General features: G+C 38.9%; 5 protein-coding genes and 1 long non-coding RNA gene across 16 annotated transcripts in view; 4 read left to right on the forward strand and 2 right to left on the reverse strand.

Moving 5' to 3' along the window:
- Positions 1-250, forward strand: part of LOC311296795 — a 1,335-nt gene extending 1,085 nt beyond the window's left edge. Inside the window, exon 3 of the long non-coding RNA XR_014628708.1 lies at positions 66-250. This is a non-coding gene — a long non-coding RNA (uncharacterized lncRNA). The remainder of the gene's footprint in view (positions 1-65) is intronic.
- Positions 251-260: 10 nt separating this feature from the next.
- Positions 261-2,620, reverse strand: LOC311295984 (uncharacterized protein). The gene is made up of 4 exons (XM_084417584.1): positions 2,241-2,620; positions 1,847-1,972; positions 1,677-1,739; positions 261-1,471 (listed from the first exon to the last, which is right to left on the reverse strand). Exons 1-4 carry the CDS (start codon positions 2,548-2,550, stop codon positions 1,053-1,055), a joined length of 918 nt encoding a protein of 305 aa, XP_084273710.1. The 5' UTR covers positions 2,551-2,620; the 3' UTR covers positions 261-1,052.
- A 5,966-nt stretch (positions 2,621-8,586) lies between these two features.
- LOC311296151 (uncharacterized protein) lies at positions 8,587-16,291 on the reverse strand. 10 transcript variants are annotated; one of them, XM_084417826.1, is made up of 15 exons: positions 16,273-16,291; positions 15,156-15,409; positions 14,922-15,030; positions 14,748-14,828; positions 14,107-14,523; positions 13,908-13,997; positions 13,543-13,775; positions 13,275-13,456; positions 12,411-12,504; positions 12,097-12,331; positions 11,696-11,819; positions 10,871-10,988; positions 10,697-10,788; positions 10,426-10,543; positions 8,587-10,315 (listed from the first exon to the last, which is right to left on the reverse strand). In XM_084417826.1, the coding sequence occupies exons 10-15, from the start codon at positions 12,162-12,164 to the stop codon at positions 10,110-10,112; spliced, it is 726 nt and encodes a 241-aa protein (XP_084273952.1). In that variant the 5' UTR covers positions 12,165-12,331; positions 12,411-12,504; positions 13,275-13,456; positions 13,543-13,775; positions 13,908-13,997; positions 14,107-14,523; positions 14,748-14,828; positions 14,922-15,030; positions 15,156-15,409; positions 16,273-16,291; the 3' UTR covers positions 8,587-10,109. The 10 variants fall into 10 exon arrangements, with proteins under 10 accessions (XP_084273952.1, XP_084273951.1, XP_084273954.1 ...); XM_084417825.1 differs by lacking the exon at positions 16,273-16,291 and having other exon boundaries at positions 15,156-16,230; XM_084417828.1 differs by lacking the exon at positions 16,273-16,291 and having other exon boundaries at positions 11,705-11,819; positions 14,922-16,230.
- Positions 16,292-25,161: 8,870 nt separating this feature from the next.
- Positions 25,162-111,443, forward strand: LOC311295458 (NACHT, LRR and PYD domains-containing protein 3-like). The gene is made up of 8 exons (XM_084416843.1): positions 25,162-25,313; positions 27,544-27,748; positions 44,678-46,627; positions 48,507-48,680; positions 67,067-67,240; positions 107,218-107,391; positions 110,289-110,335; positions 110,411-111,443. Exons 2-8 carry the CDS (start codon positions 27,597-27,599, stop codon positions 110,977-110,979), a joined length of 3,240 nt encoding a protein of 1,079 aa, XP_084272969.1. The 5' UTR covers positions 25,162-25,313; positions 27,544-27,596; the 3' UTR covers positions 110,980-111,443.
- Positions 111,444-117,751: 6,308 nt separating this feature from the next.
- Positions 117,752-118,452, forward strand: LOC311296397 (fascin-2-like). The gene is made up of 3 exons (XM_084418113.1): positions 117,752-117,867; positions 117,960-118,127; positions 118,243-118,452. Exons 1-3 carry the CDS (start codon positions 117,759-117,761, stop codon positions 118,446-118,448), a joined length of 483 nt encoding a protein of 160 aa, XP_084274239.1. The 5' UTR covers positions 117,752-117,758; the 3' UTR covers positions 118,449-118,452.
- Positions 118,453-127,294: 8,842 nt separating this feature from the next.
- LOC311295216 (NACHT, LRR and PYD domains-containing protein 3-like) overlaps positions 127,295-144,179 on the forward strand; it is a 49,412-nt gene continuing 32,527 nt past the window's right edge. Inside the window, exons 1-5 of one of the 2 annotated variants that reach the window (XM_084416476.1) lie at positions 127,295-127,423; positions 128,003-128,667; positions 134,323-136,365; positions 141,865-142,035; positions 143,845-144,015. In XM_084416476.1, coding sequence (XP_084272602.1) covers positions 128,099-128,667; positions 134,323-136,365; positions 141,865-142,035; positions 143,845-144,015 — 2,954 coding nt within the window. In that variant the 5' untranslated portion in view covers positions 127,295-127,423; positions 128,003-128,098. The remainder of the gene's footprint in view (positions 127,424-128,002; positions 128,668-134,322; positions 136,366-141,864; positions 142,036-143,844; positions 144,016-144,179) is intronic. The other variant, XM_084416477.1, reaches the window with a different exon arrangement.

A 144,179-nucleotide genomic window follows, 5' to 3' on the forward strand; every position in this document is an offset into this window, starting at 1 on the left:
AAAATTAAAATGTGTTATGACATCATTTCGGACACTAATATTTATATCTCAATGTCCCGTTTTAGAGAGCAGTGCAGATCGGGGGGCAGGATGTGGATTTCTTCCTGCTGGGAGATCCTGCTTACCCTCTGATGCCCTGGCTAATGAAGGGCTATCTGCAGTCTCCAAGACTGACACCACAGGAGGAATCCTTCAATGTGTATTTGAGTTCTGCTAGAACAAGTATTGAGATAGCATTTGGTCGACTGAAATCTCGTTTCCGTGTTCTGTTGAAGCGCAGTGATTTCCATTTCACATTTACGCCATACATGGTAGCAACATGTTGTGCTCTGCACAATTTTTGTGAGATGGAGAAGGAGCATGTGAATCCCAGATGGGCAGAGGAGGCAACATCTGCAGGAAGGCAGTTTCCACAGCCTGTGTCACAGGCCAATAGGGCCAATAACAGTGCAGCCACAGCCATCAGACAGGCACTAACGGATTACCTTGCTGCACATGTCCCACTCCGTAGGCGCTTATAGGAGAGCGCGAGAGAGTAAGATGAATGGGGGGTGATGGGAAGGAAGCGGATCTAAGGTTATGATTTGTTACTTGCATCGCATTGTTTTTTTCTAAGGTCTTTAAATGTTTATCTGCTCTCTGGAGTGTGAAACCAGCTTGAGTTTGTTGCTCCCTAATTATGAAAGACAGAGAAGAGGTATCTAAAAGTTGTGTTTACAATTTCTACTAGAAGTTCAGCACATGCAAGTTTTCAAGTAACTTTTATATATCATTTATTCAAAATAATTCATAAAGTAACAGCTTTGTTTGTTTTGTTTTTACAAATGTGGTAAAACTGAGGTTCAAATAAGGGTCAACTTTGTAGTAGCTTTAAACATATGGAGCAAGTGTGGCACAAAGTGCCTCTGAAAATGTTTTGTAATAAATAAAAATTGTTTAAAAAAAGGTGCAAGGTGTAAATGTTTTACAAAAATACTTTCAAGTACATACTTCGCAATAACAGAACAAAACTGTCACATTAATCAAAGTGGTATAGATTAAAAGGTGGGACACTACAGTTGGAAGAATCTTGTAAAACCTTGGTCACCATCGTTATCATCACGTTCAGGCTGAGGTGTTTGTGAGTAGGGGACATGATGTGGAGGAGCAGGGGGTTGCCTGTAATTGTCAAAATGGTTGTTGTATGGCTGATACATTGGCTGGGGCTGAGAATTGGTAAAGACAGGTTGAGGAGTTGGCCGCTGGAATAAGGCAGCTAACCCTGAAAGGAGTTGGGTTACTAAGATACCCGTTGAACGGGTTGTTTCTGCGATCAGTTGAGACATGAGTGCTTCATCCCTGGCATGGCTCAACTGCCTTTGCTGCTCACTCCATTGGTTCTGTGCGTGCTGCATTCTCTCCATGAACTGTTGTTGTTGAGTAAGTGAAGCAGTTCCACGGGGCCTGGGCCTGGACCTGCGACTTGATCCACCTAGAGCAGACAAGACAGCCCTTAGCTTGCACCATCAGGTATACTACATAATATCTCTTCTTAATCACTATAATCAAAGTGACCATTAAAGAAACTGTATATTTTTAGACATTACACAAGGAAGAGGATTGACTAAATAATTAAGAGTATTACTAAGGCATAACTGGTTAGAGCATAGTATTGTAACACTATTTAGAAATCCTACCAGGAGTAGCTGCAGTGGCATCCGATGGTTGTGTTGGAGGTACACTTGCTCCATTCTCTGCATCTGGCCAAAAAAAAACCACCAAAAATAAGCAAAACATTAAAGCTTGATGTTAGAATAGTTGGGAAGGCTATTGTTCAGGGACTTCTCCTATTAAGCTAACCACTTACCTGTGTTATCATCCACACTATCATCATCCTCTCCTTCAAGATCTAGTGAGCCACTTCCACTTGTTGCGTTGCTTGCTGTAGACATAGGGGTGACTGCGTCTGTCAGGTCAAACGTTGCATCACTCTCTGCAAAATAGCATAAATACTATGTGCATAAAATTAACAAAAAACAAGAGACGTCTTTTTACGCATCATCATGAGGAGACCGCAAAATAGCAAGACACTGCCTTACACTGACGTTACTTTACATTAATTTGACGTTTATTTTACTTATTTATCAGGGACAGTGCATGTTAGACAGCAGTTGTGGTACTAATGAGTAGTATTACTATTTATTATAACAATTGACCTTAGTTACGTAGCTATTTTGCTCAGATAAGGCGAGCTAACCTACCTTGGTCGCCAGGTAACTGCTCCTGTTCGTCCTCAAAGCCGACATCTACCCCGCTGTTTTCGGCAGTAGTGATGGGCCTATTCCCCAAAATCTCATCCATTATGTCGAACTGGGGGAAAGAAGACGGGTCGGACCCGCTAGTACCGTTTTGTTTCTTCGCCTTGTAGTACGCCTTTTTCAGCGTCTTCCAGCGGTACTTAATTTGGTCTGGCGTCCGTATAAACCCTGCTTCGCGTAACTTTTCGGTCACCTTCTTGTAAATATCACTATCTCGGTACTTTCTGCCGTCAACAAAAGACATGATATTCATGGTTTTCACCACACTAAGAAAGAAATCTGTTTCCTCCTCGCTCCAAAAGTGTGGTGCTGTGCTGCGTCTCGCCATGTTAACCTCTGTTTACTTCCTGCACGCAGGTTTTTCTGGCGCATACAAGAAGTTCCTCTACTCAAAAGACCAAGATTCCTTGCGAATAGAACATGCGCAGAACACAAATCAATGTTCCTTTTGATGGGGATATGCCGATACGCGTTTACATGACCAAATATTCGGGTTAGAAAAGGGGTACCCCAGGGGTAATATCCGGGTTTTTAAAAACCGGGATATGAGCATATCCGGGTTTTTGCCGGTGTTTACATGGCCGTGCGCGACCGGGTTATTGCTAATATCCCGGTTTTGAACGGGTTATTGGCTGCATGTAAACACAGTCACTGATGAACAATGTGTTTTCATTATGATCTGAGTTATCCAGCATGTTCATGTCTTCTTCATAGCCTGCAGGTAAATGGACAGACCCCCAAATTGGCCTATCACAGCACATAACATACGAATTCTGTTGGCATTCAAATACAGTAGTCATCATTAACTAAGCATTATTTATCTATGACTTCCTCATGTGTGTGGCCCCTCAACTAAAGTGGTGACTTGGTGCTTTGAAACACTGATGAACAATGTGGCATAACTGTGAAATGACATGAATATGAAAATGAAAGTTCAAGTCTTTGCAAACAATGTACTGTGGACACAAATGGACTTTGATCTTAACTTGCAACGTGATCTCATGAGAATACATGTGTATTTTTATGTAAAGTGTAGTTCTACCATACGTACATTTATTTATGTTTTATACACACAGAAACGTATAATACTGACAGTGGACAGCACAAAAACGTAATTTATTTACTTATAAACAACTTATACAAACAACGACGTACAAATTTGGCCGTATTCCTATTTAACTTATGCATATTAAAATCGTGGCATTAATATTTTGACTCATAATACACAAAAACACAACATAAATTCACAAAAGAAATCAATTTTATTAGCTTAATGTGATCCAAATCTTTAGAATCCATACGTTGTTTGCAAGAAACAGATCCAAATGCAGCCCTTTATCCAGTGATCTTCATCTCCATTTCTCGGCAGAGACCGTCAACGTCATATCCCGGCATCCCGCGCTCGTGGTGAATTAAAATTCAAAAATTGCGCCCAAAGCGTTACGACATGTTTTACGGCAGTGATATCAAACGCTCATAGAGAGCCTAAGTCCCTCCCCTTCCGGTCGACCACCATGGGACCTTATTTCGGAAAAATATTGTATGTTAGTCAATGGCGAGAGACAACAAATATTTTGATCTCGTTTGAATTGTGCCCTGATTTACACATATGATGTTTGTCAATATAAAAGATACATTTTAAAGTCAAGAAAGTCACAGCTTGATGTAAAACTGCTGAGGTATAAGACTGTGAAAATACGTAATTAGAAAGACTACAAACCCAGAAGGCGCACATGTGACGTCATACCTTTTCTCTCAATGAATGAAGCTAACTTTACTGAAGCTAACGTCTGTCATTTTTTCTATAGTCTTACGTTATAATCGTAACGTTACGCCGTCATGCCTGAGTGTTTTGAGCCAGAATACACACATACGAGCAACGGATCTTGTGACGTACATAGTGTGAGACGAGAGATGTAGTTCATTGAGCGATTTTCACATAAAACTAAACGTTACTCTTCTGTTTTATGACAAACTGCGACTTTCTTGACTTTCATAATTACCTTTTAAATTGACAAACATCATATGTGTAGTTCAGGGCACAGTTCAGACGGAATAAAAAGATAAGTTATCTCTCGCCATTGACTTCCATACATATTTTTTCCGAAGTAAGGTCCCATGAGCCGGAAGCGGAGGGGCGGGACTTAGGCTCTCTATTGGCTCCATAGACTGTAAAAAAAGATGGACGACGCCCCTTCGCTCTCTTCCATTGATGAGAACTGAAGCCGCCAGAGTCCCGATATGGCGCTGACATATTGGAACTTGAGTCTGCGCCAGGGACGTCGTTAGGCCTATTTTAGGGGGGCTGAAGCTACCCCAAAATGTTCCTAAGCCCCCCTAAATGATAATAAGAACAGCAATAACAATTCGATGTATCAAGAATTCTCTCTATGGCTCTGGTCTGAAGTTATGCACCCTCCCGCCTACACACACCGATACACATGCGTTCACACCTGACCAAACGTGAATAGAGCGTCTGGCGCGAGTGATTTACAAAGACGCGTTTACGCGCGTCTGGAGGTCCTGCGGCGCGAATGAGGCGTTTAGCGTGGCGCGTCAATTTCGCTTCAAACTTTTGCTTTTTACGTGCGTCAGTTTAGCTCTGGACGCGCGAATGGATTCAAAATGTTCAAGCGTCCAACTAGACGCGAATTTGACGCGCTATTCGCGTTTGGTGTGAACGCACAGTATGGTGAAAGGAAGATTGGTACTGCTAAGTGTCGTGATACAGAGTGAAACTGTAAGTTGTTTTTAATTACCTGCTTACCTTTAGCTACGTTTTCTTGAGGTAAAGGAAAGGGGATATTTTGGTTTGCTATGGAAAACTGCAGTCTAGCTAGAGTGAACAAGCAAAATACAAGAAATGCTTAACTTAGCATGTGAGTGCAAAGATTTTGCAAACGCAAGTTACAAATACCCTGGGGGCTAAGCCCCCCCTGTCTTCCAATCCTAGTGACGTCCCTGGTCTGCGCAGTTGTGATTTCGGGACCAGACCTGCGCAGTCGTGAGCAGGAAGTAAAGCCGCGAAATCAGCGCTCCGCCCTCACTCTCGCAGAACGCACGCAGGGAGAGTGGATTCTGCACACTTTTTAAAAAATTGATTGCAGTAGACAAGAGGCTTGTTAAAACAAAGTAAATACAATCTCCTCAGTCCTCCGAAGATCCCGAAAAAAATGTCCGTTGGTGCTTCAGTGACTACTTCGCTCGAGAACCTGTCAATCACAGCTGTCAATCATGAGCTTACACCACCGCATCACGTAACTAACTAAAAACCAACTTATTTTTGAAACAGACACTTGAACTTACATCAGCGAGATAAAAACGACAGCAAATGAAAGAAACCACCTTTGGAAAAAAGATATTTGAAGTATAATTTAATTGTTTAGTTGATCTTACGTCCCGTTGAATAACACGGGGAGGCGGGGCTTATGACCTATACTAGGACCAGTCACTGGGGGGCGATCGAGACATTTTGGCTTCACTTTTCAGGGCTTGTGCGGCACGCTTGATTGGCTCTCGCATGCTTCGTCACAGATTGCATGATGCCGTGTTTGTTGTGTACTACATTTGAAATGGAGAAGCGCGCGCGCCTTCACAGAGCGAACAGCGAACCGAAACCGGATTAACATTTTCATGGATTAATAACTTAAATTCTGCTCTGTAACGTTACCTCATACATAACTATTATATACTGCCAGAGAGGACTGCGACACATCGTCATGTGAACGACTTTTGGTACCGGTTTTGACATTTTCTCAATAAATAAATGATTGTGATTGTATGTCTGTTGTTTTAATTTATAATTGTAGTTACGTAGTTTTAAGAAATGGTTAGGTTTAGGGGTGGGGTAGGATTAGTGGCTCAAACTATCTTTTAATGCTACATTGTTAATAAAGCTGCCATTTCCCTACACATATCTGTCCATTACGTTTTATCCTTTTAATATTATCTATAAAATGGGTATGTTTAGGTGTGGAGTTAGGGTTAAGGGATCGTACATTTATAATCTATTAAATGGTAAAAGGGAAATTATACAGATATCTTTATGATATGAAATATTCGTAAATAGTTTAACGTACGTTTTTTAGCTGTAAAATCGTAATAATGTTATGTAACTTTACTGCTTTATTCTGAGACCAAACGTATAAACCAGTTAAATCAACAGCTGGAAAGAGCTGAGAAGGAATTCAGTACATACACCATGAACTTTATTTTAAGTGCCTGTATATCTGAAAACTATTTACAAAACCATAAAGCTGTTACAATTTCATGATATGGAGGAGTCACATCAGTTGCTTTATACGTTAAAAGGTGACTCTGTACCCAAAAAGAGATCAAGCTGTTTGTGAAACTTTTTTTTTTAACAGCTTTATGGTTTTTAACTGGTTTATACCGTTTAAGAATAAAGCAGTACAGTTAAGATCAAAGTCCATTTGTCCACAGTACATTGTTTGCAAAGACTTGAACTTTCATTTTCATATTCATGTCATTTCACAGTTATGCCACATTGTTCATCAGTGTTTCAAAGCACCAAGTCACCACTTTAGTTGAGGGGCCACACACATGAGGAAGTCATAGATAAATACTGCTTAGTTAATGATGACTACTGTATTTGAATGCCAACAGAATTCGTATGTTATGTGCTGTGATTGGCCAATTTGGGGGTCTGTCCATTTACCTGCAGGCTATGAAGAAGACATGAACATGCTGGATAACTCAGATCATAATTCAGAAAAAAGTTCTCTCATTAATTGATATACTGTTCTAGCCTGTATGCATGCATTAGATAATGTGGATTTTTGTACATTCCTTTAATAATTCGAAGAGTAGTCTTGCATGCATGAATTAATACTTTTTTTATGCATGAATTCATGATGATTCATGTACCATAACCATAGCTTTATCCACAGTGGGTGGTAAAGACCAATTTTTTGTGTGAACAAAGAAAACATCATGATCATGCGTAATAAATCATAATTCATGATGATGTACTCATCTTAGTTAATGTTTTAATTAAGGTGTTGTTCATCCATGAAGTCATGAATGAAAAACGTTGAACTCGTGTTAGTTCCTGATGATTCAGGAGATATTAATGCATGAATTAATGCATATTTCATGCATGAATTTATACATGAATTCATGATAATTCATGTACCCTTACTGTAAAGTGTTACCAAAAGTTTTATTCTATTATTGATCTATTTAATCTGGCCAATTTACAGTTTTTCCCAATTGTTTACACACAAATTCTGGTACTTGAGACACAATGACCACAACATGTAACTCATTCACCAACCCCCTGAACCAATTCTGCTAAACTACAAGCACAATTCCTGCTTTACACTCAAATTGCAGTTCTAAAACACACTTTTTTTCAAAACACTACACACAATTCTCTGCTTTTGGCACAATTTTCATGCAGAAAATATTGTTTTCACAAGGAACACACTGCCATTCAAATATGCACACCGACTCTTCACATGGGCAAACCCGTCACACAGTTTTACAATTAGCAATCAGAGCTTTAGCATGAAAGGGCAACAGGTGAGCTCTTCAATGGTGCAATGGATGCCAACATTGGATTATTTTTTTAATTTTTTTTACTGTAACTGTATACAGTCAATTCTTCTGTTGTTTTGTATGTAGACCACTGTATGTACAACTTTGTGTTGGTTGGGATGTACACTGTGTACATTGTTTTTGTGGGAAAAATAAAATATATTTGTTACCGTGTATTTGTGTGGTCTGAGTATAAAAACAATATTCTCAAATATTTAACAACACACTTATGTATATGTACTGTCTGTAGTAAGTGTAACACTGAACAAAAAAAGGCCTAAATCATTATGATGAATGGAGAAGAAGTGTTTTCCATTCACCATAGTGTTTTACATTGAGCACATCAGTGTTCAACTGGTTCTTATAAATGTCTATTCATATGATGGTTTGTGTGTGTCATTTGAGAAGAAATAACATTGTTTTGAATGTAAAGTTTCATTTTGCAGGAGAATTGAGGGGTTTTGCCCATTGTGTGTGTGTTTTTGGATTTGTGTGTAGAGTTCTGAGAATATGAGGCATGCTTTCAGAAAATGTGTGTAAACAATCGAGAAAAACTGTAATATAACAATATCCTAACTGTATCATCCCTTAAGTATGCATATAATAATGCAGCCAATACACATAATTGACAACAACTGAAACATCACACTACAATATAACAGAAAGTTAAAGAAATGCTCATCCCAGTATTAAGATTTTTTATTTTTATTAAAGACATATTGAAAGGATATCTAATTGGTAGGCAGAGTTATTTCAAGCTTGGGTTGGATTTTGCCATTTCAGAATAGATATGGTTTTCTTCTTAAATGTGTTTGGCTATTGCAGCTCTTATATATAAAAGAAAAGTGATGACCACTACTAGTATAGAGTGTGTGTTACAGGAGTAACAATAACTATCAGATTATCACTATGGGACAGTTGTTCAAAACATTTAATCTGGATCAAATTTATCCGGATAATCTGGAAATCCCATTTTTTCTTGTTCAGGATCAGGTGATCCGTCTTACTTTTATGCCGGTTTTTCAAAGCAACATTGGACTGGATCACCCTGATCCAGATACACAGTTTTCAAGATTACCAAATCCGGATTACCAGTGCTTTAAATGGGACAACATATCCCAATGTGGGCTACCAGTGATGTGAAGAACAGGCAGAAGAGCCAACATGGGGTCACTGTAAGTGTTTCTTATTCTGAGACAAAACACAGAAATAACATAAACATCCACTTCCATTCATAATTTCTTTTATGACCCCTCATCTGAGCCACAACACATAAAACACATATATATACATTAACAAATACATTGTGGATATTTTGAAGAAATAAAAAGGTTAAATGTTAGTTAACAAAATAAAGAATGTTCAGGGTTCTTCTTCATCTCTGATGATTGTTTCTTTGAAATTAATATACGGAGATGAATGACAGAAAAATGGAATATATTATTTTTGATTGTTATTGAAATCTGTTTGGGTGATTATTTCATGGGGACAAGATCATTTTTATTTTATTTTTACTTTACTATACTATACTGAATATCTTAATTGGTAGCCTATGTCTACTTTATCACTGTTAAACGGTTACACAAGTCAAGTGCAAAATATAAATAAAAGTATATACACTAAATAATACAAATGTATTATTTGACCAATTTTAAAATTTTACTACATTTTCTTCCTGGAATCCACCTTGAAATCCTTCCCCCTGTTGGGATCAGGATGATCCTGTTTTTTTGGATCAAAGTTATCCAAATCCTACTGACAAGTTTTGAACAACACAAACTGAAGGTTTGATCCAGATTAAAACTAGGATTGGATTGCGTGATCTAATCTGAGTTCAGATTCCTTCTTTCCCTTTTGAACAACCCATTTTCAAGATTTGATCCAATCCGAGAACCAAAATCCCATCAGCTTACCTTTGAACAACTGGCCCTATGTCTTCATATGGGAACATTACAGATCATTTTTCAGAGAGCAACAGAATATATAATGTGTTATTCTTTACTGTGTGTTGCACCTTTTTTACTGGGTGGCAGTGTTAAATTGCTGAGTGTTATTACTTGTATTAACAATCAACTGAATTTTGTGAATTCAAAAAAGCACAAAAATAAAACACATTAATTAGCATCTCCTTGTGCTTCCCAAGGCAGAATAAAGTCATCAGAGAGACTGCATGCTGCTTCGGTGTCAGTTTTCTCTTCACAGCCAGGAATGGTGTTGTACAGCACTATCTTCTCTCTGAGTGTCTTTTTGAGCTCACCAAGTCTTCTCCGTTTGCGTTGCCTTGTTTGGTTGCTGTCTGTAAGTAAAAAAAAAAAAAACAATTACAAAATGCAAGTTGAGTGATGTAGTATCAAATACCATTTTGTCGACACAGATCATGCTTCTTTCTTCGGATGGAGTAAATAATCTCCTGGATTTCACTCTGGAGCTCTTCCTGCTACTGTGAGTACTGTGTCTCTCTTGAAAACCAGAAATAAGCAAAGTCGACCATTACAGAAAACACAGTATCACTGCAAAAATGTAGACAAATATATATGGAAATGTATAGACCAGCGACTATATTACACACCAGTGGCTGCCCATTGCTTGCCATCACACACCCACCGATCTGCATCCTCCATAGAGATGTTCAACTCCTGCTTGAGACTCTCAAGATCGGCTGCGTCCATTTCTGCTCTCTGTGTAGTCTATTTAAAAAGAGACAAAAAAGACAGAAAACACAGTATCACTGCAAAATTAACCACAATTGCCCCTGAAAAAAATACAGGGGAGAGCACAATCACACTCATAGTGTCTCCAGGGCCCAGGAAACACCTTAACGTGCAGTCTAGGCTTCTTACTTTGACAAATCTTTTCGCCAGTGTCTTGTGGAGACTCTCCACCTTCCTATTGCTCCATCCCATGGCAAGTACAGTAATCATATCTCCTCTGCCTATAAAAAAACAAAACCAATAAGAACAAATCAATTGTCACAATCTAGCATTGTGTGTCAAACACACTGGTTAACCCTTTACCTGACTTGGTCCTGTAGTTTGTAGTAAGAGCTGCCCTTGAAAGGAAGCTATTGACCTGTTCCAGCTCTTCACCAACAGTGTTTCCTGCTCCCTCCTGGCTTCTCCCGCCCCACCTAACCTGCTCCCAAGAAGAAGACCAAGACCTTTATCATTCAAATCTTATTTATTAGTTTATGTATCATCAATTGAATTTGGTGCCATGAGCAAATTTTGATATGTTTAATATTTGAAAATATAAAATGTTCTGAGGTAGGATAACAATGAAGGAAAAGCTTTCACAACTGCAATTGTGCAGTCAGAACTTTTGGACGGGATCAGGAAGCATATCCTGCAAACAACCCTGCTGTTAAACCAGAATGACCAGTACTGTTGTAACAGTGTGATCACTGATAGTAATGTTAACTATGTTTAAAAAGTTCATAAGCATACACACACACACACACATACACACACACACACACACACACACACACACACACACACACACACACTAAATAAGTGGTTTTAAACTTGTCCTTAAGGATACCCAGCACTACACATGTTGTATATCTCACTTATATGACACACTTGATTTAACTCATCAGCTCATTAGTAGAGACTGCAAGACCTGAATTGTGTGTGTCAGATAAGGGAGACATACTGTACACAATGCAGTGCTGGGGTCCTCCAGGACAGGTCTGAAAACCACTGCATTAAAGTATTTCAATAATGTTTTCTACTTTTGACTTATGAAACGTGCATATTTACCGAGATAATAATCAAGCTACATTTTTCTGATGCTGTAAGGATGTTTCATTAAAACATTAAAACGTAAACTTAACTCACACACAGTACCTCACATTTGCCAGTGTGAGCCTTGGCATGCATTACAGAGAGAAAAGGCTTCATCATGGGAAGAGGTTGGAGCTCAGATAACTTCTCTGCCATCTTTTCCAAATAAGGCCAGTGCCTGTAAAGGGAAAACTGCCAAAACTGGTAAGGAGACAAACCAGGATCTAAGTGACTAGTACAACTCCTGTAACACTACAGTATGTAGTCATATGTATGGTAATTTGTCATATCAGTACTGATAAGGTAGTAGCCATATTCATTTTCTAATTCCATAATATAAAAAAATGTGTGATGCTAGTTTAGCTAGTCATGGTGTTATTCCCATGCATGGCATATATTAATAAAGGTAAAACATCAGTAAAAACTTCAGTTATCATTTGGCAATGGCTATCTACCTGCAAGCAATGTCCATACAAAAGAGTGTTGCATTTGCAGCGTGTGCCAGCTCCTTCTGCAGGAACATTGGGTCGGCATATATTTCACCACGGTAGAGGTTCAAGCCTTGCAGCGAGACTCATGTCTGCACACAGCTATTTCAAGGCCCTCTTCATCCACCTTGGCCCTGGACTTCTGTGCTATTTCTCTGCCTGCTGGAAATGTTGCCGGTCCGCAGACATCATGACCTGTCCTCTGAAAGCAGAAACAATATGTTACATGTAATCCCAGGACAAGAAAACATTCAATTAAAAAGAGTTAAAGAAATCCTTACACTGAACATCTGGCTTCTAATGTGGTCAACAAAGGCAGATACTTTGGCATCTTGTGCGATGAACAGTCCATCAAAAAGAGATGGTTCGTCTGTCCTGTTAAATAAGAGGAATTCATCGCCAACACAATTACATAATAATGATTAAACGTTGCATTCACCTAAATTAATATGACAATTAACCATAAAGGTGCCACACATTTTAGTCTGTATGAATCACATGTTATCTGGAACACTGTGTTTAGAGTATCAGCTTGTATTTGTCCCGTGGAAATGAATGCTGTAATGTGGAATTAACTCGTGTAAGAAGTAAAAAACACACTGTTTAAAGTACAAAAATAAATAACTAAATCTTTATTTGTGTTTGTGTCTTCAGGCGACAGAAGGGAGAAAAAGTTCCTGAACAATTTACCAGATTGCTGTCGTAGAACTGTAATATAACAAGCTTGTTTAAAACAGTGCTATATCTCTCAAAACACTCTTTAAATTGTAAAAGCATTTACGTTTGAATGTGAAGCAATCACACATTTGACACATTTTGTTACTTTCCATGAATTTCAAATAAAAGTATAATTATATAATGACTAGAGCCAAAGAAAATTATGTTAAAGAAATATGTTTAGATGCCACAAAATGATTGTTATTTTTTACAGAAATAAGGTAAAGTACAGTTTCTCTATAAATAACTATCAGTCCATTCAACCAATAGCTACACTTGCTTTTCCTTTAGAGGGTCATGGCATGGGGGGTCTAGAGTCCATCGCATCTAGCACTGGGTGACAGGTGAGATGCAGCATGGACACAGAAACACCACTGCACCACCCTATATCCACATTAAAAAAGAAAAGAAAAAAAGATTACACTTACCCTTTGGATTTCTTGAAGCGGTAATGTTTTCTATTAGCGTCTGCAGATATAGTCAGCATGTCTGGTGTGCATGCTGGGCATTTAAAGGGCTCCATCAGGCACAGATCTTCTTTCTTAAAACTGCAGAAGGCAAACTCCCGTAAGACTCTGTGGAAGAAGGTATCACCACAAACACTACCCGTCTGGAAAGAAGGATGGTATTATTTTGGTTAATAAAAGATTTTGAAGTCTGGAATTCAAACACATTGGAAATAAAAACAGCCCTTACCCGACCAGTGCAAAGACATCGATGTTCAAGCATTCTGAGAAATGCTTGTTGGGATAAAGCTGGGCTGGCTAATTTCATCTGCTCAAATGACGTGAACAGATCAAACTTAAACAGCATTTGGCAGCTGGTGGTTGCTGGCCAGTATCTGTATTGAAGCAAGTCACTAATCCCAGGAGTCCATTTGGAAGAACAAAGTGGACAGCTTATACACGGCAGACACAGGTTGTGTGGACCTTAAAACAAACATGTGTTTACTATTTGACCAGTATTTTTACAGCACAGGACAAAAGAATATAGTCAGCCATTATTATGCTTGACTTCATCTGGTCGGATATAAAAAGGTAGAAGGAAGTGACAAGACATGCCGTTGATAGTCACCAATACGGTCTGCGTTCCTGGGATAATTGTGAAGTCTTGGTTTGGACCACAGGAACAGATTTGTATCGGTGGAGGAACTGGAAGCACACACAATGCAGTAAATCACATTTCAGAAAGTAATATCAGTAATGTCTACACATTTACTCAACAAAGATTCAGTTAAAGGACACTGCAGAGGGCACCTACATTATCTGAACATGCCTTGTTCACGGAGTTGATATTGGCCACTTTCATCAGCCACCACTACGGATGTTGGTGGAATGGGTTTTAAAAAACCATCAAACATCGCTTCCCTATCATGGAAAACAGTTTTTCTGTGGATCTCGGTGTCACATGATGAACAGAAACACTGATTTCCTGAGGGGACACAGTCTAAGCACCGGACAACAGCATCAGCAGTTCTGCATTGTTGACAGCAATGCTGGGTAACTGTCTCTGCAGCCGACATGCAATTCAAGATCTCTGGCATTGCAGCCCTGAATTTCTTTTCAGAGATGACCTGTCTTTTGGTCCATGCAGACATGCTGGGTGTCTCTTCTACTTCCACTGATGCAGAGACAGTGACTGAAGTTAGCAGGTTTTTTAGCCTCTGAAGATGTTTATCTAAATTAATAAAAAATAAATAATAATATAAGGAAAAAGCCAGTTGCAATAATGCATTTTAATAAAGCAATTAGTTTTTAATTTTTTAATTTCTTATATGGCTTTGTCACTTCATACGCATGATGGAAATGGGAATTACATACTTTTACAGTTGCCTATATGTGACATTTTAAATTGAAATATAAAAGCTGAAATTATTGAGGCTTTCAATTCAATATGCTTACCAAGACTTGGTACCTCTTGCGGGATATCATTAATTTGCAGCTCCTCGACCTCTGAGAGCTCCCTAGTGCCGGCAGCTTTAACTGCAAACACAACATGTAATGATATAGAAAACATCACTGCTGACCAAAAGCTTAGACACTTGTGAACAACAGTATGCAGTATATTTCACTGACCAGATCGACTCTTCTGAACACGTTGTGGTAGGATGTACCCATGCTGGTCTCTCTTCCTCCAGGAAACATTGGAGATTTCAGTTCCCTTTTTTTTCCTTTTCTTTTTAGTCTGAAAGTAAAAACTAAATTATACATTTGGGGGAAGCATTTGCAGAGGCATTTTCTTTTAAATTTAGGTAAATACCATGATAGAGAAATAATGAAATATGTATAATGAATAATGAAAAACTTTACTTTTTGGGTTTCCAACTCATCAGCCATGGTTTCTGCTGCTTCCAGCCATTCATTCAATTGTTTTAATGACTCTGATGCCATTTGTACATTTTTTTAAATAGAAATAATTGAAGGATACAGTAAAAGCACAAAGAAATACAACACGGGAAAGAGAGAAATAGAAAAAGAGAGAGAGAGGAGGAAAAAGAAACTGGCTCTTAAAAGAACCGATTGATTTGTAAAATATTTCAGTGATAAAGGATGGGTACAAAAACCTGAAAACAAACAGATGAGATGATTAGACAAAACAAACCAGGGCTCTGTAAGAGTGGGCACGGACTGGTCCTTGTCAACCTGTGCGTGTCTATAAATCTGAATGCACTAGTGGGTATTATTAAATACATTTTATTTAGCATGTGAAGTGGGGACACTTAATATTCAACAATATTATTGATCTGCCTGCATTGGCACCATTATATGAGAACTGAACTGAGCTGGATGATGACATCACGGTTTTCATTAACTAAATTAATATGTTTTGTTTTTTTTAAGCTGATTTGAAACAATCTGTATTGTAAAAAGCACTATATAAATAAAGGTGACTTGACTTGTGGCTATAATCTAAAATAGGCAATAGCAATGAATCTGAACTGGATTCCGTCAACCGGTTTTGCCATTACTGCATTTTTTATATATTTTTTTAATTCTTTAAAATGTTATATACCTAGCTGAATTGATACCCTGAATTTAAATAATTTGGATAGCTGTAAAACTGTTGTGACCTGATACTACTTGTACTGTATAATGCTAGTGAAACTACCTTTTTCTCTAAAGAGAAAACATTTAACGTTACAGTTTGGGATACATTAGGCTGAAATTATTTGGTAATATGACAGAAATTGCAGATTATGCATGTGAAATAGCAACATGCTGCTAGCGATGAAGCTACCTAGATAGTAGGTAACGTTAGCAATGAAATAACGTAACAGTTACTTTCTTAATGAGTAAAATGCCAATCGCAACTGATTTGTAAACCAGAATGCACTCATTTAGTTCCACATAAATTACAAAAAAAACACACAACTACTTATAAATATATAAAAAACAACAGCGTGCATACTTAAAATTCACACCTTACCTACTTCCGACCTTGCACTGGGACTGTCAAGAAAAAACCTCGCCTCGCCACGCCTCGCCACGCCACGCCACGCCTCCCTCCTTTTCTTCTTCTTCCTCTTGGTTCATCGATTTTTTATTTTTTATTCAGCGCCACAAGAACGTGGTCAAATGGTGATATTGTTAAACACTTTAGCTGAACTGAAAAAAAAAATCTATCTATAAAAACGCTGAAAATGTTTTAAAATCACTTGATCATATGTCACGGTTTTATCATCTGTAGTGCTTTTAAAACATTTTCATTGTTTTTTTATTTTATTTTTATTTTTACTTTGTTACAAATGGTTTATTTTAAGTTATTTAAAAAAAATGATAAGAGTTTAATTGTTTTGATGTGGTTCTTTACTTTCCAGTACGGCTTTTTGAAGAAGAAAAGCACATCAAATACATTAAAAATATATAGCCTAAATAAATTTTAATTACACATCTCAGTTTTCTGTATTAATCTCGAGTAAATACAATGATAAAACAAATACTATTTTGATTGGTCACTGATTCTTGAGAGTCGGGACAAAACACCTTTTAAAAAACTTTTTTTTAAATACACACTATATCAATTAGAGCTATATGTTTCTGCAGAGAAAGGTCTTAGCTATTTAACCATGTAAAGGAACAGGTTCTAAATAAAAACACATTTTTAACAAATAAACATGTTTCCCTTCAGAACTGGATTTGTGTCAACTCCGTCAGACACACTAAAAAGTATACAATTTTAATTCTTCCAATCCAACAAGAATCTAAAGTTCTGAAGTATATTGTAATATTGTTTAGTTACTCTGATATGTAAAAAAAAATGCAATTTATAAACTTAAGTTGTGATTTCACACTATTCTGAAAACTCAGATTTCTAAATATTTGCATTTTCAAACTTTGATTTTAACTTCAATATTGTAAAAACAAATTCCTTAAATAAATAAAACATAAGAGGATGTAGATCAGATGGTCCTTTATTACTAAAACAACATAAACTGAAGGAAGAAATTTTTTTTTCGCAAAAAAATTAACAAAAACATACATCCAACGCTGTTGACGAAGATCTGACGGTGTTGACGAAAAAAATGACGGTGTTGACAAAAAATATGTGTGCATTGTTGATTATTGAACAGATGTGGTCTTTAAACATTACTACTAAAACTACTCCTTGTTATTAAAACTCAAACAGTCAGAATATTACACTTACCAAATAAAAATGCGGTTGTTAAAAAAATGTTTAACAGATGTTACTGTTTTTGTTAATGAACATACATTTACCATAGTAAATCTACATTCTAACTCAAGTCCAATTTTTTGAACTATTGTTTTTTTTAGACACTCACACACACACACACACACACACACACACACACACACACACACACACACACACACACACACACACACACACACACACACACACACACACACACACACACACACACACACACACACACACACACACACACACACACACACACACACACACACCAACAATCAACATATGAAACTCAACAATGGTAACAATATTGCGACGTGAATAAATTATGCAGATGAAATGTCTTTTTCTTTATGTGCTTTTATTTCTGCTGTTGTTTTTAGTAGCTTGTTTTGTGATGTTCAGAGAGTTGATCTGTTTATTTGAATATTTTGTCGATTGACACCATAGTTGATGCCTGTATGTCCACAGAAGACACAGTACGTCAATGCGACATCAAGAAGACGCTGGACTCCAACTCATCCATTGGTCAGATCATGTCAAATTTTGGTTGAAAATGAAAATTAGGTTGATGTCTAAACCCAATGTTTGTTTGACGTCAAGCTCCAGCGTCAGATATATATAACATTTTGATTGGAATACATGGCACATTGTTAAAAAAAGGAGAAAGGCAGGGCAGAACATTATATCTGTGAAGATCTCAGCAGAGGAGGATTAAACAACTCCACAAACTGCATTACCAGCTTCACTTATTTGCTTTAGTTTGATGCTTGAGTTTTTAATGTTAGTTTCTCAACCCTTCTTTTAATTTTTGACATTTTGTGCTATAACAACTAAATTAGCAAAAGTTTCAGTCATACAGGTTTTTGAACGACATGACGGCGAGTAAATGATGAGAGCATTTTCATTTTGGGGTGAACTATCACTTTAACATGTAAATATAATATATAATATGCATAGCTATGATCTTGAATATGTGTGTTCTTGTAACTGATAGAGAAGAAAACACCATGTTCGACATTGAGTGGTTGGGCCGACGAGTCGCTTTGAGGGCAAACAATGGAGAATATGTCTGCACAAAGAGAAATGGACGGCTTGCAGCTGTGAGTGATTCTGTGGGTGAGTGCACACTGATTCTTCTCTGACCTTTTACTAAACTTCCACTACTGGATACAACACGAGTCAGATAAATCCTCTCATGTGTTCGGCAGGGGAGGACGAGCAGTTTGTGCTAAAGCTGATTAATCGTCCTATCCTGGTCTTGCGTGGGGAGAGCGGCTTTGTGTGTCACCACAAGAACTCCAATACACTGGACGCCAGTCGCTCTGTTTACCACATCTTCTCATTGCTCTTCAGCGATGGCGCATACCATAAAAAGTGAGTCATATCGTGTGAGCTGAGACTGACGAGAGTTTCACTGAGCAACACTGACTCTGTTGGGCACTTCTGCGCAAAATTCCTGATGCATGTGTTTTCTTTTTTTCTACCACAGGTGGAAATGAAAAGTTTTGGTATGTCTCCGGCAGTGGTCTGGTGTGCACAGATGGGGACAAACCGGAGGATTTCTTCTTTGAGTTTGTGGAGTATGGACGGGTTGGCATCAAGGGTCAGAATGGCAAGTACCTGCGTGGAGACCAGGGAGGCACGCTGATGGGCGATGGGTTAAGCGTGGACGCCTCTTCCCTGTGGGAGCACTGAGTGCTGGACAGAACCAGAGACACAAACACAGACTCACTCAGAAACATTCAGTTCTCGTACTGACACCTGTTAAACTAATGACTTTCAGGAGAACGCTGTTCATTCATGTTCTTTCTTCAGGCTTTTCTGTGAGTAAGTGAAATATGTGTGGTTTTATCTGTTTCTAATACTGTAAATGTTAGTGTCGCCCTTTGATTCATCAGAAAAATACAATATGACACTTCACTCCTTGCAGTGGCGGATTTTATGACTAGAATGACTAGAATAGAATCTAGAATTTTTTTAAAGCATGTCCACAATCAGGCCACCCTTCACAGAGAGCGGCCAAGCTTAACACAAGTCAGGCACAATTCTTAAATCAATGAGGTTTTCATTCATTTTCCTGAGTTTCTTTGCTGCCGGCTCTACCGCTTTGTTCATTCACTGTTATTTAAAGTTCAAGCATATTTGGGATTAAGAAACTACTAAAATAACAGCTTAAATATTTCCATGTTTAATTTCTTTTCTTCATTAAGAATAACACACATAATAAAATATAAAACAACATTTGAAGAAAAAATAAAGCTTCTGTTCAAATTTGGAGTTCTGTTTTTACACTTTGCTGTGTTTTGGGTTCCAACAAGAATATTTATGAGATAAAATATGATAAAATAAAATAAGTACAGCTTAATGTTGTTCTGATCATGTTTTATTTCAAATCTGAGGATTACTATAAAACTTTTTTAGACCATGCCATGTGATTTTGTTTAGAGGAGACTAAAATGCTAATAATAGTCACTCATATGAGGCTTCTTATTACAGATTAAGGCAAACAATATATTATTTTGTAGTATTCTACTGTGATAAAGGCTATTTCGATTAGCATTATAGCTGGGATTAGCTAAATACTTTATTCTTATGAAAATACCTGATGATGAGTCTACCTGTTATGAGTCTTCTTTGTACTTTCTGTGCGAGAGCGCCCTCTGGCTTCGAGTATGAATAGAGTGGTTCAGATTTGACTGAACCTGAAAGTCTAATTCGCTGCTGGTTCCTTCGAGTTTTTCCTATGGGGTTTTATAATGGAGTTTTCTGATTTATGTGTAAAATAAAGCCTGTGGTAAACATAACTCCAGTATACTTTGACATGTTGTTCTACAAAATAAATTACACACACCCAAAGCGAAAACGCAAATTTTGAAACAGTTATGCTCATTTTTGAAAACGTACATTTTTAATAAGTAACTAGAAAAGACTTCTGTGAGTGTGGGTGTGACATGAGTGTGTGTGTAGTGTACTTTGTACAACAAAACATCAAAGTATCATCAAGTTATGTTTACCACAGGCTTTATTTTACTCATAAATTGAAATCACAGTGAACATTAACGCTGTGAAACATTATAATGCCATTATAAAACCCCATAGGAAAATCTCGAAGGAACCAGCATAGGTATGCGATTGGGGGTTTGTAAAAAAAAAAAAAAAAAATGTATTGCATAACAATAAGTGTATTGTGATTGTCTAAACATTTTAGTAACTAAACTGAATTTTATTAGGTTTAGTGACAACAAGTTACAATGTTTACATGGTACAATTTCTTTTTTTTTATTGCTTGACACAAATTTCACAATTTCAATTCAATTCAATTCTTGTGATTTGGTTTTAATATTGACTAATTTGCATTTTGCAGATATCGGCACAATTAAGTCCAAAAATGGTGATATTCTTAGTGAACCCTCACAAGTTAATGCTACTTTCCGTAGCTTTTACGCTGATTTATATAACTCTGAGATATCACATAATCAGGATACTTGTGACAATTTTCTAAACAAAACACTGCTTCCTAGGCTGTCTGAGGAAGACTCTCTAGAATTAAATACCCCCATTACTTTAGTTGAGCTTATAGGAGGCTGCTTTTGATATGTGTAGCGGTAAATCCCCTGGGTTGGATGGAATTCCACCAGAATTTTATACCACGTTCTGGGACAGTCTGGGCCCCCTACTCTTCTATATGATTCAAGCCGCTATTGAGAGAGGGTCCTTTTCCAGAGATGTGAATATTGCAGTTATTACGCTTTTGCTCAAAAAAGACAAGGACCCCAATGATTGTTCAAATTATAAGCCTCTGTCACTTCTAAATGCTGACTTGAAAATTTATGCTAAATTGCTCGCACGGAGGCTCCAGCCGGCCATGACTAAGCTTGTTAACTGTGACCAGACAGGCTTTATTAGGACTAGATTAGCATCTGATAGTTTTAGGAGGTTACTCCATATAATACATGGGTCATCTTCGTTGACTCCTCCTACCGCTGTCCTTTCCCTAGATGCTATGAAAGCCTTTGATCGGCTGGAATGGCCATATTTGTGGTCTGTGTTGAAGCTCATGGCTCTGGGGTCCTCCTACATCCATATGATCAAGGTGCTGTATGCGAACCCCACAGCCATGGTTTTGACAGGTAAGGCTTGTTCTTCACTGTTCAACATAGCCAGAGGTTCTCGACAGGGATGCCCTCTAAGCCCGCTTCTTTTTGCACTCTCGCTAGAGCCACTGGCCCAGACAATACGCATAGATAAAGGTATCACCCCAATCACAATGTGTGGGACCAACCATCATATTTCTTTGTATGCAGATGACATCCTTCTTTTTTTAGGCAATCCACTGCAGTCCATTCCTAACATTTTAACTATCTTTGGCAGTTTTGGCGAGATTTCCGGATATAGAATAAATTGGACAAAGTCGGCACTTCTTCCACTAAACGACGCAATGAGAAACTCGGCACTACCCTCGGGTATACCAGTGGTCAAACAATTTAAGTATTTGGGCATTATGATTGGTGCTTCATTGCAGTATATAATTAAGACCAACTATGAGGGCATCCTGTCTAAAATTTCTTGTAACTTGGATAATTGGTCATCACTTCCAAATTCTCTTAGATCGCGCATCTCGATTATCAAAATGAATGTACTCCCTCGAATTAACTTTGTGAGTTCTATGCTGCCCTTGCCTCCCCCTTCTCGTTTTTGGGATAGGCTACAGAGCATAATTACCAAATTTGTATGGAATGGCAAACGTCCACGTCTTAAACTTTCCACAATGCAATGAGATAGATTCGCAGGTGGACTTGCACTTCCGAATTTTAAGCTATATCACTGGGCTTTTACACTACGTCCCCTGCTTAGCTGGTATAATGACAAAATGGATGTTTCGTGGCGTTCCTTGGAGGAAAATCTAGTTCTTCCTCTGAAGCTAGATGAAGTTTTATTTGCCAATATTCCTCTAAAAAAGTGTACACTCCGTTTCGGTCCTTTAGTGTCACACGCTCTGTCGGTCTGGAGAGCAGCAGAAAAAGCTTGTAATATCCGTTCTAATTGGAATCCCTACTCTCCTATCTTTAATAATGATGGTTTGCTAATTGGTAAGCGCCCAATAAAGATTGGCCAATGTCGACAGTGGTTCGACAAAGGAATTCACTCCTTGGGTGATTTAATGGGTGATAAAGGCCTTCACTCCTTTGAAGAACTTTCCATTCAATTTAACCTTCAGAGCTCTACCTTTTTTTTTTACTTACAGTTGAGGGCAGCCATGAAGGCTTATGGGGTTCCTTGGTTGGCTCCTCTTAAAGATCACCCTTTACTTAAAGTGTTATGTGAGACTCGGGGAACAAGAGGTTTGGTTTCTAAATTATATAATTTTTTTCTGGAAAAAATGCATCCTCCTCTGACAATAGACTCTTCATGGCGAGCAGATATTCCGGACCTTTCCCCCAGTTTTAATTGGGACAGTGTTTGGGTGATGGTAATGCATGCCTCAAGGAACCCGGATCATCAACAAATCCATTTTAATTTTATTCATAGGACTTATATGACTCCACGTAAACTCTATAGTATGAAGCTTAAACCTGATCCTAATTGCACGCTGTGCCATACAGGGGAAATTGGTACTTTTTTTCACATGATCTGGGAATGCCTTGAGGTTGCTTACTTTTGGAATATGGTTAAAGAAAGTTTGTCCACTTTATTGAATGTTTCGGCCCCTTTGTCCCCATCTGTTTTTATTTTAGATGATCTTTCTGATATCCAACTTAACAAAACTCAGAAACGAGTGTTTTTAGCTGGTTTGACAGCCGCTAAGAAAATAGTAGCAACGAGATGGAAACCTCCACATTCTCTTAATAAGCAGTATTGGGTTCTCACATTTATAGATGTGGTGTATCTCGAATTGTCCACTGCACGCATTCATGGCGCAAGAGAGGACACCATTAGACTCTGGGCCCAAACATTGGAAAAACTCAAGGGTTTACTGAGTTGAATTAATCCCCTCCCCTCCCTTTTTTTTTTATGGATATTTTCTAACAATTCTAATAATCTGTAGTACTTATATATATTTGTGTATATTTTGAAGTATTTTCTGTATGTTTGTTTATTATTTATTCATTATATATAATTTTTTCTGTATTTTTGTTATCCCACTGATATAGTGCCCTATATATATTTATTTTTAATTTTTATTATCTTAATTATTGATTTATTCATTTTTATTTATTATTATTATTATTATTTTTTATTTATTTTTTTCATACTGGGGTAATTGCTGATTGTTTGTCTTCGTCATTATATGTCATGTTTAAACGATGTTAAAACAATAAAAATTTGATAACAAAAAAATATTGACTAATTTGGATAAATATTAGGTACACAAGATTTAATTTATCACAAGAGGCATTCATTTTTCACAAAAAAAAAAAAAAAAAAAAAATCTCACCTAAAGCTGTAAACATACAGAGAGCCCTGTACAGAGAGTATTATTTAAGGTTAAAAATAACTCAAATTAAATGTTTTTTATTATAATAACAACTTTATTTAATGATATAAGTAAAAATATAATAAATATGTAATATAGTACACATATTTAGCAAAATACTCTGTAGCTCTTTTTTTTTTTAGCCAACTAACGTGCTATAGCCTATATTATGGTCATTAAATGGCTTTCCGGAGGTAAATGTGGCATAATTGTTCTCCAGCTGTTTTATTGACCTCTTCACGCTGATGAAAAACACTGATTAATTGATATTATCTATGAGGAATATACATTTTGTTAAGTTGTACTGTATCTTTCAAAAGTGTTCGTGTTTATTTAGGCTACTATTAGCTAGTAGAGATGATCAGCGACAGAGACTGATACAACTCAGATTGTATTCATTTGAAAGAAGATGATGTCTTACATGATGTCATATACATCTAGGATGGCTTAAGGGTGAGTAAATCATGGGCTAATTTTCATTTTTGGGTGAACTATCCATTTAATGTCATAATTTTCACTTTTTTACATTTTAAGTAATAATTTAAACTTTTCATCTCATAATTATGACTTAGTATGTCATAAATTAAACTTTCTATGTCATAATTATGACTACCAGAGCATGTTTTTTTTTTTTTTTCTTATATGGCAAAAATGGGCTTCCATACCTCCTCGATGTGTTACTTAGAAGTTAAATGACTGCGCCACCATTACAACCTTAAGACATAAAAAATACCACACAGGTTTATTCAGTTAAAGGGATAGTTCACTTCAAAATGAAAATTCTGTCATCATTTACTCACCCTCAAGTTGTTCCAAACCTGTATGAATTTCTTTCTTCTGCTGAACACAATTAGGTATTTTGAAGAATATTAATAACCAAACAGTTAACTGGAACCCTTGACCTCTATAGTATTTTTATTTTTTCCTACTATGGTATGGACTTTGGACTTGTTTTTCTGTAAAGTCGCTTACAAATATTGGTAGTCGCGGGTCGCGTTTTTGGGGGGCTTGTTTCTAAAATGTAGTTGCTTATTTGGGCTTGTTCCCAGCTCCATAAGTTGTCAAGCAGATATTTTCTATGTTATTTAAACGTAGGAGTTTGTCTTGCCTGTTCCCTCTGTCCCTCCCCTTTCCCCATACACACAGGAGACAGTTTTCCCGCGGTCATCCACCGCGCTTCTGCGCTAGAGCACGGGGGTCTATTAGAAGCAGGATGTGGGTGGGAAAACTGTCTCCTGTGTGTATGGGGAAAGGGGACTGTGCACTGTATTCTGTACACTGTAAAGACGCCATTTCGGAAGATAGAAAATCAGCAATCACTTCACATGTGACAGTAAGTTCGTTAAACTTTTCATAGCTCTAATCGATATAGAGTATTTGCGTCTCAACAGACCTTATGACGAACTCAAACTCAAACACACGATAAAGTGGAAAGTTACTTTCGTTATCTAGGCCTGCTTCACAACACGTCAACTGTAACACTCATAAAATGGCTGAAAATGGTTAAACTTGCTCATACTTTTTTCTTTTAATAGGAGAATATTAGTTTAATGTTGAAATATTTGGTTGATTTTAAACTATTTAATTTTTTTTTATAATCTATACGTGCAGGGCTGCCAACTTTTGAGTTTAGCTTGGAGTGAGAATTATGGAGGGGGACTGGGGGATGTATAAAAAATCTTGCATCACAATATGTGTATTGTGATTGTCAAAACATTTTTAGTATCTAAACAGAATTGCAGAGTGACAAAAAACAATGTTTACATGGTACAAATTCTGGTAACGTTAAGCTACGTTTTTTTATTTTTTTATTGCTTGACACAAATTTCATGTTTTCAATTCAATTCAGTTCTTGTGATTTGATTCCACCCAAGGTTGCAGTCTAAACCTTCATTCATTCAATATTAGGTAAACAAGATAGGCATTATTTTTTCTCAAGAATAAAAAAAAATCTCACCTAATGCTGTAAACATACTCTGCCCTGTCAGCTGGTAGTATTATTTAATGTTAAAATAACTCAAATTAAATATAATGCGCTTTTATTATAATAACAACTTTATTTAATGATGTAAGTAAAAATATAACAAATATGTAATATAATACACATATTTAGCAAAATACTCTCTATAGCTCTTTTTTTTTTAGCCACCTAACGTGCTATAGCCTATATTATGGTATTATGGTCATTAAATGGCTTTCCTGAGGTAAATGTAATGTGACCTATTCCAGCTGTTTTATTGACCTCTTTGCGCGGTTGAAAAACACTGATTGATCGATATTATCTATGAGGAATATACATTTCGGTAAGTTGTACTGTATCTTTCAACAGTGTTCGTGTTTATTTACTATTAGCTAGTAAAGATGATCGGTTCACGTGCCGCTAGGGATCTGTTACATCACATAAGCGCCAAAACGGTATTTATTGTTTGAATTTCGTAATAAAATTTACAGAATTTGAGAGCTGAGATTATATCATAAAAACACCTGCGCTGTTTTGACAGTCTCCTGCACGGTCTCCGTGTCCTCTTTGCTTCGGGATTTTTCTCTGCGTGAGAAAATGGATGTGTGGCCTGAGAGTGTGTGAAAAGTGTAAATTGCGCGAGTTGGCAGCCCTGACTGTTCAGTGGCGCAGTAAGACTGGAGAAAGAAAGTGTGGTCATAGGATAAACACATAAACACATAAAAGTAACATAATATTTACTTAAAGGAAAACTCCACCGTTTTTTGAAATAGGGCTTATTCACCTTCTTACCTACATTTAGATAGGAGGGCAAATGCATTTTTGTCTCAGTGCATGCATTGTTTTAGTTTGACAGGGTCGGCGCTAGCTTAGCTTAGCTTAATGAATGGAATCCTTTGTTGCCAGATAGCATGTCATGAGTAAAAGTGATAAAAAATAAACCCCATCTAATTACTTCTTGTGGCCTGCATATTCACAACAGTACAAAAAGCGATGCAGATTAACACTAGGCGATTTCCTAGGCAGATATTGACTTGGGACTATATTAGGGGGAAGCACAGGCGAAGCACTGCTACTTGGAAGTTGTGGGATTTCATGTGTTGCGTGATATCTCTGCGCCCAAGTAGCAGTGCTTCTCCTGTGGTTTTTTTTTATTTTTTTATCACTTTTACTCAGGACATGCTATCTGGCAACAAAGGATTCCATTCATTAAGCTAAGCTAAGCTAGCGCCGACCCTGTCAAACTAAAACAATGCATGTACTCAGACAAAAATGCATCTGCCCAGCTATCTAAATGCAGGAAAGAAGGTGAATAATCCCTATTTCAAAAAAGTGGAGTGTTGCTTTGCTTAATGCAAGACGACTAAACGGATTGTGTAAAACACCTGCAAGAGTTCAGCAGTGTCATTAAAGTGAAGATGAATCCAGTGTTTAAACGAGGATGCTGTGTTTGAAAGTGTGGCCGACATGTTGCTCTACAAACCAACATTATTTACAGTAACTGGAGAAAAACTGTTAATGTTATTAAGTGAATGAAATGCCATAAATAAAATGTGTCAAAATTAATTTGTGTTTTGTGCATGTTTTCTGTGTCCACATACAGGTCTGAAAAGTCTCTTGATAAAGGAGGAAGAGAAGGAGCAAACTGTATGTAAAATGAGTGTGTGTGAGGAGAGAGAGGCGGAGGCGTCTGTTCACAATCAGAGAGCAGCATCTCCAGTATCCAGCTGTGTGTCCATGAAGAGTAACAACTCCATGTTTGAGCTCCCTGATCTCAGTGATGGACCTGCTGTGACCTCTGACCCTGTGTGAGTAACATGAAGTTCAGGGCCGGTCCATATTCTGCTGGCGCCCTATACGAGATATTATATTATATTATATTATATTATATTATATTATATTATATTATATTATATTATATTCATTGCCCCTAAAAACTACAATACTGGCAATTAAAACACACACGAACACAAGTGTGTGTATGGGTGCACAAATAGTTGTTAAAATAAAGGGTAAAAAGGCTATATAATATATGTATCTAAATTGAACATATCTATAGATGATAGTCTTTGAATCCAGATAACTAGTTAGCCTCATTCACCTCTTACCTGGCGACCCTATTCTTAAACATAGACTGGAAAATTACATATCCAAACTTAAATGGTTGCTGAAATGTATTTTTCTTTTCTATTAATATAAAACCTGTGCCTGGGCACCTAAAACTGCAAGTCAAAGTGTTAAATCCAACCAAGTTGTCTTCCAAATTTGTCTCAAACTATCAATATGCTCTGGGAGTTTTAGGCGCAGTAGCCAATATGGCCGCTAGGTGACATTCAAACTCCATTTGGTGATTTAAAAACTTGAAGGGTTTTAATTCATGAATGCTTTGGACCACTGGCCTCTTTTGATAAAATACACATAGGATTTTATTTTCTGAAGTGAAATCAAGAAACAACAGAAGTAAAAATAAAGTGTTAGCCTACACCGAACTTGCATTAAATGTAAATAAAATTAAAAAGTTCCCACTAGTGGTCCGTTCCAGTTGAAATATTCTAAAGTAACTCTTCAAAATATTAAATAAACATCAACGACTGACACAAATAGTAGTTATGATTCTTACTCCTCAATAAAAAAAAACTATAACTGACAAAAATAAACAACATTGAAAGTCAGCTTATAACAATGAATTGACTAATTCACCGTTAATAAATGCATGTTTAATTTTACACTATTTTACTTTAATACATAGATTTAATGCTCTGTATGTAATTATAATTTAGAAATGATACTTTTGTGTGCAGAGGGTTTATAGAATGTTTCTAATTAGGGCTGCTTGATTATGGCAAAAATCATAATCATGATTATTTTGCTCAATATTGAAATCACGATTATTTAACACGATTATAGGTGGGTGATATGATCAAAGTCTTGTTTCATGATATGAGTCATTTTAAATGTCAGTGAAATTTCACAATTATCAATACTTAAGAAAAAACTAATACAAGGTTAATTATTGTAAGTCAGTGGTTCTCAGGCTGGGTGCGGCACAGAACTGAACTATTGAACAGTTATTGAACTGAATTGAATCAACATTGAACTGACTTGAGCTGAAAAACAACACTATCTTTTGTTGATCTGCTTATACTGTAGCTGAATTGAGCTCTTCATAACTCAAACTGCTCTGATTATTGAACAACAAACACACTAAACTCAGAAACCATTGAACTGCATTAATGGTTTCATTCTGCTCAACTTTTAATTAGTAAACTTTACGCAGTTATATTATTTTCATTTCTATAAGAAAACATGAAAAACTCTCTTGAGTGTGCTTGTGAGGGCCGTAACAGTTAAACCTTCAGATGCCTGAAAATCATCTGTATGACCTCTGAAATTAAAGCTTCGAACTAGGAAGGTCAGTTCGACTAAAGGAGAAATGGCAACTGGAAAATATTTGCAAAATGCTCCAATAATAAGTTGTCACTCCTAAAAACCAACATCAGAGGTTCTCAAACTTCTCAGACAAATTACCGTCTACCAAATCCAAACATATTCAATGATATTTCAGCATAAAGTAAATATTACTCTTGATCCGTCACTCTTTTTCTTAGCAAAAAGCAAAATCGAGGTTACGGTGAGGCACTTTACAATTGAAGTGTTTTTTGTTTTGTTTTGTTTTTTAAGAAAAGAGTGAAGAGTATAAATGCATTTTTGTGGTAATGAACATTATCTCACCAATGGTGATTGAACTTCAATTTTACTGAACCCAGAATTTTCCTTTACTGTAAGCAACATGCATAAGTCAGGTCAAGTTTATAGTTACACTTTATTTCGACGGTCCACTTTATGGCGCTTTTCCACTGCATGATACGGCTCAGTACGGCCCACTTTTGGGGGGTTTCCATTGTGTAAAGTTCCTACTACCTGGTACTTTTTTAGTACCACCTCTGTTGAGGTTTCAAGCGAGCCGCACCGAGACTAAAATGTGACGTGTAAACACTGCAGATCACTAATTTGGTCAGAGAGGATCTTCACTGCAGCGTCATTGAATTTGCGACACGAGACACCAAACCTGCCAGATTTAAATAGTCAGCAACAGCCACGGCAGGATCATTTGTCCGCACAACTTTTTTTAAACGACCATCGCACGCAACCTGAAAAAAGAAATGTCTGTTTCGTGGTCAGTAGACGAGGTGGCGGCACAACTATAACGATCAGTCTATAATCCCACCCATAGGTGCTGATTTATGTTTCTGCCGGTGCCCACACTCCATACACAAAAAGTGGTGAGGACATGTCCCACCCGCAAGTTACGCCTGTGTTACCAACCAAACAAAAGCACATTCTCTCCATGAGTGTTGTCGTGAGTCGCGCTCTCACTGATATCTGATCCGTAGCGGTTCACTAAAAAAAATTATTCAATAAATACCTATTTACAATAAGCACTTAACTCAAAAATAACTATTAAATAATAAAGTAACTTGAGAACTGGTTGACTAAAATCAGCTTGAAAATGCTATCTCATGAAATAAAGGCGAATCCGTAATTTCTTTACAATTGAAAGGTGTACACGTGTTATTTCGCCAGTCAATCGTGAAAGTATGGTGGTTGAAAGCTTCTGGCAACATTAAATCCAGGAGAGAAGAACATTCTAGAGAAAGAGCAAGTAGAGATTTTGAGTTTGAGCATGCACACCTAATATCTGAGCGAGAGCAAGAGCCTGAGACTGTATATTTGAGAACGTGCGTCCAGTTCTGTGCGAGAGTGAAGGAGGTCCGCTATGGAGCGAATTATGTGCCATAATTAAAGAAACAAATCCAGCATTTTGCAAACAAACTCGATCTGCTTTGCAAAGGAAAACTCGACTCGCAAACAAACAGAAAGCAATGTGTACAAAGGTCAGTTTGAGTGAAAATGCAGTGGAGTAACAAATATGTATTGTTTTTTACAAATATAAATAAATGAGCCAAGATAATTCTTCACAAATAAATACAAACCATCCTACAAATTGCATGTAATCTTTGAACAAATACCAAATCTAGTGCATACAAATGCATATCTGTCTGTTATGATTGTGTGACACTTGGCTTTTTATGAGATCTCTCGACTCGATTTTCTCACAAATGTGTCCAGGCAGATTTTCTCACAAATGCAGTTGAGCAACTTCCTCTTCTAAAACAGTAGATGGCGCTGAACTACTGGATTAATTTAGCGCTAGTCTCCCGGGAGAAGCACTGATTTGAAACTTGTCTTTGCCTACAGGTGAGGAAAATGGCCGGTGAACGGGTGTGTTTCTGTCTTATTTGATCTATACCTTTTTGAGGTTTTCTTTTGCAAAATGTTTATTGCATATCTAGACAGAAATCCACATTAGCACTTAGTAGCACTTCACTCTCTCTAGGATAGGGGAATCTATAAGCTGAAAGCTCTACCATTTGTTGCTTTTTGTACCTTTTTTTCTACATCGGAGGCATGCGAAATTACTAAATAAATGATTATGTCTACACTGAACGAATCTATTTCTTTCATTCTCCATAAATTAATGAGAACATTTCATTTAATTGAGAGGCGGGTTTCGTTTGTCTGTCCAGAATTATAATTTGGGTACTGCATACGTCACAGGCAAGTTAAGAAACAATTGTATATTGTTTGTTTTGTTCATTAATTATTTTACATTAACAGTAAAGCTGACTGAATTCCAACTAAATAAATAAATAAGTGGGACCCTCCTTTCAATGAAATGAAATGTTCTCATTAATTTATGGAGAACAAAAGAAATAGACTTGTTCAGTAAATGTAACGTTTTTACAAATTTTTTAAAAAGCAACATATGATGGCAGAGATTTCAGTTTATAGATTCCCCTTTTCTAGAGAGAGTGAATTGCTAAGTGCTAATCTGTCTAGATATGTAATAAACATTTTGCAAAAGAAAACTTCAAAAAGGTTAATTATAGATAAATGAAGACAGAAACACACCCATTTACCGGTCATTTTCCTCAGCTGTAGGCAAAGGCAAGTTTCAAATCAGTGCTTCACCCGGAGACTATAGCGCTAAATTAATCCCCTAGTTTAGCACCATCTACTGTTTTAGAAGAGGAAGTTGCTCAACTGCATTTGTGAGAAAATCTGCCTGGACACATTCGTGAGACAATCGAGCCGAGAGATCTCATAAAAAGCCAAGTGTCACACAATCATAACAGACAGATATGCATTTGTATGCACTAGATTTGGTATTTGTTCAAAGATTACATGCAATTTGTAGAATGGTTTGTATTTATTTGTGAAGAATTATCTTGGCTCATTTATTTATATTTGTAAAACACAATACATATTTGTTACTCCACTGCATTTTCACTCAAACTGACCTCTGTACACATTGCTTTCTGTTTGTTTGCGAGTCGAGTTTTTTTTTCTTTGCAAAGCAGATTGAGTTTTTTTGCGAGTCGAGTTTTCCTTTGCAAAGCAGATCGAGTTTGTTTGCGAGTCGAGTTTTCCTTTGTGAAGCAGATCGAGTTTGTTTGCGAGTCGAGTTTTCCTTTGCGAAGTAGATTGAGTTTGTTTGCAAAATGCTGGATTTGTTTGTTTAATTATGGCACATAATTCGCTCCATAGTCCGCCAGCGAGTTGAGAGATTTGTGCTCGCGCATTACTTGGATGCGCTCTCGACATTTGACATTAAAATAACGCCATAGACATGGCCTCAAATAAACTATAAAAAGGTGAAGATAATCGTGTCTGAAAACTGCAATAGATTTTTTATTGGTTAAAATCAATACAATATATCTCGTAATTTTCTGTGGCTGCTTGACCATGAGATCGGCACCTATGATCACTTAGAAGCGGTGCTAAACTGCAGTGGAAAAGATAAAAATTAGCCAAAAATTAAGAGAGCCGAGCTGAGCCCAGTCGTGCCGAGTCGAACCACACAGTGGAAAAGTGCCTTTAGTCGTTCTACTAACTGTAAGTAAATCGCAACTACATATCAACTAACTCTTATATTAGTACTAACTCTTAGTACTAATATATATATATATATATATATATATATATATATATATATATATGAAGATTTCAGATGCAAAAGCCTAGAGTGCCATCTGAAATTTTCTTCTAGAATGATCATTTTTATCAAGCTCGTATATTTAAGTTCAGCAATTTCACTTAAATGGTAATGAAAATAACCTATTAATTGTTTTTTAAGTGAAATTACTGAACTTAAATAAACGAGCCTGATAAAAATTATCATTCTAGAAGAAAATTTCAGATGGCACTTAGAGGCTTTTGCATCTGAACTCTTCATATATATATATATATATATATATATATATATAACTAACTAACTCAAGAGTTTAGTAGCTCGCGCACCTATTGGTTGCTCTGCAGCAACTGCTGCAACCTATCCAGGGTCTGCCCGTGACGAAGCACCAATAGGGCACGGGCGCCCGTGCATGTCATGTCGCGCAAGAATGGGCGTGGCTATAGGCTATAAAGGCAGAGACCAGAGGTTGTTCTTTGATTTTTTCTACTCTTCAGCGAAGTGGACACTCACCTCGCTGTTCTCCAGAGAAGCCTGCGCCATCGAAGAGCCTTTCAGCGGGACGAGCCTCAAGCCGGCCATCTCTCGCCGCTTCACCGCCGTTCCTGCTGCGCTATCCGGCGGCAATATCCTTTCTCTCTGCTCGCGTGTTACGTTACACACGCTTTTCTAAAAGAGCGAGGCGTTGTTGCAAATGCCTCTTTTCAAGAAATGCGGCTCCTGCCGAGCCCCTCTCAGCGACGGGGACCGTCACATCCTGTGTGTTTCCTGCCTGGGACAATCTCATGCGGACCTCGCACTTTCCCTGGGCGGCTGCCCGGAATGCGAGGAAATGTCTATGACGACCCTGCGGGCTCGTCTAGCATCCTTCATCGTGGACTCCGCCCCTCCGCCTCTCTCTGCTGGGCCGCGCCGTAAAAAGCGCCGTTCACAGAGAGCACCGGAGGCATCTGCTATGAGGATCTCTCCCTGTGTGCATCGCTCTCTGGATCTCCCACCTCTATCGAGGCCGGCCAGCCCCCCGCCGCGCATATCGAGTCTGGGGGAGATGACGCAGAAGAGGACAGCTGCTCTCTTCTGGCTTCTGAATGTGAAGGCTGGTCGGGCTCCATTCCGGACCCCGCCCCTTCCCTTCAAGAGTCGAGCGGCGTGCGGTCTACTTTTGAAGCCGAACTTCTCCGCCTGCTCACCAAGGCCGTGGAGGACCTCGGCCTCGATTGGTCGCTGCCCGAGGAACCCGCGCCCAGCAGGCTGGACGGCTGCTTCCTGTCCGGTCGCCGCTCGACGCCTCACATGAGGCCCGCCCCCTTCCTGCCGGAGTTGCACGAGGAGCTGACTAAAAGCTGGAAGGCGCCATTTTCTGCCAGGTTGCACTCTACTGTCTCTTCGACGCTCTCTCACGTTGACGGCGCGAAAGACAAGGGCTACCTTTGTATTCCTCCGGTCGAGGATCCGGTAGCCACGCACCTCTGCCCGCCTTCCGCCGAATGGCAGTCCAAGCCTTCGCTGCCCTCTAAAGCCTGCAGGACTACCTCGGCTCTGATTGGTCGCGCTTACGCTGCCGCCGGTCAAGCCGCATCAGCGCTTCACTCTATGGCCGTGCTCCAGGTGTATCAGGTCAACCTTCTCTGTGCTATGGATGAGGCTGGCCCGAACCCGGAGAACTTCACGGACTTAAGGAGCGCGACGGACTTAGCGCTACGAGCCACCAAGTCCGCTGCTCAGGCCATCGGTAGAAACATGGCGTCTCTCACGGTCACCGAGAGACACTTGTGGTTAACTTTGTCCGACATGAAAGAGTCCGACAGAGCCACATTTCTCGACGCGCCTGTGTCGCCATCAGGTCTCTTTGGCCCGGCAGTTAAGGGGTTTATGGAGAGGTATTCTGAGGTCCAGAAAACCTCACAGGCCATGCGGCACTGCCTGCCGAAGCGCTCTAGCTCTGCGACGGGCCGCCAAAAGCAGCCGCCCAGCCGGAGATCAGCGCCACAGCCGCCCCCGACGCCTGCTTCACAGCGCCGCCAACCGAGAGACTCTCAGCAGCGCTCACGCTCTTCGAGCCGCTAGAGGCTGCCTCCCCCCCGGGGACCCCGGCCCAAGATAGTGCTGAAGTCTGAGCCCTCAAAGTCTTCCTAGCCACGCTAGGAAAACGAAGATGGTCGAGTCTCGCTGCGGCCGGACCGCCATTAAAATCAGCGCGCTTCACTCTCTCAGTTCCCTCAGCAGAGGCGACTGGAGATGTGTATTTCACAGTCAACGAGCCCGTTATACAACACGCTCGCCTGTATCCAAAGGCCGTTTTTACGGCCGCCCAAATAAATCTCAAAAAGAGCATTTTGTCTGTTTGTCCGGCTCACGCAGATGGTGTTATAAACGTAGGTTCTGTGCCCACTCCCCAGTGTTCACTCCTACACATAAGCACAGCCAGTTCAGTGACATACACTCACTCACGGCCCACATCAATAAACCCGGCGCATGCCGCGTGTGTTTTAAAAGTAGAAAAGGTGCCCGCTGTGCAGCGCCCACCCCTACTCACAAACACGGGTCGCTCTGTGACACACACTCTCCCAGAGCCCCCGTCAATAAGCACAATATGTGTTCTATGTGCAGACAACCCCCCAATAAACACGAACTGTGTTATGTGTGTGCAGAGCGCGCGCGCCTCCATGAGCTCACTTTCAAGCGCTGTGACATATGTGCCACACACACACAGCGACAACAGCCCGCTCACCATTCTCCCCTTAGCTTTTCACATAAAAGCATGGGAAATGATCCCGGGCGTGTCAGATTGGGTTTTGAACACAATAAAACGAGGTTATTCATCCCGCTCTGTGACACACACTCTCCCAGAGCCCCCGTCAATAAGCACAATATGTGTTCTATGTGCAGACAACCCCCCAATAAACACGAACTGTGTTATGTGTGTGCAGAGCGCGCGCGCCTCCATGAGCTCACTTTCAAGCGCTGTGACATATGTGCCACACACACACAGCGCCCCATCACTGGCCTTTCTTGCGATTCGCCTTCGAGGGTCAGAGCTATCAGTACACCGTCCTGCCGTTCGGTCTATCTTTGGCACCTCATACATTCATGAAGTGCATGGATACAGCACTCGCTCCCCTGAGACAGTGGGGGATGCGAATACTGAACTATTTGAACGACTGGCTTATTCTAGCGCAGTCAGAGGCAGAGCTGATAGCTCACAGAGCTCTATTGAATATATATGAATGAATAAATTGTATTATTGTGTCATGTCCAAATAGGACCCATCCCTTTCGGGATTATAAGACACCACAAACCACTTCAAATTATAACATTCACTTCCTGTAGATGGTAACATACTTCACAGTAGGTTAACACATGCATAAATAAATAAAGAGGTACATAAAAGTGAAAAAATTAAATAAAGAATTACAGATTTAGTGTTTCACCTAAATGTACTTTTTGTTCTCTTTGCCCAGGCTTTTTCTAGATAATCAGCAAGGGCGAATACCTTATAATCAAAAAACCACTTTAGTCTATCCGCATCATTCAACCACATCAAATCTGTAGTTTTACACTTTTTAAACAACTTCAGCCGCATCTCATGGTATAAAGGGCAGTAAAACACAAAATGAAACTCATTCTCTATATCAATATTACAATAATCACAGATTCTTTCTTCCTCTGGCACTCCCCTGTAACGTCCTGTTTCCAGGTGCAGGGGAAAAACTCCAGAGAGGAGCTGAGCGCACAATGATCTCTGTTTTTTTGATAGGGGAGCACATACATATTTTTAATTTCCAAAACAACTCTTTATTAATCTATATGTTCTTAATTTTGGTTTAAGGAATATATCTTGTGACAATTTACTTTTATATGTATCTAATAAAACTTCCTTTGCAGCAAGTATATGTACTGTGTTTATATTTTGAAAAAGGTCAGGAGCTTCCAATTTGTGTAAATATGTCCTGTACTTCACATGCCCATGCACCCTTTACAGACACATCCCAGTTTAATATTTTCTTAGCAACTCGGTTCTCAGGCATTTTCACCAATCTATTCCATAAAGCCATCATACTACCTTTCCACCTTCACTTGGTTCCCAACCCATGTCTCCCGTTATTGCTAAGATTGGGGTAAATTTGTGGACTCCTAGGAAATAACGTATTGCTCTATTTTGTACCATCTCTCCTCTCACATTTATTTTTGAGCCCCATATTCCTGCCATATGGTCCATGACAGGGCAAACACAGGCCTGAAATAATTTGGAATAGGTAGCATATCCCAGGTTTCCCAACTGTTTCGTTTTTGCTATTACACCCCCAAGCGCTCTACTAGCAGATTCGGCCAATATACATATACCATGCTTGTAATTCAAATACTCGTCCAAAATAAAACCCAGATATTTATAATGTTCAACATAATCCAACTTGTGGCCCCAAAAATAAAACTGAAACTTGCTTCTTCTATGCCCAGATTTTCTAAAATGCATAATCTGTGTTTTACTATGGTTGACTCTAAGTCTCCACTTCCCACACCATTTTTCGGCACTCTTTAACATCTTCTGAAGATGTTCTTCATTTTCCGCCACCAAGATTATGTCATCTGCATAAAGTAATATGTCGAGTGTGTTATCCCCATCATAATTTATACCCAATCCAAGAGCTTTTATTTCCTGTGCCAAATTATTAATAAATATGGATAACAGGGTAGAGGAGAGACAGTCCCCCTGTTTAACCCCTTGTGGTGTAGGGAACCACTCTGAATAGTACTCATTGACTTTAACACAAGCTTGAGGGTCTTTATACAATGATTGTAAGGCCCAGTAAAACCTTCCCTCTAGCCCTTCTCCCAAAAGACAATAAAATAATAAATCTCTGTTTACAGAGTCAAAAGCTTTTTGAAAATCAATATAACAAACAAATGATGGTTTGTCTTGCATTAATCTATTTTTGTCTCAATTTAAATTCAGCTCTGCATTGTTGTTTTAGTTCTTTTCCACCTTTACATTTCAGATAAATATGCTCTGCTTTACGCATTAACTTCCACAAATTTTTAAGCTCTTCATTCCAGAAAGGTTTATTTAACCTGTGAATTTTGTGAGATGACTTTGGTCTTATTTCTACTCCTCCTAATTCATCATACAACAAATTACATACCCTACTATACCAATTATCTATGACATCTTGTTTGTTTTGTGCTACTTGCAATTTGTCAACAAGTTCCATTATACCTTTAATTAATTTCTCTGAGGGTCGCTTTGGATCATGCCTACCTAACTTGCAGGTAGACCTTTTATAAGCCTCCTGATTGATCTCATCTGTATTAAAACCAGTTTGTTGCCGTACACTTAATTCAAGTAATAATAATGAATGGTCTGGAACATGACACCTGTCACTGATCAGGTCGTAACATTGACAGTCTGAGATGAGTTGGGATGGAGATATAACTTTAAAATCAAGACAGGTTTCAAGACAATCAAAGGGTATAACTATATAGTCTACAACCGCCTTCCCTTTGGTTGAAATAGAAGTAAAGTTGTCACTAAGGGGGCTTACCCGGCCATTTAAAACACACATTTTAGCATCTACTAGAAATTCCAAAAAGGCCTCGCCATGACGATTCACATAGTCATCAATTGCAATACGCATAGGGATATTGTCCACCTCTTTCACATAGTCCAACTTGTCACCAATTCGACTATTGAAGTCACCAACAACATAAATTGCATCCAAATTTGAAAATAAATACATCTTACTTGATAAATGAGCAAAAAAAGTGGATGCATCCCTACCCCAAAAAGATGTCTAGGGGGGTAAATAACATGAGTACACAGCAAAACCATAATCTGAATATCTGTGCGTAAAGCAGATCCCTATAATCCCATCAACTGTTTTGTCAACTATTTCTATTTCATATTCTCTAAAAAGACATGATTTAACAAATATGCCTACTCCACCCGAGCCTCTTGGTGCTTTAATATGTGTCATCCTATTCTGCCCAAACCATACATAACCCTCTAAATATATGACTAAATCTCCCATTAAATGCGTTTCATTTAGAGCAATTAGATCAGGTGCAAGTGCTGTTAGAATTGTGGATCGCAAACCTCTGTTCAGGTCAGTCCAGCCGTTAATGTTCCAATGTGCCAGAGTTAAAGAATCTGAAGAAGAATGAGCAGCATTTCACGGGGTATCCGTGTGGCGTTGTTTCCCATGTCCGTCTACTCGGCTGTTCTTTCCTCCGTAATCGTCCATTTCCAGCGACATAGAACTCTGATCCCCCCGGGATTTCCTTAAGAAGCGTCTTAAAGTTTGTTTCGATCAGTCTCTCAGTATGAGACTTCGCCGAGCGTATATACACTCTGCTGAACTCCTGTTGCTCTCGTAGTTGCTGCTTTCTCCGTAAAATAGCAACCTTCTCATGAACAAATCTGAACTCCGCTTTCACCACTCCCAGTGCTCTGCCGTAGGCCCGCATCCTCTCTACCGCAATCGGCACAGCCTCACTGCCGAGACCCTTGGTGACGAGCTGCTGCACCTTCATCTGGATGTCCTCCTCTTCTTCTTCTGGTAAACCCAAAATGACGATCGACACGTCTGGATCAAACCGTGCCTTAGATGCCTTGGTATCCGCGTTTATCTTTATTTCTAAAGTGTCAATCCGCGCCTCCAATCGCCCGATTTCCAGATCCATATGCGCACGTATCTCCTTACTTTGTTTCGCCAGTTCAGACAGAACTTGGCTTTGACTTTTCTGAATAGTGGATTCAAGGCGTCCAACTTTGCTGTTCAACTCCTTTGTAATACTGCCGCTCATCTCATCCATTTTATCGGCGAGTTTTCTAAATTCGTGCGTAAGTTCTTTGTTTTCCATATCTGTGGCAATTTAGTCTGTGTTCTTAGCTCCGCTTCTCAGCGCTCTGCCGCTTTCTTTGGACATAAGCAGACCGCACCGGGCGCATACGAACAACAAGTTAAATCAATAGTCTGCTCGGAAGTATTTTTCTTATTCAGACAAACTTTCCAGTTTTCTTGTTTATTTTTTTCTCCAACAAAGACCTGCGTGCAGGTAGCATGCGTGTAGCCTACCGCGAACCGGAAGACTCCGAAGCATTATTCCTAAAATAAGCTTTTATTAGGGCCCGGACATGCTGTCCAGAGACAATGTTCCCCCCGGGGAATGGTCCCTGCACTCTCAGGTAGTCCAGTTAATATGGGACACCTTCGGCAGAGCGGAAGTCGACCTCTTTGCGACGTCAGAGAACGCGCACTGCCCAATATTATTCACGAAACACAGGGACGCGCTGGCCCACGACTGGCCCAGCCACCCGCTCTATGCGTTTCCCCCGATCGCGCTGCTACCACAGGTAATCAAGCGTGTCAGGGAGAGCGAATGCTCTGTGCTCCTCGTGGCACCGTTCTGGAAGAACCAAGTTTGGTTTCCAGAACTGATGCAACTGACGAGCAAGACCCCATGGCCGATTCCGGTGAGGAAAGATCTCCTCTCCCAGGCCAGAGGCGCGATTTGGCACCCACGCCCCGACCTGTGGGCCCTACATGTATGGGCCATCAACGGGTACCCGCTGATCTCCCAGCGGCAGTGTTGAACACTATCACTCAGGCTAGAGCACCCTCTACGAGAAGGCTCTACACCTCTAAATGGTCAGTGTTTTCCGGCTGGTGCTCGGCCCGAAACGCAGATCCACAACGCTGTAGCGTTACGGAGATTCTCTCCTTTCTACAAGGGCTGTTGGACGAGGGCAGGTCCCCGTCCACGCTCAAGGTATATGTGGCGGCCATAGCTGCGTTTACGAAACCTTTGCATGGCCGGTCACTGGGAAGGAACGACCTGATTGTCAAGTTCCTGAGAGGAGCTAGGAGGCTAAATCCTCCCCGGCCTCCTCCGGTCCCAGCCTGGGACCTCTCCACGGTCCTGGATGCCATGAAGGGCGAGCCCTTTGAGCCCCTTCAGTCTGTGGATCTGCGGTATCTTTCCTTTTGGCTCTCGCCTCAGTTAAGCGAGTGGGTGACCTACACGCGCTCTCCGTGAGTGCTACGTGCATTGAGTTTGGGCCTAATGACTCCAAAGTCATCCTTAAACCAAGACACGGTTATGTCCCCAAAGTGCTTTCCACTCCGTTCAGATCACAGGTCATCTCACTGTCAGCTCTTCCAAGATCTGAAGGTGAGGGCGATGTGAATTTTCTCTGCCCCGTTAGGGCACTGAGAATATATGTTGAACAGTCTGCTGCTTTCAGACAGTCAGAACAGCTCTTCGTTTCGTTCGGTGGCCGCACTAAAGGGCTAGCCACGTCGAAACAGAGCCTATCCAGGTGGATAGTTGATGCTATTGCTCTAGCTTATAGGTCTAAGGACCTTCGATGCCCTCTGGGCATCAGAGCGCACTCCAACAGGGGCGTGGCCTCCTCGTGGGCATGGTCCTGCGGGGTCTCACTCCATGATATTTGTATGGCGGCAGGCTGGGCCTCTCCGTCTACATTTATAAGGTTTTATAACCTGGAGGTTCCTGCCTTACAGGCTAAACTGCTGTCAGTCTAACATAACATGTTCTGTGCGTTCGAACTCATTTCGACGCAGACTGTTATCAAGCATGTACTGTCACACGGAAACTAGATCGACAGATCAGACTTCCCTGACTGTGATTATACACTCACATCTGTCCCTTCGGCTCAGGTGTCTGACAAGCAGTTATTAATCATTATTAGATTCAGCCCATATATGTCTATCCTGGCTGTTCTACTGTATTAAGCACCCATTCCCCACACTAGAATGGTTATTTTTCCTGGGCCCACCCCCCAGTCAGCCCAGATATTACCACTATTATGTGTGTCCCCAGGCACGCGCCCTTGGGAACATATATGTGGATCCTCTAGCACGCACGGCGTTTTACATTGGGTTCCCGTAGCGTAAGCTAGCTTACGCAACACGAGAGTACTCTCGTAAAAGAACGCTCTCGGTTACTAACGTAACCTCGGTTCTCTCTAGATGAGGGAACGAGTGTTGCGTAACCCTGCCGTGCTTGTGCTACTTCTGGTTCGCTTCAGATCGAAAAACCAAAGAACAACCTCTGGTCTCTGCCTTTATAGCCTATAGCCACGCCCATTCTGGCGCGACGTGACATGCACGGGCGCCCGCGCCCTCATTGGTGCTTTGTCACGGGCAGACCCTGGATAGGTTGCAGCAGTTGCTGCAGAGCAACCAATAGGCGCGCGAGCTGCCTCGCCTAGGTCTGCTTAGGCAGCAATGCGTTTTAAACTAATGCAAAAATCAAGGATAATTTTTTGGCTTCAGTATTCTCGAGAAAAGGGTTTTTCCCGTAGCGTAAGCTAGCTTACGCAACACTCGTTCCCTCATCTAGAGAGAACCGAGGTTACATTAGTAACCGAGAGTGTTCACATGTAGTTGCAAAGTAACTTCTGGTTAGTAGAATGTCTAAAGTGAACCATCGAAATAGTTACCACAGTTTATTTCTTTAGCACTTTTTAGAATAAAAAACTGTTTAAAAGCAGCTTAACAGAAGATGTATGTATCATATATGCACAAAACAGCATAATTATTTTGATTAATGCCAATATTATTTGTGGTTCAGATCGATGATGTTGCTGTCAGTGAAGAGTCTGATCAGGGGTGCGTTTCCCGAAAGCATCGTTAGCCAACTATGGTCGCAAGTTCCGTCGTTATCAGCATAGTTCAACGATTTGGTGTTTCCCGAAACCATCGTTCCAACGAACGTTTGCAAACAGCATCGCAAACTTGTGTGATTGGAACGACAGCTCTCGAGCTGTGGTTAGAAGCATAGTTCCTAGCTTACATGAGATGTAGACTGAATAAATCCTTATCTTTAGCAAAATAAGCAAGCTAACATTCAGTACAACCTGTTATTTATTTGGACTACATACAAATGTAATTTACGTCTTTTAGTTTGTCAAGAGATTTAAAGCACCGTTTTTGAAGACTGCGCATGTGCGAACGTGCTCTACTATGTAAGAATGAGCCAAATATTGAGTCTGGTAATAAAGCAAAATAACTGAGAAAAATTAGAATTGGTCTTCAGATGCCATGTCTGTAACTTATATGACAAAATCTAGCGTTAATTCAATCTCAAACAGATTAATTAAAATAAGTTATTAGTCCACCACGTGCGAGACGTCATAAACCAACGTGGTTAAACGATACTTTGTGACTTATGGTTTCGGGAAACAGTCGTGACTAGCTAGTTGATTTCTCCAACGATGCATCGTACTATGGTAGTTAAGCAGCGAGCTATATAGCTGTACGGGAAACGCACCCCAGAGCAGCATCTAAAACTTCTCTAGGCCGACAGAGCTGATGATATTGATCAAATGCTGCTGTCTGAGATTATTGTTATGTTGAGGGTCTAAACACTGTCAAACTGTTGTGCAGTGAAGGTGAACAGGTCTGCAGTTTTAATACTAGTATTGATCTAATATTAACTGAGTATGTTTTTCTGGCTGCCTCTAGAATCTCACTCTCTATTCAGAGCCATTTGCTCTTTATGCATAGTATATGATTGCAGAATAAATACATGTTTTTATTGAATATTGATGGATTAATACATTTTGTGGAAAAAATAAATCATTAAAGTGGTTTGTTTTGGTAAAAAATCGTATATATGTATGAGGTGGCAATAACCTTTAAGCCTTTTACCCCCAACTATCCAGAGTCTGGGTAAAAAAAATTAAAATAAAAAAAAAAATACCTTATTGCCGCCTCATACAGTTATAACATTTAAAAGACTCATCAGGATGGGGCAAAAGGCCCCCAGTATTGATACAAATACTTTATCAATAAAGTCATGTGCTTTGCATAATATCACAGTTAGTACTTGTTCAAAACAATCACACAAAACACAGTTCTGTTTATTTTAATAAATAAAGGAAATGCATTTTTGTTTATACTGTCATTAAAATTAAACTGTTCATTTTAAAAACACAGAAATTTTTTTTTAAAAACTAAAGATTCTGAAAGCTTTGAAGGAGATCCCATAAAAAAATTATATTGGGTTTACAGTAGTAACAATAATTGGGATATTTTATTATATGATTAATATATATTTTTTTTTAAATATAATGGTTTCATTATGAATATGATGATTATCTCTAAGTTGGACACCCAACTTAATACGATATTTACCATCTGAATCAAAACATGTCATGTCAACAAATGGAAAAGTAAGCCAGCTGTTGATTATCATGTTAATTATTTTTCCTTTTTTTTTGGCCTAATTATGTTAGCAACAGCAAACTTTACATATTCTTCAGAATAACTGTTGATTTAAGTATCATCCGTCACCATTTACAAGTAAATCAATTACATGTAATCATTTCACATGAACACTGCTTTTTCTTCATGTCAGTGTTTCTGTGATATTTTAAAATAATGGTTTCTGTTAAATCTGGTTAAAATTTTTAGCCGCCTTTCTCTTTTATTCGAACATTTTGACTACTGAAATATTGATGTCTCATTACTTTTGATATGCAGGTCATTATCTGCCCCCAAATGCCTGATGTTCATTATTAATTAACAGTTTGTTGGCAACATGGGTAAATAAAATCTGTGCAGGAACTTGCGAGGATCTCCATGTGTGATATTAGGAAGTCAGTTTCTACATGTAGTATGATTTTATATTTATTTTAACAGAGGTTTTTGTGTCTCTGTTCATCTTAATGTGTTTTCAGTGGTGGGAGAGCTGACCAGATCAGAGATGTGTCCTGTCAGACCAGCTCATCCTCCTCCTGTCAGAAACACATCAGTCATCATGACAAAGAAGCAGCCCTGCAGCTCGATTCTCACCAGCCAGTGCATGATGATCTGCAGAGAGTCAAAGACCAGCACAAAACCAGCATGAAGAACAAGTATGAGAGCGTATTTGAGGGACTCAAACTACAAGAGAATCAGACCCTCCTGAACATGATTTACACACAGCTGTACATCATAGAGGGAGAGAGTGAAGGAGTGAATGAAGAACATGAGGTGCTACAGATGGAGAAAAGTTACAAGACCCTCCAAGACACTCCAATCAACTGCAATGACATCTATGATCCTTCACCTGAACTAGGATATGAGGAGAAGAGAAGAGAGAAGAAAGACAAAATCAAGACTGTTCTTACTAAAGGCATCGCTGGAATCGGAAAAACCATCTCTGTGCAGAAGTTCATTCTGGACTGGGCAGAGGGAAAAGTCAATCAGGGTGTAGATTTCATGTTTGTTCTTCCATTTAGAGAGCTGAACTTGATTAAAGATCACCAGTACAGTCTTCACAGACTTCTGCTGGACTTTCATCCTGAACTTCAAGATCTGGACTCAAAGATGTATGATGAATGTACAGTTGTGTTCATCTTTGATGGCCTGGATGAAAGCAGAATTACACTGATATTTTCAGACAGTGAGAAAGTTTCTGATATGACTGAGTCTTCATCAGTGGGTGTGTTGATGTCAAACCTCATGAAAGGAGATCTGCTTCCCTCTGCTCTCATCTGGATCACCACCAGACCAGCAGCAGCCAATCAGATCCCCTCCAAATACATCAACCGTGTGACAGAAATTCAGGGATTCAATGAGCCTCAGAAGGAGGAATATTTCAGGAAGAGAATCAGTGATGAGGATCAAGCCAGCAGAATCATCTCACACATCAGAAGAGCAAGAAGCCTCCACATCATGTGTCACATACCCGTCTTTTGCTGGATCTCATCCACTGTGCTTCAAAACATCCTGAAACAAGATCTCAGTGTAGAAATCCCTCAAACTCTGACTGAAATGTACATACACTTCCTCCTCATTCAAACTAGCATGAGGAACCAGAAGTATGAAGAGAGAGATCCAGAGAAACTCCTGCAGTCCAACAGAGGAGTGATTGTGAAACTTGCTGAACTGGCTTTCAATCAGCTGATGAAGGGCAATGTGATGTTCTATGAGGAGGACCTGATTGAGAGCGGCATAGACGTCACTGACGCCTCAGTGTATTCTGGGATTTGCACTGAGATCTTTAGGGAGGAATCTGTGATTTATCACAGGAAGGTTTACAGCTTTGTACATCTTAGCTTTCAGGAGTTTTTTGCAGCACTGTATGTGTTTTTCTGTTATTTACACAAGAACAGTGAAGTTATGAAAATGTTCCTGACAGGAAAGTCCAGAACTTGGTGTAGATTTGTTTCTCTGGATGTGTTTCTGAAGGGAGCAATGAATAAAGCCTTGAAGAGTAAAAATGGACACCTGGATCTTTTCCTTCGATTCCTTCATGGCATCTCGCTGAAGTCCAATCAGAGACTCTTAAAGGATCTGCTGATTCAAACAGAGAACAACCCAAAGAGCATCAAGAAAATAATCCAAAACCTTAAAAAACACGAAAACACAGAAAGTCCAAAAGAAAATGTCAGCCCTGAAAGATGGATGAATCTGTGTCACTGCTTGATTGAGATGAAGGATAGTTCTCTTGTTGAAGAAATGCAGGCATTTTTACAATCTGGAACAAGTAACCAAAACCTTACTCTTGCACAATGTTCAACTTTGGCAAACATGATCTTAATGTCAGAAAAGGTGATGGATGAGTTTGACCTTAAAAACAACATATCATCACAAGAGGGTCGAAGGAGACTGTTACCTGCTCTGAGGAACTGCAGAAAAGCTCTGTGAGTGTGAAAATATGAACATAATATCAACTGATTTGAAATATGAACATAATACCTCTCATGTAGGCTAATAGTTTAGCTGAATGCGCTTTAATGACTTTTTCATTTACATAAATTTGAAGTGTCTACAGATTAAAATATTTAAAATAATTATTTTAATTTGTAATTATAATTGAAATCCAAGTCATTACATTTCTGAAGTTTTAAAAGCTGAATATCTTTTCAACCATTGAATTTACATGACTTTTCCATTGTTCATAATTTGCTGGATAAGGATTAAGCATTTTTAGAAAAATATATTCATTTTCCTGGTCTAGAAATCACACTTTTAAAATTAGGCTACCTCATATATCTAGTTGCAGTGATGATGTATTAAAATAAGAAATATCTTGATTTAGGTCAGTGGTTTTCAATCCCAGCACTGTACATTTTTAATGTCTCTCTTATCTAACACACATATTAGAGGTCTTGGAGTGAATATTAACTAGCTGATGAGTTGAATTTGAAAATGTGCAGTGCTGTTGGGTACTCCAGGAACAGGATTGACCAGAAAATGTCTCTGAGCCTACTAGTCAACGTAAACATACGTTTACCTATTATACATCTTTCAGAATCTGCAAGGTAATGCTGAAGAATACAACACGATGCATTAAGAGCTAGGGGGAAAATTTTGAGCAAGATGATGGTGATGTTTAAATTTTTGTTATTTTGTTTTACATGCTAATATATTATTTAGCCTCTGAAGGGCAGGACTAAATTAATTAATTAACTTTTAAACAAAATAAGAACAATTTACACGAACGATCAAGTTCAAAAGTTTAACCCCCTGGCTCTTAATGGATGCTTCCTTCTTGAGCATCACTAAATGTTTGCAGCGTTTGTTATAGTTGTGTACGAGTCCCTCAGTTGTCACCAGTGTGAAAAAATGGATCTCACAATTATAGTCACTGCTAGTAAGGAGTCAAATATGCAGAAGGTTCTGGAAAAGCAAAGAATGTGCAGGAACTGAGGGTTTTTTTCTAAAGACCATTGGGCAGTTTAACTGTTCGGGACAAACAAGGGACTCATGAACAACCATTACAAAAAACAAAACTAAAATAAACAGTTGTGGATCATTCAGGTAATGACACACAATATTAAAAATCAAGCCTATGTAATTTGCCTTGTATTTTGTGTTTGTATTTTGTCTTGTGGACTAGGCTATTGAACATCTGTTTTGTGAAAAAGCTTTTTCAGGGCAGTACTAAATAGAATCAATGTCTTTATGATCCTTCTTATTAAAAAAATAAATAAAAATGAACAAATTTGGGGGGTTGCCTGTCCATCCCATCTTGTATACCGCCAAGAGAAATCTGGTTACCGTACACAAGCAACATCTAACAGCTGGTGCATCAGACAGTTTGAGTAAAAATATATGAAACGGCTGTGCTTCAGCAACAACAACATCATACCTTGGTTCTTTAAAACAGCAAAAAAAAAAACAATGTTATTTGCATATCGAGCAGAAACAAAGCAACCTCGGCATCTGTTTTCAGGCCTTGGTAGCACTTTATTTTAGAGTCCTTTTCCTCTTGTACATAATATGTACTTATTACATAAGCTAATTAATATGTTATAATAGTAATTACAATAACTAGGGACTAACTAGGTACTAACCATGAACCTACCCCTAAACCTAACCCTAACCCATGCAGTTACCTTATATTACCCAGTACTTTCTAAAGTACACTGTAAGAACATATGTGTATGTAATGTAAAATATAAGTGCAACCCAGGCCTTCCCGCTCTCTAACGTCTCTCCAGTGCTCAGAAGCTTCTCCATCATTAACAAGCTCTTGACTGATCATAACCTTTTAACAAGAGTCCTCTCTTTTTTCAGATTAACATCCTGTAATCTCACTGATCAGCACTGTGAAACTGTGGCTTCAGTTCTACAGTCATCAAACTCGTCCCTGAAAGAGCTGGACCTGAGTAACAATGACCTGCAGGATTCAGGAGTGAAGCTGCTCAGTGCTGGACTGAAGAATCCAAACTGTCAACTCAACATTTTGAGGTACTTAGAAGTTTTATGTATATAGCGCCTTTCCGTAGCTCAAGGTCACTTTACATTGTACATTACAATACATTTACACACCCACACACACATTACAAACACATAGGGATACATATAGCCACATTATCCAAAGTACATGTTAAATAGATATGTTTTTAGCTGAGTCTTGAAGGTAGCCATAGATGAGATATAACAAAGTGTAAGGGGTAGTGAATTCCATAATTTAGGAGCATTAACTCTAAATGAACTTCCACCTACAGTGGACAAAAAAAAAAAAAAAAGTTCAGCTGATCTAAGGGACCTGGCAGGGTGGTAGGAGTAAAGTAGATCAGATGGATATGGAGGTGCAAGACCATTTAATGCCTTAAATGTTAGAAGTAATATCTTAAAGTGAATACGTGATGCCACGGGCAGAGTCCTGCACGGGTCCGATTTTGTAAATCCGCACCCGCCCGTACCCGCAGTGCTTAAAACCGCATCCGACCCATTTTCCGACAGCAGCACTAATTCAAATCCGCCCCCGACCCGACCCGCTTAAAATAGAACCGACACCCGACCCGCACCCCAAATTAAATCAGTTTAGCCAATCACATTATAGACACACTTACAAAAATGTTTATTGCCAGGTCATACAGAAGTTATTACACGAAAATTGAACACAAGGACAACTTCAGCCGAAGCTGTCAAAAGGCCGGTACATGAAGAACATGGCTAACATTACCACAAAACTGAGTAGCCTTAACATTTTACCAATCGAACAGACACGGCTACAACACTATATGCCACGCAATTTCGTCTAGCCTACATCTGACAATTTTGGGTTCAAACACGCCCTGCACACCACACATACTTAACAGTGTTATATTTGAAAAATACTGTTCGATAGAACTGCTTTGTTACCACAGTTATCTGCGTGCTTCCTCAGCGATGAAGTTCCACATTTGCGGCTATCCAACACGAAAATGCATGCAGTAAGCCTTTCACAATATTTTCTTCAGATAACTCCAAATTTCTTCCACACACTGGACTTGATTTTTGATGACGTATTTTCGACAACTTTACAATCTCCACTGGCTGTTCTTTTCTTCAACTCCTCAGCATCCATCTCGACAACTGCAAGCAGATCGCGCGCGTTTATGATGAATTTTTAAAACTGAAAGTAGCCTAGGTAACGTTATAGATCCTGGGGAACGTGGCGCGTGGCCACAAATGAACAGATGTGGATATTAAATTATTTTATCAACTTGAAATACAGGCATATTTTTGTAGATGTGTTCCTAAAAATATGCATATATTTTGCATTGTTTGCATTGTTTTAAAGGAGAACTCCGGTCAATTTTAACATTGAGCTCATTTTTTTGTACATTTGGAGGGCTGTCAATACAGAGAACAACGACAGAAATCGGTGTTGCCTACACCGTGTTATCCTCTTTTTAAAATTTGCACCCTATTGACTTCAATGGGGCAAGTTTTAAACCTGCTTTTAGCCTCTTAACATCCTTGATGTGTCATTACAAGTGCACAGGTCATGTGAGTGATTCCTTCGGAGTGAACGCGGGTCAATCTGACTGCAGTAGATGTGAAAGATATGAATAAAAATGATGTTTATTCAGCCAGTGCACATACCTGTATTTACATCCTGTTTTCGGTCAAAGTCCATAGTAATCGATTGTTGAGTTCACGCGCATGATCATAGATACTAAACCAATCCACAGATGACGTTTGCCGCCGTCTGCACTGAGGCTGTGGCTCTCCAGCAAGAGCAGCAACATGGGGAAGACCATGCCTGGGTCAGATGGGCCGCGACACCTACAGCAGTGGCCTCACCAGTCAACACCCCGAAATGCGACACACCTGACCTGAGCCAACTGAAAAGCGAACTCCAGGCGAACTCCAATTTCGCAAAGAAGTGGCAGAGTAACTGAAGGGTTTGAGTGCCTCCATTGTTGAGGAACTTCGCAAACAGATATCACCCACCCCCCTAATGGCCAGTCAGTCTACTGTCCCACCTTTGCCTGCCGTCACATCCCAAATGCACATCGGTCCAACTGTACGACCAAGACCTCAACAGACACCACCAGGCAGGGGGTCCTTCCAATGGGATGCTGAGGGGAGGCCTATATGCAGGGACTGTGGAGGAGTGGGGCACATCCAGAGGTATTGTCCAACTCGTCGCAGGTCGACTTCGGGTTTTAGCACCCCCTGCCACTAATGGGCGTGTTGCAGGGACGGTCACTCACTCTGCTGGAGTGACCACCAAGTCCCAGCTTGTTGGGGAATGTCCACGCATTGAGGTGGAGGCTAATGGAAAAATGATCTCTTGTGTCCTTGATACCGGCTCCCAAGTTACCCTGGTGAGTAAAGCCTTCTTTGCAAGACATTTTGGGGATATTAATATTAACTGTGCCCATGACTCTCCCTGGTTAACTTTACGAGCTGTTAATAGATTGCAGATACCATATGTTGGCTATGCAGTTGTTGATTTTGCTGTTGGGGGTGTCCAGGTTCCACAGAAGGGAATGGTGGTGGTTGAAGATGGGTGTATGGGAGCAGACCATGCCATTCTAGGCATGAATGTGATTGCACACTGTTGGGACGAATTGGCCAAGGGTAAACACCCTGGGTTAACAGCTTTTAAGTCTCTTGTGTCACCTGTAGCAGGTCAAGTTTGGGAACAAGCCTTCTCCGTCTGCCAGAGGGTGACAGCTGAAGGGCACACCATTCCCTTTCAAGGGGTTGCTCGACTGCCCCGGCAGCCACCAGTGGTTATCCCCCTTGAGTCTGAGATGGTGGTATGGGCTCAACTTCAGGAAGGAGCCCCCAAAGCAGTCCACAATGCGTTAATCGAACCCCTCGAGGACCAGGATGGGGAGTGGTATGTAGCACGGTCCCTAGTGGTGGTGAGCGGAGGTAAGCTGCCAATGAGAATGTGCAACCCAAATCCTTATCCAGTAGAGGTCCCACTGCACCGACCATTGGCTAAGGTGACGCAGACTGACGAGTGTGATGTCCAAATAGGACGGGAGTTAGTGGTCCAGCCTGACTCCTTTGGAGCTGTGGAAGTGGCAATTCGAGCTGTGACTAACCCTTCTGGGCCTTCTACTCTTACAGATCCTATCTTTGCCATTGAGGGAGATGGCCTGAACACAGATCAACACCAACGCATTCTGCAGCTTTTAAAGAAGTGGAACAGCATGTTCGCCTTGCATGATGATGACTTTGGCAGAACCAATGCAGTACAGCATCAGATACCCACGGGAGCGCTACCGTCCCGTCCCCCTGACTCTTTATCCGGAACTGAGGACCCTTCTACAGGGCATGCTAGACAGTGGGGTGGTCCGTGAAAGCTCCAGTCCATGAGCAGCACCGGTAGTCCTGGTTAAAAAGAAAGACGGCAGTTGGAGGTTCTGTGTGGACTATCGTAAGCTGAATGCAGTTACACACAAGGATGCATATCCACTACCTCGCATCGAAGAGTCCCTCACCGGGCTGAAGAGGGCCCAATGGTATTCCACACTTGACCTTGCTAGTGGATACTGGCAAGTTGAAATGGACCCCCAAGACCGCCAGAAGACCGCATTCACCACCCCGATGGGCCTATATGAATTTGACCGCATGCCTTTTGGCCTGTGCAACGCACCAGCAACCTTCCAGAGGCTCATGCAGAGGTGCTTGGTGTCCATGGTGCATGACTTTTTGTTAATTTATTTAGATGATGTGGTCGTGTTCTCCCCTGACTTTGACGGCCATCTTAACCACTTTGAACAGGTGTTTCGGAAGTTGCATGATCATGGCCTGAAGTTGCATCCAAGGAAGTGCAAGTTGTTTCAGCAATGGCTAACCTACCTGGGCCATGTCATTAGCAACCAAGGAGTAGCGACTGACCCTCAGAAGACAGCTGTGGTGGGGGAATGGCCTGTCCCGCAAACCATCAAACAGGTGCATTCCTTTCTGGGCTTTGCGGGGTATTATAGGAGATTTATTCGTGGCTTTTCACAACTTGCTGCCCCTCTTCATGCCTTACTGAAGAGAACGGCCACTTCTCAACAGGGAAAAACCCAGGTGAATTGGACTGAAACTTGCCAGGACTCCTTTGACAGGCTAAAAAAAACCTTGGAATGTGCCCCAGTCCTTGCATACGCTGACTTCTCTCTACCCTTCCGACTGTTTACTGATGCCAGCCTGGAGGGCTTGGGAGCAGTATTGGCCCAATAACAGGATGGACAAGAGAGAGTCATAGCTTTTGCCAGTCGGAGTCTGCACCCCACAGAAAGAAATGACCAAAATTACAGCTCATTCAAACTTGAACTTTTGGCTCTGAAATGGGCCATAACAGAGAAGTTTAAGGATTATTTGTGGGGGGCCACCATCAACGTTTTTACAGACAACAGGCCGCTTATACATCTAGCCACTGCAAACCTGGGAGCTGTGGAGCAACGTTGGGTGAACCAGCTGGCCAACTACCAGTATACCATCAAGTTTCGCCCTGGTAGAACTAATAAAAATGCTGATGCCCTTTCCAGGTTGCCAGGCGAGTGTGTCGACGCTGTGGTAAGGGTGGTGGCTGAACCAGCTGATTCGGCCTGTCCGGTAGAGGACATTCATCAGACTCCGGACCGATGGTATAACTGCCAGTTTCAGGACCCAGGGCTGCAGCTTCTGTGGACCTGGAAGGCTGCAAACACGCTTCCACCACCGCATGAACGAAAGGGGGCTCCTCAACAGGTAAAGCGACTCCTGCATGAGTGGGAACATATTGTAATTCATGACAATCAAATGCAACGCCAATGCACCGACCCAAGGACTGGTGAGATATACTGGCAAGTGTTGGTCCCGGAGCAGGAAACGAGAGCTATGGCAACAGTATCATGAAAGCTTGGGCCATCAAGGAGCAGAGAAGGTCTTGTCAGTTTTGAGGAGACGATTCTACTGGCCCAGCATGCTGAAGAGCGTGCAGACCTGGACTGCGACCTGTCCTTGTTGTCTCCGGCAGAAGCCTGGACCTGAGGTAAAAGCTCCCCTGGCACCCATTTCCACGTCCTACCCCTTTGAGGTATTGGGAATAGATTACCTGTCACTGGGAAGACCCGGGGACCATTTCCCTTATATCTTAGTCATGACTGATCTCTTCTCCAAGTATGCCTTTGCAGTACCAATGAAGGACCAGTCTGCGACCACTACAGCCAAAGCCCTGTACAGTGCCGTGATCCAGGTGGTGGGGTGCCCAGAAAGGATCCTCTCTGATCGCGGGGGGGGGGGGGGGGGGGGGCCTTTCAGTCAGCAGTAATGGAACAACTGTGCCAGTTGTATGGATGTAAACAGTCCCGAACCACCTCTTACCATCCTCAAGGTAATGGTGCGTGTGAAAGGTTTAATCAAACTTTGCTGTCTCTTCTTAGTTCTCTTTCAGAAGCTGATCAGAACCACTGGCCACAGAGTCTCCCTGCATTACTGCAGGCTTATAATAACACCACCCATGGTTCCACTGGTATGACCCCTCATTTCATCGTCTTTGGCCGACATGCGCGCCTCCCAGTGGACTGGGTCGTAGCCTTTCCATACCAAGATATTCCCTGTCAGATTGGGTGAAACAACACTACAGAATTCTGACACAAGCCTACAACATGGTAAAGGCAAATGCTGAGAGGCAGCAACAGAAGGACCAGCTAAGGTATGATCGACGGGCCAAAGTGGATTCGCTTCTGCCAGGCGAACAAGTCTTCCCGAGGAATTTTCGTAGATGTGCAAAGGTCAAGCTGGCACCGCGTTGGGGTCCGTATGTTTTGGTGGGGGTAGCCCGACCTCGAGCCAATCGACCGGTCTATGTCATTTGTCCAGAAGGTCATGAAGGTCCCACAAAGACCATTCACCGTAATAACCTGCGCTGTTGCCCCGTGAACATATCAAGAGAGGAGCCTTCAGAAGGGGAACCATCTACAAGTCAATCACAGGCCATGTCCTGGTATCCAGTCATGGTCACTCCACTCGTCCATCAGCACCAGCTCACTGGCTATACCCCCGCCACCACTTCAGTCGTACCGAACCCAGAGAGAGATCTGCTGATTACAGCTAGTGGAGTAGATCCAACGGCACAGACTCCAAGCCCGTTGACCGAAGAACTGACAGGTGAATCGGAGCATGTAATACAGCCTGAAACCGTGCCCTGTCCGCCAAGCCTCCCTATGGTGAGTCCAACAGGTGGGGCAGTAAGGCGGTCACAAAGATCCACCAGGGGGCAGCCCCCAACCAGGTACAGGCACATATAGATAGTGGTCGGGGCGACCACCGGAAAAGTGGGGGGGAAATGTCACAGGTTGAATTAATACTTTTTCATTTTTAATCGACAGAGACATTAGGGCCTTACTGTGTGTGGTGTATCATGTATGATGGTGTTTACTGTGTGCATGAACAAATTTGCACTCTGAATTGTAGCGGTTATTCACTGTGCGTGTGCATCAAATTTGTAGTGGTTTTTGTTGTTGCTATTACTTAATCTGCCCTATTGACTCTTTTTAGACACCTGCTCATGGACAAACCTGGCAACCCGCTTCCTGTTTTATTACTATGCCCATATTTGGACTGTGCTTCCTCCCCTGCTAATGTGATGAAATTAGTTTATTAGAACTCGTTATAATGCTCCACCTTTCTACCCATATTTGGGCGATACTTCCTGTCATTGAGTAATTTTATTATTGCCTCTGCCTTGCTGCTGATGATTTCAATTAGCAACTAATTGTTTACCAGCTGGCCATGCTTGGGTTGAAGGAAGATAAAAACTGGTCCTTTGGAAGAGAAAGAGGTCTTGCTTGGTGGTGGTTGATCAGCTGCCATTGTGTTCAATGCACACTCCTGCTCTGTAACTGAAGCCCAGGTTCCCAGGCCTCGCTGCTTGAACACCGGTGTACTGCAGTTGGATTTTCTCAACGCTCGCTATTGTTGCCTGAAGGGCTGTAACTATATTTTACTACCACACAGTGTGAATGTGTGTTCTTCTGCTATCTGTGGTGTCGGTGTTCATTGTGGTTGCTTACTTCTAGCCTCAGAAATACCCATCCTGTGGTTCCAGTGTGTGGCGTTGTCCTGAAGATTGTGTGGCTATCCTTGAACCTCCCTCAACGCTCGCTATTGTTGCCTGAAGGGCTGTAACTATATTTTACTACGACACAGTGTGAATGTGTGTTCTTCTGCTACCTGTGGTGTTGGTGTGCATTGTGGTTGCTTGCTTCTAGCATCGGAAATACCCATCCTGTGGTTCTGGCGTTGTCCTGAAGACTGTGTGGCTATCTTCAAACCTCCCTCAACGCTCGCTGCTTGCTGCCTGGAGTACCGTAACTTTTTCCTGTGGGTCTGACGACTACCGTGATCCTCTGGACGCGTCCGTTTGACTGTTTTGAGGGAGGACAGCTGGAGCAAACCACTGAGAAGCTACCCAGTCACTGAATCTTAACTTCTCTCAAAAGGGTTTCAGAGACTTGATTTTAGTGAACTCTTTCTCCTACGTATCAGTGTTTCCTATTTAGTGCTTGTTGGCCCATCAATAAAGTGTATTTCTTTGTATGCAACCTTGACTGTCTGTTGGGTTTCTGTGACTGGGACCTGAGTCTGTTATTTAACGTTGGTCACTAGGTGACAGTAGCATCAGCTAGAGAAGATCGAGGAAAAAAATAGTTTTTAACAACAGAAGAAATATGAGAGCAAAAAGAGTTGGATCAAATACAACACCAAGGTTACGGATGGATGAAGAAGGCTTAACATGAACCCCATCAATATCAAAGGACTGGTCCATCCTTTTGACTGAGGCAGCAGAACCAATCATCAATATTTCAGTTGTGTTATTATTTAACTTGAGGAAATTCGGGGACATCCAATGCTTGATAATCCTGATACATGCAGTAAGTGAGTCGGGCAGGGATGCTCTATTAGAGCTGGTGGTGAGGAAAATTTTAATGTCATCAGCATAGCAATGAAATTGAAGTCCATGCATGTAGATGAGGTCACCAAGTGGATATATATAAATGATGAACAGTAGTGGGCCAAGAACTGAACCTTAAAGAACACCCAGTGTAAGTCGAGCAGTGTCCTATAGTGATATAATACTTTCTGTCGCTGATGTAGGAAATGATCCAGGAAAGAGCTGAATCTGTGATACCGATATCAAAAAAGGGGAGAGATGCGTGTTTAATGGGAGACTGTGTCAAATGCAGCACTTGTTTATTAACCCTGAATCCATGGACAGAAGAATGTCATTAACCACCCCAAGAAGATGTGTAGCCCTAGTATGAATGTGTTTAGTATGAATGGAATCCGGATGTACTACATCTGCCATGTTGTCATTATTATATGACCTACAAGCGTCAGTTACGTCGCTTCACTGGCATTCATAAAACCTCTCCCTTGGCCTCATGGGATAGAAAAGTGTCCAGCGTATGCGCACTTCAGAATCTTACCAGAAGTTGTAGGTTATCCGGCGACTTTTTTGCTGACTGTTTTTCAAATAATATGTATTCAGACAAACTGCTCTGTTAATGTACAGTTTTTTGCATTCTATATATTAAATCCTCAGTCAAATCCAAGTCCTTAACAATCGAGTCCAAGTCCGAGTCCAAAGAGGGCCGAGTCGGACTTGAGTCCGAGTCCTTAACGCCCGAGTCTGAGTCGAGTCCGGCCGAGTCCACAAAGATTTAAATAATTTGAAATTGACCTTTAACAAAGACCCGCCCCTCTTAGTTACTGTTGCTACATCCGACAAGCCATTCCGCACTCACGCCGCCCATCATGTTCTCACACAGTAAAAAATATATTGCAGAGCAAAGAGGACACTGACAATGCGCCAACAGACAAGACAGAGAAGGTTACTTTTGGTGTGAAATAAAGTCTCAGTATTTTCTAACACTTTAATGTGTAGCGCCTCAGTTCAAGCAGCACGTGAACTGATTATCTCTTCTAGTTATAGCACAAAATAAACATGAATGAACATCAAAACTGCAAAAAGAAATCAATACACACCATTTTTCAAGTTCAAGTCCACTAGACTTTAATCTACTAACTGGTTTGGTTTGTTTGTTGGACAAAAATGGCAGATATCTGCATTATGATTGGTCAGGTCGCCTCTCAATCAAATTCCAGTGAAAGGTCTCAACACTGAGCTCTTAAATTAATATTTTGACTAGGGGTGTAACGATTCGTTTTAACAACGATTCGATTCGATTCGCGATTCATGGTTGTCGATACGATTCAAGGACGATATTGGTTCATTTAGAACGATCCGATCCGAAACGATTCAGTGACTTGAAATCGATTCAGTAACTTTTTAGCCAAAAATTCTTGTAAGGGAATCAGGTATCAATTAATTATAGATATAAACAAACAAGTAAACAACAATTAATGTAAAATGCATTCACATTTTATTTTAATAAGTAGGACTGAACGATTATGACAAAAATGATAATTGTTGATTATTCCCTTGAAATTGTAATTGTGATTATTAATTACGATTATCACAACATAGAATGATGTTTTGAATAGTTTGGCCTTGGGACCCACATTTCCTCATGGTCATCAAGCCGCGGCCCACCTTTTTAGGAATTATATAGGCCTAGTATAATACATTTGTTTACACAAAAATTGTTGACACACAAGTTCTGTCCCCCTTTACTTAACAAATTTTTTTTAAGAATATGACAAATACTGATAGACAGTAGGCACTGCGAGGTTAAGCTATTAAATAGCAGTCCCAAACTAGTTTTTGTTAATACAATCTTGGTATGAGCCACCACAGTCATATAAAAATATACAAAACCAGTAAGTGGCATTTTGTTATGGAAACAAACAACAATTAGGCTACCATGGTGATACACAATACTTAGAAGAACTGGTAAAGAAACATGGAAACTGCTCCTGATAAATAGCAACACACATGACGTACCAATAACGAAATTTATTGGTATTTTACTTTTATTTCTTAACTTACTAATTTACGACGTTGCATGCTCGTATTTCTTTTGCGCTTTAGTGAAGTGATACAGCGAGCTCCGGCGCATTTGCGCGTGCAATTGAAGAGTGCGCGCTACTGCAGTACAGCGGCTGAGAGGACAGGACAGTCCGTTTTTCTGAGGTGAGAGACTTTGCGCTGCTTGTTGTCTTTGCGCTGCTGCTGGCGCGTCACGCATGGCGACGACGACACAGATAGGCAGACTGAATCGAGTAACGTTTAACGCCTTTATCATTAAAAGTGCAAAGAAAAAACATCCATATAAAGTCTAACGTGCTTAAATCCAATGCGCTATTTCCTAGTATCGATACAATCGATTCATTACCTTTTAAAACGATATTCGATCGATATATGTCGTCCAGAAGGCCAACTTGCCGAGCACAGATCGATCCAGTTGGATCGTAGGAATATAAATCGATACATCGATGTAGTTGATGAATCGTTACACCCCTAATTTTGACCCTTACAAAATGATTGCAATGTATAGTTGCAGTCATACGTTTACCTATTATACATCTTTCAGAATCTGCAAGGTAATGCTGAAGAATGCAACACGATGCATTAAGAGCTAGGGACAAACTTTTAAGCAAGATGATGGTGATGTTTAAATTTTCTTATTTTGTTTTACATGCTAATATCTTATTTAGCCTCTGAAGGGCAGGACTAAATGAATTGATTAACTTTTAAACAAAATAAGAACAATTTACATGAACGATCAGGTTCAAAAGTTGAACCCCCTGGCTCTTAATGGATGCTTCCTTCTTGAGCATCACTAAATGTTTGCAGTGTTTGTTATAGTTGTGTACGAGTCCCTCAGTTGTCACCAGTGTGAAAAAATGGATCTCACAATTATAGTCACTGCTAGTAAGGAGTCAAATATACAGAAGGTTCTGGAAAAGCAAAGAATGTGCAGTTCTACCAGAAAGACTCGGGAGATAAAATGATATAACAAGAGTAAATTTATTAATAGCTCAGCAAGCATAGTCTTTGGCGTAGGCCCCGTCCTTAGCAAGCAATGCGAGGGTAACGGAATCTGCAAATCCCGCCTGAAGATGAAGGCAGGGGCGCAGCCGACCCCCTGGAGGTAAAGGAAGGGACCATCCTGGTGGTGGTGGGGAGGATGGAGGGAAAGGACCATCTTGGAGGTGGTTGGGGAGGATGGAGGTAAGTACCATTCTTTTATACTGAGAGTGTTAACACATGATTGGTTAGAAGTGAGTTAATTCATGACGCGCTGATTGAGTCTTCCTGGCAGAACTTAACGCTAAGCTTACATTTCTACCAGAAAGACTCGGGAGATAAAATTATGTAACAAGAGTAAATTTATTAATAGCTCAATTTAGGCCCCGTCCTTAGCAAGCAATGCGAGGGTAACGGAATCTGCAAATCCCGCCTGAAGATGAAGGCAGGGGCGCAGCCGACCCCCTGGAGGTAAAGGAAGGGACCATCCTGGTGGTGGTGGGGAGGATGGAGGGAAAGGACCATCTTGGAGGTGGTTGGGGAGGACGGATGTAAGTACCATTCTTTTATACTGAGAGTGTTAACACATGATTGGTTAGAAGTGAGTTAATTCATGACGCGCTGATTGAGTCTTCCTGGCAGAACTTAACGCTAAGCTTACATTTCTACCAGAAAGACTCGGGAGATAAAATTATGTAACAAGAGTAAATTTATTAATAGCTCAGCAAGCATAGTCTTTGGCGTAGGCCCCGTCCTTAGCAAGCAATGCGAGGGTAACGGAATCTGCAAATCCCGCCTGAAGATGAAGGCAGGGGCGCAGCCGACCCCCAAAGATAGGTGGAGGAACACCTCCGCCGGGACGGAACCCACCCCCGAAGAACTGTAAGTAAGAGTACCCACCAGTCGTGGATCCTGCAGTTCCTGGAATGAGAAAGAAAAGTTAAGAATAACGTGAAAAAGCTTTATTTATTTATTTATTTTATATATTAAAAAAATGAACTGCATAAAGACAAGGTCACGATAGACCATACATGAAAGCCATAATATTGCTTGATTATGACGACCACTTAGACAAGGCCTCAATGGCCCATAATACCAAATTTGCTGTGCATAGACATGATGTGATAGACAACATAAAGACACATAATAGCTATAAAGCACGAGGTCGTGATGACCACATAGAGACGAAGCAGCGATGGACCACTTGACCCTGATAGGCTGCACATAAAAGCCATTGAGGCGCCAGATCGTGATAGACCACATAAAGGTCAAGCTTGACCACAAGGCCACGATGGACCGCACATAAACACAAGGTCATGCTTGACCACAAGGCCACGATGGGCCGCACATAAACACAAGGTCATGCTTGACCACGAGGCCACGATGGACCGCACATAAACACAAGGTCATGCTTGACCACGAGGCCACGATGGACCGCACATAAACACAAGGTCATGCTTGACCACAAGGCCACGATGGACCGCACATAAACACAAGGTCATGCTTGACCACAAGGCCACGATGGACCGCACATAAACACAAGGTCATGCTTGACCACAAGGCCACGATGGACCGCACATAAACACAAGGTCATGCTTGACCACAAGGCCACGATGGACCGCACATAAACACAAGGTCATGCTTGACCACAAGGCCGGCTCGACCACACATAAGGCCGCGATGGACCAACATACCTCGATGGGCACATGCAGACGAGCCATGCAGGCTACACGGCCATGATAGACCACATATAGCTGGCCACGATGGCCATAAGACGCAAAAGACCACACACGGGACAGGCCACGATAGACCGAACGGCCATTGGACCACATAAAACCAAGGCCTCGACGAGCCACGAGGCCATAATAGCCACATATAGGACAAGGCCACGGTAGGCCACACGGCCATGGGAGACCTCATAGACGAGACCGCTTAGGAGCCACAACGGCCGCTAATGCCACACAGAGACAAGCCTATGAGACAAGGCAACTGAGCCACACAAAACCAAGGCCTCGATGGACCACAGACCACGATGGGCCACACACAGGACAAGGCCACGATAGGCCACACGGCCATGATAGACCACACAGAACGCAGGCCGCGATGGACCACAGACCACGAATGGCCACACATAGGACAAGGCTGCAATAGGCCACAGAGCCGCTAAAGGCCACACGTAGACAAGCGAAACATAAACACGGCCATTAAGCCACATGAAACCACGACCTCTAGAGGTCACTAGACCACGATGGGCCTTGCAGGACAAGGCCACGGTAGGCCACATGGCTATGGGAGACCACAGAGACGAGACCGCTTAGGAGCCACAACGGCTGCTAATGCCACACAAAGACAAAACCTAAGACACAAGGCTACTAAGCCACACAGAACAGAGGCCGCGATGGACCACAGACCACGATGGGCCACACTTAGGACAAGGCCACACGGCCATGATAGACCACACAGAACGCAGGCCGCGATGGACCACAGACCACGAATGGCCACACATAGGACAAGGCCGCAATAAGCCACTAAGCCGCTAAAGGCCACACATAAACAGGCTAAACATAAACACGGCCATAAAGCCACATGAAACCACGACCTCTAGAGGTCACTAGACCACGATGGGCCTTGCGGGACAAGGCCACAGTAGGCCACACGGCCATGGGAGACCACAGAGACGAGACCGCTTAGGAGCCACAACAGCCGCTAATGCCACACAAGACAAGTTTCACAAGACAAGGCCGCTAGGCCACACAAAACCAAGGACACGATGGACCACGAGACCACGATGGGCCATAAGGACCAGGCCACAATAGGCTACACGGCCATAAACAACCACACAGAACACGGCTATGACAGCCACTCAGGACAAGTCCACAAACGGCCACAAGGCCGTGATGGACTACACATAGACGAGAGACAAGACCAAACAGGCCACACGAAACGAGGCTGCAATAGCCACATGGAGACAGACCGCATTATCCGCTTATCGAGTGATGCGAGCTATAGTTTCAGTGCAGATTAATTGCAACATGACACCACCACCAGTATTTGCATGAGGATTTACCTGAATCGTTACTGAAGAGCTTGCTGAGCTTCCAGAATGATTTTAGAATCATTTCTTGCATAAAACTTGCATAAAGAGGAAAACCATCTGCCCAGCATCTTGATAGCCGAAGTAGAAATGCCACGTTCGGCTGCTGTAGTGGCTGCCCCGATCCTGCAGGAATGACCGGTATGCTGGAAGGGAGACAGCTGTAGCTTTGAGGACAGAAACTAGATGAGTCCTGAACCAGGCTTTAGAGAGAGATGCTTCGTTAGGTAGGAAAATAGGGGGAGTGATCTGAGAATCTAGGGCGAATTTGTAGGAATTTAATCATAGATAGAAGGGACAAATTTATTGCTAATTTTAGAATTTGTTAATGTGATAACAGAACTGGAGTTATTTGGAGTGCTTAAGAAAGAGTAAAGCAATTAGGCAAGAACGTGAAACAGAAAAAGACAGAGCAAGATCGGAGTGTTTAGATCTGAAGTAAATTCCCCTGGGTGCATGAGCCAAGAATGCGGTTAAAACATGGCTACAATCTGAATATGAAAACAGAAAGAAGACCATTTCGAATAGAAGGTGATTAAAAAGGGGGGTTGAATGGATTCCACTTCTGTAATATTGCTGTTACAGCATTTCAACAACTGCAAAGTTACACAACGCACAAAGTCAAGCATGGAAGACTTGAAGAGATTGCTTTGTAAGGACTACAACAACGCTGAGAGGGACTGAGCGGCATCCTTCCGGATAAGTGGCATCGCAATCCGTAAAGTTACATAATTCCAGCTCCTGCAATGATTTATAGCATATCGAGAGAATGAGTTAATGAATGACTAAAAGATTACTACGCAAAAGCTACATAATTCATCAACTAACCATCCAGAAATGGTGTCTACATGTTGACGCTTCTGAGTCTCTCCATCTTTGTCTGAGTCGGGTTTGAACATAAAGCTAAAAGTTTTGAAAATGTCTGTGAGAGTAATCGGAAGCTGCAAAACGAGCTGTTGAAACTCCACCCCCTGTGCCGGGAGCAGCAGCCAGACTGCATCCAAAGGGACAGACAAAAACCCTGCGCTTTTACTCACCCTCAATGACAATTCCAGCATAGTAGATAAAAATATCTTTGGAACATTCCAAGTCAAACCCCTCACAACACCCTGGGGACACTGGGGACCCACCACACATTGATTTCGTAATTGTAGGCGAGGAAGGAACGACCGGCCGTGATCAGGATGGGAAATAAAGGAATCTGAAAAGAAAACCAAAACTTAAACAAATATGTTTAAACATATGTTAAACAAATAATATAAACAAAAGCAGAAATATAAGCTTTTAAGGTGTAGGAGCCACACCTTCAGTGATATGGTCTAGCTGGATTGAGCAGAGCGACTAAATTACATGATCAATATTAGAGGAGGCAGGGTGATGGACAAGGGTTGCTGAAGGGCAGAGCCACCTGAAGACTAAAGTGTGTAGCTATAGCATTGCAGTGGTCAGGAATGTGCTCACGCGACCTTAATCATGAATTTGGAGACTACTGATTGCCAGATAAAAATCTCAGGAATAGCATGATCGTTTAACAAGAAGATCTGCCTTAGTGATGTAACCGACCTTCGTTAGCACATACAACATAAGTTTTGCTGCCACTACGAACCCAAAAGGATGTTAGTAGCCACTATAGGGCAATTTCTGTAAAGCGTGAATGAACGAAGCCTGAGGAGGCTCGATTAATTTTTTATTTTTTTATTTTTTATTAACCACTAAATCTTAATCTTATAAATCTTAGTACAATACTTACCTGAAGTAAGGTGACGGCATACCGATAAGATACAACCTCAATCACACTAAATATTCTGTTGTTGACTTGAGCGTAGAATCTATTTCTCAGCTGCGCAGCATACACCTGACATTACTCTCGAGGAGCTCTTGTATGAGTGAAATTGTATTCATGGCTGAGAGATCGCTGGCCGTGGCAACCAAGAGAGTCCTTTTAAAAGAAAAATCCGTGAACATTTAAATCAAACAGATGAGTAAATATCACTTGAGACTTCTTGACTGATTTTAATTTTTTTTTGGATCGGTTTGAATGATATAATTTAAACATACTATTAGGTCTACTGTGTAATCACATTTTGACAAAGTCTGTGACCTTTGCCTGAGCATCCTTAGTCTGCCTTTATACATTTAAAGGTGCATTGCGCAAGTCTCTGAGTTTTTGCAGAACTATGCCCCCTTCTGGCGACACGCGAAACTGCAACCAGAGTTGTGCATGCGGTTACGTGGAGTTTGCGTTGGGGTTTGGGATGAACTAGAAGCCGGTCTCTTTGAATCCATCTTGTACTTTTGCAAAAGTCACTTGAGTTGTCTTCGCTGATGCGGATAATTGAGGCGAATACACAAACCTGCCAGACATAGCCAGGTGAGCGTGAACACGCATGACGTCACGCCCAGTCGATTCCGACCCGAATCCCTCTTATTTATTTTACTGTACAGGATTATAGAGGCAATCGCAGTGATCATAGAAGGGCTCATTCAGCCCATCAGGCAATTGTTTAAGCATGTATGGGTTAGAAAAACGGGTATTTTTAACATGAAATGTTGCGCAATGCACCTTTAATATGTAGCCTATCATTTTCACTTTTTTTTTTTTTTTTTGGCGTTGAAGTCTGCAATCATCCAGGTGCCAAGTCTGGATGGGGAAGTGATTGAAAAAACATCTCCATAAATACCGAACAATAACGAATTCAGAGAAGAGCGTAAAACAAGTTTGAATAGGTAGGCCTACTGCTCCTTTAAGATGGAAGGCATTCTCACTATGGCGAGTGAGCAGATGAGAAGCGCGAGCTGTAATATAAGGCATAGTAGGCTATGCATGTAAAGCCGATTTAATATCTCAGTTGCTCTTAAGCTTGTTTTAATTTTATTCAACAATCCAGTTGTTAGTATTTTGCAACTGCCCATTAATGCATGGAATCAACGACGCTGAAAATAGAGAAAACTACCACGTCACCACAGTCGCCATATGAACTTTACCGCTGATGAAGGGAACAGTAGAGTAGCAAGTTAATATACATACCTGAATGAAGTTTAATCATATTAGTGGGGACAAAACAGTGGCGGCTGAAAGCGCCTACCAACGTAAAACCTTGAAAGTGGAACTTGAACTTGAAAAAGCCTGTGTGGAGATCGTCTCTCATGAGATTTCAAGCTGCCACGCGCTTGTTTCCTACACAAGTTTGTCGCACTCGCGCACCGCGAAAATTGTTGAGATCTAATCAAAGATAAGACTTGTGTTGTTATAGTTGGAACCGAAACGCGAGTGAGTGAGTGAGTGAACGCCGGCGTCGGTTTCTGCAAAATGAATGGAAGCGTAATTGGCGCCGTCAGTATCTGCGAACTCAGACGGATGTAAGTACCATTCTTTTATACTGAGAGTGTTAACACATGATTGGTTAGAAGTGAGTTAATTCATGACGCGCTGATTGAGTCTTCCTGGCAGAACTTAACGCTAAGCTTACATGAACTGAGGGTTTTTTTTCAGAAGACCATTGGGTAGTTTAACTGTTCAGGACAAACAAGGGACTCATGAACAACCATTACAAAAAAAACAAAAAACAAAAAAAACAGTTGTGAACCATTCAGGTAATGACACACAATATTAAAAATCAAGCCTATGTAATTTGTCTTGTATTTTGTGTTTGTATTTTGTCTTGTGGACTAGGCTATTGAACATCTGTTATGTGAAAAAGCTTTTTTAGGGCAGTACTAAATAGAATCAATGTCTTTATGATCCTTCTTATTAAAAAAAAAAAAAACATTTTGGGGGGTTTGCCTGTCCATCCCATCTTGTATACCGCCAAGAGAAATCTGGTTACCATACACACGCAACATCTAACAGCTGGTGGATCAGACAGTTTGAGTAAAAATGTATGAAACGGCTGTGCTTCAGCAACAACAACATCATTCCTTGGTTCTTTAAAAAAGCAAAAAAACAATGTTATTTGCATATTGAGCAGAAACAAAGCAACCTTGGCATCCGTTTTCAGGCCTTGGTAGCACTTTATTTTAGAGTCCTTTTCCTCTTGTACATACTATGTACTTATTACATTAATTAATATGTTATAGTAATTACAATAACTGGGTACTAACTAGGTACTAACCATGAACCTACCCCTAAACCTAACCTTAACCCATGCAGTTACCTTATATTACCCAGTACTTTCTAAAGTAAGTACACTGTAAGAACATATAAGTGTATGTAATGTAAAATATAAGTGCAACCCAGACCTTCCTGCTCTCTAACGTCTCTCCAGTGCTCAGAAGCTTCTCCATCATTAACAAGCTCTTGACTGATCATAACCTTTTAACAAGAGTCCTCTCTTTTTTCAGATTAACATCCTGTAATCTCACTGATCAGCACTGTGAAACTGTGGTTTCAGTTCTACAGTCATCAAACTCCTCCCTGAGAGAGCTGGACCTGAGTAAGAATCACCTGCAGGATTCAGGAGTGAAGCTGCTCAGTGCTGGACTGAAGAATCCAAACTGTCAACTCAACATTTTGAGGTACTTAGAAGTTTTATGTATATAGCGCCTTTTCTGTAGCTCAAGGTCGCTTTACATTGTACATTACAATACATTTACACACCCACACACACATTACAAACACATAAGGATACATATAGCCACATTATCCAAAGTACATGTTAAATAGATATGTTTTTAGCTGAGTCTTGAAGGTAGTCATAGATGAGATATAACAAAGTGTAAGGGGTAGTGAATTCCATAATTTAGGAGCATTAACTCTAAATGAACTTCCACCTACAGTGGACAAAAAAAACAACAAAAAAAACAAGTTCAGCTGATCTAAGGGACCGGGCAGGGTGGTAGGAGTAAAGTAGATCAGATGGATATGGAGGTGCAAGACCATTTAATGCCTTAAATGTTAGAAGTAATATCTTAAAGTGAATACGTGATGCCACGGATAACCAGTGATGAGCAGAGGAGTAATGTGAGCAGAATGCCTGGTCGATGTGAGAACACACACTGTAATTGATTGATGCATGAATTAAGGTGTCAGCATCAGCTAGAGAAGATCGAAGATGTGCAATATTACGAAAATGGAAAAAAAGAGTTTTTAACAACAGAAGAAATATGAGAGCAAAAAGAGTTGAGTCAAATACAACACCAAGGTTACGAATGGATGAAGAAGGCTTAACATGAACCCCATCAATATCAAAGGACCGGTCCATCCTTTTGACAGAGGCAGCAGAGCCAATCATCTATATTTCAGTTGTGTTATTATTTAACTTGAGGACTTTTGGGGACATCCAATGCTTGATATCCCTGATACATGCAGTAAGTGAGTCGGGCAGGGATGCTCTATTAGAGCTGGTGGTGAGGAAAATTTTAATGTCATCAGCATAGCAATGAAATTGAAGTCCATGCATGTAGATGAGGTCACCAAGTGGATATATATAAATGATGAACAGTAGTGGGCCAAGAACTGAACCTTAAAGAACACCCAGTGTAAGTGGAGCTGTGACCTATAGTGATATAATACTTTCTGTCGCTGATGTAGGAAATGATCCAGGAAAGAGCTGAACCAGTGATACCGATATCAAAAAAGGGGAGAGAGTATTTAATGGGAGACTGTGTCAAATGCAGCACTTGTTTATTAACCCTGAATCCATGGACAGAAGAATGTCATTAACCACCCCAAGAAGACCAGTTTCAGTGCTATGAGATGGGCGAAATCCTGACTGAAAAGGTTCAAAAAGACCATTAGGATCTAAGTATGATCTCAGTTGTGAAGCCACAACTTTTTCAAGTATTTTGTTTAAGAATGGTAAATTAGATATTAGATATAAGCTCAGGGCCGGCCCTGGGCATAGGCGGAATAGGCAAATGCTAAGGGCGTCGGGGCGCCCGGGTGCCCAAATTATTATTTTTATTAATATATATATATATATATATCGTCGCTGTCCGATGAAAACCGCGTATGTCCATTTTGACGATTTTGAGATTTTTCGACGGATAGAATGTCCAAGTTCATTTCCGTATACAGTATGCTTCACATATCTAAATGACCAATGAAAAGTTGTGAAATCATGTCATCTGATTTTCACGTATATCCATTTGGTGTCAAAGCTGTCAATCACGCCACGTATCTCCCGCCCTGTGGAGGCATCTCGCGGTCTAAGCTTCTCTGGAAGCTCAGCATTGGATAACCGAATAACTCTGTGAGGTAAAGTATCAGCAAACGTTTGTTTTTGACAACTGTTCAAGTTTATTATATATTCGCAATAAATTCACAACTGTTATTTACCGGTAAATGGTCTAGACGAAGTAATCGTCACTGTTTATTGTGGAGATGTTAACGCACGGGTCTGTTAACTTAAGCAATACTTTTAAGGTAGTCTAATATTTGTCTGACTAATAAATTAAAAAGGGTAAAGGGTAGATTTAAATAAAGAATAACGAATTTTAAATAACTAAAAACAAAATTTAAATAAAGAAAAAAAACTAAATTTAAAAAAAGGAAAAAATGAAATTTAAATAAAGAAAAAACGAAATTTAAATAAAGAAAAATGACATTTAAATAGAGAAAAAACGAAAATTAAATAAAGAAAAAACGAAATTTAAATAAAGAAAAACAAAATTAAGTTAAATTAAAAACGAGATTAATTTAGATTGATAACGGGTAAAAAGGCTAATAGCCTACATGTCGGGTCTGTGTACTTTTTCGTTCATTCATTATTCTATTAAGGAATGAAAGATGAAATGTAAAAAAAGGGTGCAGCTTGTTTTTTTGTTTAAAAGAAAAAAAAAACAGAAATGGCTGTATTTTTTGTACAAGAGCATAGACTACTTTGTTATGATTTTAGTAGCCTATAATGATTAATAAATGCACGCACAATTATCCACTTGATTTGAAGCCTGTGCAAAATGCAGAATTAAATGAATGTGCAGCAATTTGTACAAATAGAGTCTGTAGGTCTACTATATTGTTGAAAGTATGAAAAGTTAACAGCACGAGTAATAGGATGCACAATTTGAGACGGGCCAGACATGATTTTGACCACTTCATTAAGTTTTGTAGAAAGCCTTTCTTTAAAGTGAATTTCGTTTTGTATAAATTGTATCTTAATTTTAATCAATTTTTCATCAACCAATTGCCTGGAGTGTATTTAATAAATAAAAAGCAAATATATAGCAGACAATATAGCCTAATCATGGAGGCGCCCGCGCGGTCACTTGCATTGCACGTGAACTGGAGCGCATCTCATCCTAACTTAACGAAACTCAGTGTATGCCTCACACAGACACGAGAAAGACATCAAATACACAAAGCTTGAAAAGTCTTTAAACGAAATAATTCAAAACGAAAAGAAAAAAGCTACTCTCTGATTATGTATGATTATATGATCATAGCCTAGCCTATTTTGTGAATTGTTCATTCCCGGTTGTGGGTTGGCACACATTTTGCTGCCCTTACAAAAGTGCCGCTCTAGGCAATTGCCTAGTTCGCCTATATGGACGCGACCGGCCCTGGTCAGCAATGAGTGTATTGATTCATTGTCCCTTCATAGTTTGCAAGAGACATTTAATAAACTGAGACGTAGGCTATTTAATAAACTGAGCGTAGCCTATTTATCTGTCAATATGAAACGCGACTTGGCCATTCTAATTAATGATCGGAAGAACGCGTATCGACCACCATTACTGTAAAATATGCACGTATGTCCATTTAAACTCGATTTTGGTCAAATGTGGATTATATCATTACACTGGCAACAATATGGTTACATTTAAAGATGCCGTACCAAGAATGACAAAGCTATGTTCAACTGCTTTTGAAATTACGGTGTTTTTTCCACTTCCTGAAAAGTAACCGTTTTGGACATACGTGAGTTTCATCGGGCAGCAACGATATATATATATATATATATTTTTTTTTTATTACCAATACAACTTAAATATTATGGATTAAACAGCGATCGTCCCACAAAGACAAAACTACAACATTGCTTTCCCAAATCCCGATCCACCCCAGTCCGACTGAGTGATCAATCTCCCCCGCCCCCCGCCCTGCTGAAAAAAAGACATCCGTTACCTATGTGTGATTGTGAGTGACGGATGGCCGAATTCACTGACACTGATAAGTTATCATTATGTCAAAAAGACCGAAGCCATCTGGTGCCCAGGGAAGAAAAAAAAAGAAGAGAAGAGGAAAAAAAAAACGTGAAAAAGACAGAGGTAGGTAATGACAACATCATGATGTATGATCAGTTTTATCTATGTTGCATTAAGTTAATTCGACGATGCTAGTAATTCGCGCCGCAGAATATATATATATGTATATATATATATATATATGAAGAGTTCAGATGCAAAAGCCTCTAAGTGCCATCTGAAAATTTCTTCTAGAATGATCATTTTTATCAAGCTCGGTTATTTAAGTTCAGTAATTTCACTTTAATGACAATTAATAGGTAATTTTCCTTGCCATTTAAGTGAAATTACTGAACTTAAATATACAATCTTCATAAAAATGATAATTCTAAAAGAAAATTTCAGATGGCACTTAGAGGCTTTTGCATCTGAACTCTTCATATATATACTGTATATATATATATATATATATATATATATTAGTGCTGGGCAACGATTCAAATTTTTAATCGTGATTGATCGCACGGTTTTCTTGAATAATGAATTCTAAAGTAGTGTATTGCACACTTTTGATCTAAATGTACTGCTATATACACAAAAGTGCAATAACATGTGGTTTGCAAACACTTTAAACAAATAGCCTAATGTGATTTTTACCAGCAGTATTCCCTTTACACAGTAGCAATAAAATATTTCTTGTAAATCTCAACTTAAACATTAATGTAATCAAATCAAATATTAAACCAAAGCTATTTGCCACTGCCAGGGCATTACCTTTTATCTAGCTTGTTAAAACAAGTTACCATCAGAGTCCTGTTTTTTGGGGTTTTCTGACCAGAAACATTTTGACAAACGCTTGAACATTTTGAATCCATTCGCGCGTCCAGAGCGAAATTGACGCGCATAAAAAGGAAATGTTTGAAGCGAAATTGACGCGCGTCTGATTAGAGTGAGGTCGAGCACAAGGTGCAGCGACAAGCGGGTGCATTCCCGTAAAACTGCTCACAAGCCCACCCGCTGCCGAAGTTGAATTGTCTTGAACTTTTTGTACACGACGCGCAGCACAAATCATTGGAAGAGAGACTGATCCTCGCTATTTGTGAGTTTCCAGAATCTAAATAGTTATCAGGACATCAACAGGAGGAAATTCACATGGCAGAGCATCCCCGCTAAACTAAACGCAGGCCTATCAGGTAAAGTTATGTATAATTTTAATTTAAGTTAAAAAGGCTGAAGCCGTTGCCATGGTTACTACCCATAGAGCGCCTGCCGTTCACGCACGGAGCGCTGTCTCCCTTTCTGTTCACCTGAGAGAACCTGCCGAAGCCTCCCTCCACTGCTTGTTTGGGAGGGTTATTTGCTGGCTGACCAACATCCCACCTCTCCTGTGACTCATGGTTTGACTGTAGGCCTATGTCTATTCAGAGCCAGTGAGCAACGGACTTTCAAAATATTAATAACATAATAACACGTTAACGTGCCCAGCCCTAATATATATATTTATATATATATATATATATTAGGGTGCATCAAAAAACACAATTCTTGAATTTTGATATGGCTGGGTGCTAAAAGTGTTCCAATATATGTAGAAACAACACATGCAAAATATTTTTCCAGTACATGATGATTTAGGGGTGCCACCGCACATCTGTTTTTGTTGGATAAAGTGGTCAACAGTGCTCAATGGTCACAATGGAGATCTGAGGTAAACAATACTACAGCTCAAGAAAACTGAGGTGATCTTTCTGTTTGAGGTGATCTTTCTGTGTTGGGTATGTATTATTACACATTACTATCATATCTGTAGTTGTGTCTTTGTATACTTATTTATCATAACAAGTCATTTAAGTCATATTTATAGGTATTTGGTGCTCATTACATCTAGCTAACGTTAGCTAGCAACAGTTTGCTAACCACAGTTAGCTATCTATGTTAGCTAAGCTATTAAGCTTAACATCAACAGTATTTTAGAGTGGACAATGTCATATTCAGAGTATACAGTGGGGAGAACAAGTATTTGATACACTGCCGATTTTGCAGGTTTTCCTACTTAACAAAGCATGTAGAGGTCTGTAATTTTTATCATAGGTACATTTTAACTGTGAGAGACGGTATCTAAAACAAAAATCCAGAAAATCGCATTGTATGATTTTTAAATAATTAATTTGCATTTTATTGCATGACATAAGTATTTGATCACCTACCAACCAGTAAGAATTCCGGCTCTCACAGACCTGTTAGTTTTTCTTTAAGAAGCCCTCCTGTTCTCCACTCATTACCTGTATTAACTGCACCTGTTTGAACTTGTTACCTGTATAAAAGACACCTGTCCACACACTCAATCAAACAGACTCCAACCTCTCCACAATGGCCAAGACCAGAGAGCTGTGTAAGGACATCAGGGATAACATTGTAGACCTGCACAAGACTGGGATGGGCTACAGGACAATAGGCAAGCAGCTTGGTGAGAAGGCAACAACTGTTGGTGCAATTATTAGAAAATAGAAGAAGTTCAAGATGACGGTCAATCTCCCTCGGTCTGGGGCACCATGCAAGATCTCATGGGGCATCAATGATTATGAGGAAGGTGAGGGATCAGCCCAGAACTACACGGCAGGACCTGGTCAATGACCTGAAGAGAGCTGGGACCACAGTCTCAAAGAAAACCATTAGTAACACACACCGTCATGGATTAAAATCCTGCAGCGCACGCAAGGTCCCCCTGCTCAAGCCAGCGCATGTCCAGGGCCGTCTGAAGTTTGCCAATGACCATCTGAAAATAGAGCTTTTTGGTCTAAACTCCACTCGCTGTGTTTGGAGGAAGAAGAAGGATGAGTACAACCCCAAGAACACCATCCCAACCATGTAGCATGAGATGGAAACATCATTCTTTGGGGATGCTTTTCTGCAAAGGGGACAGGACGACTGCACCGTACAGTCACCGTACAGGGGAGGATGGATGGGGCCATGTATCGCGAGATCTTGGCCAACAACCTCCTTCCCTCAGTAAGAGCATTGAAGATGGATGGTGGCTAGGTCTTCCAGCATGACAACGACCCGAAACACACAGCCAGGGCAACTAAGGAGTGGCTCCGTAAGAAGCATCTCAAGGTCCTGGAGTGGCCTAGCCAGTCTCCAGACCTGAACCCAATAGAAAATCTTTGGAGGGAGCTGAATGTCCGTATTGCCCAGCGACAGCCCCGAAGCCTGCAGGATCTGGAGAAGGTCTGTATGGAGGAGTGGGCCAAAATCCCTGCTGCAGTGTGTGCAAACCTGGTCAAGAACTACAGGAAACATATGATCTCTGTAATCGCAAACAAAGGTTTCTGTACCAAATATTAAGTTCTGCTTTTCTGATGTATATCAAATATTTATCTCTTGCAATAAAATGCAAATGAATTACTTAAAAATCATACAATGTGATTTTCTGGATTTTTGTTTTAGATTCTGTCACAGTTGAAGAGTACCTATGATCAAAATTACAGACTTCTACATGCTTTGTAAGTGGGAAAACCTGAAAAATCTGCAGTGTATCAAATACTTGTTCTCCCCACTGTAGATGTCTCATGTGTATTGAGAGTAGCATTGTAGTTGTTACAGTAAATAACAGGGTAAGGCCACGTGAAAATGTCCCATTGACCTCCATTCATTTTGTCTATAGGACAAATGAATGGAGAATCTTGAAAGTTGAATTCTGAGAAATGCCCAAGTTGCCCAAAGGGCAAACAAACAACTTTTACTTTGATAACCTTATAGAACATGTTACTGTATAAAAGTTCACTGTACTCAACATTTCCAGGTCAACCTTTTGCCAATTAAACTAAGACTAAAAATTGCACATTTTTCAAAATTTCACCAAAGTTCATGTGTTAGGTGGCACCCCTAAATCTCAATGGAATTCCTCAAAACTTTGCAAAAGTCATTTTTTTGTTAATTGGAACAAAATGCAATGCCAGCCAAATTGATATTTTGAAATTAAAATTTTCCATTCAAATTTGATGCACCCTAATATATATATATATATATCGTCGCTGTCCGATGAAAACCACGTATGTCCATTTTGCCGATTTTGAGATTTTTCGACGGATTGAATGTCCAGGTTCATTTCCGTATACAGTATGCTTCACATATCTAAATGACCAATGAAAAGTTGTGAAATCATGTCATCTGATTTTCACGTATATCCATTTGGTGTCAAAGCTGTCAATCACGCCGCGTATCTCCCACCCTGTGGAGGCATCTCGCCGGTCTAAGCGTCTTTGGAAGCTCAGCATTGGATAGCCGAATAACTCCGTGAAGTATCAGCAAACGTTTGTTTTTGACAACTGTTCAAGTTTATTATATTTTCGCAATATATTCACAACTGTTATTTACCGGTAAATGGTCTAGACGGAGTAATCGTCACTGTTTATTGTGGAGATGTTAACGCAGGGGTCTGTCTTAAGCAATACTTTTAAGGTAGTCTAATATTTTTCTGACTAATAAATTACTGACACAGTAAAGGGTAGATTTAAATAAAGAATAACGAATTTTAAATAAAGAAAAACTAAATTTAAATAAAGAAAAAAACTAAATTTAAAAAAAGAAAAAAAAGAAATTTAAATAAAGAAAAAACGAAATTTAAATAAAGAAAAATGACATTTAAATAAAGAAAAAAAGAAAATTAAAAAAAGAAAAAAAAGAAATTTAAATAAAGAAAAACGAAATTAAGTTAAATTAAAAACGAGATTAATTTAGATTGATAACGGGTACAAAGGCTAATAGCGTGTACTTTTTCGTTCATTCATTTTTCTATTTCGTAATGAAAGATGAAATGTAAAAAAAAGGGTGCTGTCAGGGTTCTGTCACTTCGGTCTAGTTAATTTCTTGGTTTTGTGACAGAGCTCTGACGCTCCCTGTTTTGTCTCGTCTCTGTGTGAGTGCGCGGTTCCGAGCGTGCTCGGGCCGTGCACTCACTTGTCTACGTGCCTTGTTATATGTGCGGGGCATGGTGTTTGGATCCCGACACGTCTGTCTACCCATATGAAAAAAACCTGCATGGTTCATATACAGCAACCATATATCTTCCTTACTTAAATCGGCCAGAATTACCTTCTGTGTTTCATATAAGACCAATACATGTCCTATACAATATCAGACCGATTATGGCCACTTTCATACTAAATAGCACACATACAACTTGTAGGGGATTTTTGCGTTATATATGAATACTGTTAAAAGACTTATATGAGTTTTACATGACAAAAGTATGCAAATGTGTATGGTATTAGTAGAAATATATAAAACTCATATAAAATTCATATATAAATCATTTAAAGTTCTTATATTGAATCATATGCTAGTCAAATTAAAGTCATATAGAATTTATACACATTTTGTGTCATTTGTTTGTGTTTCATACAGATTTCATGTTTTGATGACCAACATCTGATTCACTTATATGCAGTTGGCAAATTTTTAAAGGGATACTTCACTTTAAAATGAAAATGCTGTCATCATATACTCACCCTCATGTTGTTTCAATCCTTTATGAATTTCTTTCTTCTGCTGAACAGAAAGGAAGATATTTAGAAGAATATCAGTAACCAGACAGTTTCTGGTCTCATTGACTTTTTTTCCTACTATGGAAGTCAATGAGACCAGAAACTGTCTGGTTACTGATATTCTTCTAAATATCTTCCTTTCTGTTCAGCAGAAGAAATTCATACAGGATTGAAACAACATGAGGGTGAATATATGATGACAGAATTTTCATTTTAAAGTGGAGAATCCCTTTAAATTGTACACAGTGCAGAAGCCGGTTCGAGGATTAATAGCTGTCAGAATATCACTGACCTTTATGAAGACTGTTAATTTTCCTACAGGATTTGAAAGAGCAGTTATAAAGCAATGACATTGTAAGACCGTGCATTTACATTAATTGTGAACTGTCTGGGCCTGTTGTTTGTGAACAAATCATAACATATTATTGCAAATGAACAAAGTTGAGTCAAATATGTTTCTAGAACAGTGATTAAAATGTTGAAAATTGGCTGGAATATGCTTTTGTATATGAACTCTGGTGGTGATTCACTCAAAAAACTTTTAATATTATTTACTCAATTTTTTTTGGTGAAACATTTTTACACTTAGAATATTGATTAGATTTTTAAGCAGTGAAATAAATTACATACACTGTATTAACTGAGTAAATGTAAGTAAAACTAATTAAATAGATCTGAGTAACTGCATTTGGTACATTAACAAATAAAATTGAGTAGAAATAATTTGGGGAGAACATTTAAAAACAAATATTTATGAGTAATATTAACTGTGTTTATAAGCCAGTAATATTAACTTTTTTATTTCCTCTAAACCTTTGTAAAAAATATTCCATACAACCACCGGTATAACTACATGACATTGGCCTTTATTGTCAATGAGTAGCCTACAGCAATACAGCATATTTTATAATCTTTTTAACACGTATACAATATTTAAACTCATGTAAGAAACATTTTCGAAGTAAAAATTAAACATTTAGGCCTATACATTCAAGTAATTCAAGTGTAATCAACCGGTCTGTTATCCAGTATCCACCGGATCAGCGCTGGTTCCCATCCCGGAGATGGACTCGCCTCTGCGGGGGAGCCTCTAACTTTAGACCGCCGTCCTGCGTCACTCACAGCCGAAAGATGCTGCGACGCGACTGACTCCATAACCTGCCAATAAACAAATAGTGCACAGTTCTGAGGACATTTTATCATCCAAATTAGTTATATTCATTATCTTTAGGAATATAGTCGTGTGTTTATGCAAGGCGTTACAATCATGCGAAAAGGCAGACGCGAGCCGACACTCTGTGAGTAACATTGCATCTCTGTATGTTCTTTCGCATTAAATAAAATGATTTAAAGCACATTAATGATTATACAGATCAAATAAAACATGCACACACCTGAATTTCACAGAGGAAATGCACCAATAGGCTCTATGCACGATCGCTTCCGCGTTTTGTCTCAGCCCGCCCAGTTACATCCGGTGCTGCGTCAGAAGCAGTTTTTGCATTAGGTGGAGATAATGGCAAATTACACTCGCGGTTTACAAAAACTTCCAGCGGTTAACGTGAATGAAGTTAACAATATTGTAAGGCAGTTAAACTGTCACACATGAGTAAAAAAGAGAAGTTCTTTAAATTATAAATTACGAGCTACATCAACAACTTTGAGGGTGAGTATTCTCTCATATCGCGCGAAATCCGACTAGCGAATCAGTTTCTAAAATCGTTGTCTCCGTTTCTGAGAAAATGAATTTTATTGAAGTGAATTGTCCTATAGAACGCGCTATGCGGAAGTAAAGACGCTGGCTGAGATCCTACCGGAAATACGTCAGCAGCGTTCGTGCATAGAGCCTATTCTGCGCCGCTGAATCTGATTCGGGAAAATACACTCAGCATTGGAACTTTGAAAAAGTCAATTGACTTCGCACTGAATGAAGTTAAAGACTTGAAAGACGAAATGAAAGTGGTGAAAGAATTCACTAAATCGCACGAGCAGAAAGTTGCTGAGCTTGAACGAAAAGTTAATGAAGCAGAAAGATATCGGAGAAGATGGAATTTGAGGCTCCACGGTGTTCCCGAGAAAGCGGATGAAAATCTCAAGCATCAGGTGATTGGAATTTGCGGCTCAGTTGCTCCAGAGTTAAAGGAGAGATGCCAGGTTGATGTGGACATTGTTCATAGACTGGGTCGAAAAGAACAAGGAAGAAGCACAAGAGTGACGATAATTCAGTTTACGAACAGGTCTACTCGGGATCTACTCTGGAAAAGAGCGAAGAACTGTGAATTCCTTCAAGCACAGCGGTTACGGTTTACAGAAGACTTGACGGCGTTGGACGTGGAGAGAAGAAAGCTCCTGTGGCCTATGGTGAAGGATGCCAGAGAGAAAGGTCGCAAAGCTTATTTTGTGGGGAGTAGAGCCTTTGATGATGGCGTTGAAATTTTCCCCAAATAAAGGTTTGGTTCTGATGGTCTCTGACCTAATAATTCAATTGAAGATTTGTGAAGTGAATGAGAATGGTCGAGGGGGAGTGGAAAAAAAAAAAAAAAAAAAAAAAAAAAAGAGTAAAAGTAAAATACAAAGTAATTTCCCAGGTAAAATTATAAACGGATAAGGAATTTGCACCCTTTGAGTTACATATACCTTAGCTCTTAAGAGTTTTTCTTTAAGAGTTTTTCTTTCTTTCTTCTGTAGTTGTGTTCATTAAAAGTTCATGTCGTTATCTTTTTGTTCCTTTAATGTGAGGGGTATTCGAGATTTAACAAAACGAAAGGCTGTTTTTTTGTATTGCAAGAGATTTAATGTAGATTTTTATTTCTTACAAGAGACTCATGCTTGTTCTTCAGATGTGAATTTTTGGAAATATCAGTGGGGCAGCGAAATTTGGCATTCTTTTGGAAGTAATCACTCAGCAGGAGTTGCAATTTTAAAAGGTTCATTTAAAGGTAAAATTGTTAATAGCAAAGTCCACAATGGAGGGAGATGGATAATCCTAACGGTATCCATTGATGGTAAAATGTTTTTGTTAGGTACTGTATATGCCTCAAATATAAAAAAATATAATGCTGATTTGTTCTCTGAAATTGAAAATGAGATAAGCAAAATAAAAGATTTCATGATATTGAAATTATTCTAGGTGGGGACTTCAATACTGTCCCAAATGTTAAGATGGATAGAATTCCTATTCCAATTAAATCACCTACAAGTGATTCAGAGCTATCAATATTTTGTGAAAATGTAGGGGTAATTGATATATGGAGATATAAATACCCACATTTGAAAGAGTACACGTGGAGTAATAGGGATAAATCTAAACAGTCAAGAATTGATTTTTGGTTAATTTCTAGTTCATTAGAACAAAATACAAACAGAGTATCAATTGAACCATCAATATTGTCTGATCACAAAATGATTTATCTTCTCATTAAAATGAATAACGAAACATATAAAAGCTCTAAGACTTATTGGAAGTTTAATAATAGATTATTAGAAATTGATAGTTTTCAATATGAAATTAAGAAAATAATACAAACATATTGGAATAAAGCTAAGCGAACAAATTTATACTGTCAAAATTGGGAGCTCATGAAGTTTCAGATTAGAATTAGTGCAATTGATAAAGGCAAAGAAGTTGCGAAGTCTAATAAATTAAAGGAAGAGGAAATTATTAAAGCTATTTGTAATATTACTAATAATGACAGTGATGGGAATTCTAATTTAATTAATTTGCAGGCTGAGTTAGATAAATTATATATAATCAAGGCAAAAGGTTCATTTGTTAGATCACGAAGACGTTGGTTGGAGGAAGGAGAAACTAATTCCAGATACTTTTATAATTTGGAGAAAAGGAATGGAGAATATACATCTATTAGAAAGCTTAATATTAATGGCCATGAAACACAGGACCCTATTATTATTTCAAAGTATGTATCCGATTTTTATGGTAAATTATATTCCAGCAATACATGTTCTGTAGACAAAATAGATGATTTTTTAAAACCCCTTAAACAAAATATAGCTTGTATTGATGAAGATTTTAAAGCTCTTTGTGATAAGGAGGTATCCATTTTAGAGATAAGAACAGCTATAAAAAAACTTAAATTTAACAAGTCCCCCGGTAATGATGGCTTAACTGCAGAATTTTTTAAAACATTTCAAGATGATCTAGTTGAATTTCTGTTAATGGTCTTTAAAGAATCTATTGATCAGGAAGCTTTGCCACCCTCCATGACACAAGGACTAATATCCTTAATTCCAAAGCCTGATAAAGACCTATTGTCACTAGATAATTGGCGACCTATTACATTAATTAATAATGATAGTAAAATTATTGCTTCCATATTTGCTGAAAGGTTAAAGTTAGGATTAGAGTTTATTATTGATGAGGGGCAGTCAGGATTTATAAAAGGTAGACATATTTGTAATAATATTAGACTTGTATTAGATCTTATAGATTATAATGAAATTATTAATGATAATAGTTTTATTCTGTTTGTCGATTTTTACAAGGCCTTCGATACAATTGAACATGACTTTATTTTTAAAACTCTTAAATTTTTCGGTTTTGGGGACAAATTTCAAAAAGTAATTAGAACCCTATATAATAAGATTAATAGCTCTGTAAAATTGGCATATGGAACTTCTCATAGATTCGAAATTAAAAGGGGTATTCGACAGGGCTGCCCTATTAGTCCATTACTTTTTTTGTTGGTTACACAAATTATGGCCATTCATATTAAGAAGGACAATTTTCGTGGTATTAAAATAGAGGATACAGAAATTAAATGCACACAATTAGCTGATGACACTACTCTTTTTTTAAGAGATTATACTGAAGTTGGAAAAGCAATAAAATGTTTGCAGTTATTTTCATCTGTATCTGGTCTTTCCCTAAATATTAATAAGTGTGAGCTTATGGCTCTAGGTTCATGTGACTTTACCACAATATGCAATATTCCTGTGAAAGAAGTTGTCAAATATTTAGGTATTAAGATATCAAAAAATAAGGAAGTCAGGAATGAGTTAAACTTTACTCCTATCATTCAATCATTTGAAAAGAAATTGAACTCTTGGCTAATGAGAGATATCTCTTTAACTGGTCGTGTGTTATTGGTTAAAGCTGAAGGTTTATCCAGGTTGGTTTATAATGCTCAAGTGTTAGAGGTACCCCCCTTGCTAATTAAAATGATAGACACTAAACTCTTTAAATTTATTTGGAGGAACAAATCACATTATATTAAAAAAGAAAATATTTGTAGATCAAAAGTTGAAGGAGGATTGAATGTTTTGGATTTTAAGACCTCTAATATGATATTTAAAATAAAATGGCTTCAAAATTATTTAAAATATAAGCAAAGTATATGGTATACGGTACCTAATTTTATATTTCAAAAAGTAGGTGGTATAGAATTTATACTAAAATGTGATTATGATGTTAACAAAATACCTGTTAAACTTGCAAGTTTCCACAAACAAGCATTACTTTCATGGACTCTTATGTATAGTCATAATTTTTCCCCCCATAAATGTACCATATGGAACAACAGATGTATAAGGGTTAGAAACAAGTCAATATTTTTTGAAAATTGGTTTGAAAAGGGAATTATTTGGGTTAAGCAGTTGATAAAAAATGATGGTGTTTTATACAATTATAATGAGTTTGTTCATATATATAACTTTTCAGTTGATCCTGTCCAATATTCTTTGGTTTTACATGCAATTCCCAAGGAAATTTTGAGATTATTAGAAGGTCATAATAATTGTTCTCTACAAACAACAGTAGAAGAATTTACCTCTTGTATTAAGTTGCAGGGTAAAGATTTCACAAGTTCTGGATGTAATAATATTTTTTTGCGGTCCCTTCTTCAATCTAAATGTATACTTGCTGTTACTACTCACTGGAATTTTTTATTTAAGAAACATATTGAGTGGAGTAAAGTTTGGATGACACCTCATAAGTATTGCATTACAAACAAAGTAAAAGAGGTTTCATATAAAATTTTCCATCGAATTTACCCAGTTAAGTCACTTGTGGTACAGCGTTTTAAAGTAAACATTGAAGATATTTGTGCTTTTTGTAAAATTACCCCTGAGACTATTAAGCATTTATTTTGGGAGTGTCCCAAGACCCAAATGTTTTGGAAGGAACTTAGTAATTACTTGCAAAGTAAAGTTAGGATTCTTGTTAACTTTGAAGAAATTGATGTTATGTTAAGATGTTTTTCATTTGAGGGTGATAAAAATCTTTTGTTTATATTTGATTTAATTATTATAATTTCCCGTTACTATATTCATAAGGTCAAATGGAATGGAAAGATACCAAATTTTGAACATTTTAAAATTGATGTTAAGATATATTTAGAAACTATATCCAAAAGTAAAAACCTGAAAGCTATGAAAACTACACAGCTGTTTGACAAGTACAAGCTTTTTTTGTAAAAAGCCTTTCTATTTTTTTATTTTTATTTTATTTTATTTATTTATTTTTTATTTATTCTCTACCCCTGACATGTATGGACATGTATGGTTATGTGTACTCTTGTATGTAATATGTTTTGTTATTATTGTATTTCAATAAAAAAAAAAAAAAATAAAAAATATTCTGCGCCGCTGAGAAGAGAAGAGGAGAACTCTCTGAAGACTGGAGAGAGTTCAAACAGCGCGCGCTCACTCAACCGCTGAGCTGTCGTCACGTCAGAGTGGAGGGGGGAGGGGGGAGGTGCGCGCATTGTTTTAATTGAGTAAACTTAATTTCTTATGCGTGTTAAATATTAATAATATTGATTTTATTTAAGTAATATTTGTGGTTCTTGAAACAGATCATTTTAATTATCCATTCTCAAATATGGTGATGGAAATTTCACAAATATATTAGCTCAGTGTATTTTAAATAAATAATTGGTTAGTCAAATACTAAATTATTTTAGTGAAAAACTTCAAACTTAAATATAACTGTAAATTTCAGACAAAATTAATTGTTGGAGTTTTAGTCAATTAGCATATTTCGGTATGTTCAACTCAAACTATCAAGTAAATGATATTCAGAGATTTTATTAAGTGAATAAAGTTAATTATTGCTGTGATATTTACTAAGCCACTGAATTATTTTTTTTAGAATTTATTTTTTATTTTACCCATAAGAATCACTTCGACATTTAGGAAAGTTATATGTTAAGAATAGAACTGCATGTTGTATACAATAGTACTGTGATAATGTTTAGAGAAATTTTCACAAATGAAAATGAAATCTGGCGATGCAGGATTTAAAATGAAAACTATTTATATGTGAAATATGCAACTGTATCTTGTAGAACACACTCTAATAAATGTGTGCTTGTTAGTGTAGTTTAAATGTTGTGTTTCATCTAAGGCTGATTATACAGTATATACAGTAACCATGATTGACTACAGGCATAGGGCTCGACTTAGGACAAGATAAGAACAAGCATGAGTGAAGTACAGCCTTATACTGATTGGTAAACTGCACTGTTTTATACACATCCATGTTGGACATTCATATTAAATTAGCATTATTTTCCTATGTTTTTACATCATGAAAATCTATATGGCTTCAGTTGTATGTAGGACATATATGACATAATATGATTAAAAATACACTAATATTATACAATTTATATATGTGGTTTTTGCAGCATATATGTCCCTTACAATATTCTGTTGGAACATATAAGAATCACAGGAGTTTTTAGCAAACCTTTTCCATATGGGTAGTTAAGTTTCGGTTCTGTGTCGGGATTCGGACATCAATGCTCCGCGTGTTTGTTTTCTTTTGTGAGCGCACGGAATGAGCTTTCGCTCGTTCTCGTGCGCTCTGTCTTGTCACGTGAGCGCGCGCGGTTTCGAGTTCGCTCGAGCCGCGCGTTCTTCTGTCTGCGTGTGTTTTTTCTTGTCTTGTGCTGTGTAGCACACAGCTTGTTTTTCACTGGCTGTGTGCTTTCATGTTATGTTTTGTGTGAACACGTGGCTTATGAGTTTTCACTAGCTGCGTGCTCATGTCTCGTTTTGTGTTCTAGTCCTGTTTGTTGTGAGCCCATGGCTTGTCATGTGTTTCCTTGTGCCATGTGCTCTCCTGTCGATTGTCTAACCCCGCCCACCTTGTTACCTGATTATTGATTCATTTTCCCCACCTGTCCTCCCTCGTTACCTGCTTTGTTTGCTCTCCCTATTTATTCTCCTTGTGTTTGCAGTCCTGTGCTGGTTCGTCGTATCTATGCTGTGTGTTTCCCTGCTGTCAAGTCAAGCTGAGTCAAGTCTAGTCTGTCTTGTTTTTCCCCCTCGGGGTAGTTTTGTTTGTATTTGTTTTATTTTATGCTTAATAAAAGCCCATTTGATCTGCACGTGAGTCCTCGCTACTTCCACCTACCCAAACCCTGACAGGTGCAGCTTGTTTTTTTGTTTAAAAGAAAAAAAAAGAAATGGCTGTATTTTTCTGTACATAGCATAGCCATGTTTGTTATGATTTAAGTATCATAATGATTAATAAATGCACTCACAGTTATCCGTGAACTTGATGTTAATCAGAATTAAATGAATGTGCAGCAATTTGTACAAATAGAGTCTGTAGGTCTACTATACTGTTGAAAGTATGAAAAGTGAACAGCACGAGTAATAGGATGCACAATTTGAGACGGGTCAGACATGATTTTGACCACTTCATTAAGTTTTGTTTTGTAGAAAACCTTTCTTTAACCCTCTGAGGTCGGCAATCATGCCGGCGTGATCTGCTCGCTTTTTTCCTTATCAGTGCAAAGGAGACTCCAAAATAATCTGTTGACTTTGATATTGCAAACAAGTTTCATACATCAATCGATTCTGTTAAATGTGTATTATTTTTGTGTATACTCACAATAAAAACAAAGTGTTGTGCTTTTTGCCAAATAAAGAAAAATAAACACGAAGCGAGTTCTGCCTTCTCTCTGTCAGTGTAGTCCATTCTGAAACGCGTCCGAAAATGAACAATAACTCAGCGAATACTCAGTCAAACAGGCATACAGACACACAGGCATGAAGCTTGAATTCTCTTCTTTTAAATGAAGTAATTTATATAAAAAACAAATATTCTCAGTTCATGTAATCTGTAAGAAAATAGCAGAGGTGGAAAATGTACTGAAAATTTGTACTCAATTACAAGTACCGTTACATTGCTGAAATAATACTCAATTACAAGTAAAAGTACAGGTGTCAAAAAAAGTAATTAAGTAAAAGTACAAATTACTCTTCTCAAAAACTACTCAGAGTACTAGTTACTAATTACTTTTTAGCTGGCGATAGTTAATGCATTACCAATAAAAATATACAACCAAATCATAGATTTATGTAGAAAATAGCTACTTTTAACACATTTTTACCTTATTGTCGAAGGACATTAATTAGTGGATACTGGAATTTCTAACTTCAATATGACACCTTGAAATATGTCAATATTCAGTAGGCCTAGCCTATAATTTTTAATACCATCGGGAAAACTACTACTAAATATTTTAATATCTACATTTTTGTCCATCCATTTTGTCAAGGCAATCATTATTTTCAAGCATTGAAAAGCACAACACTCATTGTAACAGTAATCTATTTGAATGGAAAAGTTTAATTCAAGTCTTCTGAAGAGACACGTCCACTTTATAAGGTGAGATTTTAATTTAGGCTTTTGTTTACATATTTAAACATTGATCAATAACCATTACAATAATCTAACTTAAATATTTACTCACTCAGTGTATTTGTCTTTACAATAGGGTAACGTGAACAGAACTGTTGCAATAGCTCACACACAGCACAAGGAAGCTTGATTTCAATTCAAACTGAATTTAATTTGCAAAAAGACTAGATTTTTCATAACTTTTGACAGCGTTTAATTCAAGAGCATGGAGAGATTGGAGCTGGACGTCATTTGAGTCTGCAGTGAGAACCACTTGGAGAGATTCGCGATTACACATGATATGACACAGTCCGAGAGCGCACACTCAATATCCGAGTCCAGTTCATTCGTAGCCTACATTTGATAGCTCGCGTCCAGTTTTCTGCGATTACATGAATGTGCCCTCGCGTTATAATATTGTTCGTGACATTTGCCATTAAAATATGCCATAGAAACTTGCAGGTATTAATAAAATTATGCGTAATAGGCCTACCTGTACCTGCAATCCCGCGCTGAGGAGAGGCGGGTGTGTCAAACTCGCTGTCGTTGAGATGAGAGAATGAGAACGCGCAGCTGGTATCGTATTGGTGTATAGGCCAAAATGAGTATTGACAGATATTTCAGTATTGATATGTATCAAAATATAGATATTTTGACAGTACTACTATGTAGTTTGTTGTTCCAAACTTTCAGTCCAGCCATTAATCACTCTGAGCTCCTCGCCTCCTTCATGATCAGCTCTTCAAAACCTGCTGTGACTGCGGCGGCTTTCATTCAGTCCAAATATCAGGGGTTTTAATTGGTCCGTTTACGATCGAATATTTTTATTGGCTACCGAAATGCCATTCAAAGATTTGAATATCAATTCAAATTGTACTCAGTAACGAAATGTGATTTTACAAGTAGCGAAGTAGATTACTTAGCTTAATATGTACTTGAGTACAAGTAAAATTACAGATTTAAAAATATACTCAAAAAAGTACAAGTACCCAAAAAAACGACTTAATTACAGTAACGTGAGTAGTTGTAATTCGTTACTTCCACCTCTGGAAAATAGCGAGATGTCAGTCGTTCCAGGGGCGGACTGGCCATCTGTGTGATCTGGAGAATCACAGAACGGCCGGTACTCCAGGACGGCCGGCGGGCCGGCCCACCACCCGCCACGCACGCAGTTATCACCTGTTTTTCCCCCCACTAATCTGTTTCACACTCCAGTACTGTAGGTGGCAGCAATGCACCTTTAAGTTGGATGCCAGCTGCACTGGCCGTGGCCGCCAAGTAAGGAGAAGCAAAGACGTTAGATAGAAGCATAGAAACAAACAAACAATATGCATAACGCGGCCGCGGGTAAAAAACTAAAAGAAAAGGGTGTGGCTGAGAAGGCGAGAGAAAAAAAATTGCGGAATTTAGATACTGAAGCCGCTAAATGTCGCAAACTAACAGAAATATTTAGCAGCACAGCCAGCAGCAGCACCTCGCAGTTAAATATTTGCAGCAGTGAAGAAGTGAGCCAGACAGCAACATGCCACCAGTGATGATGAGGGACAGAAAGATGAACACAGGCAGATCCAGGGCAAGTAAGTATGGAACATGAGAGGAGAAAGTGAGTTAGATGATGTTACGAAGTGATATTCAGGTTGCTACATTTTTAATGATTACAGTAGTTAAAACAGCTAAACTTCAACATTTTAGCTGTAAAATGCCACATGCAGTAGCTAATATTAAGAAATATGTTGTGCTTTTACTTTTAAAAATGTTGGTAACGTTACAGTTAATGCTTACAAACTTTGAAGATTTTGAATACAGAAGTTACATTTGTAATGGTGTATTTTCATTTAGATGTGGTATTATTATTTGTGCAGTAAGATTAATTACTGCATAAATTAATTAAGATTATTAAGTAATAAATTAATTTTAAGACAGCATGGAATAGATTGTATAATATGCTGTTATAACAGCATATTATATAATCTATTCCATGCTATCTTGGAATAAAACCTTTTTTTTTTTTTTTTAATCCATTCCATCATTTGTTTATTCAGGTTGAGCTTAGATCAAGTCCATTTATATGTGAGTATTCAAGTTAATCTAGAATAATGTGCTTTTAACACAACATCTAGTCAACATCAGTGCTATTGCTATAATTTGGATGGTATAGTATCATGAGCCACAATTAAAGTCTTGTGACACTCATGCCAGGCGTTATTGTTGTTGTTTTTGTTTTTGATTTTGTTCTTGTCGAGTTTCCGCGCGCCGATTGCTTTGGGCCGGGCCTAGTCAAAGTCCAGGGCCGTTTTTTAGTCCCAGTCCGTCCCTGAGTCGTTCTCATCTCATCTAATTATTTTTAATGTGACCCCGCCCACGGAGAGCGCACGCTATTCAAACGCAAATAACTGAGGCAATCCACGCAAACCTGTGAACGCCCCCATATCAGCTCGAGAAAACACAAGTTTAATCAGATCATTGTAGCCTACTTGTTTACACCGTCTCGCAGCGCTGTGAGGAATAATACTATCGTAATAATAATAATGGAAAATGTACCTCAGAAGTTCGGGTATTTCTGTGAAAATAGTGTGAATCGCGTTTCTGTGTGTGAATGAATGAACGGCAGAGATGCACGCTGTTTACCACAGCTCGCAAAAAGACAGTTTAAATTTAAATCGCGTTGCTGTGTGTGAATGAATGATGATGTTTTAGCAAACAGTATGAGATGAGTAAAAATCGACTGAAATATGTTGAAATAAAATGTAGACTATTTGTATAAGCAACGTATTAAACTGCAAATTAACATTTATATACCCTAATATTTCATAAAAACAACGTTACAGTCAGGCGAAATATGAAAGACAACATTTTGTTGACTAGATTTGGGTACAGTTTTTACTGTAGAATATACATCAAATAAGCTTTTGTTTAGCCAATTTCTGCTCATATGTTATATATATATATATATATATATATATATTAGGGCTATGAAAAGATTAATCGCAATTAATCGCATCCAAAATAAAAGTTTGTGTTTACATAATAAATGTGTGTGTACTGTGTATAATTATTTTTTATATATAAATACACACACATGCATGTATATATTTAAGAAAAATGTGTTATTTTTATATACAAATATTTATATTTATATATAATATAAATTATATGTTAATATATACAGTATATACATGCAAATATTTCTTAAATAAATACATGCATGTGTGTACACTTGAAATATTGTTGAAATTGTAATTATTGTTGTAATTGTAACCTTTTTAATAAAATAGCAAAACATATTTACAAGATAGATGTAAGCAAAATCTTAAATGGTCAATATAAGTCTTCTTTTAAATATATCTTTTGTCCTTGCATTCATTCTTGGCTCAGTCAGTGTCACACCTGAATGAATGGCTCATTATACAGAGTCATTACGCATAATGGGTGGGACATTGTATTCTCAGGTGTAAACTACTCCTCCTTCACGCCCCCCTCGCATATTGGCTTTCCAAGCAAAACCTGTCTTACACAATTTAAATCAATGTATTATTTTACGTGAACGATAAAGCAAGACTATTTTCACATAATTTTGAAGCCAGAACTCGAAGCGACAACATCCATTAGTCAAAAGTCTTGTGGACACATATTTAGTATGAGTTTTGTGGTCTTATTTCAGCAACTTTCATTTTTATTTTTTTCAATAACCACGCATAAACATTATTCTCTTAAAAATACAAACATCTACATACATGTTGCTCACATATTATGGTAGCCCTGTTTGTGCTATATAGAGTGAATTTACACCTTTGCCATTATCATGTTTATAAATAACTGAAAAAAGCACAAATGTCAGGGCATGTCAAAACATCCCAAGGGCCCCAAAAACACCTGAATTTTAATAAATTTTTCATCAACCAATTGCCTGGAGTGGATTTAATAAATAAGAAGCAAATATATAGCAGACGATATAATCATGGAGGCGCCCGCGCGGATAACTTGCATTGCACGTGAACTGGAGCACATCTCATCCTAACTTAAAACTCAGTGTATGCCTCACACAGACATGAGAAAGACATCAAATACACAAAGCTTGAAAAGTCTTTAAACGAAATAATTCAAAACGAAAAGAAAAAGGCTACTCTCTGATTATGTATGATTATATGATCAAATAGCCTAGCCTATTTTGAGAATTGTTCATTCCCGGTTGGCACACATTTTGCTGCCCTTACAAAAGTGTCGCTCTAGGCAATTGCCTAGTTCGCCTATATGGATGCGCCGGCCCTAGCAATGAGTGTATTGATTCATTGTCCCTTCATAGTTTGCAAGAGACATTTAATAAACTGAGCGTATTTAATAAACTGAGACGTAGGCTATTTAATAAACTGAGCGTAGCCTATTCATCTGTCAATATGAAACGCGACTTGGCCATTCTAATTAATGATCGGAAGAATGCGTATCGACCACCATTACTGTAAAATATGCACGTATGTCCATTTAAACTCGATTTTGGTCAAATGTGGATTATATCATTACACTGGCAAGAATATGGTTACATTTAAAGATGCCATACCAAGTATGACAACGCTACGTTCAACTGCTTTTGAAATTACGGTGTTTTTTTCACTTCCTGAAAAGTAACCGTTTTGGACATACGTGAGTTTCATCGGGCAGCGACGATATATATATATATATATATATATATATATATGGGTTTATTAAAAATAGCAACATTAAAATTCAATTTAAATAAATATTTACGTTTCTCCTCTGTTTCATGGTTATAACATGTCATAAAGTGTAGTTAGTAGGACATTGCTTCCATGCCATATACTGGAAAACAAACACTTTCAAAATTAATTTTGAAAATGTAACTACTGTATGCTAGAGAAGTGCTCAATGAAAAGAGTTTTGTGCATGAATACCAGATGTAATTATTCTTGCTGTTTGTGTGTTTAAGCTATAATGTGGTTTAGGTGCTGCCATATTTTTATAGTTTCACTATCATCAGTTTTTTAATAATAAAATGTAACACCCAATGGTCACATAATCCTCCTCTTCTCTCTTCAGATGCACTTTTGAAATATCTGAACCCCGTCCCTGCAAATCCTGGGTCACCTGTTGCAGACATCTCCATCTCAGCACCGCCCAGTGATTCAGCATCAAGCACATCTCTTCCCTCCACTTCAGCACCGCCCAGCGATTCAGCATCAAGCACATCTCTTCTCAGAAAGATTTCAAATTGATTAAAGGACTAAAGGACTGGAAAAATGCAAGCCACTTGCTCAAGGTCCATGAGGATAGCCATGAGCACAATACAAACATGGCAACATGGAAGGAATTAGAGGTTTGTCTTGCAAAAGGGTTGATCATAGATAAGCAAGAGATGGCACTCGCTGAGGCAGAGAGAAACAGGTGGTGAGAGGTGCTTACCAGACTGGTGGCAATAATTCAGTCCTTAGCTGAAAGAAACATTGCTTTAAGGGGATCCACAGACACATTAAACAAACCAGACAATGGCAATTTTCTTAAAGAGGTGGAGCTTATGGCCAAATTTGACCCAATAATGAAGCAGCATGTTGGTAGGGTTGAAAGTGGAGTTGGAAGTCACACACATTACCTTGGCAAAAGAATCCAAAATGAACTCATAGACTCAATAAGCACAAAAATACTGGAACAAATATTGGAAGAGATCAAGACCTCAAAGTATTACTTCATCATTTTAGATTGAACCCATGATCTGAGTCATAAAAAACAGCTCTCTGTGATTGTCAGGATTGTTTCACTGGAAGAAGAATTGCCACAAATTAAAGAACATTTCATGGGCTTTCTTGTGGCAGAGGAGTCAACCGGGGAAAGTTTGTCTGCTCTCATCCTCAAAAGAGGGGGAAAAAAATGGGAAAAATTTGCCCAACATGTCCAAAGCAGAGTTGTTAGAGCACTGTCAAACCCTGAGCACAGCTTTAAGCCATGATGGACAGCCAGACATTGATGGCAGAGAACTTGTATTAGAAATGCAAAACTTTCCACATCTGCCATCCAAAAATATGACAAACATTGAGCTCCTGACTTTCCTGCACGAGAAGAAGCTGATGGAAATTTACCCCAATATGTGGGTCGCTCTGAGAATCTATGCCACTCTACCAGTCGCTGCTGCTGAAAGGAGCTTCTCTAAGCTCAAACTGATAAAAAACTACCTGAGATCTACAATGGCTCAAGAACGTCTCAGTGGACTTTCATTCACTAGCATAAATCATGTGGTCTCACAACAGCTATCTTATGATGATATCATAGATGACTTTGCTGCTAGAAAGGCAAGGTGAGTAAGGCTGTAGAACATTTGCTATGCATTTTGCATAGTGCATTCAAGTTTGTGTATAGTTATTTATTTTTGTGCAATGCTCTTATTTATAATTTTTGGAATGTTACATATGCAGATCCGTAGGGGCATCAAGGCAAGGCAAGGCTCTCTAAACGCTCTCGCGGTAATTCTATGCTGTGCGCAAGTGTGTGACATCACGCACTAGCAACATGCGCAGAACGAGGTCGGCAGGTAAACTGTTTCCAATTCAAACAAGCTAACGTGCATACCTATCAATACTCCTGTTTTCCCCCGGAGTCTCCTGTATTTCACTGTATGCTGTTGACATCTGTGCAGGTAGTAGTTGGGAAGTTGGATAAGCGTCACTGGTAGAACTGGGAGGAGAAGACTGGATAAATATTTAACGCAGTTAACGCAGCATCCATTTTTTTCGGTCATCCTTTGGCTGGCGTCACATTATATGATGTGCTCTTATTCATGCAAATGCTTTTACACCATTCAAGACACACACACGACGCACAGAAAGACCAGAATCGAGTTCTCTTTCGGCTTGAAGTTGAACGAACACTAACACGTGCAATTATGCCAAAATGTCCGTTTTGTCGAGTATCCTCATAAGAGCAGACTGAGCAGTCTTAAATGAGTTAAATAAAGTCTTAAATTAACGTAAAAAGTTGTGAGAGAATGAGACGCGTGTGAGATCCGTGTCTCTGTCAGCAGTGGCAGATCTAAAAGGGACAGCAGCCAATGAAGCTTTCTGTCAGTAAAGTTAATCAAAGAACAAAGGGAACAGAGGAAACTACTCACTGCTCTTGACTAAAGAACTTTTGTTACTTTAATAAGAATTAATCTATTTATAATTTTAAATTTATGCAGTGCAAACTGTTCTTTAAATTTTTTGTCCATGCTTCTTTTTATTTTTATTGAATATCATGTATTTATTTATGTTAATATCTGCGCAATTAATGTGTATTTTAGCCATCCAGCACCCCCCATAAAGTTAAGAAAGTAATGTTTAAGTCAAGCCTGCCTGATGCCTTTCACAAAAGAATGTTCCCAGTCTCTTCCACACAGTGAGGTATACTGTTTATTATGTAATTCAGCACTGTTTTTATTTTAGTATCGGATCGGTGATCGGTATCAGCCGATACTGAATCCCAGGAATCGGTATCGGAGGCAAAAAATGCTGATCGGAGCATCCCTAGTCAATAAATTATATGTCTTATACCTCGTGTTATTTAAATTTGTTAATAGATTTATTAACTGAAACATAACAGTGAAATAAATTAAATTAAATGATCGTAAAATTAAAACATTGACCAGGACTTGCTAACCGATGTTATTTGGCAGCATTTGTGTTTTAGAATTCTTTATTAAGAATTAAATAGGCTTACAGTAGGTTGTTATAATTTGCATAATTTTCTTTAATAAATAATAAAAAAATTCAACATAAAACATTGCAATAAATAAATATTACATCAATGAGGCTTTGCATTAGCATAAGCAGGGCTGTAGGCCTATAGTGCGACATATGCCACACGACATAGTGACGTCACACGACATAGTGCGACATAATGTCTCCACGATCTGCTTTTGAAGAAATATGGTAGTATCGTGCTACAGCGCACATTCTATCAGCTGCAGTTCTGGTGCTTTAGTCCCAATACTGTAAAACTCGACGTACATTCACATCACATGTTAATGCAGCGGTAGAGTTACACTCACAGGACACTGCCCTTATTCGCAATCACAAAAGTTGTCACAAATCATTTGCACGTGCTTTAAAGCTTTGCAGAGTAAACATTTCTACTTTCATTTCATCACTTTAATGTTAATAAAACAACAAAAGAGAAAATCACTCACTACTCCTGACTGAATTAAGATTTTTATCTTCGTCCACTTTGGCCTAAATGCCCTAAATTTGGCCTAAATAAAGATAAGCATACATCAATCAATGAGAATATTTTATATAAAAACGAACCCATCATTTACACAGTCCAGCATCAGACAATAACAGCACAGCATTAATGTTTCATTTCTGCTCCATACAGGCATTTGTATGCTCTCCACCAGGGGTTAACCCTCTGGGGTCTGAGGGGTTTTCTGGGCCCTGGAGGTGTTCTGACATGCTCTGACATTTGTGCTTTTTTCAGTTATTTATAAACATGTTAATGGCAAAGGTGTAAATTCACTCTATATAGCACAAACAGGGCTACCATAATATGTGATCAACATGCATGTATATGTTTGAATTTTTAAGAGAATAATGTTTATGCGTGGTTATTGAAAAAAATAAAAATGAAAGTTGCTGAAATAAGACCACAAAACACATACTAAATATGTGTCAACAAGACTTTTGACTAATGGATGTTGTCGCTTCGAGTTCTGGTTTCAAAATGATGTGAAAATCATCCTGCCTAATCGTTCACATAACACAATACATTGATTTAAATCGTGTAAAACAGGTTTTGCTTGGAAAGCCAATATGCGAGGGGGGTGTGAACAAGGAGTGGTTTACACCTGAGAATACAATGTCCCAACCATTATGCGTAATGACTCTGCATAATGAGCCATTCATTCAGGTGTGACACTTCAGCCACAAGAATGAATGCAAGTCAAAGTCAAAGTACCTTTATTGTCCCACAAGGGAAATTGGATTTGCAGCAATGCTCCACATAAAACACATAAACACATAACACATAAACATACAACAACACTCACCAACAAAACCAACCAGCAGAGAAGGAATTCACATTTAAGCCCAATGTACATAAGGTTGTTTTGATAAGGAGTTTAGACAATTATATTCAGTGGTGTAACGAGCCAACACCGGGCCCTTAAGTAGGATTATCAAGGCGGGCCCCTTGATGACGCAATTGATGAAATTGATGACGCAATGTCCGTGAGTAGGCTACCATGAATAGGGCAGGATATGATCATACACAGCATATAAGAGATGAGATGACTAACAAAATCAGGAGTAGCCTACGCTCACTAAAAACAAAACAAAAAAACAACAAAAAAACAATGGGGACAGCGCACTATAAAACATTGTTAGGCCTAGGTCCAAATACATAAAAAAGATGCTCTCTTACATTATAGCGGGATTTTCCGGGCTTTCCTATGTGCAACTGCAAAGTTGTCGATTAGATCAGGATTGTGCGCACAGGCATTCTCAATTGACCCTTCGCAGGGAGTTTGATTGACAGGCGATCTGACTAATCATAATCCGCCATTTTGTCCAACAAAGCAGTCAGGAGAGTTAGTAGATTAACATAGGAGGATTTAAATTTGAAAAACAAAGTGTACTGACGTCTTAGCACTTTAAAACATAATTCCTTTTATGTTCATTCATGTTTATTTTAATGCTATAAATCAGTGGTTCTCAAAGTGTGGTACTCCGTCTAGTGGTACGCAGAGGAATCACTGAATTTCGCACGTAAGATCAAACCAGTGTGATCTAAATTTACTGTCTATTTGTGTGATCAGTTTTGACCGGTCCCTGGAGCGTACAATACGATTACACCGGTGTGAGTAGAACGGCCAGTGCATCACGTGATCAACTGCTAAATTCAAATCGTGCTCGCAGTTGGCTGGCGCTGAGCCAGAGACGGACGCGCGCCACTTATACGCTGTCAAATATCACAATTATTCAGTGTTTTTAACCACATAATGTTTATTTTACGTTTCAGACATTTAAATTCACATAAGTACTAAAAAACAATACATTTACAATTGGTAAAATACACACTGATGTCTATGGAAGCGAAAATATAATAATTGCCATTATAATTAGACGGCACGTTTTACACATTGTGTAAGTAACTTTAAAGTTAACTCTATTCTTCTCCCAGTTCACCGGCCACTTACTTTCATGTATTTTGGGAGAAGTGGATGAATTTACGTGCTGTAAATCCAACAGATACGATTCTCTGAACAGTGGCACAAACTAACATGACGGCGCATATAGCTCAACTAACGCGATCGTTTTAAAGGTGTTTAAAAAACATAACACTTCCACTTGCATATATTTGACAATAGGAATATCAAATATTTCATGCCATAGCTAACAAATTTGTGAATATTTTGAATTTAAAAAAAGAAATAAAAGCAGATAATTAGTCATTCAGTGCTGCGGTGTGTCACGTGACAAGCAATGACGCGTCACCATGGAAAAAGTAAAGTGATCAGTTCTGCCTTGAAAAACTCACAGGGGTCAGCCAAAACATTTTAAATTTACGTTTAAAAGGGTTAAATATGAATACACAGCCTGTTTTTTTTATTAATATTTTAAGGACAGTAGGCTACAGTTTTTATTTCACTTTTAGGTGCAATACATTTGAATTGAATCATTATTTAAGTTTTTTATTAACCTGTATGCAGGGGTGGTAAAAGTACTCAAAAGTTATACTTGAGTAAAAGTATATATACCTAAATAAAAAATGACTCCAGTAAAAGTAGAAAGTCCTCCATTCAAACATCACTTGAGTAAAAGTACAAAAGTATCCGGTTTAAAATGTACTTAAGTATGGAAAGTAAAAAGTAAATATTCAAATTAACTGTAAAATATCAATAATTAAGCAGATCAATTGTTTTGGGAGTGATATGCAATGTTTTAATTGAAGAAATTAAAAGATTAGATACTGCAATTAAGAATTTGTTAGATTTGCAATCATAAGAGACAATGAAGCACCTTAACATAGTATAGTGGTTGAACTTGCAATGGACATGTTCCATAACATTAGCTGCATCAAACAGAAGATGCGCAAAATACAAGATAAGACTTGTATTGCATATGTTGTATATGTTTTAGTATATCAATGAGGAAGAACCATCTCTTTAAGTTGAAATATCTTCAAAACACACCATTAAGCTACACAGAAAACTATTCCAAGTTGTAAAAGCTTTTGTTCAGCTTTAGCAGAAGCTGATTTTCAAAATTGCGAGTTCATCCTGGCTCTCCTGGGGCTAAATAACAATCCTGCTATACTAAACAGCCTCTTACACGCCACTGAGACAGGAAGGGGTGTGTTTAGCCTGATGTACAACTTGCAGTTTACAAGTTCACACTTACATACAACTAGTGGAAATAAAGTTTAATGCGTATTTGGCGTGCTGTCCGGGGGGAGGGCTCTGAGCTCGGAGTTCGGCCCGAACCCAGAGGACTCCCCCCCGTATGTAAGTGGTTAGGACTAGAAGTGTGGAGAAGGGGTGGTGGAGGGATGCTGCTAAACTGTCAATGGATTGAGGTGAGACCGCTGAATGTATATATACCTCTTACCATTGATTGCTGAGTGCTCTCCACTCGTGTTAATTATCTGAACGTGCTAACAATAGTAACAACATTAACGTCAACTCACCTCAATATGTTTTCTCAGATTTGAGGGTGAAGTTTTGAATGCTGAAATTCCATTCACCCATGGCAGGCAAAAAAGACATGCGTGAGAGTATGCTGGCAAAGACCTCATGGCCTCACGCATTCTTTTTTTCAAAAGAAAACCAAGTTTTTCATTGGTTTGGAAAGCCAGTGTAATAAATACTTGGAGCGGGCATGGGGAAATGTATTGGAGTAAAAAGTAAACTTTGTCTTTAATATTGCTGTGGAGTAAGAGTGAAAGTAGATGCAAATAAAACATACTCAAGTAAAGTACAGATCCCCGAAAAAAATACTTAAGTAAAGTAACATTTATTGTTTAAATGTCTCTAAAAAATGACTACATTTGAAAGGTGAGACTTTGTTTCATATCAAAAGTACTTGTCTGTCAGCGCGCAGTCTTTTCTCTGATCCGCAATGTATTTTTCAATGCGTGAGAACTTGGTGTGGTGTGAGAGTGGCGTCGCTTGTCAGACATAGCATAGGGTGACCATATTTTAGTTTTCAGAAAACAGGACGGGGGCGTGGTTGATGGGCGGGGCGTGGTTTGAGGAGGCGTGGTTAAGGGGTGGGGGCGTGGCTGGGGGTGAATGCATCAAAAAATACTTGACAAATGCATTCACAACCTTGTTGTGACATAGGCCACAACCTATGTTATTGTACTTTAATACATAAAGGAATACATCCTTTCCATTCAATGTTTGGCCCGCAAAAATAGAATACTATTAAAAAAAAAGGTTTAGCTTTTAACACCTTTTACATGATGACACTATTTCTTTTCATTGCCATAAGCATAGGTTAAAAATCTACTGCTAAAATAAAAAATCTACTACACTATTTAAGTAAAAAAATATATTAAAAAATTCAATCCTCCTGTTGTTCTCTTGTAGCCTATACTTTCTTTATGTGGGCTTCTAGGTCGCTAGCACCTGTATTTGACACTGACATGTGCGTGCCAGCTTTGAAAACGACCGACCGAAATGAAAACGCAGGAATTTTCTCTGTAAATCATCTGTGAATTTACATTTGGGCTTTTTTTTACGCTACTTACATCTTACCTCGCACTTGACCGCAAACTGAAGCGTCGAGTCACGCTTCTAAAATTCTTTGAACGTAAAGTCCGCCTACTTTGATTTGATTGGTCAATGTCAGAATATTTGAAATGACAAGCAGTGACAGACCAATGAGGCTGAGATGAACACACACACACACACCTCTGTTTTCTGACGTGCTCTCTGCTTGCCGCTGCGGAATCGGATTGAGGAACGCGCTGATTATAACAAGACGGGGCGAAGCCGAAGCCGGTTTCATATGTTTTGTGTGCAAAGGCAAGCGTATATTTAAAGTACACGCTTAATGGCCCAATGAAAAATAATGAAAACCAGGACATTTTCATCACTTTATAAAAAACAGACAGGACGGCCAGGACAGGACGTGAAAACAGGACATGTCCTGGGAAAACAGGACGGTTGGTCACCCTAACATAGCAACAGTAACTAAAGTGGGCGGGTCTTTGCGAACGGTCATTGACAGTATGGACGGGGATTCGCCAGTCCCAATTCAAAACAAATTTCATCACAATCCATCATTGTTCGTTTCAAACATGTGAGAGCATCAAAATGATCCATGGGCGAAATTGATTGGATTTAATTTATTTTTTTGTCAGTTCCTATCATAATTTTAACATTTTGGCGTTATTGTTTAGCTATTTACCTATGTTTTCAAATTTCCTTTGTTTTTTTTGTTGTTGTCTCGATCAGACTAACGGCTTTGAAGATAACCACAATTTTTTAAAGCTCTAAATGACACTTACAAAAACCATAAGGCGAAACCTGGCATGTTTGGTATTGTTGGACTCGGCAAGGATTCTTAGGAGGTCACTCCTGTGAAAAAAACACGGGCTTGATACTTCTAAGGCTCCTTCAAGGCATTGTGCCAATGACGTATACTGAGTTTTTTGAGATACAGCAATGTTCTCATAGACTATCATGGCACCCTGGACAAAGACACTGCGTGCCAATTTTCAGTAGACTAACGGTTGGGTGTGCTTATAGCTATTTTCATGATTTTTTTTACTGTTATAGTGCCACCAAGTGGCCAATTGTCACAATTTTTTTCATGTCAACTCAGATTGAGCTTATGAACGTGTCCCAAGTTTAGCGAAAATATCTCTTTCCGTTCACAAGTTATAACCATTTTATAGCGCCACCAAGTGGCCAATTGTTATGATTTTTTTCACGTGACCTCAGAATGAGCTCATGAACATGTGTCCCAAGTTTTATGAAAATATCTCTTTCTGTTCACAAGTTATAACCGTTTTATAGTGCCACCTAGTGGCTAATTGTTGCGATTTTTTTTAAGTGATCTCAGATTGAGCTCAGGAAGATGTATCCCAAGTTTAGCAAAAAAATCTCTTTCCGTTCACAATTTATAACCGTTTTAGTAAAAGTGGCCCTGGTGCCATCAAAGATTTTGGTTCCCCTTATCGACCGTTAATTGAAATTTTGAATTTTTTGGATGATTATTGATTGTCAGACTCCAGAGAATATTCTTGCAGTGGTTTGGTTCCGATCGGGCCAAAAACCTAGGAGAAGTTTGCAAAAATAGGTTTTTCAAAAAAATGCAATTTACTCGAAATTGGCGCCGAAGGGCGAGCAAATCGGAGATAGCCATTTTGTCAAGGATTCCAACGATATAAGACACTTGATCCTGGGACAAACGGTCTAAGAGTTATGAGCGATTTTGAACTTTTGGTTGCTGTAGCGCCACCTATGGGCCAATCGGGGTCATACTCTGATAGGTTGTCCCCAAATTGAGGCCTACCATCTGGCCAGGTTTCACGTCTCTAGGCCTTACGGTTTGGCCTTCACGATGCGTTTTACGAATCCTTACAATTACAATAGGGTTTCAGCATTTCATGCTTGAACCCCTAATTACAATTTCAACAATATTTCAAGTGTACTCTTTCTTTGTAAAAAAATGATTATAGGCCTACATTTTATCATATGTATTCATTAGTTTGAATATAGCCAACATTGGAACAGCTAACATCTTAGTTGATGACTTTATTTGTAGTATTTTATATATATATTAGTGCTGTCAACGTTAACGCGTTAACGCATGCGATTAATTTTTGTCTGGTTTAACGTGTTAAAATATTTAACGCAATTAACGCAGCATCCGTCTTTTCTGCCATCCGTTGGCTAGCTTTACATTATATGATCACGCTCTTATTCATTTAAATGCTTTTAAACATTTCAAGCGCGGCAAGACAAAAGAGAAAGCGCTGTCTGTGAATGTCTTTATGTGACACACACACACACACACACACACACACACACAATGCATAGACAGGGCGCCAGAATCCAGTTCTCTTTCGCGCTTGAACTAACAATAACAATCCCAAAATGTCAGTTTTGTCGATTATCCTCATAAGAGCAGTCTTAAATGATTTATATAAAGTCTAAAATGAACGAAGAGTTGCGAGAGAATGAGGCGCGCGTGTGAGATCCATAGACAGTACGGTATATAAACGGTGAGATCCGCGTGTCTGTCTGCTCTTAAAGGGACAGCAGCCAATAAAGCTTCCTGTCAGTAAAGTTAAAGAACAAAGGGAACAGAGAAAATGACTCACTGCTGTTGACTAAATAACTTTTGTAGCTTTAATAAGGATTAACTATTTAATTTATAGTTTATGCAGTGCAGACTGCATATAACTTTGATAACTTTATTACAGTATATTTCCTAACTGTTAAGACAGGAAGGGCACGAAAAAATATGACATTTATTATGGGTTTATGTTAGCATTGTTTTAAGTTCACTTAAATTAAAAAGTGTTATATTTTTGAAGCCTAATAAATGTAAGAAAAAAAAATCAGTAGCTGTATTAATATCAGTAATACTGGCCTTCATTCATAAAAAGATGCCATTAAAAAATTATTTAAAATATACTGTCTTTATGTTGTTTCTACATTAATTTGATTAACTGTGAAATTATTACATTATAAAATATATTAAAAACGTACAAAAACATTTCTTTTTTTATTGCGATTAATTGCGATTAATCACAGAAAAAATTTGTGATTAATCTAGTTAAAGTTTTTAATCGATTGACAGCACTAATATATATATATATATATTGTTTTATGGTACTTAATTTAACCCCTTGTTTGGGTCTTAAATATAGACACCTTCTACCTTATTTTGTTTATTCTCAGGTTAGGTAAAGTCAGTCGAATTCGTTCTAAACAATAAGTATATAAATTTCCATACTTACAATTCAGTCGAAAGACTGCTCCGTGGTTTAGTTCAGCTCAATATTTGGTAAAACAGAGACTTAAGGCAGGCGAGCTTCTTAATTTCAATTAAATGTATTTTTTATTAAATACAGGTTAACTAGTTTACATAAAAGGTACTAATATATAAAATAAAAATAAAAGTAAATCAAAACTAAATAATTTACAAGCTTTCATCTTCATGAGGCACAATGGCAAGGCATCTAACACCGGAGAGGCCGTCCTTGGTGAAACAGCGTCTAACTTTGACATTCTTTACAATACTTTTTATAGTCCACACGCCCTCCGCTCAGATTCAGTCCTTTACAGACAATCTGTCCAATCCGAAGTGTTGAACTGTCCTCCGTTCTGGAAATCCCCTTGTAACTCCATATATAAAGCTCTTTCCTTTGTTCTCCTTTGTTTGCTGCTCTGGACCCTCTGCCTTTCTCCTGCGTCTCATGCTCCTCATCAAATGGGTAATGCTTGCAAATTCACAAATAAAATACTTTTACAAAACAGTTGTATTGTCTTGTTCTTAATAAACCAGATTGCAATAAAGACTTTTACAAAAACAGTTGTATTGTCTTGTTCTTAATAAACCAGATTCCAATAAAGACTTTTACAAAAAACAGTTGTATTGTCTCTTCTTAATGAATCAGATTCCAATAAAAAGACTTTTACAAAACAATTTGCAGTGTCTTTCCTTATACAACACTCTTTTTAACAAGGTTCTAAATGTGGTTAGCAACATACATACTTTATATATGAAGGTCACCGATTAATACAGAATAAATTGCATATATACATTTCACTTCTAAAACTACAATGGTGATTAATATCATATCCGCCCATGTATATGAGGCGTTCTAAAATAATAAATTGCATGTTTACTTAACAATATATATATTGTTCATTTTCGGACGCATTTCAGAATGGACTACACTGACAGAGAGAAAGCAGAACTCACATCATGTTTATTTTTCTTTATTTGGCAAAAAGCACAACACTTTGTTTTTATTGTGAGTATACACAAAAATAATACACATTTAACAGAATCGATTGATGTATGAAACTTGTTTGTAATATCAAAGTCAACAGAGCAAAATGAATCTCTTTTGAACTGATAAAAAAAAAAAGCGAGCAAATCACGCCGGCGTGATTGCCGACCTCAGAGGGTTAAATTGGGATTTATTATGTGGGGGGGCTCTCCCTTGGGTGCCCCCCCGGGATTTTTTTTTGAAAAATAAACCATTAAATGGCATTTTCTGGAGAGTTTTGTGCAAAGAAATGGAGAAATCGAGTCTTACATGATATGTGAAAAACTGGAAGGTTAAGAGCATACTTTGCATTGTTGTAGTATCAACAGGTATTAGGACATTTAGTATTTACATTACTGTTAATCAGCAGTGGTGGAATGTAACGAAGTACAAATACTTTGTTACTTTATTTAAGTACATTTTTCACGTATCTGTACTTTACTTAAGTAGAATCAAGTGCATAGGCTACTTTTGACTTTTACTTCGTTACATTTTGCAGCAATTATTATACTTTACTCCACTATATTTCTACAACGTTTCGTTACATTTTGGTTACATTTTCTGATCAGTTTTTCCTCCTGCCAAAACAGGGATTGAAAAAAATCTCCTGTTTTCGGTGCTGAAGCGATGATGACGCGTTCATGTAACATGTAAAGCACCCTACACACTGGGACGAATATTGGCGCGCGTTATTCGCCACCTTTTTTCAACGCGTTTTTTTGTGTTCACACCCAGATGATTTTCGCTGACGATGAGCCGAGTGAACATGCAAATTCATTCCCTGACATTAGATGGCGCTTAATATTAAAATTAATGTGAAATACCCCGGTACACAAGGTGCAATACCACTCCATAACAGTTCTCTTTTATCAAGATTTTTGTAGTCGCTGTCACGTTTGTCATATAGTTCTTTATGTTCCGACACTAACGAGAGCAGCAACTCTACATTCATCTTGTCTTGCATCTTCCTCGTCTTATTTCTTCCCGGCAGTGTAGACCATAGATATGATATCTATGGTGTAGACGCTACTTGGCATATATCTTCTTCACCGTTACGTATGTGTGCTCGGCAAGACCGTTTTGTGTTTGAGCGCCCCCAAGTTGTGTTTTACTGTAACTTCAGACACAGGAGCAAAAGCGCCAATCTCATTGGTCGGATCGTTTTTGACGCGCCGCATCAAACCAAAAAAACGAACCCGAGGCGTTTTTTTTTTAAATACGCGTGCCGTTTTTCGCGTCGGTGTGCACACTCACATTGGCGCCCTTTGTTTAGTCACGAGGCGTTAAACGTTGGCGAATATTGCGCGCGAAATTCGTCCCGGTGTGAACAGGCCTTTAGGCTGGCGCCGCCAATAAAGCACCTAAAAGCGGTCACAAAGAACCGGCAAAAGTAATGATAATGAATATGTATAATATAGCAAGGAGACATTTTAATTGTTTTCTGTGTCAGAGCCCTGCATAGATGAAGTTGACGACTCGCGATCTTCGCAGTAGTGAATGCGCCAGAGAGAATGGCACATTTCATACAAATTACACAAGCAGCAGTCTGTTTTCTTTCGTTTTGAATTGTTCTGTTTAAAAGAAGACATTTCAAGCTTTCTATATACGTCTCAGGTCTGTCAGGCAAGTAGGCTACCTTATCACTGAGTTTCGGTTCATTTATGAGACAATCTCCAGGTTCACGCGCCGGCGCCTCCGTGTCGTGATTATCTATTGTCTGCTATATTTACTTCTTATTTATTAAATCCAGGCAATCGGTTGATGAAACATTGATTAAAATTAAGATACAATTAATACAAAACGAAATTAATTTTAAAGAAAGGCTTTGTGCTTTCTGTTTGAGGTCTCAGTGAAAGTTTTAAAGCAGTCTTTAGTGCCGCTTTCAGAGCGCTCACGTCCGTAACATTGTTTTTTCCTCATAAATGCGAACATGAAAAATAAAATAAAATGAATATGTTATGTTCTGTGGAGAGCCAACCCTTCTTGATCCGGTATTACTTTTGGTTTGCGCAGTGTAATTCACAGAATTACAAAAAAATATTTTGTCACCTAAAAGTTAAAGATTTTTTGTGTCACGTCCACGGCATATGTAGCCTATTTCCCTCATATTAAATATAAAATGCATGTATAGACTTATATTTTTCTAATGTCTGGACTCCTTTATTAAGGGAGTATGGATATATTAACATGTATTCATGAGACACGATTAGCATCGCAGTTCACTCCGCCTTATCCAGAAGTTGGATGTGTGCTTGGTTTCATAGTGTCTCGCTCCGTCAGAGCCAGTCGTCAACGGCCGGTAACTCAGAGGGTTCCCCTGACCACTGAAATAAAAGGTGTTGAAATCCCAGGAAACACTGGAAAGGAGTAATGCCAGTGGTTTCTGAAGGGAATTTGAGCATATTCTTCCCAGGGTAAGAAGCGGCTCTAGTCCGACTAATTCTGCTGACACTATATTCTAAGAAACCTTGTGAGTTCTTGTTTTAGGCATTCGGTATGGCCGTTTGATTGTGGGTGATATCCTGATGTGAGATTTATATTTACATTGGCGAAAGAAGGTTGTCCAGACCTGAGATATGAACTGGAAACCCCTGATCTGAGACAATATCTTCAGGTAGTCGATAATAGCGAAACACATAGTGGAAGAGATAGTCTGCTGTTTCAAAAACGATCAGGAGCTTGGGTAGAGGTATTAATTGACGTGCTTTAGAAAAATGACCAATGACTGTTAATATAATGGTGTTACCCTGGGAGGCCAGGAATTCAGTGAAAAAAATCAATAGCAATGTGTGACCAATCTCATCGAGGAATGGGTAGTGGCTGTAGAAGGCATGCGGTGGGTTGTCCAAAAAAAAAAGCTGTGTGCAATATCAGAAAACTGAATATTTAGCCTTGTCAGGCTTTTATTTGTGCTTAATGGATGAAACAACGGCGCTGCGCACTCTGGTTTATGGCTGCTATAAATTTGACCTGCCACAGTTTTCAACACTGCTGATGCTTTGAATCTTTTTCCGAAACAGTCAAAGAAAAGCTTCAAAGATTCAAGAAGCTTTGTTTCTCCATCCCTAGTACTCACCCTCGGAGTATATTGTTGTGTTGGTCAAGTTGGGCAGTTTGCTCTCAGATGTCCTGCTTGACTGCAGTACAGACACAGATGTTCCCTGATGCAGTGTTCTTGCTCCTCTGTGGACAGACGAGTTCATCCTGCATGGGTTCAGTGTCATCCATAGGGAAGTATGCTTAGTGAAGAGGGTTAGAGAATCTGTTTGTTCTCCGAGAGCGAATGAGATAGTCAATACGGATCGATGAATTGATCAGTTGTGAGAAAAATGCTCAGAAATGTTAGCCATGGCAAAACAAGACTTTGCACTTAGCCTAATGTGCTCAGTGCTTAAATCGTCCATGAAACAGGGAACAGGTGTTTGTGCAATCAGTCCAGGTATGCGAGTTCTGGGATTTGTAGTCAATACTCAGTTAATACTGTTAATACTCAGTTGAGGGAGACCTCCTGTGGCAGACGGGAGGATTTTCGAAGGTAGTGTTTGTGACAATCTAGAAGTACAGTGGTCAGTTCAGGTGCAGAGATGCACAGATGCAGAGATGATCAGTTCAGGTGCAGAGATGCACAGATACAGAGACCATCAGTTCACATACAGAGATGCACAGATACAGAGATCATCAGTTCAGGTGCAGAGATGCACAGATACAGAGATCATCAGTTCAGATACAGAGATGCACAGATACAGAGATCATCAGTTCAGGTGCAGAGATGAACAGATACAGAGATCACCAGTTCAGGTGTAGAGATGCATAGATGCAGAGATGATCAGTTCAGGTGCAGAGATGCACAGATACAGAGATCATCAGTTCAGGTGCAGAGATGATCAGTTCAGGTGCAGATGCACAGATACAGAGATGATTAATAATTAAGATTTCTGTGCCACCCCAGACTGGTTGCTTGCCCTTGCCCACCCCTGTGAAAAAATCCTGGCTCCGCCACTGCAGAGTCACGCCACACACAAGTCAGACTAATTAATTTTTTTTTTTTTTTTTAACCATAGCTTCCAAATTCTTACTGTTTAATAATGTGACCATTGTAATCACGGTCAGTTTTGAAATTGTAGTGTATATTCTCTAAAAATGAAGCACACTGACATGAACACTTACTGTTGTTGTAGATTATCTCAGTGTTTGGTGACAGAAGAAGGTTGTGCTGCTCTGGCTTCAGCTCTGAGTTCAAACCCTTCACACCTGAGAGAGCTGGATCTGAGCTACAATCACCCAGGAGAATCAGGAGTGAAGCTGCTCTCTGATGCAATGAACCATCCAGACTGCACACTGGACAAACTCAAGTAAGTGGATCAGTAAGAATCATCCTGGCTGGTGTGTATGTGAGTGAGACTGAGAGTTTTTAATAGTTTTTGAACACTGAAGGGGTCCCAGTGTGTTAAAAAGTGACACCAAGCAGTCCTGACAAAGCATCCAGACGAGTTGTTAGTGAGAATGTGTTGAGAAAATAATGTATAGACTCTGATACTATAGAAGCTGTAGAAACCTCACAAAGACGTAGAACTGTAACTTCCTCCTTCATTTCCCAACATACTCTTTAAGAGACCCCCATCTCACACCGATCACCCAAACAGATAACCTTCTCGAACATGTCGTGAACCCATTTATGACACGGTGTGTGTTTGAGAGAGGTTATTTTATATATATGTTTAAAACTTTATTTCACCGTCAATTTAGAAATAAATAAAATACAAAAACTAAATCCCCCATAAAAGTACAGAGAAAATGTTATTATAACAGCACTGCATTTCAAAAGATGTCATATTGTTCATTTCTATAATGTTAAAAATCAACAACAATCCTAGGCATAAACGCATGAACAGCCACATTTGTTGTTTTGGAAACCAATTTTTCAGACTTTTTTTTTTTTTTTTTACCCATCCAAGCATTTGCCTTCAAACAGTATCACTTATCACATTTATTAAAAACTGTGACAAAGCATTTTTAATAATGTATAACCAATCACACACGTTTCTGTTGAGTTTGAGTGTGATGGCCACTCAGTGGCGTTCAGATTAGTCATCGATGAACCGAAGTGTGCGCTTTCTCTGGCTGAATTCTGACTGAAACTCGAGAATTATCCCATCATAAACAACAAAGTGTCAGGGTTCTGTCACTTCTGTCTAGTTCAATTATTGGTTTTGTGACAGAGCTCTGACACTCTCGGTTTTGTCTCGTCTTTGTCTGAGTGCACAGTTACGAGCGTGCTCAAGCCGTGCACTATGGCAAGCCAAAGTATTCATAAATGCCTGGTCAGGCGTCTGATTGCACACTGACAAGTCAAAAGCGTGCGTTTCGACAGCCAAACGTGTGATTTGCCATAAAAGCATGCGTTCTTAACGTGCACTTTGTGGTCACGGATCAAAACGCAAAAAAAAATTAGTTTTTTTTTTTACCTAAATGATAACTATTGGATTATAATAACTCACCAATTATAATCCTCTCCTCTGTCAAATTTTCAAAAACGTGCATTTTCGGTGACCCCAAAGCGCACGTTAAGAACGCGTGCTTTTATAATAATAATAATTCATTACATTTATATAGCGCTTTTCTCGGCACTCAAAGCGCTTTACATAGAAGGGGCAATCTCCTCAACCACCACCAATGTGCAGCATCCACTTGGATGATGCGACGGCAGCCATATTGCGCCAGAACGCCCACCACACACCAGCTTACTGGTGGAGAGGAGACAGAGTGATGAAGCCAATCAGTATATGGGGATGATTAGGAGGCCATGATGGACAGAGGCCACTGGGCAAATTTGGCCAGGATATTTATGGCAAATTTATGCCAAATCGCGCATCAGGGACGCGCGTTTGGATGTCGAAACGCACGCTTTTGACGTGTCAGTGTGCAATCAGACGCCTGACCAGGCGTTTATGAATACTTTGGCTTGCCATGGATATATGCGCCTGCCACTCGACCAGTCACGGATATATGCGCCTGCCACTCGACCAGTCATGGATATATGCGCCTGCCTCAGGATCTTACACAATATATAAGGTGTTTTTTAAACAAAATGCAGCGCGGATCCCCTGTAGCCAGCGGGAGCCAGAACGGTACGCACAATAGGTCAATATTCTACCAATATTCAACATTAACTAAACGCTTGTCACCTGCCTTACAGCTACTACCAGGCACTCCAACTGATGCATATGATCAAATAGACTGTTACGACCTCTCATAAAAATTATCAGCTCTAAGAGAAGAGATCTACGTAACAAAAACAAGAACGAGTAAATGGCGAAATCACTCAAATCTATTTATTCACTCACTCACAACAGACGTCACAGACCTTTCTTTTCTTTCTCCCAACTCTGCTTCTCCTCGTTCGACTTGCTGTATGTTTACATTCGCGAGGCCATCAACATGGCCGCCACGCCAAGTAATGACGTCACGACGCCCAAGCCCTTTTCAGAAAAATTAAATTAGATTTTGGGAGAGAACTCCAGCTCAATCACAACAGCAGCAAAATATGTAACAGCCTGCCACAAACTACGAGAGTCAGCCAGTGGACAAAACTAAAGTCAGAATCATTCTTATCTTGTCTGAATTTTTCTTGTTTATATAAATGTATTCGTGCATTTGTTTACTGATTGATTTATTGAATTTATTGATTATTTGTGTATGTAATGTCCATTTATGTAATGGCCAATGCTTTGGCAATACTGTGCAAGTCATGCCAATAAAGCTCATTTGAATTGAATTGAATTGAATTGAATTGAGAGAGAGAGACAGAGACAGAGAGAGTGAGTGAGGGAGTGTGTGTAAGACAGACAGAGAGAGAGGGAGTGAGAGAGGGAGAGTGTTGTGTGCGTGTGAGTGTGTGTGAGAGAGAGAGAGACAGAGAGAGTGAGTGAGTGAGGGAGTGTGTGTGTGTGTGTGTGTGTGTGTGTGTGTGTGTGTGTGTGTGTGTGTGTGTGTGTGTGTGTGTGTGTGTGTGTGTGTGTGAGAGAGAGTGAGTGAGGGAGTGTGTGTGCGTGTGTGTGTGTGTGTGTGAGAGAGAGAGACAGAGAGAGAGTGAGTGAGAGAGAGAGAGAGGGAGAGTGTGTGTGTGTGTTTGAATTTTAATTCGTTTATTTTCCAACAAGAAAATCTCTAATTTATTAATATTGACTTAATATTGAATACGACTTTTTTGACGATATTTTTTGTGTGTGTGTGTGTGTGTGTTTTCTAGTGTGGATCACGGAGGAGAGTTCAGGATTACATCAAGACTACACAGATGTAAGTCCTCAAACACACAGTTTTAGTGTGTGTTGTTGTAAATGTTGCTGTTGTAATGTGTGTTCTTGTGTTCAGATGCCGTTGATCTCACACTGGATCCAAACACAGCACACACTCGTCTCGCTCTGTCTGAGGAGAACAGAAAGGTGACGCATGTGTATAAGAGTCAGTCGTATCCTGATCATCCAGAGAGATTTGATGTGTGGTGTCAGGTTCTGTGTGGAGAGAGTCTGACTGGACGCTGTTACTGGGAGGCTGAATGGAGTGGAGATGCTGGTATATCAGTGTCATATAAAGGAATCAAGAGGAAAGGAGGGAGTTATGAAGGGAGTGATGACTGTTGGTTTGGATGTAATGAGAAGTCCTGGAGTTTGAACTGCTCTAATCACGGACTCTCTGTCTGGCACAATAATAACTCCACTGATGTTTCTGCTGGTTCAGGATCCTGTAAGAGAGTAGGAGTGTTTGTGGACGTGTCGGCCGGCACTCTGTCCTTCTACAGCGTCTCTGACACACACACACTCACACACTTACACACATTCACACACACATTCACTGAACCCCTCTGTGCTGGATTTAGACTTCGTTGTGTTTACTCTTTAGTGTCTCTGTGTCACATTAAACAACAAACACACACTGACTGACACACACACTGACTGACACACACACACACACACACACACACACACACACTGTAAAAGAAAACAAAGAAAATCTCTCATTGTTTATCAGAAGTGTGTAATTACATAAACACACACACACACACACACACACACACACTAAATTGCCATTTCTCCAGTTGTGTAACTGATTGTGTGTGTTACTGCATTATCAGCGTTATTGATATTCACACACTTTATTTGTGCACAATGTGTTATTAAAATCCTTCAGATGATCTGATTAAAACTGCTGGATCTCACAGGATTATTATAATCAATAATGTGAAATGAATAACACATCATCTATATAATCATAGAGATAACTGTAAAATGAACATTAATCTACTGTCACCTCCAGTATTTCACTGTTAATTCACATGTTTTATTACAGTTTAATCATGTTATTGTAGTTTATGGTCAATAAACGCTTGTTCCTGTTTCAGTCTGAACATGTTTCTTCAGTTGTTGATCTTTGACTGTTATTTTCATTCATGATAAACGTTTGTCACCCTGAGTTTCACTGTTTTTACACGTTTGCTTTTTAATGTCCAGTTTTGACTGAATCACTTTATGAATCTTCATCAAAAGAGAGTTTGGACTGAATCTAATACAGAAGAACTGTTGAACAGGAAAGTAAATGAGTCTGGGACAAATAATCAAAGTCAAAGAATTACAAAAAAAAAAAAATTTTAATGTGTAATTATATATTATGTACGAACTATAGAGTTAGGGTTAATTTATAGTTATTACTATAGTAAATACATGTAACGTGTAACAATGACACTGTAAAATAGTGTTACCAACAAAAACATGTAAAAACAAAACATGTATCAAGTGTTTATAAATGTACGCAGTATTAGTGTTTGTTTCATATAGTTTTAGAAAACTTTTATATTATTTTCTACAAGTTTAAAAACTGTAATGTGGTTTACGTAAAAAGAATATAGTACATATTGTCCTTAAACACCTTTATATGTGAGACTACATCTGAATTATGTTAAAAATATTGCAATTATCATTTTAATTCAGAAAAAAATAAAAATAAATGCTCATTATGTTTATTTTTTCCGACAATCATGACATGATGATATGATGAATCTCTCTCTCTCTCTCTCTCTCTCTCTCTCTCTCTCTCTCTCATTTATTTATTTATTGTGTTGAAATGACCATTAAAGCGGCATTTGCCATAAAAGTGTTTTAAATCAAAATGCATTGTAAAAGTATGCAAGTATATATTATATCTATATTAATAAAGGTTAGTTCCAGTCCTTAATTCTGATTTCAGAGTAACACTGACAGACACTGACTGGTTCAGTTACAACGATTCAAAATGTCAATTATTAGCTTTATTTCACATGTACAAAGTTGCATCAAATGAACGGTTGTTGTTGTTTTCAATGGAAAGAGTTTCTCATTTCCCCAGATTAGTGTGTCAACATGCCCCATTACTAGATCAGTGTGTGTTGTTAATAATGCGCTGCCCTGTGCAATAACAGTGAAGATGAGAGTGATTTGTGTGGAGAAATGAAGCAGATGTTGACTGGAGTAAAGTGTGAGTTCTGCTCTCGGTCTCATATCTGGTGTCGTCAGACCTCAGGTGTGAATAAAGCTGAAATGAATGAAACACTCGGCTGATGTTTGTCTCTCTACTGGAGTCACACACAGATCTAGTTTAGCAGAAGGAAAATCTAATGAGAAAGAGGACAATCACTGTTTTGACTAGTTGTCTTGAAGAACTCAATATTCTTATTGCTCTTTGATGTCTGAATGTTAATATTAATTTTGTTTGATTTGTGTAAATTGCAAAATAATAGTTGAACAGAAATTGATTGCTGTAAAGTTTTGACATTTGAAAGGCCGAAGCTTCACTGTAAAAAAAAATCCTAATTTTACAGAAAATAACTGTGATTTTTTGACGATAATTTTCTTTAATTTTAAATTGTAGTCAAAACACTGTAAAATTACAAATAATATCTGTAAAATAAAAATTCAGCTGTTATTTTAGGTATTGTGACATTAATGACAAATTCTAGTAATTCACATTTTTTATACAGAAAATTTATCGTATTTTTAATACAGTATTTTTTCGGTTTTCTTAAATTACATAAAAATGTATGTAAAATTACAAATATAATCTGTAAATAAACAGTAACAAAACAGTTAAATGATAAAAGGGTCAAATGACTGTCAGCCCCCCAAAAAACTGTAAAACATCCTAAATTAAATAAACTGAAAAACACTGTTATTTTACAGGTATTTCCTGAATAATCACGATCATATACCTTCATTGTAAAAAAAAAAATCATAAAAAAGGGTCAAATGACTGGCAGCTGCGGCTGCCAAACAAAAACCATAAAAATAAAGTCAAATATTCTAATTTAAATAAACCGAAAAAACACTGTTATTTCACAGGTATTTCAACATAGAATCAACATATGAATCTCAACAATGGTGACAACTAACAAAGCCTTTTTGTGACTTTATAGTAGTTACTCCACCAGAGGAACTCCACCAGGGCCTTGCTGCTCTTCTGTGAGCTTTCCAGCTCATCCTGAGCTTCCTTCAGCGAGCTTTCCAGCTCATCCTGAGCTTCCTTCAGCCTCACCTCACAGCCTGAAGGAAGAAGTGATCTGGACACACACGCACCTCTAGAAATGTTCTGGTCTGCATCTGGATTTCAGCATCTGCCTGAGCTCTGACTCTGAGCTCTGAGACTTGGCTTTGTAGTCGAGAAAGATCCTCCAGCACAGACTCTTCTGACGACCTGACCACAGAAACAGCTGATCGTTCACTCTCTAATATTATCCACTGAGGAACATCATGTCCTACGAGCACGGCTTGCTTTTGAGTTAATTTGTGTTGATGTTGGGGTGAATCTGACCCAGACTGGCTTCATGACACTCATCCGCTGATATTCTTCTAGACTGATCTAAGAGGTTTGTTTGTCTCCTGATCTTGAAGCTGGAGCGACGTGACTCAAGCGGCTGAGAAACATCAGCAAGTCTTTATCCTTCTTAACAGACTCCTGTAGTGAGAAGAAAAATCACTCATGCTGAATTTGATCTAGAATTCTGATTCCATCCCATCATAATGACATCATCTGGTAGTTTCCTCTCATTTGAAGTGGCGTAATGAAAGTGAGGCTCTTGTGACATCATCACGACACTCACCATGGCAACAAAATGGAGGAGGTTCACGCCTGGTTTGTTGGCTTTGATGTCGGTCAATTTGAGCAAAGAAGAAATCCTGAATCCAGCAGCATTCCCAGCGTAACCACCCTGGCAGATTTAATAGTGATTTATTCACTTACATTTTTACTTTTTAATTAATAAATTGTAGGGGTGTAACAGTACACACACATGACGGTTCGGTACGTACCTCGTTATTGAAGTAATGGTTCGGTACAGCAGGGGGGAGTAAACTAAACACAAAATTGCTTCTTTTTCTTTTGCTGATCCTTCACAGTTCATCTCCAACCCTAATCAAACACATGTGAGTCCTGTGGAAAAGTGTTTAAAGTGTTGAAGCCTGACGTGATCTGAAAACCTCTCAGCGCTTGACTTCAACATTCTCTTGTTCCCTCACTGCCGCTGTGGGCCGACTGAACTGATCAGGGGTGCGTTTCCCGAAAGCATCGTTGGCCAACTATGGTCGCAAGTTCATCGCAATGTCCATTGAACTCTATTGGTAACGACGGAACTTGCGACCATAGTTGGCCAACGATGCTTTCGGGAAACGCACCCCTGGTCAAATAAGCTTTAAAGTGTTGTTGTGGAGGCGGTCAGATGTAGATATCTGTCGCAGTGTGATATAAAATATGAGCGGAAGTGGAAAACAAGTCATTTTGGCAGCTTGGTTTCAACAAATGCTGTTCAGTTAGGATGCTTGTTTCAGGTCTGAAACTTGTGATATGTGTTTATAGTGCAATGACCTCTTATAAGTCAAAAGACCAAAGCGAATGTGAATCCTCATGTCATGACCTCTTTAACACTGAGGATTTTGCCGTGTTTGTTACCAAAGGCCCCTGTGGCACATTGTTGGCTAGCAATGCTTTCTGAACATTGTAATAATATGAGACTGAAACATTGTTTTCTTTGTGACAGACTTGTTAGCAATAATGACATTTAGTTATGACCTTCTTTTATTCGCAGGTTTCCTGCAGTTTGACTAATTCGTTCTCCTCAACCTCATCATCACCATATACTCGTGTGATGGATATAACATAAAACTGTTTGTGATAGAGTTGAATTGTGCAAATCAGAGCCTATGCGTCCCACATTTACATGATTCACATCAATTTATGTCCATTTTATTTATTAATTTGCATTTTTACTGTTGAATACATAATTTATAACATCTATCTTTATTTAATTTTTAATGTAAATGCAGTATTGAGTATCTAGTACACAGGTGATACATATCCACATGGTATTGGGGATAGGGTGGGGGTTCGGGGTCGGTGTTGGCGTTTGGTGAAAGGGTGACTTTTATGTTTTTACAAAAGCTCAACATTCACTATTTACTTACAGTATATATTTACTATCTACTATATAGTAAGTCGCATCAGCCAGGAAAAAGAAAGACCTCCCTGTTTGAGAACATTTCTACAACTTCCAATGTATGTATGGTGTTTTAAAGGAAAAGAAAAAAATGACATATCACAATTTGTTTTCCTCAATTCATTTCATTATTATATGTAATATCTTAATTCAGAAGGTGAGATGCTTGGAGTGTGATATATATATTCAGTCGATGTACATGTACAGTGACTTCCATTCAAACTCTTTTCTCTTCACATTTCTTGGGTGGAAAGTTTGGCTCGTGTTTGACCAGAGCAAACAAAGCTTAAATGCCACAGCCGACGCTGTAGAAGAAGTCGAGAGATACGAACATTCAAAGAGCCGGAGATCCACTAGAATACTGGAAAATACAGGAACACGTGTCCCACATCTGGACACTTTGGCATTGCAGTTTCTTTGTACACCGGCCTCCTCTGTACCGTGTGAAAGATTGTCCAGACGGGAAGAACTGTAAAAGTGGAGAAATAGACCCAATCGCCCAAAACACTGACAAACAGCTCTTATTTCTCAATACAAATCACTCCAAACTTCTTCATCACCTTTCTGTCGTTCCCACAGTCACACAAGCACTGTCACTGCCAAGTCTCATAAGCAGATTTAATAACCAGATGATCACATCACACAATGTCCTTATTCACATTTTAGTCCCACACCTTATCTTGTCCGTCAAATTATTAATTATTAATTCACGATTAATACAAATGATTAATTAATGATTTTCATTGATTAAAATGTATTCAATTATATTTTCAATACCCAGTCATACAAGTAATATGAAGAAGTATATGTGTATTTTCTATGTGTGTATTTTAGCTGCTTTATTTTTTACTGTTTACTGTTTACAACACTCTTGAAGCTTTAAATCTGTTCTGGGAACAGTATCTAAGCCTTTATGAGGCTTCATTTCTCCATCTCTACACTGTGAGCCTGCAGCATTAGATCCAGTGATGTCTGAAAGATTATAAACACACATTGTGCACTAAATGTTTTGAACAATTGTTTTTTTACACACACACACACACACACACACACACACACACACACACACACACACACACACACACACACACACACACACACACACACACACACACACACACACACACACACACACACACACACACACATCAGCAATCAACATGTGAAACTCAACAATGGTGACAATCATAAAAAAGCTTCATGCCACAATATTGCAACGGGTATAAATTATGCAGATGAAATGTCTTTTTCTTTATTTGCTTTTATTTCTGCTGTTGTTTTTAGTAGCTTGTTTTGTGATGTTCAGAGAGTTGATCTGTTTATTTGAATATTTTGTCGATTGACATTGTTGATGCCTGTATGTCCACAGAAGACACAGTACGTCAATGCGACATCAAGAAGACGCTGGACTCCAACTCATCCATTGGTCAGATCATGTCAAATTTTGGTTGAAAATTAAAATGAGGTTGATGTCTAAACCCAGTGTTTGTTTGACGTCAAGCTCCAACGTCAGACATATATAACATTTTGACTGGAATAAATGGCACATTGTTAAATAAAAAAGATAAATAAGTGAAATATGCAGGACAGAACATTATATCTGTGAAGATCTCAGCAGAGGAGGATTAAACAACTCCACAAACTGCATTACCAGCTCCACTTATTTTCTTTAGTTTGACGCTTGAATTTTTAATGTTAGTTTCTCAACTTACCCTTCTTTTGATTTTTGACATTTTGTGCTATAACAACTAAATTAGCAAAAGTTTCTATTTATTTCCTATAATAACACATTGCCTGATGCGTCACCATAGAGTTGATGTTTGTAAAAATGAGTTTGTATCAAAAACTGTTAAATCAGATAATTTACCCAGAAATGTTAATTATGTCATCATTACTCAAACTATGACTTTATTCCTTCTGTGGATCATAAAAAAAAAAAAAAAACATTGTCATGAATGTTGGTAACCAAACAATTTTGGTGACCATTTACTTCTATTGTATGAAAAAAAAAAAAAACTTTTGTGTTCCATAGATAAAAAACATAAAAAGTCATACAGGTTTTTGAACGACATGAGGGCGAGTAAATGATGAGAGAATTTTCATTTTGAGGTGAACTATCGCTTTAACATGTAAATATAATATATAATATGCATAGGTCTGATCTTGAATATGTGTGTTCTTGTAACTGATAGAGAAGAAAACACCATGTTGGACATTGAGTGGTTGGGCCGACGAGTCGCTTTGAGGGCAAACAATGGAGAATATGTCTGCACAAAGAGAAATGGCCAGCTTGCAGCTGTGAGTGATTCTGTGGGTGAGTGCACACTGATTCTTCTCTGACCTTTTACTAAACTTCCACTACTGGATACAACACGAGTCAGATAAATCCTCTCATGTGTTCGGCAGGGGAGGACGAGCAGTTTGTGCTAAAGCTGATTAATTGTCCTATCCTGGTCTTGCGTGGGGAGAACGGCTTTGTGTGTCACCACAAGAACTCCAATACACTGGACGCCAGTCGCTCTGTTTACGACATCTTCTCATTGCTTTTCAGCGATGGCGCATACCATATAAAAAGTGAGTCATGTCGTGTGAGCTGAGACTGACGAGAGTTTCACTGAGCAACACTGACTCTGTTGGGCACTTCTGCGCAAAATTCCTGATCCATGTATTTTCTTTTTTTCTACCACAGGTGGAAATGAAAAGTTTTGGTATGTGTCCGGCAGTGGTCTGGTGTGCACAGATGGGGACAAACCGGAGGATTTCTGCTTTGAGTTTGTGGAGTATGGACGGGTTGGCATCAAGGGTCAGAATGGCAAGTACCTGCGTGGAGACCAGGGAGGCACGCTGATGGGCGATGGGTTAAGCGTGGACGCCTCTTCCCTGTGGGAGCACTGAGTGCTGGACAGAACCAGAGACACAAACACAGACTCACTCAGAAACAATCAGTTCTCGTACTGACACCTGTTAAACTAATGACTTTCAGGAGAACGCTGTTCATTCATGTTCTTTCTCCAGGCTTTTTTGTGAGTAAGTGAAATATCTGTGGTTTTATGTGTTTCTAATACTGCCCTAAAGCCCTAAGTTCAAGCACTTTCTGGATTAAGAAACTACTACAATAACAGCTTAAATATTTCCATGTTTATTATTTTTTTCTTCATTAAGAATAACACGCATAATAAAATATGAAACAACATTTGAAGAATAAAAAAGCTTCAAATTTGGAGTTTTTACACTTTGCTGTGTTTTGGGTTCCATCAAAAATATTCATGAGCATATGATAAAATAAAATAACTATAAATTAATGTTGTTCTGATCATATTTAATTTCAAATCTGAGGATAACTCTTAAACTTTTTTATACCATGCCATGTGATTTTGTTTAGAGGAGACTAAAATGCTAATAATAGTTACTCTTATACAGATTAAGGTAAGAAATACATTATTTTGTAGTATTCTACTGTGACACTGTCACACATGACACATGTTTTAACCACTCTATGTATTATAATGATTTTATGTATATTAGAGTTTTAATAGGTTTACATGTTGTCTTAGTCATTTTAGTCCATTTTATTCCTCTTATCTGTTTTTATGTGTGTATGTCTTTAAATGATTATGGTCTGCCTGTCATGTGAGAAATCACATGACAGGAAACAGGAAATAGCCAGCATAAAGGAAGCAGCATGGCAAACAAACATGGTCTCTGTCAAGAGGACCAAAGCTGGATTGAGGAGTTGCTTTTAAGGACTTACCATTCCAGCAAACCACATCACTTTCATTGGATTATCACTACAGTTGGATTGTATATACACCAGTGGACACTTACACATTGGGACTTACAGCACGCAAGGACTCTTAAGGACTGTTTTATGGTATGGAACCAATGGACTATGCTTTTAACAGCCTAAGGCTTCTTTGTTGTATTGTGTTGTTTTAAGTTCCTGGTAGAAATTGTAAATACACTTCATTTATTCACTTTATTTCTGTTGTCATCTCATCTTTTAAAACACTTAACAAACTCACACAGTTTAATCTGACCCCATTTTTTAGCTCATGTAACTCTACCGATAAGGCCGATTGTTACATATGGTGGCCCGTACGGGGACGTTTAAAGATTTTTAACGCTGTGTTGAGAAGTGTGTTTTAAGATGACGACTAATCAAGATAATGCTGCTTGTTTTAATACATCAGCTGGTTTTAATGATGAACAGGTTTTTCATCATTGTGAGTGTGTACAGCTTCGTGCTGAGGTGATTGCTCTTAAAAACATTGTTTTAAAATTGGAGAAGAATTTTAAAGACTCTGTTGAAAGTAATCTTAATCGTGAAGTGTATTTTAGAGAGGCTGTGGATTTAAAATTATGTAAAATGGAGGAATCTATAAAGGATGCCGTGGGAACACTGGAGAGAGAGGTCATCGAGTGTTTCAAGAGGAGAGACAAGAAATGGATGAAACAACTGGAGCAAAGGAAGGATCCAGAAGCCACTATCTGCTCTCCCACTGCGACGACCAGCCCGGTTTCGCCCACGTCAACCCCTGGCTTTCCTCCGGCCAACAATCCCACCGCCTCAACCATTTCACAGACCATCAACAGAACAACAGATGGAGAATTCTGTGCCACAATGCTAGCTGGGCCAGACTTGGACCCCATAATCTCCATTCTTCCCTTCTCCAGAGAGCAACTCACCAGTGCACAGGGTGATGACGACACTCTCCAGGGACTTACCATCTCTCCCACCAATCAACCATCCAACCGTGTCGAACTGCGGGAACACCAGGGCTTGATGTATCGGCGGATCCAGAAGGGGGACGACAACATGAAAATCCAGCTCGTCATTCCCAAGCCCCTGATCCAGCAGACTCTACAGCACTTCCATCAGAGGACAGTAGAGAGACATCATGGGCGGCTGAAGACCCTCCTGCTGATCCTGGAAGTTGCCTGGTGGCCCGAAATCCGCAGTGACACATGGAGGTTCATCAAGGACTGCAAGTCATGTGGAGACGAAGGAGTGTGCTGTCTTCAACCCTGGCAAGAAACCACCTCACCATCAACATCATCACCATTCATCATCACCGAAAGAGACCCTTAAGCCGGATAGGAGTTGCCGGGGTGAGTGGCATGCCAGGAAAGCTGGGTATTTCAGGACCCTGGGAGGAATGGCGTCACCGACCCAAGGACACCCAGGCTGGTATCGGATTCCACCTCTCTCTGGTGTTCCCATAGATTCCTCCGGCAGACTAGTGCCTGTGTGGGAGGGCCTAGTTTTATCTAATTTATTTCAAAGACATTTTAGGACACGCATTCAAGAGGATACCCACTACATGGACAATGGCAGACAGTACCTTCAAGGGACTAGTACCTTCCCCGGGGAGCCGTAGGCCGGGGGGGGGGACTATGTGACACTGTCACACATGACACATGTTTTAACCACTCTATGTATTATAATGATTTTATGTATATTAGAGTTTTAATAGGTTTACATGTTGTCTTAGTCATTTTAGTCCATTTTATTCCTCTTATCTGTTTTTATGTGTGTATGTCTTTAAATGATTATGGTCTGCCTGTCATGTGAGAAATCACATGACAGGAAACAGGAAATAGCCAGCATAAAGGAAGCAGCATGGCAAACAAACATGGTCTCTGTCAAGAGGACCAAAGCTGGATTGAGGAGTTGCTTTTAAGGACTTACCATTCCAGCAAACCACATCACTTTCATTGGATTATCACTACAGTTGGATTGTATATACACCGGTGGACACTTACACATTGGGACTTACAGCACGCAAGGACTCTTAAGGACTGTTTTATGGTATGGAACCAATGGACTATGCTTTTAACAGCCTAAGGCTTCTTTGTTGTATTGTGTTGTTTTAAGTTCCTGGTAGAAATTGTAAATACACTTCATTTATTCACTTTATTTCTGTTGTCATCTCATCTTTTAAAACACTTAACAAACTCACACAGTTTAATCTGACCCCATTTTTTAGCTCATGTAACTCTACCGATAAGGCCGATTGTTACACTACTGTGATAAAAGCTATTTCGATTAGCAATATAGCTGGGATTAGCTAAATACTTTACTCTTATGAAAATACCTTTTATGAGTCTTCTTTATACTTTCTGTGCGAAGACGCCCTCTGGCTTCGAGTATGAATAGAGTGAATTACACACAAAAAAATTTTTTCAACTAAAAACAAAATCAGACATAGAATAATCTTATTTGGATGTCAGAATCATGTTATATAAAGAACCCTGAAACAACGAAAATTCACAAACCAGTCGGTATTGATCCACTCCAAACTTCGAGGAGTCGCATCACCTGGACGAAAGTTATACGGCCTGAAGACTGAGCACATGATTTCAGTTCGACTGCCTATCCAGCATAGTCAATACCTCCTTCTCAGTTAATTTTCATCTTGATAGTCGTCAACAGACAGCTTTTCTCCATCATTAGAGGCATCTGCTCCATGGAAGTAAGCTTTCTTCCCCTCTTCTCCCGCCACCTTTACCCATGGCCATAGCAGCTTCCTCTGTTGTCATTTCAAATGTCAGGTCCTCTGCCAGGCGAACACCTCTTTCATTGAGTGCAGGATGATCCCGTGCAGCTTTCCAGACTTTCTCTCTGAAGGACCGGAGCACGAACTGGATGATGACCGGCCTAGGATGGTTACTTCCAGAACCAGGACGTCCAATCCTGTGGATTGTGACAATGTAAAAACGGATGTCATCTACCTCGTCTGGAGTCAGCATTTTTAGGATTTCGAGCATTTTGACTCTGATATTTTCTCCATCTGTTTCTCTGAAGTTGTTTAGCCTCAAATTCCATCTCCTACTGTAGATCTCAGCTTGATCGCACTTGCCTTGAACCATCCGGAGCACCTGCTCAATCTGCGATACCTTGTTAGTCTTGACCCTTGCAGATAGAGATTTCATCTCCTCGGCCACAAAGTCAGCCGTCTTTGAAAGATTAAGCGACCGAGTTCTGGGCTATTTGTTGTAACTTTCTGTCTTTGTTCTTTGGCATTTTGGAAAATTCGCACATGGGCTGGCAGTGTGATTAATCAATATAGAGGGTTTTCACTACACGTCATCAATCAGGAAGTCGGCCATTTTGGAGGCACTGAACTTGAACAATGCCACTGAACTGAACGCACTCGCAAATTTGGCTGATTATTGCTGCTGAAAAATGGTTGTGTTTTGGTCTGTACTAATCGGTCGCACCGAGAAAAAACATTTTGAGTTCTAAAGACTGCCGAAAGTTAAAGAGAAGAGTGCAAAAAAACTGATGAAAGATGGCGTTTGTGGTTGAGAGAGGCACAGCATCAGCCACATGTGTAAATGAAAAGTAGCCTTCCTGTGTACTGCTTGTACTCCTTAGTTTTCTGTTCATTATTGTTCTGGAGGAATTTATTCATTACATCTTGTTGTATTACATCACACCTTCCAAGTTTGTGTCTTCTTATCTTTTTTATTTTGCTTGAAAAATAGCTTACAATATATTGATTAATAATAATAATTGCAGATTAAAATGATTGATTAATGCATTAAATTATACGTTTATCTCTGTAAAGCTGCTTTGAAACAATCTACATTGTTAAAAGCGCTATATAAATGAAGATGACTTGACTAATAAAATTATACTTGGTATGTAAACAGCATGTCAAAAACAGTTGCCAAAGTTATTGTCTTACTGTATATTTTGTACATTCAAGTGATGAAGAAAGTGGATACAGGATCCACTGTGTGTTTCCTATTATACATTAAAACTGAAAGTGTACTGGAGACTCACTTCAAGTTAAGGCCTAAACTTTAAGAATTCCTAGATGCAAAAGGGGGGTATAAGTGTCCTGGTGTGTGGAAGTGTTTGATGTTCATTTTGCAGGAGCTTTGGTGGTTAGAGTGTTGAGAAGAAACTGAAACGGTTTCATAATCTGGTGATGGCAGCGCGGATGCTCTGGTACAGTATCTCCTGCTAGAGGGTAAGAAGGGTGAAGTGGGTGTGTGGAGTCCTTCATGATGCTGACGGCCCTCCAAAACACTGAGCATTGTAGATGTCATAGACTGGTGGGAGTGCAGATCCTATGATCTTACCTAGCTGTCTTCACTATCCCCTGCAGTTGGAGGCCCTACAATTCCCATGCCAGAAAGTGATGCAGCTGACTGAAACACTCTCTATAGTATCTCTGTAGAATGTGGTGAGGATGGGTGGTGGGGGGCTTTCCTTGCTTTCTTCAGGCGCCACAGGAAGTGGAGATGTTGATAGGCCATCATCTGTGCATTATGGAGAGGGGATATTTTTATAGCAGGTTTAAAAACGGTCTGAAAAAAATCCCACTATAACTTTTGTCAGGAAACAAGAAACATGTCCATATTCACTGCTGTTATTAGACATGATGTACAGTATTCACACAATAAAACACTTGATGATAGGCCATCATCTGTACAATCGCTTTTTGTGTATGACATTTCCCACTATTTATTAGTATTATTTATTAGTATTTATTAGGATTATTAAATGATTTTGATAATAATTCACCGTGGAAGTTGGAGGGGGGATTCAGTACAATTTTATATCCAAAGGCTGTGAAACGGTATGGTCGTCTTAGTTTTTCAGTAACTTTAGATATTCTCAATTCAGTGCAATGAAGTTCGATCTTTAACCTACAGAAGAATAAAAGCATTTATTTTGATAGATGCCACATGATAGCTGTCTTTGCTAAACCTCGTTGATAAAACAATATCAGTAAAACGATAACTTAAACAATTCACTTGTTATAGTTTCATTTACTTTGGTCAAACCAATTTACTGCTAAATGTGTGCGCACTCCCACGACCGGGGATACATTTCCTTTCAGGGGTAACCCAGCTAACAATTTTTGGTTCCCATAACGTTAGTTTTTGGTACCCAGAACATTCTCAGAATGTTAGTTTATGGTTCCCAGAACGTTATTTTTTATGGTAACCACCCAGCAACGTTCTGGGAACGTTATTTTATTGTTACATAAAAATAAAACCAAAAAAGAACGTTCCCCTAACGTAAGTATTTGGTTCCCACAAAAATAACCAAAAAATAACATTAGGGGAACGTTCTGTATTAACTGGGAAGTACCTTGGCACGACATCTGCACCACCCCATTAGACGTCCTGAGAGGAGGAGCTGGACGTCATTTGACCAAATTCAAGTACCACTTGATTTTTTTTTACACTTTTATCCCCTTCATTGGACATTTTATTTTAAATGTCCAAATGTCTTAGATGTGTTAAATTTTATGTTATGTCTCCGAGGCCTGACGCCGCACCCACTGTGGAGATCTTTGCTTCTCCAGCAACAATAGTGCACAGTGGGGTTGTGGGTAATATTAGCCTTCAGAATGTACGGATCCACACTTCGAAAATCCACCAGAAATAGTAGACCATCCGGGGAATTCTGGCATACTCTTTTCAACATACTATGCTTTGGGACACATTTATTTTAATCTTACATAGGCCTACTGTTTAGGATGGATAGTATGGACATTGAGAGGCAGGGTATTACATCCATACCCTGGTAATCCAGAGTTCTTGCGAGAGCACAAGTTGAATTTGCTCAGCGAGTTACTCTGGTGTCGAGTAATGATGCTCATTAAATATGTCCCTCTATCTGAGCTGCACCAATCACAGCGGGTTATCTGATATAGGCGGGCCAGAGGCGAGATGATGACAGCGCTACAACGTCGAAGTCATTATAAACATTGCAAGATGGCTATGGATGAACACCATTTGTTTGAAACGGCTTTGGCCGCTACAATGAAAGATTTAGACTTTTTCTCTAAAAGAGGAACAGAAGACGGCGCTCAAATCATTCCTTTGCAAGAAGGACGTTTTTGCTGTTTTGCCGACCGGATACGGCAAGAGTCTAATCTACACATAGACAGTATATAAACTGGACACAGCAACCCCATTGGATTCAACGGAGAAAAGTGAAGTCAATTAGAAGCTCTCACTTCCTGATGGTCGAGCGTACTGCGCAGACTCCAACTGAGCTGGAAGGGTGAACGTGATTTCACCAAGTACCACATGTTCCTGGATCAACATCTTTGTTGATCCTGGAACAACTTTCCAATCAACCAATCAGATTTGAGGAACAAGTTTACAGTTTATGTCAAGTTTAGGCTTAAAACCAGGGTGAGGTGCTTCAACATCAGTGTTATTCACCTGTCATGTCCCTCAGATTTTAGAAAAGTTTGGGTAGGGTTAGGTTTAGGGGTAGGGATAGGGTTAGGACTAAATTTTGGGGCAGGAATGTTAATCCAGGATCAACAAAATATGTTGATCCAGGAACATGTCTTACTTCGCAAAATCACGGTGACCGAGCTGGAAGACGTAGATGTGACGTGAGCAACCCGTCTGTCTTCTAGTAGCTGTGCCAAGCGAAATCTGAATCATTCCCTTCCAAAACTTGCAGAGACGGAGAGCGTGAGTAGGTGTCCATGAGCTAGGAGCAGGACCAACTTTTGCTAAGTATTCTGATTAATGACTTTGTCATTTTGCCTCCACGTCCCCCCGATTGCGCGCGAGCTTCTCCTCCAGTCCATACGGTAATCTTTCTATTGTGCAACAGAGAGTCGCGTGGTTATGACGCAATCATTAGCCTATTTTTACAAAAACTGCATCTACGGGGCCATAACGTAAGATACAAGGTAATGGAGCCTTTTATACATTTTCGTGTTTCTTTAGAAATAAAAAATGGACAAATGGAGTCTTTAAACGCCTCAGATGTAAAGTTATTCGCTGTCAAAGTGACGCCAAAATGAATGGGAGTCAATGGGATGCTAACAGCAGGTGATGGTCTGCTAATCAATGGCGGCCCCCAGGGGAAGCTTCAATATTTTATGAAACCCTGCCCCCCTGAATCTACCAGTTAGCTCCGCTGGAAGCTAAGCGATAACTTGTTGTGATTAGTCGTAGTGTTATCCAATTGCGTGCAGTGAGATTTTCAAACACATGCTTGGTGCAGCCCCTCGAGCTGGCTGATTTTCATTAGTTGACGCCAGACCATTAATCTTTTAGATTAAGAAAAAAATATACTATGGAAGTCAATGAGACCAGAAACTGTCTGGTTACTGATATTCTGTTCAGCAGAAAGAAATTCATAAAGGATTGAAACAACATGAGGGTGAGTATATGATAGTACTAAGAGCAGGCGCGCTCAACTCGCAAATTAGTTTATGGGTGCGAGTAATAAAAAACGTTTATCAAAAGTAAAGATGAAAAACCGCACTCTCAGGTTCTATTTTCATACATTTATTATTACCATGCCCTCACAGACGCGTTTCGGCCTAAGCCATCATCAGTGTGTACCGGGTGAGTATATGATGACAGAATTTTCATTTTAAAGTGGAGTATCCCTTTAAGCAGACTGTCTACTAATATCTAATCTAATGACTGATATGGAGTTGCAAAGTTAATCAACAAAATGTTCAAAAGTACTAGTTTGGTAATTAGCAATATTCTAAATTGTAGAATTTTTGTTTGTGTATTTCCATTAAAATGTCCAATATTTCCATTTAACATGTAAAAACAAATGAATCCCCAAATGTTTTTTATTTATTTTTATTTATTTTATTACTTTTCTATTCCTATGTAGCCTAATACAAATTGTGGAAGTAGGAACGCATTTTCTTTTAATATGGTCTCGCATTTATATGGCACAGCTGTAATTTATTTACTCGTTTCAAACCCGGAAGTGAGAAAAAAAATCCATTCGAGGAGGAGCTGCTGGATGTTTACCTGTGACATTTACCTGTCTCACGGTGAAATCGAGAGCAGCCGATGACTGTAAAGACGCCATTTCGGAAGATAGAAAATCATCAATCGCTTAACATGTGACAGTAAGTTCGTTAAACTTTTCATAGCTGTAATGTCGATAAAGTATTTGCGTCTCAACAGACCTTATGACGAACTCAAACTCAAATACATGATAAGTGTTTAAGGTTACTTTCGTTATCTACTTCACGACACGTCAACTCTAACACTCATAAAATTGCAGAAAATGTTTAACTTACACTTACTTTTTTCTTTATCAGGAGAATATTAGTTTAATGTTGAAATCTTCGGTTGACTTTAAATACGTCTTTAATTATTTTTTATAATCTATATAATGTGTGTTGAGTGACTCAGTAAGACTGGGGAAGGAAAGTGTGGCCGTAGGATAAAGATTAAAAGTAACATCATATTTGCTTAATGCGAGACGACTAAACAGATTGTGAAAAACACCTGCAAGAGCAGCAGTGTCATTAAAGTGAAGGTGAATCCAGTGTTTAAACGCTGACATGTCGGACATGTTGCTCTACAAACATACTATTAACTGCAGAAAAACTGTTGATGTTAAGTTAAAATTAATTAAATGCCATTTAAATAAAATGTGTCAAAATTTGTGTTTTGTGCATGTTTTCTGTGTTCACATACAGGCCTTTAAATAAAGTGTCACATCAAGGAGGAAGAGAAGAAACGTGCCTGTAAAATGAGTGTGTGTGAGGAAGAGAGAGGAGGACCGTACCTGTAAAATGAGTGTGTGTGAGGAGAGAGAGGAGGACCGTACATGTAAAATGAGTGTGTGTGAGGAGAGAGAGGAGGAGGCGTCTGTTCACACTCAGAGAGCAGCATCTCCAGTATCCAGCTGTGTGTCTATGAAGAGTAACAGATCCATGATAGATCCCCCTAAATTCAGTGATGGACCATCTCCAGGATTCAGCTGTGTGTCTATGAAGAGTAACAACTCCATGATGGATCCCCATAAATTCAGTGATGGACCATCTCCAGGATTCAGCTGTGTGTCTATGAAGAGTAACAGATCCATGATGGATCCCCCTAAATTCAGTGATGGACCATCTCCAGGATTCAGCTGTGTGTCTATGAAGAGTAACAGATCCATGATAGATCCCCCTAAATTCAGTGATGGACCATCTCCAGGATTCAGCTGTGTGTCTATGAAGAGTAACAGATCCATGATGGATCCCCCTAAATTCAGTGATGGACCATCTCCAGGATTCAGCTGTGTGTCTATGAAGAGTAACAGATCCATGATGGATCCCCCTATGTTCAGTGATGGACCTGCTGTGACCTCTGATCCTGTGTGAGTATCATGAAGTTCAGGGCTTTCTGGTCAGTCAAGATATTATATTGGTTAATCGCCTCTAAAAACTGTTAATAACACACGCATACAGACAAAAACAAGTGTCGTATGGGTGCACAAATAGTTGTTTAAATAAAGGGCAAAAAGTATAAAATATGGATCCAAATTGAATATATTTATAGATGATAGTCTTGGAATCCAGATAACTAGTTAGTCTCATTAGTATGGAAGTAAAATAATGACAAATGTTTTTTAAAAACAAAAAAACTTGTTGATATGCACTACTTGAAAAAAATATGCATTGCATTAAACCCTGCTTGCATTTTAATGCATTGTATTTTTAGGGCTTGCATTTTTATGGGCTGAAATTCAACATGGTTGTATATTTGAGCTGTGAATATTTCAATTCAAAACATTTCACACGTTTTCATTATTAAAATTTAAATAATCCATTTTCACCTTTCATATTTCACTTCCAAAATGTTCATTCTGTTTAAAAATGCAACCCATAATATTTAACAGGCAATTTTCGGTCCATTTTATTTTGCTTTACCAATTCGCTTCCACAAATTCAGGGGTTTAAATTCGACAGAAAATTCAACATTTGACATCCGGGAACGGCAGGAATATCAGTAGATTGCCGATTGATAATCTCCATCTGCTGTTAGTCGACCTCACCAGCTGGGGGTGCAAGCGGCTGTTGATGGGAGAAAAAAAACTATAGAGCAACGGTGAGAGACTCATTCATTCATAAAAACGGATTTGCAGAAATGGAGAAAGCAGTTAGACTGGGTAAACCCAGCCTTATCTGGGGCGTTTTGATTTCGCCCTGCAGCTCAGGCTGGAAACCTGTACATTTATCTCTGCTGGTTCGGTTACAAATTTGCGGGAACCAATCACAACTGGCTTATCCACATGGTGTGCGCTATTGACGGGTTTAACCCAATGACGATAGAGAAGCGACAGCAAGCACACTCTGATTTACCCATCTCTCGCACAACTGTCAATCCAGTTCCGTTTAACCTCTCAACAATGCTCAATGGCTTATTTAGTTAAGCAAACAAATCGCTCGAGTGGCTGTAAATACCAATCCCTTTCATGTTTTATTTGCACAACCCGCAAAAAATCGCTCGATGCACTTGCTGCTTTTGCAAACCGCTGATCAATTCTACAAGCCATGATCATTCCCCTCGCTCTCGCGCTGCTGCTTTTGCTTGCTCGAACACTTTTATTTTTTGGCAGTTGACTTACTGTTTTAATAACCTCAAATGTCATTGGTAATGTGATTGGAAGCCTCCTTGACTTCAGACATGAGACATCACTTAATTTGTTTTATTTATTTATATTAACATGTAATGTGATTTATTGCATTGTTAATATAGAATAGATTCTTACCAGATTCTTTATTAAGAGGAAGTCTTACTAGTGATTGCATTGTGTTGTTAAGAGATATTTACAGACTGTAATGATGCATTTCCATGGTTATTAGCATTGTAAATCTACCAAAAATTCATATAAATTTTTACGTAAATCCTAATTTACTCTCTTACCTTTGTTCTTTGATCAACATTAATGACACTTTAAGACCAGCTGCTGCTGACAGAAATGCAGTCTGACACACGTCCCATTTTCTCACAAATCTCTACGTTCATTTAAGACTTTATTTAAATCATTTAAGACTGCTCTTATGAAGACACTCGACAAAATGGACATTTTGGCATAATCTGTGTGTGTTATGGTTTGTTCAAGCCCTAATGAGAACTCGATACTGACGCGTGTCTTTTCTGTGGGTCGTGTGTGTGTGTGTGTGTGTGTGTGTGTGTGTGTGTGTGTGTGTGTGTAATAGGCAGGACTTACAGCGCGGCCTCTTTAGTCTTGTCGCGCTTAATGGTTTAAAAGCATTCACATTAATAAGAGCCTGATCATACAACGCTAGTCAATGGGTGACAGAGAAAAACGGATACTGCGTAATTGCGTTAAATATTTATAACGCTTTAAAAAATTTTTTTTTGCGGTACCGCGGTGGGCTTATTATTTATGAACCGCTTTCTGTGCATTTGTAAATCTCTGCACACGTTTTTGTGAATCTCTTCTTGTGCATTTGTAAATCCCCTCAGGCATCTTTGGATTTTGAAATAAAAATAACTCAAAAATAACTATTAAATAATAAAATAACTTGAGAACTGGCTGACTAAAATTAGCTTGAAAATGCTATCTCATGAAATAAAGCCGAAATCGAAAAATCAATTGTGATTAATTGCCCAGCCCTAAATTATAGAATTGTTGATTTAATTGCAGTGACAAAAGCTTGAACTAAATTGAGCTGGATGATGCCAATACTGCTTTAACAACCTGCTTTATAGGTGAATTGAATTTGATAATCTCTGGAACATCGACACAGTTATTGAACTGAGTTGAGCTGAAAAACAACACTATCTTTTGTTGAGCTGCTTACACTGTTGCTGAATTGAGCTCTTCATAACTGGTAAACTGCTCTGCTATTGAACAACAAACCCACTAATCTCAGAAACCATTGAACAACTTCTCAACTTTTAATTAGTAAACTTATTTTAATTTAAAAAAAACATGTCAAACTCAGAGTGTGCTTGTGAGGGCCTTTACCAGTTAAACTTTCAGATGCCTGCTGAAAATCATCTGTATGACCTCTGACATTAAAGCTTAGAACTAGGAAGGTCAGTTTCCACTGTGTAAAGTTCCTAGTACTTGGTACTTTTTTTAGTACCACCTCAGTTGAGGTTCCAAGCGAGCCGTACCGAGACTAAAATGTGACGTGTAAACACTGCAGATCACTAATTTGGTCAGAGAGGATCTTCACTGCAGCGTCATTGAATTTGCGAACCAGCAGGATTAAATAGTCAGCAACAGCCACCGCAAGATCATTTGTCCGCACAACTTTTTTAAACGACGTCGCACGCAACTTGAAAAAAGAAATGTGTGTATCGTGGTCAGTAGATGAGTTGGCGGCACAACTATAACGATCAGTGCACCGATTTATGTTTCTGCCGGTGTCCACACAAAAAGTGGTGAGGACATGTCCCATCCGCAAGTTACGCCTATGTTACCAACCAAACACAAGCACATTCTCTCCATGAGTGTTGTCGCGAGTCGCGCTCTCGCTCTCGCTGATATCTGATGATCCTTAACAGTTCACTAAATAAAATAATTCAATAAATACCTATTTACAATTAACACTTAACTCAAAAATAACTATTAAATAATAAAATAACTTGAGAACTGGCTGACTAAAATCAGATGGAAGATGCTATCTCATGAAATAAAGGCGAATCCGTAATTTCTTTATTTGAAAGGTACGTGTTTTTTCATCAGTCAATCGTGAAAATCTGGTGGTTGAAAGCTTCTGGCAACATTAAATCCAGGAGAGAAAACTATTCTAGAGAAAGAGCAAGTAGAGATTTTGAGTTTGAACATGAACACGTAATGTCTGAGCGAGAGCAGACAAGAGCCTGAGACTGTATATTTGAGAACGTGTGTCTAGTCCTGTGCGAGAGTGAAGGAGATCCGCCTGCGAGTTGAGGGATTTGTGCTCGCACATTACTTGGATGCGCTCTTGACATTTGTCATTAAAATAACGCCATAGACACGGCCTCAAATAAACTATAAAAAGGTGAAGATAATCGTGTCTGAAAACTGCAATAGATTTTTTATTGGTTAAAATCAATACAATATATCTTGTATTTTTCTGTGGGTGCTTGACCAGATCGGCGCCTATGATCACTTAGAAGCGGTGCTAAACTGCAGTGGAAAAGCAAACCGAGCCAAAAATAAAGAGAGCCGAGCTGAGCCCAGTCGTGCCGAGCCGAAACACGCAGTGGAAAAGTGCCTTTAGACGTTCTACTAACTATAAGTAAATCGCAACTACATGTCAACTAACTCTCATTAGAGTATTAGTAGACTGTAAGTAGACTGTAAGCAGACTGTTAGACTGTTAGGTTAGGGTAATGTGTTAGAGTTCGGGTTAGTAGAATAAGTTGACATGTAATTGTAAAGTTGCTTATAGTCAGTAAAATGTCTGTTGAGGATCATCAAATATATTATTATAATATTAACAGATATTAAACCGTCTACTCATACTCTAATGACTTTTAGTTCACATGTAGTTGCAAAGTAACTTCTGGTTAGTAGAATGTCTAAAGTGGACCATCGAAATAGTTACCACATTTTATTTGTTTAGCACTTTTTAGAATATAAACTGTTTAAAAGCAGCTTAACAGAAGATGTATCATATATGCACAAAACAGCGTAATTATTTTGATTAATGCCAATATTATTTGAGGTTCAGATGAATGATGTTGCTCTCAGTGAAGAGTCTGATCAGAGCAGCATCTAAAACTTCTCTAGGCCGACAGAGCTGATGATATTGATCAAACGCTGCTGTCTGAGATTATTGTTATGTTGAGGGTCTAAACACTGTCAAACTGTGGTGCAGTGAAGGTGAACTCAGGTCTGCAGGTGTAGTTTTAATAATAGTATTGATCTAATATTAACTGAGTATGTTTTTCTGGCTGCCTCTTGAATCTCACTCTCTATTCAGAGCCATTTGCTCTTTATGCATAGTATAAGATTGCAGAAAAAAATACATGTTTTTAATGAATATTGATGGATCAATACATTTTGTGACAATAAATCATTAAAGTGGTTTGTTTTGGTAAAAAATCGTATACATGTATGAGGCGGCAATAACCTTTAAGCCTTTTACCCCCGACTATCCTATATAGACTATAGTCTGCGTAAAATCTATCCAGAGTTATCCAGTCTATCAACTTTATTGCCGCCTCATACATTTATAAGATTTAAAAGACTGCTTATTTTAATAAATAAAGGAAATGCATTTTTGTTTAATAATATACTGTCATTAAAATTAAACTGTTCATTATAAAAACACAGAAAAAATATTTAAAAACTAAAGATTCTGAAAGTTTTTAATGAGATCCCATAAAAAATTATATTGGCTTTACAGTAGTAACAATAATATTTAATGATATTTTATTATATGATTAATATATATTTTTTTAAATATAATGGTTTCACTATAAATATGATGATTATCTCTAAGTTGGACACCAAACCTAATACGATATTTACCATCTGAATCAAACCATGTCATGTCAACAAATGGAAAAGTAAGCCAGCTGTTGATTATCATGTTAATTATTTTTGCCTTTAGCTCCAACAGTAAACTTTACATATTCTTCAGAATAACTGTTGATTTAAGTATAATCCGTCGCCATTTACAAGTAAATCAATTGCATGTAATAATTTCACATGAACACTGCTTTTTCTTCATGTCAGTATTTTTGTCATGTTTTAAAATAATGGTTTCTGGTAAAACTTTCTGTCAAGAATGTTAGCCGCCTTTCTCTTTTATTCGAACATTTTGACTACTGAAATATTGATGTCTCATTACTTTTAATATGCAGGTCATTATCTGCCCCCAAATGCCTGATGTGCATAATTCATTAACAGTTTGTTGGAAACATGGGTAAATTAAATCTGTGCGAGAACTTGCAACGATCTCCATGTGTGATATTAGGAAGTCAGTTTCTACATGTAGTATGGTTTTTATATTTATTTTAACAGGCTTTTGTGTCTCTGTTCATCTTAATGTGTTTTCAGTGGTGGGAGAGCTGACCAGATCAGAGATGTGTCCTGTCAGACCAGCACATCCTCCTCCTGTCAGAAACACATCAGTCATCATGACACAGAAGCAGCCCTGCAGCTCGACTCTCACCAGCCAGTGCATGATGATCTGCAGAGAGTCAAAGACCAGCACAAAACCAGCATGAAGAACAAGTATGAGAGCTTATTTGAGGGAATCAAACTGCAAGAGAATCAGACCCTCCTGAACAGGATTTACACACAGCTGTACATCATAGAGGGAGAGAGTGAAGGGGTGAATGAAGAACATGAGGTGCTACAGATGGAGAAAAGTTACAAGACACTCCAAGACACTCCAATCAACTGCAATGACATCTTTGATCCTTCACCTGAACTAGGATATGAGGAGAAGAGAAGAGAGAAGAAAGACAAAATCAAGACTGTTCTTACTAAAGGCATCGCTGGAATTGGAAAAACCGTCTCTGTGCAGAAGTTCATTCTGGACTGGGCCGAGGGAAAAGCCAATCAGGATGTAGATTTCATGTTTGTTCTTCCATTTAGAGAGCTGAACTTGATTAAAGATCATCAGTACAGTCTTCACAGACTTCTGCTGGACTTTCATCCTGAACTTCAAGATCTGGACTCAAAGATTTATGATGAATGTACAGTTGTGTTCATCTTTGATGGTCTGGATGAAAGCAGAATTACACTGATGTTTTCAGACAGTGAGAAAGTTTCTGATGTGACTGAGTCTTCATCAGTGGGTGTGTTGATGTCAAACCTCATGAAAGGAGATCTGCTTCCCTCTGCTCTCATCTGGATCACCACCAGACCAGCAGCAGCCAATCAGATCCCCTCAGAATACATCAACCGTGTGACCGAAATTCAGGGATTCAATGACCCTCAGAAGGAGGAATATTTCAGGAAGAGAATCAGTGATGAGCATCAAGCCAGCAGAATCATCTCACACATCAGAAGAGCAAGAAGCCTCCACATCATGTGCCACATACCCGTCTTCTGCTGGATCTCAGCCACTGTGCTTCAAAACATCCTGAAACAAGATCTCAGTGCAGAAATCCCTCAAACTCTGACTGAAATGTACATACACTTCCTCCTCATTCAGACTAGCATGAGGAACCAGAAGTATGAAGAGAGAGATCCAGAGAAACTCCCGCAGTCCAACAGAGGAGTGATTATGAAACTTGCTGAACTGGCTTTCAATCAGCTGATGAAGGGCAATGTGATGTTCTATAAGGAGGACCTGATTGAGAGCGGCATAGACGTCACTGATGCCTCAGTGTATTCTGGGATTTGCACTGAGATCTTTAGGGAGGAATCTGTGATTTATCACAGGAAGGTTTACAGCTTTGTTCATCTCAGCTTTCAGGAGTTTTTTGCAGCTCTGTATGTGTTTTTCTGTTATTTACACAAGAAACGTGAAGTTATGAAAATGTTCCTGACAGGAAAGTCCAGAACTCGATCTGGAAAGGTCAGAAGTTGGTGTAAGAATGTTTCCAGAACTTTCAAGTTGTGCTCAAGTAAGACTGTCCTGAGAGGAAAGTCCAGATCTGAGTGTGAGATTGTTTCTCTGGATGTGTTTCTGAAGGGAGAAGTAAATAAAGCCTTGAAGAGTAAAAATGGACACCTGGATCTTTTCCTTCGATTCCTTCATGGCATCTCACTGGGGTCCAATCAGAGACTCTTACAGGATCTGCTGATTCACACAGAGAACAACCCAGAGAACATCAAGAAAATAATCCAAAACCTTAAAAAACACGAAAACACAATAAGTCCAGAAGACAATGTCAGCCCTGAAAGATGGATGAATCTGTGTCACTGCTTGATTGAGATGAAGGATAGTTCTCTTGTTGAAGAAATGCAGGCATTTTTACAATCTGGAACAAGTAACAAAAACCTTTCTCTTGCACAATGTTCAACTTTGGCAAACTTGATCTTGATGTCAGAAAAGGTGATGGATGAGTTTGACCTTAAAAACATCATATCATCACAAGAGGGTCGAAGGAGACTGTTACCTGCTCTGAGGAACTGCAGAAAAGCTCTGTGAGTGTGAAAATATGAACATAATATCAACTGATTTGAAATATGAACATAATACCTCTCATGTAGGCTAATAGTTTAGCTGAATGTGCTGTAATGGCTTTTTCATTTACATAAATTTGAAGTGTCTACAGAATAAAATGTTTAAAATAATTATTTTAATTTGTAATTATAATTGAAATCCAAGTAATTACATTTCTGAAGTTTTAAAAGCTGAATATCTTTTCAACCAATAAATTTACATGACTTTTCCATTGTTCATAATTTGCTGGATAAGGATTAAGCATTTTTAGAAAAATATATTAATTTTCCTGGTCTAGAAATCACACTTTTAAAATTAGGCTACCTCATATATCTAGTTGCAGTGAGGATGTATTAAAATAAGAAATATCTTGACTTAGGTCATTTCAATCCCAGCACTGTACATTTTAATGTCTCTCTTATCTAACACACATATTAGAGGTCTTGGAGTCTTTACTAACGAGCTGATGAGTTGAATTTGAAAATGTGCAGTGCTGTGGGTACTCCAGGACCAGGATCGAGCAGAAATGGTCTCTGAGCCTACTAGTCCTTGCCTTAATGCTATGGTACTGTAACTGTGATAAGAGAGTTAACAATTTATCCTGGGTATTTATAAACCGATGTTTCATGCTGTACGTTCCTAAACCCTGGATTAATGTTCTTATTTGCATATTTGTGTTATTATTGTCATTGATTGGACGAACGCCACGTGTTTACATCAAGGCTCTTGCATTGCCCGTCCTCATATTTCCGAATGCTATCAAGTTTTTTTATATGGTCTTTTTGGACTGTAAAGGAAAGAATGAAAAGGTATCTTCTTCACTCCAATTCGCCTTTGGTTAAGCCACACCCTAGAATGTAGATTGACCAATCACAGCGCAGCCAAGAACGAGCTCCCACAGAGGTCCGACACTTTTTCACAGCGCTCCATTGACTTTAACACAGGCGTCTCATATTTTTGGTCTCGGCAGGCTATTACCGTCGTAGTTTTATCAAAAATATGGTTAAACGTTGTGCCTGGGGCATTTGTAACACAGATACACGTTTCCCAGAGAGGTTGGAGGGGGGTGTTCGTTTTTTTCCCTTCCCAAAACTGAAGTCAAATCCTGACAAGTGTCGTCTTTGGATTAAACTTTGTGGACGTCCTCACAGTCAGCTAAACCCCTCAAGGATCAACAAGCACACTTTTGTGGTAAATTTAGCTTTTAAACAGTTTTATGCTGTTTTAGGTTATGATTTCGGTTCTCTACCCTAATTAATGAAGAATCAAGGTGCTAGCAAGCGCTTAGCGATGGTTTAGTTATCACGTAAATCAGGATTGTATGTTTTGACTAGCGGCTGGATGTTAGCTAACTTTGTTATTCAAGATACAAACACCTAACGTTAATGTTACAGACATGCTATTGTGGTAGTTTTGAAGGTGACTAACGTTACCGCCACCGTGTTGCCCAGATGAAGTTGTCGGACGTAGCAACAGTAACTAAGGGGGGCGGGGCTTAGCCAAAGGTGAATTGGTGAGTTTTCTGTTGCCATTTGAAATGTTTCCCATCAAACGCTGAAACAACTGTTTATACAATTTCTGTGACTGTCCAACACGTGAACATGAGGCACTTGATTGGCTGTCTGTTGCTAAGCATCTAACCAGTGTTGTGCCTGAACGCGTTCAAAGAACGACGTTCACTGAACGCTTTCATATTTTCGCCGAACGCTGAACTGAATGAATCACTTTTCATACAATGAACGTGAACGAGAGCGGCGCTCACTCTGGCAGGAATGAGCAGCACGCGCAGTTCACGTTCACGCTCATTTGAAAAGTCAGGTTTTACGACAATGTTTATGGCAAACACCTTGATGGTCCAGCATGGCTAGTGCTAGTACTAGTTCACGCGATTCTCTATCTCAACATTATTTTTCTCCTGGCTATAATAATTAGCCGCGTTTCCATTACCCTTCAAATTGCTCAAATTGAAATTGCGAATTGAAAATACGCACAATGGAAACACGTCAATTTCGCAAAAACTCCCGTTTATCGAAAAAAAGTTTTTGCGCTCGCATGAGGTGGTTTTTCAGGCAATTCGAAAAAGGAATATTTCGCAAAACCGTAATGCAAACATGTATAGCTACGCAAATAATAATAATTTTATATTATTTTATTATAACATTTAATAGGCTATATTTAAAAGACGCTTTTATGCAAAAAAGGAACAAAGCTAAATGTGGAGCGCGCACTGCATGGCACGGAGGCGAGGGCGCGAACACTTGCATTTTCCTATCAACAGTGTAAACGACTTAAAATACTCTATCATTTCTGGTCATACAGAAAATAATAATACATTATTCTCAACTACTTTTATTTGTGTAAACTCACAATAACAATAAAACGTTGTGCTTTTGTAAAATAAAAGAAAACAATATCAGATGCACTTTCATGATCTCTGTAAACTGGAGCGCGAAAACTGAAACAAAATATAGCCTATGTAGGCTAAAGCTTCAAATGTCCACTTTAAAAAGCTAATACCTTCTGATTAATCCGTATGAAATGTGCATTTCTCTCTAAAAGCGCATCTGCTTAACAGCGGAGATGGAGATGTGATTTTAGCCAAAACAATAGTTTATTAATAATATTAATGGCTCTTCTCATTCAGCACTGCGGGAAAAACATAAATTCCAGGTTCTAATTTGGCCTTAGAAAACCAGTAAAATCGACATGTTTTCCATATTAATTTGTGAATATTTTAAATGTTTAATAAAGGGGCAAAAAGTCATAAACAAACATCTGAAAATTCGTCGATATTTACTTTTTCGCGCAGCAGCTGGTGTAGCCAGTTCAAATAAAAAAAATTGGTGTTCAACTTTGCGTTTTAAAAAGACAACAACCGTTCATTTTTCGTTTTTCAATTACGGGTTAAAAAAGGGAAAACGAATGGACATAAAAGTAGCCTACATGGATCGTTTGGACAGAATACGAGACAGAGTTCTTTATTAAATTCATAAAAGAAACAATAGGCTATAGCCTAATAGGCTACTGGATTCTAAATCTCAAAGAAATGCCACAATCAAAACCTCGGAGCAGAAATGAGGGCGAAACACCCAGAAAATCCTAGGCTATATGTGTCCTTCGCATTATAAGGGTCTTTCCCTGCCATTAATGCTTGTATAACACGCCACGTCTCCTTCCATTTATAATAATAATAATGTCTAATGCAGTGGCTGTGATATAAACCAACGTCCGTTGCCGTGATTTTTGGAATGACTTATCGCGCGAGAAAAAAAAAGACGTTTTAGTCGCATAACATCGGTTAATGGAAAAACCGTCATTTCGCAATCGTTTTTATCGATATTTAGATAATAGCGCAAAACATTTGCGCAAATCTGTAATGGAAACGTGGCTATTGGTACAATAATTTTGATTAGTTTTGGAGTGGCAGTGATTTGCAGCTGGTAATGGATGGTAAAGAGGTTCTATTGAGTAAGATAGTGGCCTATCTTAAAAAGAATTTAACAAATGAACGTGAACTAGTTCATTTTTAGATATGTGAACTTAGTTCATTTAAAAAAAAAAAATTAACTATGAACATGACCTAGTTCATTATCATCTGTGTGAACTGAACTTTGAGCTAGTTCTTTTTAAGTATGAACTGGCACAACACTGCATCTAGCCATAACACTCTAACACTGTATCGTTTCACACTGTGCAAGTTTTGCACCGCAATGTGGGATTAACAGCACAAAAGCGACTCTAATCCTGCTCTGGACCAGGGTTTCATTACTCTGTGTAAGAAGTGGTGCCACTTCTAACTCACAAATGTGAAACGTTCCTTTACCCAGGGTTAAAAGCAAGGTTTTGAACCACTATAATCAGAGGTTAATTACAGCATTAAAACAATGTGTATTGTGAAAATTGGAATACAAATAAAATTGAAAAATACATGACAGCGATTCGGTCTGATTCAAGGTCCCTTCCTGATCATGTTCCTTTCTCTCCCATCTTTGTGTCACAGTATCAATTAGGGGTGTAACGGTACGTGTATTCGTACCGGACCGTTTCGGTACAGGGCTTTCGGTTCGGTGCACGTGTGTACCGAATGACCGAATGCAATATTTTGTGTGCGGAACATAGGTACATTTTTGTGTTTCCACACGAACATATTAAGTGGCGGAACTCTCCGCGTTCAGCGCAAATCCCGCCCTGCAGCTGATTCTAAAGTTTTACCCGTCGTCACTGTCATATCTATGGTCACTGTAACCTAAACCAATGAAATCGACTGCAGGGCGAAAAAAAGCTTTTCCGCTCCGTGTGCGCCGCCGCACTCTCCGTTCTGCGTGTGTGTGTGTGTGTGTGTGTGTGTCTGCGCTCTCTGCTCAATGTTCAATGTTCGACTCCGTGTTTGCACTGCGCGTTCTGCTCTGTCGTTAACGGCCCAAACACTCCAATCATGTACCGATCACGCACTGGAAAAGCAAAGTCCGCTCAAATAACGTGAAATTTCTCAGTAGTAGACTTCTGTTTGCTGAGCTGGTATAGTCATGCTGGCAACAATGGTACACTTAGGCTCTGATCACATGCTCTGGTAATAATAGCTTTGTAGGACTATATTTTATTTTGATAATTAGAAAAATATATATATAAAAAAAAAATCTTAAATTGATTATGTTGATTGATTACTGAAAAATAATAATACATTGATATATTTATGTTTAATATTATTTTAATATAGGGCTATTTTCTGTTCCTTTTTTTCCCCGGTGTTTCATTTAATTAGGTGATTCTAAGTTTAATTATTGATAATTTACAAGCTTGGAGGAATTGCAATTAATTACAGCAAATTGTGCAATTAATTAGTTCATTTTTTTAATCGATTCCCAGCCTTAATTTTTAAATATGAGTAGACCTACAAGCTGGGATTGGTAATGCAGCACTGTAATCATAGTTATTTATTTATATTTTTCATTATTTTATTATGTGATATTGGTTTGAGACTGAGAGTATTTTATTTAGTGGAGAACTTTGCAGCAGTATTTTATTTCTTATTCTTTTTTTTATTTTATATGTTTTATTAAAAAGTGTTCAAAAAAGTGTAAACAAATTGTTAAAAAAAGTTTATAGTAATAAACAACCTGCAGTTTAATGTTTGCATTTCTTTCCCTTACTGTACCGAAAATAAACCGAACCGTGACTTTAAAACCGAGGTACGTACCGAACCGTGATTTTGCGTACCGTTACACCCCTACTATCAATCAATAAGGCAAAAAGTCCAACAAAAATAAAAAAAAATTATTTCAAATGACACTATTCAACTAACAAGACTCTTTTTTCCACTATAAAGGATTGTATAAACAAGGAAATAAAACATTATACACATACAATCAATGTGATCAATGTGACAATCAATGATCTTTTATGTTGAACTTGGTTAACCAAGAAAGTTGTGCGATCTGGTGGGGACACCAGCATTAATCAGAGTCCTCTATTTTTTTCAGATTAACAGACTGTAATCTCAGTGATCAGCACTGTGAAGTTGTGTCTTCAGTTCTACAATCATCAAACTCCCTGAGAGAGCTGGACCTGAGTAACAATGGCCTGCAGGATTCAGGAGTGAGGCTGCTCTCTATTGGACTTAAGAGTCCAATCTGTCAACTCAACAAATTGAGGTATTTAAGGGGATTTCATCTGATCTGGGCAAAATAATAGTAAGCTGTCATATATGTGTATATATATATATATATATGTCATTGTGTTATATTCTAATATTCTATGCAACTCACTTAAAAGGATAGTTCACCCAAAAATTAAGTGATCATTTACTCACCCTGCTGCTGTTCTAATGCAGTGTGCCCTTCTTTTTTTTTGGACTATAGAAGGATAATAAAAAATAATAATTCCAGCTCACACCCATTCACATAATGGGAGTGAATAGCGAACAGCATCAAGCTAAGAAAAGAGGCAAAAGTATCAATGGTCACATGAAACACGTGTCATATATTCCAAGTGTTCTGGGGGGCATTTGACAGTATTTGGTGAAAAACAAACCACAATGTAATTTTTTACTTAACAAAAGTGTGACTACATTCATGAGACTCGATTAGTGCTGCCTAATTGGGTTGTTCACAGGTGTTCACCCCGACTCACAGAATCAAGTGAAAAATCCGCGTTCAGCGCAAATCCCGCCCTGCAGCTGATTCTAAAGTTTTACCCGTCGTCACTGTCATATCTATGGTCACTGTAACCTAAACCAATGAAATCGACTGCAGGGCGAAAAAAAGCTTTTCCGCTCCGTGTGCGCCGCCGCACTCTCCGTTCTGCGTGTGTGTGTGTGTGTGTGTGTGTGTCTGCGCTCTCTGCTCAATGTTCAATGTTCGACTCCGTGTTTGCACTGCGCGTTCTGCTCTGTCGTTAACGGCCCAAACACTCCAATCATGTACCGATCACGCACTGGAAAAGCAAAGTCCGCTCAAATAACGTGAAATTTCTCAGTAGTAGACTTCTGTTTGCTGAGCTGGTATAGTCATGCTGGCAACAATGGTACACTTAGGCTCTGATCACATGCTCTGGTAATAATAGCTTTGTAGGACTATATTTTATTTTGATAATTAGAAAAATATATATATAAAAAAAAAATCTTAAATTGATTGTTGATTGATTACTGAAAAATAATAATACATTGATATATTTATGTTTAATATTATTTTAATATAGGGCTATTTTCTGTTCCTTTTTTTCCCCGGTGTTTCATTTAATTAGGTGATTCTAAGTTTAATTATTGATAATTTACAAGCTTGGAGGAATTGCAATTAATTACAGCAAATTGTGCAATTAATTAGTTCATTTTTTTAATCGATTCCCAGCCTTAATTTTTAAATATGAGTAGACCTACAAGCTGGGATTGGTAATGCAGCACTGTAATCATAGTTATTTATTTATATTTTTCATTATTTTATTATGTGATATTGGTTTGAGACTGAGAGTATTTTATTTAGTGGAGAACTTTGCAGCAGTATTTTATTTCTTATTCTTTTTTTTATTTTATATGTTTTATTAAAAAGTGTTCAAAAAAGTGTAAACAAATTGTTAAAAAAAAGTTTATAGTAATAAACAACCTGCAGTTTAATGTTTGCATTTCTTTCCCTTACTGTACCGAAAATAAACCGAACCGTGACTTTAAAACCGAGGTACGTACCGAACCGTGATTTTGCGTACCGTTACACCCCTACTATCAATCAATAAGGCAAAAAGTCCAACAAAAATAAAAAAAAATTATTTCAAATGACACTATTCAACTAACAAGACTCTTTTTTCCACTATAAAGGATTGTATAAACAAGGAAATAAAACATTATACACATACAATCAATGTGATCAATGTGACAATCAATGATCTTTTATGTTGAACTTGGTTAACCAAGAAAGTTGTGCGATCTGGTGGGGACACCAGCATTAATCAGAGTCCTCTATTTTTTTCAGATTAACAGACTGTAATCTCAGTGATCAGCACTGTGAAGTTGTGTCTTCAGTTCTACAATCATCAAACTCCCTGAGAGAGCTGGACCTGAGTAACAATGGCCTGCAGGATTCAGGAGTGAGGCTGCTCTCTATTGGACTTAAGAGTCCAATCTGTCAACTCAACAAATTGAGGTATTTAAGGGGATTTCATCTGATCTGGGCAAAATAATAGTAAGCTGTCATATATGTGTATATATATATATATATATGTCATTGTGTTATATTCTAATATTCTATGCAACTCACTTAAAAGGATAGTTCACCCAAAAATTAAGTGATCATTTACTCACCCTGCT

The sequence above is a fragment of the Rutilus rutilus genome (genome assembly GCF_951802725.1).
Source record: "Rutilus rutilus genome assembly, chromosome: 1".
NCBI lineage: Eukaryota > Metazoa > Chordata > Actinopteri > Cypriniformes > Leuciscidae > Rutilus > Rutilus rutilus.

What these genes read in the sequence shown, in the direction of transcription:
- LOC311296151 (XM_084417826.1), bottom strand. Translation starts at nt 12,164, where the DNA reads ATGTTCCTGCAGAAGGAGCTGGCACACGCTGCAAATGCAACACTCTTT. An exon ending in AAACTACAGGACCAAGTCAG is followed by an intron (nt 10,789 to 10,870) that starts GTAAAGGGTTAA and finishes GTTTTTTTATAG; the next exon opens with GCAGAGGAGATATGATTACT. An exon ending in CAAGCAATGGGCAGCCACTG is followed by an intron (nt 10,316 to 10,425) that starts GTGTGTAATATA and finishes CTGGTTTTCAAG; the next exon opens with AGAGACACAGTACTCACAGT.
- LOC311295458 (XM_084416843.1), top strand. Translation starts at nt 27,597, where the DNA reads ATGAGTGTGTGTGAGGAGAGAGAGGCGGAGGCGTCTGTTCACAATCAG. An exon ending in GCTGTGACCTCTGACCCTGT is followed by an intron (nt 27,749 to 44,677) that starts GTGAGTAACATG and finishes ATGTGTTTTCAG; the next exon opens with TGGTGGGAGAGCTGACCAGA. An exon ending in TACATCAAGACTACACAGAT is followed by an intron (nt 110,336 to 110,410) that starts GTAAGTCCTCAA and finishes TCTTGTGTTCAG; the next exon opens with ATGCCGTTGATCTCACACTG.
- LOC311295984 (XM_084417584.1), bottom strand. Translation starts at nt 2,550, where the DNA reads ATGAATATCATGTCTTTTGTTGACGGCAGAAAGTACCGAGATAGTGAT. An exon ending in GCAGTTACCTGGCGACCAAG is followed by an intron (nt 1,973 to 2,240) that starts GTAGGTTAGCTC and finishes GCTATTTTGCAG; the next exon opens with AGAGTGATGCAACGTTTGAC. An exon ending in TGCCACTGCAGCTACTCCTG is followed by an intron (nt 1,472 to 1,676) that starts GTAGGATTTCTA and finishes TGTCTGCTCTAG; the next exon opens with GTGGATCAAGTCGCAGGTCC.
- LOC311296397 (XM_084418113.1), top strand. Translation starts at nt 117,759, where the DNA reads ATGTTGGACATTGAGTGGTTGGGCCGACGAGTCGCTTTGAGGGCAAAC. An exon ending in AGCTGTGAGTGATTCTGTGG is followed by an intron (nt 117,868 to 117,959) that starts GTGAGTGCACAC and finishes TGTGTTCGGCAG; the next exon opens with GGGAGGACGAGCAGTTTGTG. An exon ending in TGGCGCATACCATATAAAAA is followed by an intron (nt 118,128 to 118,242) that starts GTGAGTCATGTC and finishes TTTCTACCACAG; the next exon opens with GTGGAAATGAAAAGTTTTGG.